This window comes from Netta rufina, assembly GCF_964035555.1.
Source record: "Netta rufina genome assembly, chromosome: 10".
Lineage (NCBI taxonomy): Eukaryota > Metazoa > Chordata > Aves > Anseriformes > Anatidae > Netta > Netta rufina.
The window spans coordinates 6,414,528-6,558,706 of NC_140133.1; the positions used below are offsets into that span (position 1 = coordinate 6,414,528).

At 37.6% G+C, this 144,179-nt stretch overlaps 1 protein-coding gene across 1 annotated transcript; it reads right to left on the reverse strand.

Moving 5' to 3' along the window:
* Positions 1 to 22,898: 22,898 nt before the first annotated feature.
* On the reverse strand, positions 22,899 to 115,297 carry SLC6A11 (solute carrier family 6 member 11; the record flags this gene model as incomplete). Its single annotated transcript, XM_084292494.1, has 14 exons — positions 22,899 to 23,051; positions 24,945 to 25,115; positions 26,465 to 26,565; positions 27,403 to 27,505; positions 32,148 to 32,285; positions 33,668 to 33,780; positions 36,005 to 36,129; positions 41,905 to 42,008; positions 72,530 to 72,664; positions 93,688 to 93,820; positions 109,700 to 109,790; positions 111,309 to 111,449; positions 111,601 to 111,735; positions 115,078 to 115,297. The coding sequence occupies 14 exons, from the start codon at positions 115,295 to 115,297 to the stop codon at positions 22,899 to 22,901; spliced, it is 1,863 nt and encodes a 620-aa protein (XP_084148620.1).
* Between the last annotated feature and the right edge of the window lie 28,882 nt (positions 115,298 to 144,179).

Consider the following 144,179-nt stretch of genomic DNA (forward strand, 5'->3'; position numbering starts at 1 on the left):
TAAAAGAACCAGAAATCTATTTTTATAGTAGGTTGTTCTAGGTAATCTCTTCAGATGAGAGATATAATGTGGGTGAACCTTCTCTTTTCATTCTAAAGCAGGCTGTATTATGCAAATTATTTATAATTCAGTTGGGCAGAGACCAGCAAACTTTCTACTCTGCATTCATCAGCATGTTACTGCCAAATGCACACAAGATATTTAAGAGGTTTTAAGTTGCCTTACTTATCTCTGTTTTCTAGTATGGACTCACAGAAATGATAGAGGGAATTTTTCAGCCTGCTGCTGCTTGGAAGTCACTGTATAATAGATTTGTCCAAGTTATTTTTGTTAAAAACATCTATAAATAGCTTGCATAACAACTTGAGTGTGTTAAGGAGTTATTGGGAATATTGCCTCATTAGAAAAAATAAGCAGCAGCTCTGAAAAAGGAGCTCAGGATTTTACACAGTAACAAAGAACAGTACTTGAAGGGCTCTGGACCTGTTCATGTGCTTAAAATTAGGAATATATTCAAGTGTTTTGCTCAGCTGGAAACACTCTGAAATAATGTCAGTCCTCATTTCCCCAGTAAAAGAATGGCTACAAAATATTTCATCTCAGCGTGTTAGATCAGAACTCTGTTTCTATCAAATAATTTACGTACTGCTTTCTCACAACAGGCTTGTTTATTCAGTTGTGTTTGGTTTTCCTTCCTTTCCATACACAAGATCTGGAAACGATTTCTCAGTGGTTGTACAGAGATAAAAAGACAAGACAGTTGTATACTACAGAATGAACTACAACAGCCTTGAAGCAAGAAATGCATCAAATTCTAGCTTACTGGTTTTGTGCACTTCCATGCCTAACATTTAGTGGTGGATACAGGGTGGCATATAGCTCTGTAGGGATGGCTGCTCCTGCTTAGCCATCACATAAAAGATGCAACTAAACCCCACTTGGTACAGGTTTCTGAAGGACCAGGAGATAACAGGGGGGAGTATCCCTCTTGTAAAAGTTATGTATAGATTCTTTGCAACTGATGCAAGCCTGAGTGAATGGCAGCTGCATTGGAACTTGTTTTCATGTTCTGGTCAAGCTTTCAGGAATGCTGGAGTGCTCTGTTTCATCTGGAACACGATGGCTGGGGACAACACACCAGAGCTGTGCACATCCAGAGCATACCCTGCAGAAAAATCATTTCCCTCCCATGCCAGAAAATGAAACAAAGTGGTTGCTTAGTTTCAACCTCAACAACACAATATTTTATATCTTAAATGACATTTGTATGTGTTGCTTTTGTATATACAAAACATTGCTTTCAAAGCAGCAGGCTTTTGTTTTCCTCAAAAACAGTTTTTTGTTAAACTCTGTATAAGTGCTGCCCAAGGATGCCGTAGAGAAGTCAGCAGTTTCCTTCAGCTAGACAATCAGGCTGCTTCCAGCCACTTGAAAAGTGAACATCTGTTACTTAGCAACTCGGGTGGCAATTTGGGAGCATGTACCACACTTGCCACTCTTCTAGCAAGACTGTCACAGACCCAGCTACTCCATGCAAATAATCCTTTCCACAAAGGCAGAAAGCTAATGTGAGAAGATTATACATTTCCAGAAATAAACTTTACTTCAGCTGTTCTTCAAACTGTAGTTAGAAGATGTTTAGCATATTATTTCCTCCACAACCATTGGACACTTAATTCAACAACCCACCAGTCAAGCTCTGTTTCTAGGTCAGAGACACGGCTTGTGCAAAACATTTAACTACAAGTAAATTTATTTCTTAGTTAAGAGTAAACCTGCTTGCTCTTACAGCAAGCCCACTGAAGTTTTTGTTCTGTTTGAGAAACTGCCAATAATCTCAGAAGCTTTAAGTAACTCAAACACAGATTATGCAAGATCTCCATGTTAGAGACCGGTTTAGTTTAAGGATTGGCTAACTGCATCATTCCCACCAGATAAAAGAAGTTGTGATTATCTTGTGTTACTTGCTGTTTACTTTTGGTGCTCAGTCACTAGTTTCCATAAGCCTTGTTGTTATGTGTTTCAAATTGTATCTCACTCCTCAACTCATCATTCCTAGCAGTGACTTGAGTGGCAATTGAAGATCCTATCAGCAAAATCATGACCTTGAGTAATTGATTTGGTTGCCTCGCAAAAAGAGCATGTCATATTTACTTTGCTTTCTGCAATTTTGGCTATTTTTCCATGGAAAGAGACACTAAGTCATTCAGATGGTCTTTTGATTATTACATCAGCTATAACTTTTTCCTTATGCTCTCTTTTATTCTGGTTTTCATGACAATCATTGTGCAAAAGCAAAATCTTAGCACATTTTTAGAAGACATTTTTGAAGCTTTCTGAGAATACAGGTAAAGATAATATTTATATACAGAGGGAAGAGATTTAAAGTAGTTGAATGTGTTACAAAATTATATTTTAAAATAACTTTGTCTGGTAACAAAATGTTTTGTCATCAGTAAATACCCAGAAGCTCTAGGATTCCTTGTACTAACAGCTGCCTCCTGCATGCACGTTCAGACTTTTACTTTTGATTTGATATGCAGGACAATTCACAAATTTTATTTTCCAAGTAGGACAGCCAGGTTTATATACTCACTCTCTCCTTTCCCCCTCTACCATCTACTTGTACAGAAAGGTATATCAGCTCACTTTCTACGGAGAGAAACGTATAATGAAATAAGCAATGAAAGCAGGAAAAATAAAAACACAGAGCATCTGTTCAACTATTTAATGAGCAGACATTTAGTAGTACATCTTAATTCCACACAAGACTAATATGAGCAGACAAGTCTACTAAATATTTATGTACAGCCTTGAGATATGTGTGCATTATAACAGTATATCAAAACAGGAGAGCAACCAATTACACAGAAGAAACAATGGCTACATAGGTTATTGTCTTGTAAAAAGAACTGGAGAAATGTGGAGCCAATCCCAGTGGCTAATATGTTCTTACTATTCTATTTTTATTGCTATGAAACTATTCTAAAACATGAGTTAAGTGACCCTTGTGCTCTTTTGTTTGAAATGAGCAAGTAATAATCAACGCAAAATGATTTGCTGTTTAAATGATGCGTGTAGGTGACCATATTTACCACTGGCACCTGAAGATTAACGCTGCTACACACCTTCCCATCAGTTTTCCAGTATTTGTGGTCACTCTGTCTGGTATAAATACCTGTCTTCAGATGTGTTTCCTGTCATAGGCTCCCAGCTCCAGCCAGGAACTATATTCCTAGTTTGTATTTAATCTAAATAGATGTTGGGCCCAGAAGCTTAAGTATTTGAGACTTCCTCAGCAGTCTGTTGTAGAAGACTGTCACTGAGAACAGTCTGTTTGCAATTCTACTTTCACATGTGAATTCAATATTTGTACTTGACATATTGGGGCAGGAAAGATGGATAAAAGAGGTGTCTGTGGTCTACCCTAAGCATACAGATTCATCTACCCCACTGCAGGGGAGTCCTTTTATGCTCCACATGTGCAGTCCAGGCTCAGTTATCCAACTCCATACTCCAGATGATTGCGTGTCCCTTCAGCTCTCTCTCAAAGACCTCTGGAGTTGAGAAAGGAGCATGATTTAACCGACATTTTACAGACTGAGATGAATTACGAGGACTATATCAATATTTTTCTACTTTCTGCATAGCCTAAAGAGGTAATTTTCTTTTTAAAAGGCTTGCTTTGTTACTTCAGTCTTTGGAAAGGAATTGCTGGAATTTTAGAAAAGCAATCTTTCCAGCTACACAGCTAGTGGTAACAACTAAGGTGAAATGAGAGGAAGTAAAGGATTAGGAAATTATTTCCTTATTTTTTTCTGCTGTCACCTTGAATCTTCTTGCATAAATCCTTAAAGCTTGTCTAGCATGTAAATGAATTGGGTAGCTGATAGCTCACCATCAGCAATGCTTTAAGTCTTCTAAACATATTATTAACAGTTAATGATTTCTAATTATGTTTTCTGTAGCAATTAAGTTATTGGCTCCTTCTCAAGTATTAAATCAGGACTTTTGCTTCTCCATGCAACTGACACATGTTGGCATATTGGTAGGTAGCAGCAGTGTCATTTATACATAGAGAATGGCACCTGTAACTGCTTTGATGTACTGATCATAGAATGGCTTGGGTTGGAAGGCACCTCAAAGATCACCTCGTTTCAACCCCCTGCAATAGACAGGGACAGCACCCACTAGCTCAGGTTGCCCAGGGCCTCATGTAACCTGGTCTTGAACACCTCCAGGGATGGGGCATCCACAGCTTCTGGGCAAGCAGTTCCAGTGTCTCACCACCCTCTGAGTGAAGAATTTTCTCCTAACCTCTAATCTAAATCTCCCCTCTTCTAGTTTAAAACCATTTCCCCTTGTCCTGTCAATGTCTGACTGAAAAAACAGTTGCTCTCCATCTTTTTTATACTTCCCCTTCAAGTACTGAAAGGCTGTAACAAGGTCCCCCCAGAGCCTTCTCTTCTCCAGGCTGAACAGCCCCAGCTCTCTCAGCCTTTCTACCTAGGAGAGGTGCTCCAGCCTCTTGGCCGTCTTTGTGGTCCTCCTCTGGACCTGCTCTAATAGCCCCACATCCTTCTTGTGCTGAGGACCCCATACCTGGATGAAGTACTCCAATTGGGGCCTCACAAAGGTAGAGCAGAGGGGGACAATCACCTCCCTCCACCTGCTGGCCACTCCTCTTTTAATACAGCCCAGGGTACAGTTGGCCTGCTGGGTTGCAATCACACACTGCTGGCTCATGTCAAGCTTGTTGTCTACCAGAACTCCCTGTCCTTCTTTGCAGGGCTGCTCTCACTCAGTTCTTCTTCCAGTCTGTCCTCATGTCCAGGGTTGCCCTGGCCCAGGTTCAGCACCTTGCACTTGGCATTTTTGAACCTCATTAGGTTCACCTGGGCCCACTTCTGATGAAATGAAAATCACAGAATCACAGAATGGAAAGAACCTCAAAAGATCATCGGGTCCAATGCCCCTGCCAAAGCTGGTTCCTTAGATCAGGCTGCCCAGGTAGGCATCCAGATGGGAAAATATTTATTGCTTGAAAGTTATCAGCATTGTATTTCTGTAAATCCTGCCACAAATCAATTTATTTAATCTAAAGTCCACTGCAATTTGAAATCTGAATGATTTGAGATAAAAAAGATCAATACTTCAAACAGCAAAGAAATCTTATTTGAAAATAACTTTAAAGAGCTATGAATGCTCTTTTCTATAATTAAATTGTGATATGTTGCCACAACGACACTTTACATTCTAAAATTATAACAGACTAATTAACTGTTAGAATAGCTCAGCAAGGGAAGTAATAAACATTATCATTTGGGACCTTTAAATCTGCCTCACCATCTTTCAAAGTCATACATTGCCAGTTAATAGACTTACTTCAGCAACCACTGTGTGAAATGTCTAGTTTGTGGTAGGTAAAGGCCAAACAATGACTGTAACAGTCTTTTTATGGGAAGCTGTTGGAAGACTTTCTATAAGAATGAAAGAAACCCCTCGTGTTTCCATTGAAGACTGCATAGGTAATGGTTTGCATGGCAAAGCAGTCCTGACACAACCCCAGTCTGTTTTCTGCTGTAAGTTAAGCACCAGTGTGAACAAGGTCTTAGGGAACTGATGGCACTATCTACCTGTTGTGTAGACAACATCCTGTCAGAGACCAAATGAAACTCTAAACTACTTGGGTCATTATACAAGTGACCTTTCATTAAACAAGTATCCTTTTACCTAAGCAAAGTTTCTGTCTTGTATATCATACATAGGAGACTGGCCAAGTATCTTTTGAAATCACTTCATTTTCAACAGCTGCCTCTTGTGTCAAGATAGAGACATCAGAACAGGTCAACATGATGAGCTTAGATGTTCAATTCTCATCTCAGGAAGACTGAGTACCCTGAAGGAATCACTGCCTTCAGCAATAGAATTAAGGCTCACATATTGATATAAATCCTGGGTTTCAGACATTAAACAGAAGCAACCTAAGGATCTAGATTTGCCTACTACGCACAGTAAATAAAGTTTCTTCTAGGTTTTTCTAAAATTGTTTTAGGAGAAATGACAACAATCTGCTCCCTTTTATTGGGAGTAGCGCTAGTATGAAGTGCTACAATACAATACAAGCAGTACAACACAAATTGCTTTACCAAAACCAATATTTGTGCTCTGGAAAGAGCACAGTGTGTTATTGTGGATCGCCAGCCTCTCAGCGATAAGAGCAGCATGAGCTCTTTATCCAAACCACAAATAACTAGAAACATAATAATAAAAAGGCTAGATGCTTATCTCTGAACAGATATTACCCATTCAGACCTACGTTTGCATAGGTTTTAGTTTAGACTTCATGCTGCATAACCTCGTATTTAGCATGCCATAGCTCAGCACATTTCCCATTTCATCATATCAGACTGACATCTAAAGATAAAAAGAAACCAGCTGAAACCTTCCCCTTATGTTAAAGCTTCTAGTAATATTCAGAAAGATTGTAAAAGGACAGTGTATTATTCTAGATTCCTGGTCCAAGTAGTATAATCCTGCAAACCTAGCTCTCCACAGAAAATTTTTGTATTTTGTTTTAGTCTATGGCTGTGACTGGACTCCACACCACAGTCCACATGAACCTGCACTAAAGCACACAGAATAAATTACTAACCTTTTAACTTCACCACACTGAAGCCAGAGTTTACAGCTTCACCTCTATTCAGGTGAGCCCTCACTTGCAAACATTTCACAGTGCACTGCGGGCACAAAATTAAGCTTAGCCCAGAAGCATGATCTCACCACTTGGCTTTAGAAATACTGCTAGATTATTAAGCAGGATGATTTTTATGAAATCTCTTAAGAAGATTTTCATGAAGCCATAGGAATATATTCCAGAAACTTCTCACAGGAGGCATTCATTTTTTTTTTTTTTTCTTAAGGAAATTCATTCATTAGGATTTATGAGAATTATGAAAATATATATATATGCATGAGGACAGGCATTGCTAGCATAGCGTGAAAATACTTTGCTTAAAGCAGAAAGTAGCCTCAGCTTGATAGGAACCTTGGCTTCTACCAGGCTGCATTTGGAATTGCAGCTCAGGATGTTTATACATACTAAGAAACAGTTTAGATGGAGATGAGGTGGCCCAGGGTTATCACAGGCCCAAGACTCAGGTATGACTGTAAAGATGAAAAAATAAGAGCAGCTAGATAAAAATCTTGTCTAGTACCAGGCACACCCCAGAATTCACAACTCAGCCACCTTTCTTAAAAGACCAGTGATGATCCCTGCCCAGTTGCATCAGACTCTTCGAATAGAGCCATCTGGAGTGAACATGACCTGGAGACATTGTACTGGGTCTGGCTGGGATGTTAACTTTCCCTGCAGCAGCCCATACAGTGCTGTGGTCTGCACTTGTAGCTAGAACAGCAGTGGTATCACACCAGCATTGTCTGCTGCTGAGCAGTGCTGGCACAATATCAGGACTCTCTCTAACCTTCCTGAGGTGTGGGTAAAAAAGTGAGAAAAGAAACATCACCAGGGCAGCTGACATAAACCAACCAAAGGGATATTCCATACCATGTGGTGTCACACTCAGCAATAAAAGGTGGAAACAGGAAGAAGAGGAGAGGGGTGGGCTCTCATTGTAAAAATGTTGGTCCTCCTCCCAAACACCAGCTACATGTATTGAGGTCCTGCTTCAAGGACATGGTCGAGCATCGCTCATTTGGGGGAAGCAGAGAGTAATTTCTTTCCTCTGCACTTCCACATAGCCTTTATTTGTTTTTCTCCCCTTTCCCCCTTTCCTTTTTTTTTTCCCCCTTTAGTTAAGTTGTTTAATTAATAATAATCTTTCCTTGATAATAATTATTTTTTCCCCTTCAATTAAATTATCCTTATCTCAACCTGTGAGTTGTTCTTTACCTCTTCCCCTCCTCATCTAAGGAGGGGGAGTGAGAGAGTGGTTGTGGTGCTTAGCTGCCTAGCACAGTAAAACCACCACAGACATCAATAATAAAATCTTGTGAACTAGCAAAAACTGGTTTAAGCAGTAAGTCAAGCTGGACATCAGCATAAACTTGCTTTATTCTTCTGTAAAACCAACATTTGAATTTATACTGGAGATGGGGCAGTTTTCTAGCCTAATGGAGGCAGCAGACTGTGTCACTAGACCCGAGGAAAGGGCAGTATGTTTCTCTTGGATCGTTAAAGACTTCTGCTGGAGCTGCATCCCACAAAGAACAACCTAGACCCTTAAAAATTTTGTAAGGCAAGAATGAATGACAGTGTAAATGGCTGTCCCTTTCTCCAAAGGAACTGTTAGTGAGGACTTCCATTGCTTCTTCAGCCAAGTAACTTGGTAATGGCATTTGTGACCATTAATTTGAGCCACCTGTTGTTTGTAGCACTTGAAGTTAAATTCAGGAAACAATTAGCTAATATAATCAAGCTTCTAATGAAAAAAGTAACTAATGTACATTGAAATAGACCACAACTACCTGTCAGAAATTAGTTTATTTCTGTTTTTCTTCATTCCACCGTAATTTAAATGAAGTGTAAAACATTTTTAAAGTGTTGTAGAGGAAGTCACCAAAGCAAGGCAATATATTCCTAATTCATTTAGGACTAAATGAGACCAACATTTACTGAATAAAGCAGGACACTTCTATGATGTTGAGATGATTAAAGATCCACTGGAAAAAAAAAAAAAAGCATTAAGTCTGTATTTTGCATTTTTATTAATGAGGTTTTAGAAACTGGGAAATTAAGAGTATTTTTCTGCCCATTTAAATGAATGAACAAGAGCCATGGGAGGATGGGATGGGGGGGGGGGGGGGACATGTCTTTCTTTACACTTTTTAAAAGGGTTGAGCTATTTATGTGTCATCAGGGAAGCATTCATTGATTTCACATAGATGAGCTGTGTAATGGGATTCAGAGCTTTGCAATTGTAGCCACTAGGTTAACTGTGGGTCATTAAAGGCCAAAAAAATCATCCACTGGAACATCTTCAGCAGTATGTGAAGCTAGCTTGCATCAGCAGTGCAAACATCAGAATGACCTTTTTTTTTTTTTTTTTTTTTTAAATCACCTCTTCCGAAAGAGTCCCAAACTGCAGTTTCTAGGATGGTCCCTCTGAGCTTTCTACCAGGATCAAAAGTCACAGGGAACAACCACCCAAATAAAGCTATACCAGTTTGCTACATGCCAAAACCATCTATGGTAGCACTCAAGTTAAAGAATTTGTATGACTCAGAAAACTAATTATGTAATTAAAATTTTGCACAGTGCCTTGACATTCTGTTCTATTGTATGACACATGAAAATTACCCAGTTTGGTATAGCTCATATTTCATTAGTACTTGCTGGATTTTCTAGCTATCTCTATTTGCTATTGCACATGTTTTAGGATAAATTACTAAGTCTATTTAAATTTTAAGCAATGGCTGCAGCCCATTCAAGACCTCTTTCATACCAGGAATAAAGGGATGGTGGAAGATGCTACCTCACCCCTGCTAGGGTAAATGAAACAGGAAGAACTAGTCTAATCCATATGAACATGAGCATAGTCAGTGCTTTATGCAGGTTAAGAGAATGTGAAGGTTGGCAGACTAGTAACAAATAAGGTCAAAAGAGATGAAGAACACTCTGCCCCAAGGAGCAGCTGTTCCTGAATCATTTCAAGCAAATTGATCTAAGTAATTCTTGAATTCTTTCAGCAATAGATATTCTCTACTGGTATACTTTAATGCTTCCCTATCCTCTACAGCATCTTGGAAGGATACTTATCTGCCCATGGTATGAGGAACCAACCTCAGTTCGTAGCTTTTGATTTGTGACTCAGGTTCTCCATGTAGTACTTTAACCCCATTACTTCTTGTTCTGTCAAGAAATGAGTCCCTTCTCTACCAAGGCATTTAAATTATGAAGCTCATCACTGCAGCATTCTTGCTCCCATAGCTATATTATCCTTTGGCAGATTACTGCCCTACAAATTATTGCTGCTTTTTGAAAAATAGGAAGTTAAGGATAAAGTTAAATTCTGCAGACTTTTAATTGGACTTGAACATTCAGCTTCCATACTCTGCTGAAGTCCTGAAACATATGTAGACATGAGGCAGAAAATAAGCCTGAGTTATTGCTTTCCTTGTTTCTTTACCCAAAATAATCCATGCAATAAATATAGGTTCTAGAAAATAATCCTGAAGAGTTCTAGATGATGGATACAACGTTGATTTGTCACTCCCAATGATTTACTGAAAGAAAATGAACATAAATGTCTTTTGGTGGATATAACACTAGAGTTGTCAATAGCTTCTTGCTGGGACAGATAACAGTGCAACTTCTATATTATTTTGCTCTCGTTTTGCTAAGAAATCTCGAGTTTTACACGCTGTACGTGGTATTTTATATTGCCTGTGTAAAGATTTGTACTTCCAAAACACTTTGAACTTCGTGAGAGCGACACCCAGTGGTACAATGTTTTCCTGCTTGTAGCAACATATGCCTGATAAATCCGCTTGCGTGCTTCCAAATTTAAAGTCATATTCATTTCCATGATCCTGTAAGCAACATAAATATTAAAAAGAAATGCATTAACTGAAGTCTTCAGACTGGAATTCCTGGAGTAGAATATTTAAATTATTTTTAACTTGGCTGGATAAATGACCTGTCAGCACTGAGAAAAACAAAACACTTCACCGCAAAGGAATTTGTGGATGCCAAAGACTCTGAAGAACACAGATTTAGCACCCAGTTATGAGAAGTCCCAGCTTTTTGGTTTCCAATAATGTTTTAGGGCAAGCATCTCACACAATTCTTGAGTGAAAGTATTCATGAAATGACTAGATGCTCTGCTGGGAGTTGCACGGACTCAAAACAGAAATCTTCAGTGAGGCACATTATTTCAGGCCCCCTATTAAGTACTATTTACTTTGACATATGCCCTCTTCCTGCCTTTCCAAGACTCAATCTTGAGTGAATACCTGCTTCCCATTTTCTGACAAATCAGATCACAGGAGAAAGAAATGTCTTTTTTGTTTGTTTTTAAATGAGGACTGATGGATGGTGGTAGTATGGACTGCAGCTATAAACATACACACACTCATTCATGTTACTGTTGTATTACCCAGAACAAGTTTTTCCAATAATTTTAAATTAAATCAAGACACCAAATAACAGTCCCTACTGCTTTCCAGCAGTAGGATACTGCATCATCCCCTGGCACAACGCAGTTGACAGCTAAACCCAAAAAGCTAGCAGCTTGCACAAGTCATGCCACCCATTCAACAGCCCAAAGCCAAAAGGGTTACTCCTTGCGGGGTTCAGTTTCTTTAAGAAATACATTGTCAGGTAGCTCCAATATGCAGATTTACTGCTTTACTTTCCCTCATTATCATGTTTACCCAAGTTGCTGTGACAAACATTAAACAAAAAAAAAAATAGATCCCTGTCGAGATTTTTTTCCTCAGGTCCTGCAACACGGAACCTAACAGGACAAGTCGGGGGCAGGCTAGAAGGAGTGCTCAGCATCAATGAAAAGATGCTGGTGACTGCATGCCATGCTATGACTGATCTGAGGCTTTAATATTTTTAAAAACTTCATATATGAAAAGTGAGGCATTTGGACTAACATGGAAATATTTTGCCATTCCAATAAGTTATAACCTGTAAAACTGCCTGCCACTTATGTTTGCTTTATACTGAAGCTTTATTCATCATTTTATTTGTGTAAGTAGAATAAATGAATAGACATGCCCAATCTCTTGGCCAATTTCAACATTAGATCATAGTTTAAACATTCTTCTCTACAGAAGGATGGCAGAAATGTGTCCTGTCTAGCCCTTATTTTTTAATAAACATTTTACATTTGTATGGAGAATATGATCCCATCTGAGTCCAGACTCTGGAAACTGGGGGTCCACATAACAGCTTAAGATGACACCAAGTCAGGGTCTGGCTCAGCAGGCCAGACTGGCAGAAGTGATTTATATTTCGTGTTTCATTTTTTTCTGATCTTGGTAACTTATCCCATTGAGGACATATTCAATTACAGGGAAAACTACATCATCCCTGAACTTATGGGAGGACATTTTCCTCTGGCTTGGCCTCCAATTGTTTGGACATACAATTTTTTGCAAGACAACTAGAGAAACCAAAATGAGTCCTGAACTTAGAGCAAGAGTCCGGTTTTAAGGTCATGGTAGAAAGTGAGATGAAACAAATCCAATTGCACCTTGACAGCAGCTGGAGACGCAGTTTACCATACCAGAGGACAGACATCTTCTGATCTGTGTGGTGCTGCTGAGGTCACGGAGGATCTAATTCTAAATCTAACTTCTTTTGTGAGGAGGAGAAAAGTGTTCATATGTGGTGAGCCCAAGGCAGAACAGGGCTGTGTCGGGCAGGAGGGGAGAAGCCGCATGCATTGAGCAGCAACCTAAGAAAGCACTGGAGTAGAGACAGAGCTTGTATCACAGGCATGGTCTTACCAGTTTTAAAAAGCAATAGCAAAACACACTAAGGTATTTCTCCCTCCCCCCTTGCACACACCTGAGGAAGGTGTTTAGTTATTCCTGTATTTTGTTTTACATACACCAAACCTAAATATATTAGGGCCATCTCTCACATGACTACATGAAAATAAATTGCTCTTCCATTCTCCACATACACTTGTAAATAATTGGAGTGGTTGTGTGCATACAAGTGACAGCAGAGCTTATTTTCTGCTTCCATCAGTCTACATTAATGTTGTGCTGTATAAGCAGAAGTGAATAATGTCTGGTAAAACAGGTATGGGATAGTGTCACACAGATCATGCTTTACGCACTCTTGACTCCTGCTTTTCTTCCCTAAATCAGTATAATAGCGCTAGAGATCTGAATTTACAACATAAACATAGTTCAACATACGTGAAAAACATTTGCTTTAAAAGACAAAATTGCTGGAGCAATTTTAAATATTTTCAAAAAGCTAAAGCTGCTCAGACAGACAAATCTTGTTTTGACATGCGCCCCAAAAATAACCATGGCAGACTCAGAATTTACATCTACATAAAGAAGGTTAATGAACCAGGCAAATTGTGCTGCACAGGAAGCAAATGCCAAATATTGCTCTTAGCTCTTTCTTGTGAGTCAGTGGCTGCTGCAGGAGCAGGGGTACTAAAATAAATAGGGCTGCATACTCAGTGCAGTTGGAACACTCCAAAATGTCATGAAGCTGTCAGTCTGCATGTCAGAATCGATGTGCAAGACTGTCAGTAGAAAGGCAGGATGAATTTGGAGCTTTAAATAGTCACCATCTTTTACAGTAGTTTATTAGCAGTAAAGGAGGCCTACCTTCTCTCCACATCACTGCAAATGATGCTCTTTATTCAGAACTACATTGTAATTGCCTTTTCATGTGGAAGTTGTAAGTAATACATAGATACTTGTCTGAAAAAAAAAATCTTAGAGGTGACAAAAGAGTACAGGTTATTTGAATATGCTCAGGTCTCCCACACAAGATTAAATTTAGAAGCAGTAACTTTTTTGGGGGGAGGAGTAGGGACACAACGATTAAGGAGTAGTTTTAACTGATACTGGATATTGACAGAAATTGAAGATATGCAATACAGCTACCTCCACCAATCCATAAGTTTTCTACAAGTCTTCCTATAGATCTTCTATAGCTCCAACTTAAATTACTCCATTTAAGAATAAAACAAATTTAAGCTGACAAATTTAAGAGGGTACGTTTAGGTTAGATACAAGGAAAATTCTATACTCAGGAAATGGTGACCCCAGGCTGCCCAGAGGAGCTGTGGGTGCCCCATCTCCAGCAGTGCCCAAGGCCATGTTGGATGGGGCTGGGGGCAGCCTGGGCTGGTGGGAGGGGGTCGGGGCTGAGTGTGCTTTAGGTCCCTTCCAACCCAAAGCATTCTACGATTTGGTGATCCTAACTTGAAGAAAATTCAAGTAAAATGAGTGGCCACATCAAAAAAAATATTTCTAGCTGACTTTGAACAGTGCTGGATGCAGGACAAAATAATTCCCTTCTACCTCAGTTGATACAGTCTAAAACTCTTTTCATCTACTAAGCAGAAAGTTATGGTGCTGCATCTGAACATTTCTGTAGGTACCAACATCCATGAACATCTACATAAATACAGGCAATCCTGATCCCAGAAATTGATTTGGGGTAAAATTACGTACAAAGAGTAAGTTCCCATACATGCAGGAGACAATATATTGAATGCAAAATAGATGGAATTCAAATATGAGAATTTTAGGACTACAAATATCAATGATAACTCTACACATACTGATTTTGACTATTCAAAGGTTTTGGGAATGTGGGGAAAGAAAACTTATTTAAAGTACCAAACAGCTCATCACTTTCACAGCGTAACTGCAATCTTGTTCCACAGACTATTGTGAAGTGTGCATTACCACAAATGTTTACAAACACCTTCTTACTGGGGTTTCAGAAGATAAATTTATTCTGAGAATGACTCAAAAACTCAAATGCGAGTTGGCTGCGTTGTGAGCTAGACCATCTCAGACAGACAGGGCAGAATCTCTGCAAAAGTGATCACGCTGGCAATGTTTCCTCATTGCTGCCTTTCCCTACCTATTTTCTGGTAAATTAGTCCCTTGTTTAAAATGTGTCTGTTCAATGGAGAGTATGACACCTTTGTTTTCTTTGTCTCCTCTATTTGGTCTTGAGATTACAATTTAATTATGCTCCAGAGAAAATGGCATGAAATAATTTTCTGGAGAGGACTACAACTATCTGTTAAGACAGAAATTTGGACATGGGACTTCTTTCAATCACTGAGAAATTCAATACTGTGCACATCCACCTCCTCTTTTCCACAGGAGATGTTATCAGTTGTTAGTTTGCCTTCTAACACACAATTGCCCTTTATTTATTTATTTAAAAAAAAAAAAAAAAAAAAAAAAGGAACCATCCATCGTTGTCACATTGAAATAACCAATACAACAGCGGCAGCTTCAGCCTGAAACTTCGGGGGAGATTTAAGAACAAACATAGTCACATGCCTTCTCTGTAAAGAATATAGACACGACTTCGACATGCCATTTAGGTTGTAAGGACAGCTCTCTTTACCCCATGTCCACGGTTTAGTTTCCAAGCTATGGGGACACAGATTTTGCTGGCATGTGCTGCCACCTAATGGTACGGAAACCATCTGTCTAGACGGAAAGGCAGAAATGTACCAAAACAGGGTGAAACTGCAGGCAGGCTTTGCAAACCAATCCTATGAAGTATGCAGTTTTTCTCTGGGACAGTAAGTGACATGTCAATTATAAGTAAAGAACTAGAAAAAGTCAGTGATAGGTTTCACCTCTAATTGCCTCCTGCAAACCGTGGGTAGAGAAATATTTTTTATGTTCATATACATCATCTCACATATCACCTGATGACACTATATAGGTACACCCACATTTTATATGTACATATATCATACTTTCATCTCGTAGGGTCATTTCGTTCTAACCAGACTGATTCTAGCCAAAAGGTGTCCCCACAACACCACAGAAATACCATTAGGAGGTATCCTTGTTGAGCACCTAACAGCTAGGAAGGCTGCTTATTACCAATATCTCAACTTTCTATCCCCTCACTGAGGAAATAAACCAAAAGATCTAAGTAGAAATAACTGAGATCAAATCCACATATTCTGTTTGTCAAAATCCTGCAACAGCTTTTCAGATGATTAGCACACAAAAGCCTCCAATATCATCCAGAAATACTAAAAGAAAACCTACAGCCCAAACCAAGAAGTTACAAAGCCCAAAAAGTAATTGAGAGGAAACCTTGTCACCCAACCCACGTTTCACAACCCCTACCTGTTGTGTCCTCAAGGAAGATAGAAGAAACCCCAATCTGTACACTCATGAAATCGGCTCCACAAAGAAGAAAAGTAATAAATAAATAAATATATACAATGACCAGCAGCTGCCCTTAATAACATTTCAGTAATATTTCTTTTTCTTACCAAAAGGGGATACTTTCCTGCCTCCTCTTATATCACATTCCTCTCCATCCCCATAATGACTATCATGTGCTGTCAATTACCTTCAATCAATTCAAGCTGGTGGTAGCCTCCAACACCATCACTTTCTTCTCCTTCTACTTCAGAAGCAGAGATTATGGATTGAATGAATTGATTGAATGATTGAATGATGAATCCTGAACTGAAGAAGTAGCACAAATGTGTAGAAGGGGAAGGAGAACAGCAATAGCCACACAAGCTTTAGGCACAAAAACTTGGAGAGGAGGAGAAGTCTGTACTAAAAGAACCCACAAAGCTTTTCATTAAGTCTAAGGCAAAAGCTTGTCAAACAGGCAGGGACTTTTAAACATATCATGGGCTGGTTTTCTGGAAAGAATAAAATAAACAAATAAAAACTGAATTAAATATAATTTGTAAAACAGTGTGCTTTTCTCACCACAGACAACTGGAAGGGTTTGTTTGGGTCCAAAGCCTTTTGCTTGTTTTGATACCCTGTTCTTCTCTTGATTTCCACTTACTGACCTGATGATACATTGTGTGACTTTTGTCACACAATTCTGCAATTTTTGCCAGTGTTTCAACAGACAACAAAATCAGTTTCATTGGAAAATGGAAGAAAACCAAACCAAACTCTACAACTTGATAAAGCCCGAAATAATCCCTGGGTATACTGGCTATATTTCTGTTGAAGTTCATGCATTTGTTCTTGTGAGTTAATTTGAGGGGCAAGCAAAGAGTGGGGCTTGCTTAGAAAGACCCACAGTGTTTTGGCAGGTCTAAAACAGAGCTTGACACAGTGTGGTGCTCTGCAGCAGCCTCTGATCCACTCATCTTCCCGCTGAGCTTGTTCCTGCCAACAGGCCCCACTGTGTTGGTTCAAAGATGGAAGGAATAAACCCATAAACAACCCTGATGTCTCCTGCCACATACAAAAAAAAAAAAAAAAAAAAAAAAAGACATAATGCCTTTTCCAAATTCATAAGGCTTGTGAAAGTACAAGTGGTACAATGTCTTGGCTGTGTCCCTTTAAATGGTTTGTGTTGTCTTAATCAACTTTACCTCTCGCTTGTGCGAGGGATGTCAGGGCTTCCTGACTGCAGCCCTGATCCGAGCACCACAAAGTTCCATGTCACTGGCTGCAGCCAAACTTAGGACCGGCCCTGGAGGTGTCTGCCTGTGTAGCTGCAATTTCCTCATTTGAGCATGGCATGGCTGAATTGCAGACAGTATGGGGCCCTTTGGGAAGATGAGAGGAATGAGTCATCTGTGTATAGTATGATAACTACATGACTGTTCTCATTTAAATAAAAAGAAATCAGGCAGAGTTCTCAGAGTTTCTTATAAGGTGTTGTACAATAAGGTTTAGGGAAGGCTGCTGTTTCTCCTAGTGCTGTAGTAAGTACTGGGACCAGACAGGAGCTGGCTGACTGACTATATTCATTGCAAGCTGACAGAAAGAGAAAGCACAGCCCAATGTATTGTCACTAATCATTTATAGCAAGGAACTCTTGGCTGTCTTTATGCTTCTTTTATTGTTTAACTGGAATGCCACAGTAGCAAAGGCCCTCTTATTCTAAAAACTACAGGCCCCATCATGTTGCAGCATCCCCTCCATCAGCTGACAGGAACGTCTCATGAGAAAAAAGCAGGGGCCTGCTTCCAGCATTAACCCTAGAAACAATTAGTGGTAACACATTTCTCAGAACATTCAAAAATTTTTGTTCTTTCCCCTTTCAACAATGTGCAACACTTGGGCTTCTGCATTGCCAGTAACAGAGCTCAAGGTGATGCTTTTTTAGGGTAGCCAGACACAGGTGATAGTCAAGGCCAATGAGGGTCACGGAGGCACAAAAAGAGCCTGAAAGCCCAAGAAGAGCATTGTCCAATCACTGTGAACACGGCTAGCCAACAGAAGCATAGATATGACTGGAATTTGGGATGATTTGAGGGAGTGAAGGATATGGCCGGCATTGGTTGCAGTTCTCAGAGTGCAAAATTTAAAAAAGGGACCCGATCCTTTAAAATTAAAATATGTAAGATAAGGGGTGTGCAACTATTCCCTCAAATTGTCAGCTTCGATCAGCACTCAGACCTTGGCTGTAATGCATATTAATGAATAGTTTATATTTTAAGGGTAGCTTTAGAAAGGACTGCAGGAAACTTCCCTACACCAGCTCCTACCTGTTGGTGGTCGCACAGGCCTGGGGAGCCTGAGTAGTTCAGCATTAGGATGCAATCTGTGCACCATGAATTCAAGTCTTCTCTAAAACTTTTTAAAGAGAATCCCTGACAATTTTCTCCCTTATTATGTCTTTCTGAGTGCAAACTGTCACATCTCCTTGCAGCCAAATGTGTAAGTATGTAATCCACCAGGACATTTTTGAGCTGTTCAGAAGCTGTCATTTTTTAGAAGTCTTCACTGGACTTGCTGCCACGCTGTGGATGACCACGTTTGGATGTGTCTGAATGGGGAAATCATCGACACTTGAAGCCAAATTTCCCAGTATGCTCAGATTTACTCAATATTTAGTGGTCAGGAAGGGCCAAGAACCTAACATTCTAGTCATGCAGACTGACGGGATCCTTGGTCTGTCGCTGCAGCTGCAAGGACATCACCCCTGGGAAAGGGCCACATGCTGCTCCTGTGGTGTATTCGCTGTTGGGTAGAGTAGTTGGTACAGTCAGAGAGGAGTTGTATTGCTTTGTCAAAATCCACGAATCTTTTTGCTTATTATAACCATGCTTCATTAGTTAAAACGATACACAGTCTTTAAGAAAAGGTCCTCATTTCCTGTATGGCAGGCTACTGCGTAACAGGGTGCCTCAGGGGAGAATATCAGCATTTTTCATCAGTATGTCATGTACTAAATCAAGCGTGTTTCCCTGTATATGGGCCAGAGACATAAGAAAGAATATAAAATTGTCATAAAATTGTAGTACAAAAGATGATCAAATGGACAGAGCATTGGCCTGTGACTGAGGTCAACGTTACAAGGTTAAATTCATCCAGCATAACATGTACAGCAGCTGGAAAATGTAATTTATCTTGCTGCAGTACCTCACTTCAGCACTAGTATTAGTATGACCAGGTAATAAACTGAAGTGATGGAGAACTAACCACATGTGTTTGCTGGGTGAAGTGTCAGCGAGATTGGCTCCTGAGCTGTCTCTTTCCATGGCTCTCCTGACACTGCTGGTGACACAAACAGCAAAATACAGGCAAAAGTGAGCAGGAGGCAGGGAAAAGTAGTGGCCAGTCTGCCCTTTTCCATGGCAGCATGAATTTAAGATAAAAGACAGGGACTTGAAGTTGTGAGATTGGGATACTTCATTTTAGTTTGTTTCAGACACAGACTGAGTGGATGATATCAAGTTACTTAATTTCCTCATTTCTAGATTCCCAATTTAAAATCAAGGGACATATATATGCTTGAACAGGGTAGTTGTGCTTATTTAATTTGTTAGGTGAGGGTCATATAAAATACATTAATATAAACTAAAATACACAGAATAAGTTTTGCCCATTTTCTTTAATTTTTAAAAACAAGTAAGCAGATGAAATCTTGTGCCCTTGAACACCAGAGTCTTTCTTTGTGCAAAACATTACATACATTGTTGTTTTTTATTGTATTATTTTAAATAATACTGCAGATACTTCAGAAAAGGGCAATACTGTTTCTACCACATAAAAAAAATGATCATGATATAGTTGTTTTCTGCATTTTCCTCCTCCATATTGTTTAAAAAAAAAGAAAAAAAAAAAGAAAAGAAAAGAAAGAAAGAAAGAAAAAAGAAAAAAGGAAAGAAAAAAAAAAAGATATCGCAAATACTATTAGGAATTTCACCCTCCCACATCCCTCCCCACAAAAAAAAAGAAATATATTTTAAAAAATCAGTAGTGTTAAACAAGTCAGATATTAAATGCACACATTTACAAGCACAGAACATTAGCAATACTGTGTAATGCTTTAGACCATGCCAAACCATATGTATGTGTATAAAGCTACAGGTAAAATGGTTCATAGCAGCAGAATAGGAAGCATATTTCACACAAGTACATAGTTCCTGTGGAGATATTCAGATGTAGACAACAGTTCAAAGTACTTTGACAAGCTATAATGCACAAGTCAGTTTTTTTTTTTTTTTTTTTTTTTTTTTTTTTTTTTTTTTCTGCTACAGCATCAAATGTTCTGATTTAAAGGGAAATCCTGACTTGTCTGGGATTTTCATTTTGTGTCTAATGGGTGGCCAGCTGAAGGCTGTGTGTTCCACCTATTGGCACATTTTGCTATTTTGCTGTAAACATTCCTGAGGTGTCCTGATTCCAAAAGTTAACTTCACTGAAATCAAGACTAAAACATAACCTTATAAGGCATCTACATATGCACATCCTTCACTGATAAAAAACAAAAAAAAAGGTTGATATTTCCTTGCAGAGAGAACATAACCCATCGCAAGATTCAGCTGTAGTTTTGGGGCTTTAGATTCTGGTGGGTGCGGAGAAAAAGGGACATTGGGTTGGAAATATTTATCACTTACCACTTACTTGGACTTCCAAAGTTTTTTATTTCTAGGTTTTGAAATGGGTGTGTTTTCAACGTCAATATACACCTTGCAGTTGCTTTTTTTTTTTTTTTTTTGTAGCTATGTAACAGCCTGGAGTTTCAATTCTGGGAGCATTTCTCTTCCCAAAGTGGCAATGGGGCTGTGATTTTCTTTAGTCAACTCCAGTTCTGGATGTCCACCTGAAGACTCCCTCTGAGGGGGCCCAACATTCACAGCATGGTGGCTTTGCACCTTTATAAAGGCAAGCTCCTTCAAAACATCCTCTCCTAAGCACCTAGCGATAGAGACATGCAAAGTCAAGCAGGACTTGGAATATTTGAAACGGAATTGTGACAGAAGGTTTTAGACACCAAAATACAAACAAAGTGAAGTAAAATGAAATAGGTCAATTGATGATGTGATTTGAGACAAAGTTATTCTATGAAAGATGCTTTTTTATGAGGTCTGATAAAATAAGATCACAATGAAATGCTGACCACATGTACAGCTCGATGTAATATTAGGAGGTACTTAGTGATTTCTTGTGATCTGTTTTCCCCCTTGGAAGGCCAGCAGCCACTTCTTTTTCTAATAACTCCATTTGCCTGTATTTGGTGATTTGGTGATTTTGAATTACAGAGAGGACAGCAGATTTTATGACATCTCTTCTAAGTTCTCTTAGGCTGTTTGTCTCTCCCCATAAAATACTGTGCACTATAGTACAGCATTCCTCCACAGGTTTATCATACAACCATTAAATGAAAAGCAGGACAGGAAAAAAAAAATAATCTTCCAGAATAAACAATAGTTTGGGATATTGGCAGAAGAAAAAAGACCAAGAGACAGTCTAGAGATTTTGATATTTGGAACTAACATTTGCATACTTCATGGTAATAATTTCCATCAGTTGGATGTACATCACAAAATCTCTTCTCATTCAGAGGGAGTCGGTTCATACCCAATGGAATAGAAAGGCCCGATATCAAAAACCTATCCTGATCCTTTTGTGAAACAGAGAAGTCACAACATCCTTGTCTTAATTCCTTCATTTGCACAATACATAAATTACCTCTTGGAACTCTGCTAGAGGTTAAGGACCAATTACCCTAGTGTTCCACCAAAAAATTCCTATTCTGACTTCAGTGCAAACCTCAATACCATTCAGGGTAAAATCAGTGCCAAACCTGAGAATATTTAGAAAGTACTTTGAAGATAAGAAAAGCCATATAATGTTACACAATGACATTACAGGATCCTTAATTTCTCTTAAGAGGAATGAATATATGTAGAGACAGACAGATTGGCAAACAGTTAAAGAGACAAAGACCAAATGTATGCAGAGCTCTAAACTTGTACTTTTTTTCCTCACAATATCTCCATATATATAGAGTGACCTTGATCTCCTCCTGTTATACAAACATAGACAAACACATTTAACTCCAGGGGATGGGAAATGTCTACAAAAATGAAGCACTGGCCATCCAGACACTAATGAAAATGAAAAAAAGCTGTAGAGGTCTCCTGAAGCAGTACAAGTCATCTTAAGAGACTACTAACTTACAAGAAAAGCACAATGTATAGCTCTTAAAAATATATATTCTTAATTCAATCTCCAGAAAAACAGTGACTCAGAAATGGGGCTGTTCCACCACTTTTTCAGGCCCATTGCAAGCAGATGGAGGGTGAAGGAAGGGCAAGAAGAGTGGTGCTTCCTGTTGGCTTCACAAAACGTGCCCTGAAAGGAGAGCTCTGTTAGGTGCAAAATGCAGTTGTGCATCTGATCTGGCCCAGAGGAAAGGGCAAATCACAGACTGGTACAAAAGCCACTGTCCCCAGCTGGAAAGGCTCCCGCTGATTTTGGTGCACTTTGGATACAGCCCACATTTAGACACTAATAATGCAACAGCAGTTACACGTCCTCTGCCCACCCTCTCACAGTTTCTCCCAATATAAACAAAAGGACATTCTGGTCCCCTTTATATACATACATTAAAAGCTGAAATGGTCTGAAATGCTTAGAGATTAGAAGGCATATATCTATACAACATCACATCTGCTGGAAATCTAAGTAGAAAAGCTTTACACACATTTTACAGGTCCCTCTAAATTCTAAAAAACATTTACTGAAATTACCATATTAAAAGAAGTCATCACTAACATACCATATAATACTATTTCTTTTTCTTTTACATAGTCATTGCTTATATAGTAATTTTTTAAAAATCACTTTTAAACAAGTATACAATTTTCACTTTAAAATTAACTGGTTAATAAAATTTTGTGCAAAACAAGCCAGCCTCTATAATTAAGTGAATTTATTTATTTTTATACAAAAAAATAGTTCTTTCAGAAATGTGTCTCCTTTTCTGTAATGGCTGAAATGGTGCCATCTCCTTTCAGTTTGGCGTCGCAGTCATTTATTGCAGCAATGTAGGATCTTCCTCCAAGTTTCCCTCTCATTTTCAGATCCGAGCTAGGTGTAATCAACTTCCTGAATTTCTGCAAAATTCAAGAAAATGGAAATCATTATCTTTTTCTTGCAGACATGCATTTCCTAAATAGATTGACTACAAAACTCCTTTCTTCTGCATGTTGGCTTCTTCTCATTTCCCTGTTAGATCCATCCATAAAACTGTATGCCATACAGTTCTCTTCCCATCACACCAGACTAAAGAATAGAGAATGAAGGTGAAAACAAAGTCAAAGTGAATTTTCATGCTGATTTAGAGTAACAGTTCCTTCCATGAATAAACTCAGCAAAATGCTCCAGGTGAGGCCTGCTATATGTGTACATTTTGTTTCTCATGGTAGTCAAAGCATATACACTGAAAAAAAATAAGATAATGCCAAGGCAGTATTGTGTTAGGCTACAATAAAGAAAAAAAAATATATACATGCGTTCAACTGAGAACTTCCTATTTTCTAGAAATAACATCAGTAGCAATGTTGCTGTTTACAGGTTGGGGAGCAGAGATGTTGCAGGAAGCTGGCTTCCTGAGAAACTCCCATCTGTAATTGAAACAACAACACAACAACAGCTGCAACAAATACCTTGTAATATTCATGTACGGAAAAGAGCATGAAACGTCTGCAGTCCTGAAATGTCTTCAGATGATAAGGCTATGCAAAACAAAAATCTATAGACAAAGCCTATCTACTTGCAGAGATGGAGTGAGGCTTTAAGGCACTGAGGCATTAACATTAAGGAAGTATTTAATGTTAAGATTTATACAAGCTTCCTTTAAGAACACACTAAGAAAACTTTACTATGTGCAATGTATTTAATGTTTATATACTCACAGTAAAGATTTCTTAGGCCATATTTAATCAGCTCAGTGGATTCATTTCAATATGGACTGCAATCAGCCAGCACAATAAATAACATCTTTCACCTTCTCCACTCAAGAAAACAATGACTATTACGTGGAGATATAGTCAGATATATTCAGATGTCATACCCATTGGTTCTGAATGGAGAATGATCTAGCAAGTGTGGGTATATGTTGTGAGAAAGATCGTTCAAAGGTGCCAGATAAACCCCAAACACTTAAAAAGAAATTATTATCATCTTGTTCTGTATTTTGGGAGTATCCTATAGAATATTGAAAAGACTTAGGAAGCATGGAAGAGACTTCCATACTGAAACAGAAGGAGGTAGTGGTGGGATACGTACTTTCATTGCCCAGTATTCCAAGGAACTCCATGTAAGAGAACCATGTAAGAGATTGCTTTTCTGGAATATGAGAAATCCCAAACAGCCAAAAAAGAGTTATATTCTTGTTTCTTTGGTTATAGCCATCTTCTCTGTCTTTTGAGAAAGTATCTTATAATTAATAATCTTAATCTTAGCCTAGACCTGAAATAACCTGATACTAAATTTTAGTAAATTATACCGAATGTTTCTTTTTGACTCCATTTCTCATGTAGAGAACTGTAATCAAGAAAACTGTCCAGAAAACATATGCAAGTGTTTGCTACCCAGCTCCTGGTGAAAAATTTTGTTGGCACAAACATCAGTTACCAAAACCACAGAAAGAAAGCTGACTCAACTGAAAGGCTGGTACAGATCTTCTTGAGGGATTTAGCTAATGTCAAAGACTTTTAAGCTACAAATGGAGCAGGAAAAGGAACAAAGCACCTTAAAGTTAGAGTATTGGTTAGCTACCACAGGCCAATGAAGACAGAAAAAAAAATTAGGAAATTCAGAAGAAAACAGAAAGAATACAGATGCCTCTGTTCACAAGTGATGACACCAAGCTACCACTGGAACAGGTATGTGGATCTTACCTTAGATAAAGGCATTGACTTTGCGATTAAACTGTGCTTAGTCTCAAGCAAATGAGAATTCCCTCCCAACTTCTTTTTTCAGTATTGCTAATCTGAAAATCTCACCTCTATGAAAGTGCCTTCTGCCTTCCACAGCTTAATGCAGATCCACAAAGGGATGCAGATCATGGAAGAGAGAGCCATCATCCACCCTATGCCATAGCCCCAGTCAGGGTATGTATATACATTGTTATATTTCAGAGGCTTGTATTTCACCAGGAAGAAAATGAAGATTCCCTGAAATAAGCAGAGAAACATAGTAGTAGTATTTTAAACAACACTGTGAATTTAACAAGAAAATGACTGTTTTGTCAAGGACAGTCTACCTAAAGCTGGGAAGCAGAGGTAAGCTTTACAGAGAAAAAATACACAGTAATGTATTCTTTTATGTACAGCTGAGCTAACATGTCTCAGCTCATTCTGCTGAAATGAACAACCTTTCAAGTTTAAATCCTATTTACCTCTCAATGACAATAAAACCTGCACTTTGATGGCAAACAGTACATGGTCAGGAAAGATTAAGTTTTGCTACCATGAACCAGCTGTAATTAGCTGCGTTCTCTCCAACCAGTCATGATGAATGAGGAAAGCCAAAATCGTCAAAGTTGCTTTAATCCACTGTCTGTATCTGCAGTTCTGCACACCAAATCTTTCATCCTCTCAAAAGCTCTATTATATCTGTTTAAATTCAACAGGTATATAATTAAGAAGTTTGGACCGTTTAAGTTTATGTAATACAGAAAAGTTACCGTATACTATTCTCCAAAGTCTTGACAAGAATGCACAGGAGCAAATGATATTAACTTATTTTCAGAGTTGGAGAAAATTAGTCAGCAATTTCCCCAGCTTTGCAAACAGAGTAAGTGACGGAGCTCAAGTGAACCTGGATCTCCAGCTGCCCCAATGCATCTTGCTATCCGTGGGACAACTGGAAGGTTTTACTATCTAATACTCAAGCATTTGTGGATCAAATTTATGGGCAATTTGGTTATGCTCCTTTTGCAATTTTGTCTTCGTTATGTAGCCACAGCAGAGCGCCACAATGGGCACCAGTACTCCTAGCTTCTTCCTTCACCTTCTTCACACATATGAGATATTCCTTGGCCTCTTCTACTACTTAAGCTTGAAGGAAAAATACGTCTTTGAAAAATGTCTAGTCATCCACAGAGGGAAGGAAACAGGAGGCTGGAGTGGCAAGTAAAATGTGTAAGTTTGGAGGATCTTGAGTTATACCTAGTAGACACAAGGTATATTACCGAAGCAGTGAGGAAAAACCTCTCCTGTATCGGCAAATGTTCACGTAGGCCTCTGAGGTTTTTATTTTTATTTTTATTTTTATTTTTATTTTTATTTTTATTTTTTTCCCTATTATCATATATGCAAATATTTCTCACAATTCACAGAACACATAAATTTAATGTTTTTATACACATCCTGCAGAGTATTTTTGAATTAAAACATATGTTGTAAATCAATAGGCATTTTACTCTACTGTTGTGAACTATTAGCAGCAACAAGTTTCTAAAATTATGCACAGAAAACCTTCGTTATGTCTAAAACAAGTTACTGAGATATTCTGTACTTACTGCACAAATACCTGGAGTTAAGACCATCCAGCACCATTTAATCAATGTTAGTGGTTTGTACCCAATCATATCCTCAATGTTGTCATAAAAGCGATTGCTGCCTGCCCCAAAAAGCAAATCAAAAGAAGATGTAGAATGTACATGCAAGAGATTATACAGGTCAGCATTTAAAACAGAACAGACAAAAATGTGGGTTCTGGCAGAGTTTCAGAGATCAAAGAAGCCATCTCTTTCTCTCACATACATCTCTCTGTCTTTTGCTCCATACTTCTGGCAGAGGTTGCTGCCTATATGTGTCTGAGTAGGAGTGGGCAGTCAGAAACTGCTTCTGGTCAGTAACAGTTTGAGCAGGCCCAGTTGAATATTATATATGCTACAAGCCCATATGTGAATCCTTAAATAGCCAGGGTCATGTGTGATCTGAAGTTCATACATTGCTTTACATAGTAAAATTGTTAGTCTTTTGTATGCAAATAAAGGTTTGATGATGCACCTTGAACATACCCAGAACTTTGGTGGCTTTCCCCTGACTTTGCTGACAGAAGCAGCAGATCTAGGAACGTTACTATGCCCCTTCTGTGTTAATGAGAAATGAACTCCAAGTCCCCTGGATTTATTTGTGCATGTCAGAAGTAGAAGGGAACATGTCCTGCAGAGACACTTCGTGAGAGAAGAAAGACTTATTGCCACCCCTAATTTCTAAGGCAGCTGAGGATTTCTGTGGTGGAGGAATGTGAAAGTCAGTCCTGGAAGGAGCAAGAAAAATCTCCATTGCACTCTCCTCATTAGAGTGGAAGAAAAACATATTCCTGGCTTGTAGCAGAACACAGGAGTGTGGAGGGCCCTACTGCATAAGAGTACAAGGCCTTCACATTGTTTTTGTGCAAACAGAAAGCTTTCATAAAAACTGAAAATGACAACAATTTTTAGCAACTCACCATAAACCCAGCCTATGCAGACACATTCAAATATGGCAACAAAAAGAAGGCACATGCCACTAGCTGCATACGAGTCAAATAACTGAAAGACGTACATCCCACCCTGAAAGACAGAAACAGAAAAAGGACAAAAAAATAAAACTGAAATGTCATGTTGGCAATGGTACAAATATTTCACAGCAAATGTGTCTTTAATTACACAGTCAATCTGTTGTTTCCTCTGGCAATGTTCCTACTACAGTTGGCTCCTTCTTGAACACAGAATATTCATTTTTCAGTGGATGAATGTGAAGGATCTTTCCTTCCATAACACTTAAGATGATTCCCTATGCCAGCTGAATATTTGCTTTAAAGTAGTAATTACTGGAGTGCACAGGCCTACATTTCACTTGTTCCAAAACACTCTCTCACCTCCTTACATTTTTATTTTTAACTTCATTTGTTATCATATTAAACTGTAGATAATGGTGGGTGATTCTGATCTCCAGAAGAGTGCACATAAAGATGCAGGGCTTTTGTTTATTTGTTTTAATATCTGTGCTACCAATGTGTAAATGCATTAGTAGGTGCAAAATGCACTAGTAAGTGCAAATGTAGGGAAAGAAGGCAAAATCTATATCTACTAGGATCAATCTCCATTGGCATAGGGACTGTAAAATGAGTAAGCTCGAATGTAAAGTTTGATTATAACTCACGGACTTTCATCTGCATTACTTAAGTGAGTCAATGTTTTTTGATAAAACATGAAATAATAACCATCCTAATTCCAGGCAAGCTTCAAGCTTTTTCTTTTAAAGTTTTCCTAACAAGCTAAATATTGTTCACCAAGTGACTTTAAGTAGCAACATGTGCAGTTCCAAAAAGGAGATCAACCAAAACTAATCAGTATCCAAAGCAAGCATGGAATCCATACACAATGCATAATATGCTATCAATGGTCCTGTAGTTTTCTGCCCTCAGTGGTGCCCTAGTACAAACCAATATGAAAAAGGTATATATGCTTATCCAAGACATCCTTCACTTCCTTACTGTTTGACTATGACTCATTTATTTCAGTTGTCAAATCTATCAGAGACAATTCTTTTCTTCTCTTTTTTCTTCCTTTTTTTTTTTTTTTTCCCCAAGATTAATCTCTTATCACATATGCTTTCAATATTGAAATAATAATGAGGAGTTTCACAGATCATTTCAATAGAAAGGAAACTTAAGACTTCCCTCTTTGCAGAAAGCTATACGAAGGAAATAGAGACTTGAGATCGTCTCTTCAGTTGAAATATAATGCTATTTGAGTAGTACACATGATCTATTACATTTCAGACAATTTTCTGAAAATGGAAGGGAACTCTAAAAACAGAGAAAACTAAATCAAAAAACAATATCTAGGATTTACTTGTTTGTTTCTTTTTGTTGTTGTTGTTTTGTTTTGTCTCAGCATTAACTAAGTGAAGGTGCATTAAGGTGGACTCTTTAAATTTGACATACTATCTAAATCTTCTTGCACATACGATTGTTATGTTCTAAAGTAATTGTATATAAAATTGCATTGATGTCCAAGCAAGCATCTGGCAAAACCTCTGCTGCATAGGTAGGAAACGACCATATGTCTGAATGAAAAAGTTTTTCTTTAAGGAAAAACATATTTTATGAATAATCCAAAGCCTGAAGAAAAATCCAGGATTGTTTGTTTAGAAAAACAAAAGAGGACAAGGGATACATATTTACTCTTGGAAATCTCCCTCATGCATAACGTTTTGATGCCTTGTTGAAGTAGCACAGAACGGAGTGTTCTCCTCTAGTGTGTCATTTCAGTATGGGATCATAGATATCTAGATTGCCTCACTGATGATGTACATACATGTAAGTCTCTTCTCTCAATAACAAATTATATCTCTCTAGTACTACAGAGAAAAAAAAAAAAGTATATCTGTCCTTTAAGGTTCCCCTTGAATTTGGTCACCATTCAAACAAAAAGTTGTAGTAAAAGCGCTGTGGAATATCAGTCTTCTATGGTGGTTTTACTCAGGTGGACAGCCAAGCTCCACCACAGTTGCTCTCTCACTCTGCCTCCTCAAACAGGAAAGGGGAGAACACAAAGGGTTCAAGGTTTGAGGTAAGGATGATTTAATTAACAGGAAAAGGAAGAGGGGAGGAAAAAAAAAAAAAAAGAAAAACAAAGGCCATGCGGAAGCACAGAGAGAGAAAAGCCATTACTCTCTACTTCCTATCAGCGAGAGATATTTGGCCACGTTCTTGGATGCAGGGCCTCAACATGAGTAGCGGTTGTTTGGGAGGACAGATGCTTCAACTAAGAGAGCCCCCGCCCCCAACTCTCCTTCCCCTTTCCCACATTTTATTGCTTTTATTTCATTCCATATGGCATGGAATAGCCCTTTGGTCAGTTAAGGTCAGCTGCCCTGGTGACGTCCCCTCCCCAACACTTGCCCACCCCCAGCCTGTTGGCTCTGGGGGGCTGGAGGGAGTCCTGATGTGGTGCCAGCACTGCTCAGCATAACACTCGAGTGATACCAGTGCTGTTCTAGCTACACGCGCAGAGCACAGCACTGTGCTGCTACAGTGAAAGTCAACTCCATCCCAGCCAGACACAGCACACCTTCTCAGGCCAGAATAAAAATATTGAAGTCAATTTTTTTTATTACATGTGATTTTTTTTTCCTTGCTCCTAATGTGGATGCTTTTTTGATTATTAGCTGCATTTGCTTTTAGTTTGTAGTGCTGCCTCTGCCAGCTGGCTACGTTCCAAAATCTAGCAAGTGGTAATCTTTACTGCAAAAAGCTCACTGTGAGGTTCAGCAAATATCTGAGCAGACTGGAAGCTTAGAGAATAACCAAAGCAATACACTGTAAGAAAAACACTTCTGCAAAATTCCTGGAACAATAGTCCTGCCATTTTGCATACCTTACTTTCTCTTAATTCTTCATGCTCATATTTCTGAACCTGTACATCTTGTTAATGCATCTCTCACTGCTCTGCTTAACATGCAGACTGTGGGAGGAATTATTCCAAAATTTTCTTATTTTACATAGCAAAGATGATTTATCTTACTGAAAGCAAGAATAATTACAAGCAAATTGGTCTCTGTTCTGCTCCGATGCCCAGATTACAGGGACACACATCTGGAAGAAATTCTTAATCAACTTTTGTCAAGTCCTTTGTTCTCACCGGGAAAAATCACATAATACCTTTCACAAACTGACTGGCAATCTGAATTCCAGTACAAAGCCAGTTATAACTGTTGTTCTTGGAAAAACTCCCAGAACCTCACTGTTCTGGTGGATAGAAATCCTTTCCTAATTTTCAGCCTGTAATTATTCATGGCTGGCTCATACACCCTGGCTTGGGGATGAGAGAGAAGGAGCCATTTTATTTGCAGAATGATTCATGTTTATACTTGCTGCTACCTTTATGACATGCTTACAGAAAGCATACGTGTACCCTTCATTTCCAGCATTTCTCTAGTCACAGGTACAATCAGCGCTGCACTCCCAGGATTATGGCTCCCTGCTCTTGTTTTGCATGTTGTCCCAGTCTGAACCAGAATCATACAGAATATTTCAGTGGGACTATTACCTTGTTCACTCATGGGTGTATTCCCATCTCTCATCTGCAAATACCTCTCTGGAAACATCTAAGAAACATAGTTTGTACCAAGGACAACAGACTAACATGTCTACAATTGCCTAATGTCTTTTTCAGATGAAATTTGTTCTTTTTTTTTTGGTACCAAAGCAAGGTCTAAGGACTGTCTATAGAGCAAGTGTAAGTGACCCCAGATGAGCTGATGAAACCCTGGGAATCTGCTTCACTGGGAAACCCTGCCAAGATTGCTGTACAACAGAGACACATTGTGGCCCTTCACAGTTAAGACAGCAAGGCTTGCTCAGACACACATTCCTCTGGCATTTAATTCCACAGCTCATCAGACATGCAGCTCTTTTCTTTGCCTCTCTCCCTGGTGCAGGGAGGTTCTAATGGCACAGCAAGCAGAGGAGAGTGTGGACTCTGCCTGTCTGATGGTTGTTTTAAGAGGATAAATTGAAGGAGCAGAAGACTGTTTATACAAGTCACTCTGTAAAGCAAGCACCGAGCAGCAAGACTAAACTCACACCAAGTAGTAAAGGATCCCACAGTCCGTCCCCTACCTGGGCTCCAAACACAGTAATTGCAGACACGTATCATGTATTAATGGGATGGACTAACACCTTCAGACATTTTGGCTTACAACACCCCAAAGCAAACACCCTTGTTTGTTTGAAAAAAATATATATATATATTTTTTTTTCCTGTTACCATCATACCAAAGCAATTTATGCTCAGAAATGGACTGTATTGATTTACCTGGAGATATTAAAATCAAAGATATTTTATCTTTCTTTTTTCACTTCATCACGTTCACTGATTTATTCATCTAAGACATTTTCAGACTGGTCTGCCCAGAATAAGTCAGCTGAAACCATGACCAAGATACCTGTTTGGCTGGTGTAAAGCAGATGGAATATCCTTTGCTATGTAACTTCAAATAAGATACTTCCTAAGCTCAGCAGAAAAATTGAGGATACATTTCAAATATCATGAAGCAGGTGAGAACAGTTTCTCAAGAATTCTGTAGTCATATTCCTGACAGCACAATTTGTCTATGGCAAATATTCATGTGTTTTATTTGTCATGCTTATAAGCAGACACACATTTGTTTTTGTCTGCAGGAATTCAACAAAGCACATCTTACCTCAGTCAACATTATCAGACCAATGAAATACGACACAATGGAAAGTCCAAGAATCAACAGTTCTCTTCTGTAACCCCTTCGGAAAATCTTTGGGTACATATCTACAACAGCTGTCACGAGACTTTCAACACACACGAACTAGAACAAATGACAAAAAAGTACAAATAAAATATGTCTCATCTGCTCTTGGGATTTGGATTTGCTACAAAACACTTCAAATATCCTTTTATGTTCTCATCAGAGAGAAAGACTGAATGATCCCTGAGGATACTGTAAGCTCAAACTGAGAGGAACATCATTTCAGAATTAAAAAGCCCACAGCTACGGATTTCCAGTCCACAACCAAATTCAAATAGTTGAAGCCACTTATATTATATCAGAATTGTTTTGCCCTGTAGCAGATGGATTACATAAAATTCATATCTTTCAAATATTGCTTGAATGGGACTTATATGATGTATGACTTTTGCATGACTGTAGCAGAATTTCATTCAAAGCATCCTGCACTTTCATTTCTCAGAGGAACGATGTGCAGTTCTATGCACTTTCAAGCAATGCTAAATGAGCTGTGGCAGGGTTTTTGTTATTGGTTGGTTGTTTGGAGAAGCTCTTTCCATTTTACAGAAGAGAGAAGTTCCATAAAGTTATTAGGTGCCTGAGCCAAATACATCTAATGAAGGAGGGGATGAACATTCTTGCTAACTTTAAAAATCACCAGAAAGCTGGAGACCTGAGCACCTGGCTCAGGGCTCTGTTGCAAAGTTTCTAAAATAGCCACCAAAATGAATGCCCCCAAGTAAACAATACAAAGACTGTCATTGAAACATTCAAGAGTAGGATTCAGAAATTGCTCATTTTCAGACTTTTGATAAAATTTGTTATGTTGGAAAAAAGAAAAGTTATTAAAACCTGTATTTTAATGATTGGAAATGTCATGCAAAATAAACACTGGTGATATTTATTTTACAGGATATAGTCATACAGTTTGTGAAACAAATCACACAGAGAGCTGAGCTGCGTACTAAAAATGTCAACCACTTCATATTTTTCATCAAATAATATTTACAAATTTTATGGTCACATAGGAAGGATTTCTATGCTGTCACTTTACTGCCACATTTCTTGCTGTGGCATCTTGAAGTATGAACACACCATGTGAAATTATGTTAACATTGTCTGATACTTGGTTTCAAAATTCTTTGCAAAGTGCTTTAAAAACTGGAAAGGATTACACACTGACATTCTACTGAATTGTGAACTTCAATCACCCATATTAAAGTTCAAACTGATTTCCATGTTAACAGTGGAAACTGTAGTCAGGCTGAATCAATGATCTCAATAAGATAAAGGAATCTCTACTATCATATAAATAAGATTTAAATAAGGAACTTGAGTCAATGGTTTTAAGCAACAAATTAAGTTAGGGTTCATTCTTTCATCAGGTTAAATGCTATTTAAGGTTGGTGATACACACATGCTAGGGAATCTGACCAAATATTTGAATGGTGTTTGTTTCATACCTGACTATCTAATCCAAGGAATATGAGCATCATGAAGAACAGAGTTGCCCACAGGGGAGAAAGAGGCATCATGGTAACAGCTTTAGGGTAAGCAATGAATGCAAGTCCTGGTCCTGAAAAGGAAGAAAACAAAGTAAACAGTTTATACTTGTGTACTGGGTCTGGCTGGGACAGCGTCTTCCCAGCAGTCTATATAGTTCTGCATTTCAGATTGTGGCTAGAACAACTTTGCTAACACCAATGTTTTGGCTACTACTGAGCAGTGCATGTACAGCATCAAGTCTTTCTTGTTTTCCTACTCTGCCTGCCCCTAGCAAGTGTGCTTGGCAAGAGGCTGGGAGGAGACACAGCTGAACAGCCAACTCAAATTGGCTAAAGAAACATTCCATACCATGTAATGTCATGATCAGCAAGAAAACCTGGGGTAGAAGAAGAAGAATGTGGGAGCTGTCTTCCAAGGTGGCCTTTGCTCAGAGAATGGCTGAGCATCAGTCTGCTCATGGGAGGGGGTAATTGTTTTTGCATCGGTTGTTTTTTACTCATCTTTCCTTCAGTTATTAAGCTGTCTTTATCTTGACCTACAAACAATTTTTCTCACTTTTTCTCTTCCTATTTTCCCCCACATCACACTTGGGTGGGCAAAGAAGTGATTGTCAGTGTGGGTGCTTAGCTGCTGGCCACGATCAACTAGGGACAAATATTCATTTAAATATTTGGTGAAAAGGCTACTCAGAAATAAGGACTTGCTTGGCACATCAGCTCTGCCTACATCCTGTCCAAATGATGAAATGTCCGAATGATGTCCAAATGAAGGTCAAGACTTCTGCTAAGACATCACTGTGCCTTACGTTCTGTTTCTTTGTGTGGATGTACAAGACTCCTATGCCTGAATAAATAACAGTGTGTTGTCTAACTCATTAACACATTCTGAAATCTGTTGTTTTTTTTTTTTCTTCCTAAGGCAGCACTGTGTCCAACATTTTGTTCAAGAACACAGTCAGTGGAAGCTGCATCTTGGAAGCCATACATGATACGAGCCAATTGCCTACTTGATTGTTCCTAATCTTCTCTCAATTTCTGAGTGCTGCTGTGGGTACATAACATTCATTTATAAGCTGTATATTTACATAAATCTTTAAAATTGGATATTTTTGCAGCATCGTTTGTAACCTCTCAAATATACTAAACTGCCATCTCTCCTAGCTCATACTTTTCCCATTCATTTACCTTTGCTCACTTTTCAGATGCTGCAAATTCTTACGCTATAGAAGCTTTTCTTGAAGTTAGTCAGCTTTTAAAACAGGAATATAAAGGTAGATTCAGAAGGCTGATAAAGGTGCTCCTGCTTCAATAACTTCAGTGAAGACCTGTCAATATATTACTGCTTTTTCATTTAATTCGGTGTTTACAAGTTCCCATAATTTCCGGGGTTGATGTAGTCTTCTAACCTTTTTCTATACAGTTTCAGTAATAGTATAAAGCAAGCACTTTAGAGAAAGAGAAATATTTTCCATGACAGTATCATGAAAGCTTTAGTTGCTTTGTAGTTTTCCTGCTAACCTTGACTAAATTCCTGAGAACCATTTCTCCTTCTCAACAGTTAACCATTATGCTGCTTTTCTTTCTGGGCATCCCTACTTTTCTTTTTGTTCTCTTGGGTTTTAAGTGATGTTTAAAGGTGTCGTGCCCACAAAGATAACACAGATCAATTAACTTTCATTAGGTGCTTAACTTCAGGTGATGGTATGTAAAGTTGGATGGTTAATTTCATGTAGAGCTGGGAGAAAAACTTACTGACATTAGGAGATGGCATTAGCAGTCTAGAGATATGTAGCTGGATGTTATGTGTTAAGCAAGACTTGAGAGGACTTCCAAAGATTTATCCTAAAGATCTCGTTTGTCATTACTTTAAAAGCTTCGTCTTATTTGTTTCTCAGAAGTAACATACATTTTCATGGATTCAGGTCTGTCTCACTTAAAGGACAATAAATACTTCTTTCATGAGGATATAACACTCAAGGGGCATAAATGAGTAATATAAACTGCTGGATGTTCAGCTGGACTAAGTTTGTGTTACAATAGCTCATTAACCTAATGAGTTCGGTGCTCTGCACAACAATATTAACGTTACTCACACATAAATGTATCACTAAAAATAGTTAATAACTCTTCACATAGAATTATTCTAATGAATTAAGTAACCGATATTTAAGAGGAATTTTGTCAAAATTTCTGCAAAACAGTTAACTTATCCATGAGATACTGCACAGACTAACTATTCTGACATCAGCCTTTGGACATTTTTTGTTCATTCAGAAAACTGCTTTTGGAACTTACCTGATTCTGCCACTTCTGCAATGGGCACACCTTGTTCATAAGCCATAAATCCAAGAACTGAAAAGATAGCAAAACCAGCAACAAAGCTTGTGCCACTGTTCAAGCAGCAGAGCATGATGCAGTCTCTGAAAATATAAATAAGAAATACTGCAGTTGATCTCCAGAGCCTGGGTTTCTTTCGTGTACTGAGCCATACAATTAATAGAACCCCAAGCTGCAGGAATGGACATTAACCTCTGAAAAAGGTGCCAAATGATAGTATGCCTGAAAGAAATCAGGCAGGCATAAGCATCTGCAGGAAGATACCTTTATAATACTTCTGCTTGTATTTTAACTGGCTGAATTGCAAACCTGTTTCTACGCACTCACTGCTTTTCAACAGAATCTTTAAAAAAGCACAGTCAAATAAAATGTAAAAATGGGATTAATAACAATTTTTCTTCAGTAGTTGTAATAACATACTACAGAGGATATAAATAAATTTATAAGCTACATAAAATTATTAGTAATTTGTTCCCTGGAAAAAAATCCTATGATTAGATCTTAGCTAATACTACCCCAAGTACAGTACAATGGCAATATGTATCTATACAAAAATACAATCCTGGTTTGCTTTAAAAACTCTTTTTTTTTTTTTTTTTTTTAGAAGTCATAGTAATAAAAAACAGCATACAAATTCTAAGAACTTTGTATGTTCCTAAGTGTCTAGGAAGTAAGCAAAGAGAATGGGCAGAGACGCTGTCTCCCAGACATGTATCCTACACATGACAATTACAATCCTACAATGGTAATTACGAGGCCAAAGTGAAGAAATAATTCTTTATCTAGATTTGAAATTTCACAATAGTAAGTCACGTTAAAATAAGGGGAAAGTATTGTTGGAGAAAGGTATGATCATTCCCCAGAGCTCTGTGAAATATCATTGTTTATCCTGCTTTCAAACAGCACTTCAGGCTTGTCAGATGAGGATATGGGGATGATTTATTATGACAGTTTAAGACAGTTTGCTACAAGAGACAGCTGTGTACTTGGGAAAGTAATGATCTAACCTAGATGTCTGAAAATGAATTTGGAATCTAAAACACTGAAACACAAGCCAAGCCTCTAGTTCTGTAAAGCCTACTCCTTAGCCTGGTTTATTCCCTTACTACTACAGCTCTGAAGAAAGTTTTCATGCAAGCTGTCTATGAGAAGAAATAACCCTGAAAAATCTAACAGGTTCTGAATCCGTGTCTTAAATAACAATTATCATATTTCTCATAGAGTTGTAGTGACTTCTTGAGAATCAAAGACATAATTCATATCTTTCAAGTCCTGTTGTATACTCTGGCCAAACCTATTTGGCAATCTTTCTGCATTATTGCTTGTTTAGTTTGGTATTTTTATACTGTAACTTTATCTCATCTGTTCCTTAAGTCAGAAGTGGGCAACCAGTTCCAGCATCTAATTCCTTCACTAACGGGCCCCAAATTGCCTCCCACATCTGTTCAAAGCTCCTCCTTTACTGACTTGGACTCACCTTAGCATCAGGCACATACACTCTAAATGGCAGGAAGCAGGTATACATTTCAGTACTGCAAAGTGAGTGCTGAACTAGGGCTCTTGGGCCGTGGGAGGCTTTGGCTCTCTCTCTTCACACCTTACCTACAATTAATTTTGATGATTATTTTAAGAATGTTTTTATGCTTTCATATCCATTTCATAGAAAACCTTTTCTGTATGGCATACCATCTACTAATTGCCCAAACTGGTACAGAAATGAGAAAGAGTTTGTAGACTAAGATGTGGATGCAGAGAAGTCCAGTGATCTTCACACTCCTTTCATGCATGGGCCCTCTCCCTCACTGTTCAGTTATTAACAGAGTTAAATAGGTCTTTTAAAATACCTTCTTAAAATTCAGAAAGCAGAGTTCTAACTTTTAAAAGTTGATTTTCATATGAAATTTCTTCCTGTAGTTGTGGACAGACAGGCTAGTCATGCATTGTAAATGTTTTAAAGCAAAACTACAATCTAAAAGAAAAAATGGGGAGCACTGTGTCCTTTGCATTTTGCAGAGAAATAAAACAAGGAAAAGACTCACCTTCCTAACCATTCTTCTCCATGTATTTCAGCACTGAATAAATAAACCTAGAGAGATTATCACCCCAATCTATCTCACCTAAGAAATCAGTCAGTTCAATGCTGAGAAATTAAGACTAAACGTAATGAAATATTCTCGATAAAAGACATCAAAAAGATGTTATCTTTGTCAATTAAAAAAAAAAAAAAAAAAAAAAAGATGCTATTTTAAAGGGGTCGATCTAACTGCTCAACATTTGTGTTATGCTTCCATTTGGAACAGCCAGTTTTCTGCAAATAAGATTTTACATAAATCCCAGGCTTTAAATGCAGTCCAACCACCACAATATTTTTTCTGGTGAGTGGTGTGGTACAGGACTTCTGAGAGCTGCTGGTTCCTGCCTATGAGAAAAAAGGCTGAGTTGGAGACATGTTGCTCCCTGCAAATCTTTAGAGCACCTGGTGGGTGCTGCTGCATCCTTGTGGGGGAAGCAAGGCCCAGGTGGTTTAAGCTGGACAGTCATGGGTAACTAGATCATCTCAGAAAGTAACAAGAGGACCACAGCCATTTCTGCACTCACAGGGAAGATACATGACCCACGTTTCCATGAGGTTGGTTTGGAACAAAATAGTTACAGGTAGGCACACGTTTCTCAAGGGAAATGGGCAAAAGTGAACCTAATGGGATTTTTACCATCTCCAGTTAGTGAGGTATCTATTAACAAAACACAGTCACAGCTCCACTATTTTGTTCCCCAGTTGGACAGTAATAGGCCAAAGACTTCAGTCTCTGGGAATGTAATAGTGTTTCCCATCCTAATAAAAATATAGCCTCCAGTTTGAATTGGATTCATTGATTCAGAAACCAATGAATTTTTGGAAGCAAGTGCTCAGGAAACATTGGAAGGAAAACACAAAGTATAACTGCTTTTCCATCAATTTTTTATAAGTATCCTTGATAGGAAGACATCAGAGCCTGACTGAAGCCCAAGTGCATTTCAAATGAATGGAAATCGTCAAATTTTTATGAAAACTTCACATTCTTCCAAATGAATGTCTTGATGATCACCTGAATAATTCAAGGCATAATTCAATTTATCCTCTCCCTGCCTGACAGCCTGGATAATGCTGGAAATTCATTCTGCCTTCCTTTGCATGCTTCCAGTCACTTCCTTGCCTTTATGGATTCCCTGATGGCCAATTCCCATTCCTCTTTTCCTCTTAGACTGGAAGCTTGATCAAGGCCATATATATATATATATATATATATATATATAATTTTTTTCCCAAAATTTTGTCCATTCGTTGACAGTATGTGAAATTATTCATTTGTCTTCTGCAATGCAGCAGAAGTGAGGCAGATGCCCCATGAATTGTACAAGAGCTCGTATGTAAAAACTGTCTTCCTCAGGTGCAAGGAGTGGTGTTGTGAAATCAGTGTTTTCCCTGATGGGGAACTGACCACTGTCCGGCAGGGAGCTAGATTAGTTCTGCAAATACAGAAAACATGAAGCAGGAACAAGAATAGTTTCCTTTTCTGTCTGTTGAGGGAGTGGGAAGTTACAGAATCCTTCCCTTAAGGTTTAAATGGGTTAGGATTTCTTAGCTTGCTAAAAATTAGAGGAAACATAAGTACACCTCTTTTTTTTTTAATATATGGAGAACATTGCCAGTGGACTTTACTGACTGTTTTCATCTTTTCTTAAGAGGCACTATTGATATAAACTGTTGTAAACCCAGAGAGGATTTGGCCTCGTAATTTTCTCACTGTCTTAAAGCATTACAAAGAAAGATTAGTAAAAACAATAAAACTTAATTTCTTATTTAAAGATGTGCAGTGACTTGTTTGCAATTAACTTATAATATTAATGACCTAGATCAGGTTGCTAATGAAAACACCCCTTTTTCCCACTAAAATACATCATGTCATTATTTTCTTCTGAAACTTACCCTTAGGAAAAAAAAAAATCTCAGAGTGCAAAAAGAGTGGAAGCGCATGTTACAACCAGACAATTACACTGCAGGTATTTCTGAAGACAAATCCATGGCCTGGTTTTCCTTTTTTTTTTTTTTTTTTTTTAAGTGGTAGTTAGAATATAAGTTTAATTCCACTTTCCACTGTAAAGAAAAGGCTGCATAGCTGTTTTGTACAGCTTGTTCTGTTAACACCCCTGTTTAAATCATCTGCTTTCTGCAGTTAGCTTCTGTCTCACTTGTTTCTTCAGTTTTATGAAGAATCTTACTTTGTGACGCCATAAAATCTGTTCTATTTTTTTTGTGAAAACACTTTGTTAAAGGAATTGTGAAGACCGCATTCAGAAAAATAAATAAATATTTGGTTGCAGCATCTTGTCCATGAGCTTTAAAAGTGAGCTGCTGATCTATTTTACAGAGATGCCAAGCTATACTGTCAGGGTCAGAGGAGAAGAAGAAAAATTGTCTAAGTTCTCCCAGTCACACATCAAAACTCCTGCTTTTTGTAAAAAGTTTCAAAACCATTGCAAAAAGACTACTGCCATCCTTGAGGAAGTGACAGAGTAGTTTTTTAGACATGATACAACTGGAGAGAAATAAAAATAAGATAAAATAACAACAACAACAAAAAAAGAGTAGCCTTAAGTAGATCAGCATCGTTTACACTAATTAGGGAAAACTCTCATTGCCCACTGTTCCTTAGGGGCATTCACTACCCTCTGTTGGAGCTTTATCATTATTCTGAAAACAACGTCAATCAGTATTGTTGGAATACTCTATGCGAGTTCCACTACTTAATGCAGCAAGACATTTGGAATTTTGGCACTCGTAGCCATGTAAAACAATAACTTGTGCCGCTGCTGAGTTACTTTGCATGATTAGATAGCAGAGTACCCTTAATTGTTCCTGGATAGTTTTGCAGCCATTCAGCTGGTGGATACATTTGTGCCTGTGGTTTCTAGTCTCCCAGCTCTCTCTTTCTCTGCAGGATCCTACTGTTTGCTGTTTCTCTGGCAGAAGAGCAAATTGTTGCTAAGATAGTGAACACATTTTCTAAAACTGGCTCCTAAACTCTCCAGGTAAAATTATAACTAAGAATTTAAATTCCAACCCCATTTATTTATTTTGCTTTGGCTTTGGGGCTATATTATTATTTCCTTTAGAGAAAAATGAAAATTTAATTCTCTGTCTATCATAATGGAGTCAGTACATTCAAACTATCATGTACTGTCTTGTATGTATTAGAGGCTGTTAACAGTAAGAAAGCTAATGCAATAACTACAAATGCCAGAGGAAAAACATAGTGTTCATTTTCCTGCCTGTGCCAGTAAAATCAAATGGGAACTTTGTGTTAGAGTCATATCTTATTGACTGATTCAGAAAAGATTAAAACCTGCTGAAGTCATTAGCAATTTCCTTACTGATTTCTATAAAGACTAGAAATGACATGCTATCATTTTCTACTGTGGCCTATCTAGGAGCTAGTAAACTATGGAAAAAATAACATTCAGAACACAGTCCAAACTAGGGTGAGTTTTGATAACAATTTTTCATATAACTTTTTTTTTTTTTTAAACTGATATACATTATACAATCAAATACAGCATACATACAATGTATGGAATTCAGTATACTATACACATATGTGTGTGTACTGAGTGACATGGATGCGCAAGGGTCAGATGTGATCAAAGGGGTAAAACCACCAAAATTTAGAAAAGAGTACTGAAAAAAATATAAAGAAAGCATTACAGGTCTCTGTTCAATGAAAATATGTGCCTGTGCTTATGATTCCTCATGCAAGTGGCTGAAGGAAAAGGGAAATACTTCAGAGTGAAGCTATAAAGTAATGTGTAGAAGATATTACCTGTAGCAGTTGTTATTATAGTTGTTGTAACTTCCCAGAGCTGTCAAGCACCCCAAGCAGATTGCATAAGAGAAAAATATCTGTGTACCAGCATCAACCCAAACCTGAGGAAAAGAAATGGAGTAGTTAAAAGAGCTCAATAAGGAATCATAGTTACTTGTATACTGACCACAAATTTGCAGAGGCTGCTATACAGGGCAATAGTACCTTGTAACCCTTTTGTAAATCGCAACCTGAAAAGCAATATATACTGTGAGTTAAATTCCCCTCTCCTTCCTAAAGGTATAAACAAGAAACATCTCAGATTGTCTTTACGTAGTCAAACTAACCTAAGGCAGAAAGAGACAGACTTTCAGAGAAGAACATCATCAAGTAAAAGTCTCCAATGGTTCTATTACCACTATAAGGTGTTCACTATAAGGTGTTAGTAATTGTCTGCTAAACAGAGTCAGCTGCATTTATCTCATTCTCACTCAATCGTTTTGTTTTTTTTTTATTCAGATATAAAAATTTACCATGAAGGAACACTTTAAAATATGCCATTTATAGATAATATACAAATTAAGATGAGCTGGGGAAAGAGAAACCAATTTATCCAGGGAAAGGTGGTGGTTGTTGTTTGTTTGGGTGTTTTTGTTTTGTTTTGTTTTCAATAATTAATGGCCACAGTTAAGCAGCAGGACATAGTTGTTCCAGTCATTGTACAGTTAAAGAATATAAGTTCTGTAGAGCTCATCAAGTAAATAAATTTATAATTACCAGTATAGCAACATTTATATCCCAAACTGATGAAAACACTAAATCACAAATAAGAAAAAAGAGAAGGAAAAAAAGCACAAACTGACACAACACAATTATTATCTTCACAGCAACCACAAAAAATTAATATAATTTTTTTTAGTTTCAAAAACACCTCAGTGAAACAGTTTATTTCATCTAGTTTAGTTCCACTAAAATCTGGGTGTGTTACTACTGGAGGTGAATATCTTTTAACTCCTGATTTCATCATGAGAGTGATGTGAAGAAGCCACAGCTACACAGCTGCGCTATTTCCAATACAATAAATTCCACCTCCTGGTTTCCTGCGATGATTGAGCTCTGTAAGTTGCTTTTTAAAGCAGAGCAACCAAAGTGCTTTTCAGAGAACTAACAAAGCATTGTCTGGCTGATAACCAGAGGCAATAGCTATGTAGCCAATTGCTACTCTGAGTCTGAGACAGCAAGAAAATAAAATTCCATTCAGGTAATGATTTCATGACTGTACTAATGGTAATACAATACTCATAAACGTATGAAGGGGATGTGTTTGTTTTACATGTGATCAAGTGAGTCTTTGGTTTCTGGAACAATTGAGGGTGTTTCTGTTTAGGAATAACATTAACATCAGATTTGATTTGCATCAGTGTCTTAAATGGTTTCATTGCTGTCATACTGAATAAGATACAGCTGATTACATCTCAAAGTTTCACCACTTGGTAAGGGAAAAACTGCACAGAGAAAAAGCCTTTTGACAGACAGGCTTTTTAACAAGATTGGAAGCTCCCAAAAAGCTGTAAGTAGCATAGGTCAACTGAAAATGCACGGTCTTCTTAAGCACAAACAAAAGCTAGGAAACTGGATCAGCAGACGTAGAATCTGCTGTTTCCTTCCGTTTCAGTTTTTACACACCGTATTGTTGTGGTGCATTGTATGGCACTTAGATGAGCATTAGCCTTTCCTGTTGGCACAGGCCAGCTCCACAAAGTCTGATTATTCCTGGGACAGTAAGTACTAGTGGAAATGGGGGCAAAGTGGAATTGTATTCCGAAGTGAGAAACTCTAGAGCTGCTTGAGAAGAACAGCAGAGAGCACATCCTTCTGGAGGTCCTGCACACCTAATTAGAAAAAAAAAGACGAAAATCTGGCCTTAAGTGGTATCATTTCCTTCAAGAAAACAATCTCCACTAAGAACAATGACATCTGACTGAGAATCAACATAAAAACAGCAGCAGATACTTTAAACAAAAACATGTTCTGTAAGCAAGGGTTCAGATATATATAAAAGTTGAATCAGATTGAAAAGCCCTTTGGTTTTGAAGAAATTAGAAGAAAGCAATTTTATTTACTGTATGGAACAACAGAATCTGTGTAGCTTTGTTTGGGTTATAGACTTGAAGTACCAGTGACAGAATTTGTGATGACCGTTAATATTTCAATTTTGGGTTTCCAAAGTGGCAAAAATATCTACAATTGATCAAAGAAGTGAATCAGGAAATTAATTTAGAAATCACAGGTAGGTTTTTGACAGTTGGAAAAGTATGAGATGGACCAACTCTTCTATTTTGTCACAAGCCTGAACATGTCAAAGTTTGGAAAGCAAGCAGCTGATAGTACAGATCACTTCTTTACTTTTTTTTGCCCTAACAGCTCATGACCATTTGACAAATTTTGTATTAGACTTCAGCTCTCATTAGGGGTTGGAGATTTTGTTGACTTACACAAATTGTTTGTTAGTAGTCTTAGTCACACCCAGTCTTAGTCATTCTTAAACTGTCTCTTGGGGAAATTTATTCTCATGAAAACTTTTACTGGGCCTTTGTAGATATGGCTTACAAATCCAGGCACCATCCACCTGGCTTATGGCAACAAAAACATTATATAATATTTCTGAGAGTGGCCAATCGTTGTACTGCATTAGCTGGGTAATTTTGCAATATCTGGCTTAGACTAAAAGTTGCAACATTTTCCAAGTACATGGAATGAATGGAGCAGGATTCTGCAGAACAATGAAATTCTGAAGGACAGAGACAAAGAAAACACTGCCAGTAAACTGCAAAGCAAGGATTCTGGAGCCAGCAGCTGGTGAAAGGCTGGGACAAAAGGAGTACGTTTTTTCTGAAATGTGACTGGGCTTGATGTGTTTCTGGCATGGGTAAATTCCAGAGGAAAGAACCTGTACCAGGGAACATCCTGTTCATGCTTTATATACTCAGTACCTTGAAAATCCTTTGGTTAGTGATATTTAAGTCAATTCAATACTATGCATTCATAAATTTGGGGGCTGAAAACGCTTTATAGTCTTCCACTAACTCCTACTTTGAAGACTGATTTTTTTCCTTACTTTTCTTTACCTCATATATTAAAAAATTCCATTCCAAAACAGTATTAAAATTAAAGCACAAAACCTTCGTTTGTTATAACTTAATATTTTTTTTAAAATCTAGGGGCAGAACCTTTATACCTTCTGTGCTCACAATCTGCCTCCAGGGTACAGCTGATCCCCAAACATGCCAAGCCCAGCACCACTTTAACATTAGTATCGGCAAACCAGAAGAACGCAAACACCAGTTCAGAATACAGCAGCACAGCTACTGCTGACTCTTGTGCAGAAATAATTCTTGCTGCCTGCTGGTTGGAAAGAAGAGGTCGTTCAATGAGCCCATGTGACGAAACTTTTATCCCAGAGGGAGAAGGTGACATAAAGAATCCTCAACTCTATGGCACGACCTGTGAGAAGGCACGACGGTGAGAAGAGGCAAGTCTCTTCACTTTCTATTTTCTAACCAGGAAGGGGAACAGCAGAGCTGTCTGTGCCCTGCTCCCCATTTTGAGGCTTTCTCCGACTTTATTCTGCAGCTTTCCTGATTCACAGCACAAGCAGTGGTCTCAGATGTGTCCTGCTGATGACTAACTTACATAGGAACAAACACAATTCCACTAAACAGAATAAATTTTTTTAAACTAAAAATGGAAAATGCTATTTTGCAAAGTCCAGCTCTCAAAAGCCAGCAATACCCAGAAATTAATATGCCTATGTAACCTTAATTTGGCCTTCTTGTGTGTAAGTCTAGGACTCAATCTTCACATACACGACTGCAATACTACTCCGTATTCTGTCCAAGATGATGAATCAAGCTAGTCAAATAGAGGATCCTTTTGTCTAGACAATCTCTTGCCTCTTTTATTGCCATAATTACAGGACATGTAATGAATGAAGAAGGACAAAGAAGGAAAAAGATGTGCTGTGGTGAAGACAACAGAATACTGCTCCGGAGAATTAGATTCTCATGTTGCTTCTACAAAGTTTCCAGGTGATACTATGTCCATAAATCACTTAAATAAATCCTTTCACAAATGTTCTGATGTTGCCTATTCTGGGAAACTTCAGAGATCAGGATTCATGGGGATTCCTGCAGCAGCCACAAGATTGCTCTCAGGAAGGAGCCCTTGCAGCCTAGTCCATACCATGTCCATGTATCAAATCACTGGGAGAATACCATTCACCTCTTCAGACCACACTTCATTCCTGAAGTGCCTTCTTGCTCTGAGAGCAAAGCAAACAGCACTGCAAAGCTGTTATGGAATCCTCCTGTGACTGCACGAAACAAGCTCCCAGGATAAAATGGCTTTAACCAGCACTTCCACAAAGTGTTATGACAAACAGATGAATGTAATTGAAATGGTGGAAAATTGTTTCACGTCTGGGGAATACAGAAAAATCAAGTAATTATTTTCAGTCTGGTCCTCCTAAAAGATAGCCAGTTTTTTTTTTTTTTTTTTTTTTTTTTTTTTTTAAAAAAAAAAGCATGTGTTCACCTGAAAAGTTTCATTTTACACCTCAGCTAGGTAGATACCCATGATTTTTCACTATTCTGTCTTTTTGTGCATGGCTAATATTTGCATATTAGTTTACAGCAAAAATGTAAGACACCTAAAAGACATGCTGAGGATATTTTAAGCAGTGGGAGGGGTTTGTTAAAAACGTGATACTTGGAAATTCTGTTCATGGCAGGTTAAGCACACAAATCCACAGCTCAGCATCTCACTCCTCAGTGCCTGTGTCCTGGAGGAAGGCAGGACCCGGTCAGCCTTGTCTCTGCTTGCCTCTGTCTGCAGGCTGGGCTGACAAGCTCTTGGGATAAACACTACTTTATGGTTTAATTTTTCATTCTGTGGCTCAAATAATAGTAAAAATGGGAAAAGCAACCAAAAGAATATGATTGTTTAGAAACAGCCCAGCACAGCATTAAATCACCTGAAACATTCCCATTCTTATTCAGATGCATATCTCTGCTCAGTCCATTGTAGTCAGTTATGTATGTCTGTACACACAAGCACCCTGCATATGGTAACAGCACCCTTTTAGTAGTTTACTCTCATATCTGCTGTGATTTTTTTCTCTAGTTCTTTAAGTTAGCCAATAAGTATAGCACTGTGTAACGCTAGTGCAATTGTCACTGTGACATTAAATATGAAAGACTTTACATAGGCTTAAAAGATATGATGAAATTCACACACACAAAACCAGAGAAGCTCAAAAGATCAGGCAGTATCTAGATGATGGTGTATGCAAGTAATTACTCACAAAGCACTGCAGCAGGAATGAATGAAGGCATTAGACCGTAAGGCTCCCAGCTCTATATCAAACAGAAAAATATTGTCAATGTCATTACAAGTGGCTCTGACTGAAGAGCTGCATCTGTCCTGCCACAGGAGAGATGTCACGATGATTTCCTCCCGGCGTTACTATTCTGCACTCACAGAATCAACAAAGACACTCAGAGAGTAGCGATGGGTTCTTGGTGCTACTCTGGGCTTATGCATAGGCTGTAGGTGCCTGTGTATTACAGTTTCAGAGATTTATACCTAAGGAAAGACACGTCATGCTTCCTCTCTTTGCAACATTTTAAGCTAAGTTTCACAGATGTCCTAATGGTACCATATTACCATGATACTTCCAGTTTCAGAAGACAGCTTGGATAGATTTAAAAGTAATGGGAGTTCTGAAAGAACTGCAACATCCACGTGATCTATTCCTCCATACATAAAAGGAACAATGACCAAGCACTATAAGGATCCTTCCGTTAAGCAAAATCTGTACCTTTTTTATCTGTCTTTCCACGATCTCTCCCATAGTTGACAGTTAACAGATCCGATAGAAATTATAAACATGTAAGGGCTGCTATTATTTGTCCACACACTTCAGTTTGCTTCCCAATTTCCATCAAAATCAAGGGAATTAATTTCACATTGGAATTTGAGTACTGGTTGAAACACGTATCCCAGTAGTGTAGTTTCATAAACATGTATTTAAAAAAAAAAAAAAAATTCTTAACAGTAAGATTGATTACTCACTTCAGCTGCAAAACTCAAAGCATGTTTAGCTGCAGAGTGGTTACTGATGATTCCATAAGCAAGCACTCCATCTGAGAATATGGGAGATCCTACAGGCCAGTTAAATGCTGCACTCACTCTCTTAAAACATGATGTTCCAAATGTTAATAGTCATTTATTTCCCATTTTGCTATCAGAGAATGAGCAATCACTTCATAGTTCTCTTTAAATTTCAATTATTCATCACTTTTGATGAATCTCAGCAGTATTTGTATTTTAAAGAGCTTTGGTTTCAAATAAGGATTTTACAAAAAACAAAAAACAAAACAAGCCTATGCTGTCAGGATATAATAAATAAAAGTTTAAGGTAAAAGCATTGAACAGTTGCAGATTTTTTTAACACTGAGAATGCCTGAATAAAACAACTTGTTGCAATACAAACTGAAACAGGAGCATTGCCAGAGTTTATGTCCCACACACCTTGAAAGGTTTAATGTTCGTGTGTCAGTGCCTCACACAATGTGTGGAGAGTATGTGGAAAATGTCAAAAATCACATCACCTACAGAACTTCTCTATCTGTACCAAGCCTCAAGGCTTAGCATCTTCAGGTTGGCTTTTACTCCATGTGTTCCATGAGCCTGAGGTGAGTGGTTTACATCTGAGCTGCCTGAGTCAGTGAAGCCAGCCTGGTGTTTGGTATGCTATAGATGTAGAGATGACAGGCCTTAATCTCAAAGTAGCACCTACATTTAAAGAGTAGGTCTCTCAGAGCTGAAGGCATTAATTACATGTCTAACACAAAAACGTTTACAAGACTATTTTTTCCAGACTTATATCCTATGTCCCTTTAAAAATGACATTATTATCACTTAGACAGATTTTTAAAACACGAGGAATCTAACAAGTATGCTACTACAGAAGTGTGCCTGCTCTGTGTATGCTAGCGTGCAACTATAACAATCATTCCCAGAGTGTTTCCAAAACAACTATTTATTACATTCCTCTGCTATATGCTACACACATACACACACACATGCATATATATATATATATATATCTTCTCAGAAAAATAATAAAAGAGGCAGTAGTCGAGGACTGAGCATTTTTCCTTTGATCTTTTTCCAATTAAAGCAAGTTTTTGCATCTTTCTCATTAGGAAGAACATTCAACTACATCATAAACTGCTACGCTGGGCATGGTGTAGCATAGTTGGCAATAGCAGCAGAGAGCAGCAGGATGATAAGCAGACTGCTCTGTGAAGACTGGATAGGTATACACTGGAAGGAAAGTAACAGGTATATGGGTGCTTTTCCTTTTTGATTTTTTTTTTTCCAAAGACAATTCCTATGTTCCTCATATGCTAATCAATATGAAGAACATCATACATTCACGACACCTCACAAAAAATAAGGCCGATCTATTTTGCATGTTTTCAGTTTCAATGCAGAACACTTTGTCAAATGGACAGAGAACAAATGAGGCCAAAACACCTGTATCCGTCCTGATGGCCAGACTGAGCAAGAACATACAGTGGGCTTAAAATTCCCTTGCAGAATGCAAAAGGTTATTCTTTGGATAATTTCATTGCCATCAGCTGAAATCTCTTTTAAAAGCATAAGAAAGAAAATTTACCAATTTGCATTTATTCTCCAAGTCATTCTTTCATAATCAGCTGGGATTTTTTTCTTCAATAGCAACTAACACACAAAAATCATTTGAAAGTCTGTGCCATGCAAATGTGCAAAATGAATACATATTTCAGTTCAAAGTACTGTTATACTCAAAGAAACAACCCAAACACTTAGGAGACATTCAAAGTGAATAAATCCATTCCTTGTATGTATTCTGCTCTTTTCTCACTAGCAGTATGCTGATAATGTACCTTATTCCTGTGAAGCCTACAGAGAAAATCAAAGAACAAACTTTATCATTTTTACTTTACTGCAGAATCAAGACAGTTAATTGTAACTGCATAATTTATCCTGCCTGAATATAAAAAGGCTAATTTTCTGATCTTAGTATGTACTTAGTTAAAATTTTTTTGTTTGTTTGTCGTTGTTGTTGTTGTTTTCCAACAGTTAATTTGAAAAAACACACTGAAATAGAAATTAAGCAAAAGGCTATTTCATAAAGTTAAACTTCTTAAACCCAAGGGTCACTAAGTAAAGTAAAAAAACCCTGTGGGATCCAAGCATGCTGGCACTAGCTATTACCCAAGTAAGCTAGCTCTTTAGCCCCTGCCCCCTATCCCCAAATGCCTTCTTGAGGGAGAAAAAAAGAAAAAGGAAAAAAAAATTATCCTGTTACTCTTTCAACTAAATGGGAAATGTCATTAAATGGGAAACTAAACCAAAACAAAATATGAACAGTGTATTGTGGAGAAGCAGGAAAAAAATGTTGAGTTTTGGATACTGGACTTAGTTTGTTTCTGAAGTTTACTATCCAGAGCTTTTTAAACAAGGCAGTTTCTGAAAGCGCTGCCTTCATTAGTGCAGGAAAACACAACTTAAACGGCCAGGCAGAAAATGGCTGAATTAAGCTCTTTTTTTCCTCTTTTTAATGGTAGTGATTCTCAAAAGATTAAAAGTAGGTTAGGCGAATAATAGAACAGCTATGTTTCTAGTGTCTACCTGACAACAGCTTTTGTAGAAGTGAATAATTACATGAAAATCACTTCCTTTCTACCTCTTTTTGGGATTTCTGTGGGTTGCTAGGCAGTCTCTCTCCTACCTTCTGCTAATGTTACTTACAGAGGGGATGAATACAGCATATTCATTATGAGAATGGTGAGTTGAGGGGGAGAAGGACCTAAATACTTGAAGTTTTGTTTATTCACTGCTGCCTTTGGAGACCAACACTATAGCTTAGATTACTTTACACATTTAAATGCTAATTTACCCAGGCATGACTTAGCCAAGTACCACCCTGATAAAATGGAACAGGACCTTCCTCAATACAGGAGCCACACTAGTAGTATGTTTCTGTGTTGCCAGCCAATGTTGAAAGTCAGGTGCTAGATGGAGCAAGGCACAGTGAGGCTCCTTCTGAGACTTGCAGGAAGAACGCTTTCACTCTCTGACTGCTTTTCCTGACTGAAAGAAAATGTTTGTTATAAGACTGGTTTACTTTCCTGAACTCCTTAACCCCAAATTTAGGAGATATCTTAATTGCTTTGGCATGATTCCAAAACTAGCAACCACCTGTACTGGTGTACTGCCCTGCTTCTATAATTGTGAGTGCACCCATATAGATTAGGGTGTATATCCCTTAAAATAGAAATTAACATTAGTCCAAATCTCCCTTCTCTGCGAAGTGCTACCTGAGATAATGACGGGTTTGAATGCTCCTTTGAGATAACAGCTATGTGTGCCTGGTTTAGGGAAAGGCAGTGAACCAAGTCCATATGCTGGCATCAGACACAGGCTTTGTGGGCTTTTAGGAAGTGTCTGATTTCCAAACTCTGATTTAAAGTCTTCTAAACCTGCAATTCACTTGGATTATGGACTTTCTTTTGACATCCTCACAATTACCTTGTACACCATGATGCAACAGGAGACGAGAAAGAGGACAGAAGCTTTGTACTCTCTTCCCAGACTCAACACATTCTGAGGGTAAGATTCAAATACACAAACCAGCACCTCAATTAAGAGAAATCCCAACCTGGAAAGAACTGAACTGCTAAAAGGACTGCAAATGTTTTATATATTTTTTTACTTGTTTCTTACCAAATGTCTCCTTAACTTGGTTAATCACAGAGAACACACCCCATGTGCCCCATGCATCCATGCAACTTTGCCCCCAAATTTAACATCATTACAGAAAAACCACAAAGTAACAATATCCAGCTGCAGATCTCTTAATTCTTTCAATTGCAGTTGAGTGTACTGATTTCTTAAGAGCATTCTCCTCCTGCTCCTTCAATTTATTCTTTTAAATAAACACAAGAAATGCTGATAACAATTTTAAAATGAGAGTGCTGATTAGTGTTCCTCTTTACTGACTGCAGCACCATCACCAAATGATCTCAGAATGAAATATTTGACCGTTGCCACATACAATCCAGTGCCTATGGACAGTCCAAAGTATTTCAGTATATTTATACTCAGTTGAATTGAGTGATTGATGGCAGAAATCATCCTAATTTCTGTATTATGAATTCCAACCAAAATGTTTTTAAGGCCTTTTTTCTTTAAATATTCAATTTTTATAACTTTTGCCAGAAAGCAGAGTTCTGGGGATTGTTTATTATTTAGGTTGTGCGGGGGAAACGAAGCAGAGGAATTAGCAAATGTAGTAGGATTGCCTGTTTTTAGCAGTGACTGCTGCAAAATACCTAATTTCTATTACAGAGTTGCTGTAATATCTCAAAGCAGACCATTCTCTGATAGTACTTTTTTGTTTACTCCTGATACTCTCTTAAGATTCTTATCTGGCATCCTTGAAGCTGGAGGAACGCAGGAAATATTAAAAACAATATTGTTTTTGTTATATTTATTGTAACAGTAAATATACTGCACATGAATCATTATTCAAAGAATTCATCTAACTTGGAAAATTAGAGAAAACTATTTTAAATGGTTACTTAACCTAGCCTCTATAAAAAAAAAAAAAGATAATTCCCAAGTTTTTTTAAATTTTCTTAAGAATATTTATTTTAGAAACTGCACTTTTAACACCATAAAGAGCAGATTTTGAATCAAAAGTAAATACATTATAGAAATATAGGGATGATTTAAATTCTTACTCTTATTTGAAAACAGCCTAAACCTCATACTAAACTAAGTATTCCACAAAGAAATTCCCATCAATTTTTTTTCCAATGAACACACTGTCCATTGTCCAATGATGGTACATAATGGTCTGAAGTAAAATCTGACCTGGGAGGAAAATGTTTTATATTGTATAGGTGATAGTACTTAAACACTTATTGCAGTTCAGTGCTGAGCCAAAGATTTCAGATATATTAATCAATTAATATTCATGCCCTGCACCAACTAGAACACATATGAAATATAACTAAAAATATTTGAAATAATCACATTTAATTGCATAGGAACTATTCTTAAAATAGAGGATAAATACATTGAAAAAAGCATTTCCTTACAACAACTGTCAATCAACATGAACAATTGTCCTTAATACAACAACTGACAAAAAGACCTTTTGCTTTTTGTAGACCTGCAACTCAAACACAGACTTTAAAATTACACCTTAAAGATTATTTTCAAGTAAAAATATTTTCATTTAGACAGAAGTGGAACTCCCATGGTATGAGAACAAGGCTGTAGCACGCTTGGGACCTATTCTATTTTTAGTACTTATACACTAGACTGTTCCACAGCAAAGTTATGCAACATGATTGCGTGATACAGCCATGTATATGTACAGCCATGTACAGTTCAGTGTGTAAGCGTGCGTTAGTTTGTTAAGCAGCCTCAGAATAGAGCAAAATTTTTGAATTGGTATGGCCATATGCAAGCTATAACTATTCTGTCCACCCAAGGGGGATGCTGTACTACAAGGTAGAATCCAGATGTGTTGTGGAGGCTGTGCCTCCACATACCTGAATTGGAGTGAAAAACAAATGCTGCCATTAGAATTAAGTAAAAAGCTGTCTAATATGATGCCAGAAAAATAACTGCCAGAGTGGACTCAGTTTACTTCAGAAAAAAGAGAGCTCCTGCCTGTAGACAAACTATTTGCACCATCAAAGAGAAATTGTCACATCAAAAAGAGAATTTTTCCAGGAAAGCTATCACCATATTGGAAGCTTTTGTAGGATTCTTGTGTCATTTGAGTCCTGCTCTTTCCAAATGGTGACTATAATACAGCCATTATGCCAAAGTCTGTCTGCCACCTAGGTTAGACACTATAAGGGTTGTTTAAACTAAGAATGAACCCTCCTGAGCTTTCCTATAGCCAATGGAGAGATTGGATCCTTTTGAAATGTTATGCAGCCCTTACATGGGTATCATACAGCACCCTCTAGGGGAACACACTTCCCTCTGCTGTTTACACAAGGAGTTGGAAGCACTTCATTAAGGTTCATCAGAAGGATACCTAACATCAAAGAGCATGAACTCCGCTTTTCAGCAGTCCCTGGTGATTTTCAGTGGGACCTGTGGGAACTGAAGATGCCTAGACACCTGAAGTCTTGGATGTTCTTACTCTAGTTGCATATTTCACTTCTAACACCTAATTTTCCCTTTCACTTCTAACTTCTAATGTCTGTAAGGTGATCTTTTCCATGGCTCCGGGTTTTATGCATACAATCTATTTTTCAGTGACTGCAGTCAGCAAGTAATTGTAAGAAAATGGTCCACCTCTACTGATTTTTCATGGAAAGCAGAGCGCAGCAGTCATAAGACCATAGCTTTCTAAACCACAGCATTGCCTTTCTCAAGCCACTGCCAAAAAACAAGAACCCAAAGGCAAATTAAGCAAAAAATCTGTAGTATTGACTTGCCCAGAGGTAAAGAACATATTTCCCCTTCTCAACTACACTGGCATAGTGCCATGGATGGGCACTTCACTACTGGATTCTGGCCCAGCTGCTGGAATTGTGCCACTGGCAGCTGCATTTCAAAAATTAAGAAACTAATCAAGTTTCTATAGCATTACCAGTTCAAAATTCTTCTGTCTCTGTTTCCACAGCCTGTTCTTTCTATTCCCTACATTCCTTCTATATTTGGTGCTGGAAACATCAGAAGCTGCTGGTAAATCTTAGAAACTAAAAATAAAATAATAATAATAAAAAAATGAACCCCCACTTTTTTTTTGGAAGTGGTCAGCAAACATATGAACTAAGGTGGTATAAGCCTATTTTGATTTTCAAAAGGATTTTAGAAATGTCTGTCACCAAAAGTTGTTTAGAAAACTAAGCACCTTTGGTTTAAGAAAGGAAAAAAAATGATAATAAAAGATAATAAAGATAATAAAAGATAATAAAGACAGGAAACACCTGGTAAAGTAGTGGTTTTTTTTTTTTTTTTTTTTTTTTTTTTTTTTTCTTCAGTAAACTGGGGCTACCAGTGGAATACTACAATGACCTGTGCCTCTACTAATCAATTTCTTCACAACCGTGACATTAGGTTAGTCCGATCTGGCTGGCAAAGATGGTAGTTAAAAAAAGATGTGACACTAAGTTACCCTGACTAACAAGAATGATAGCTAATTGCAACAATGCATTTTATGAAAATTAAATGATGGACAACATTTAATTACATTCAAAGTAATATACATGAGAAAAAGCAATTCTGTTTTGACATAATGGTTCTTAACTGATAATTTTGATTTGGAAGCAATATGTTAAAAGTGTAATAATAATAAAAAATAATAAAGGTGTTATGTTAGACAGTTACAACATAGCAGTGGTCAACAAAGCAAATTAAGTGATAGGCACTGTTAAGGAAGTAATACAAGGAACACTAAGGTCAAGAATAGAATTATACAACTGAATAAATCCATCATTTGCCCACCTCTTGAATACTCCATCCAATTCTCACTATAGTCTACTCACAAAGTTCCAAAATAATTGGAAAGGGTTAAGAAGATGAAACACAATGAAAAATAGCATTTTATTTTGTGGTATGTATAACTCACACATTCAGACAGGCTAGCTGACAACAATCTGGAAGGTCACGGCGCACAAGTTCACCACAATTCAGCTATGTGACCAACATAGTCCAACAGCACCCTGGGCTAAGCACTGGGAAGAGCCTTACCAATAGATTAAGGGAGATGGGTGATCTTTTTCTCTGCCAAGTACCATTGGGACATACAGATTGCTGTGTCCAGTGCTGGACTCCCAGTACAGAGACGCACAAACTTACTGAGTGAGTCCAGCGAAAGGCCACAAAGATGATTAAGGGTGGGTCTATGGCATAAAACATACAAGGAGAGGCCAAGACAGCTGGGACTGTTCAGCCTGGGTATGAGAAGACCTGGGTGATTTTATCCGTGTGTATAAACACCTGATGAGGGAGGAAGTAAAGAAGAGGAAAGCAGGCTCTTCCCAGTGGTGCCCAAGGAAAGGTCAAAGAGGCAATGAGCAAAAACTGAAACATGAGGCATTCCTTTTAAACATAAGAAAAAATATTTTATTGCAAGGGTGGTCAAACACTGTAAGAAATCAGCCTGAGATTGTGGACTCTCCATCCTTGGAGATGTTCAAAACCCAACCTGACATGGCTCTGAACAACCTTTTGAAGTTGCTTTGGGCAGGGAGGCTGGACAAGATGATCTCTTGAAGTACTTTCCAGCCTCAACTATTCTGACATTCCAATTGAGTTGCGTAAGGCATTTTCTGGAAAAGAAGTGACTGAGTTGGGATGTCAGAACAGTTCAACAAGTCATGAATGATGAGGAAAGAATAAGTAGGGATCTTATGTTAACTGTTACTATCAACGCAAGAAATTTTGCATAATCAGAGGAAATCTGTAGGAATAGGAAGGATGGAAGGAAGAAGGAGAGGAGGTTGCTCTTACTGATAGAATGAGCAGACCTGTGGAACTGGTTGCCAAGAGAGGGTGCGGATGCTAAGTTTTCATGGGCTGTAGGGAAGATTGGAAAACTACATGGAAGGGAAATCCATTGAGAATTTCTGAGCATAAAAAGCCACATGGAGCTCAGAAAATCACCTGAGTTGATAATATTTGCATGTCCAAAGAGTTCAAGGGACAAATATTGTATATTCCATTTGGAATCTTCTTATGTCTATTGCTAGGGACTGCGTACTGGGCTACAAGTTCTTTGCATATTATCTTAAATACTTTCAAGTAAATAATATATTGCCTTTCTCCCCTGCTGTCCACCAGGCTTAGAAGAAGCTCTCAGTAAAGATCTGCAAGGCAGCTTTGTATGCTTCCTTTAATACCCTCTGTACTGCAGAAGAAATTATTTGCTCTCCATTTTACTAACTAACATTATCTAGCTGTTTCCTCACATGAAGAGAACCTTTCTCTGGTTCTTTTCATCTCTCACCTGATACTGCAGGTACCCAAACAAGGACTGTTATGTTTCTACATCTGCACAACTTCCAGCACAATTTCTCCCACCAATCCATGAAAGGGATTGTGAAAATTACAAACAATTACTCTGAAAATATTAAAGATACAAATTAATCATGAATCTGTAGCAGTCAGCCACTGATATGTGTTTTTCTGTTCACATAAACATATTCTGACTAGCTGGCATAAACTTCCTGCATAGGCACAGGAAACTGCACCTGCAGGATGGACACCCCAGCACGGGGAACTTGCCAACATTGTTGGACAGAAATTATCCAGCAGAAACATGCTCAAACTGCAGGTTATATGTGGGCTCTTGTGTTCAGAAGTTCACAATTGACCTACCCAATGAATTGAATGAATTTATAATTTTGGCCTAAACATCCTCTGGTAGTGAGTTCCACCACTTAATTATCCATTCTGTGTTTTTCTAAACCCACTGCAACTCCATTTTGACAGCCTTTCACCAAGTCCAAGGCAGGGTTCCAGTATGACCTCCTGAGTTACTGGCTGACTGCCCCACAAAACGGGGAATGGTGCCCTGGTGCAGAACTAGGAAGGCTACATTCTAATTTCAGGTCTATTAATGCGTAAAGCTTCCCCCTGCCCAAAAGAAAAAAATAAAAACGGGGGAGGAGAGGGGGAGAGGAGAGGGGGGGGAGAAGGGGGGATGGACGACAGCCACTGTTTCCTAAATACTGCCCTGTAGAGTTATCACTGTTGTTTAATGAGCAGACCAGTGTTCTAAGGAGCATCATGCATGAGATAATTATCTGAAAAGCCACTGTAACCATTTAATTGTCTACAATACCCACCAAGACTGTGGTACAGCTTGCAGCTGATATCTGAATACCTCTACTATAGTCAATTTGTTTGGAAAACTACTTATTGACTAAAGACCAAATGGAAAGGTGAATGGAAATGCTTTTAAAAAACTGAAACCAAACAGGAATGTTTCTAGAATGTCAACTAAAAAAATGTATTTAATAAACCAATTAAAGTTGCCAAGTGACAAATATCATTGTTACACAAATAAATGTTTAACTGGAAATAGCACTGATTTCACACTACCCGCATAATAATCTAAAAATTGCCCTTCACTAGCATAATAAAACTTGAATGTTGAGGCAGAAAAAATAAGAAAAAAAAAACAATTTAAAATTGATTGCCTTTTTAAAATAGCAGATTTTTTTTAGAGTTTCTCAAAACACAGAGAACTGAAATCTCGTGCAACACGCTCCTTAAATATTGGCACTGATAATATAGGTCAACAACTCAAAATAACCAAGTGTATAATTCTATTACAACTTAATCATGTTTTAGTCACTCAGCCTTCAACAAAGCTACAAATGTGGAAAATTTCATTCTAGCTTGATAAATATTGCCCCAGAAAACTAAGAAAAACCATACAGTTAATCTGAAATGTTTTAAATCCTGTTTTCATTGAGAACTGTCATTTTCTGTTTAATATGACTTAAGACAATAAAACTCAAAGGATTCAAATGACTATCAAGACAGCCCAACAAAAATATTCTTCGCTTAACTTCAGCTACTTATGCACTTATTATAAATATGGACATAAATACATGTTTGGATATACATATGTAAAAAATATATTCAATCAGTGCAAGCATAGCCCGGGGTCCTCTTCTAATTGCTGCCAAACCCAGGTAGTCAGGAAAGGATACAGCAAACATATACCAATTTTAGTCCAGTTAGTTAAGCTGTATCAAAACGTTTTATAACTTTGTGTGTGTTAATGACTTGAGTATAACACCATGGAAATGCTCTCCTAAGGTGACTTTCTTTTTCCAGGATCAGTGCAGGAAGCCCAGGAGTCCCATCACCTCTCTCACCCCTGCCATGTACCTTCTGGCCAGTGCTGCTGCCAGTGCTTGCTCAGCCTTTTGGCTGCATGTCACCAGTAACCCACAGGCTTTAAACTGCATTGCTCTGATGTTTGGTGGCCTGTTTTCTGTCACTTGTACAATCACATTCAAACAATTGGATAAAAATATTCATAATGCAAATGTAGAAGACAAGTAACAGGAGCCAGCCAAGAATCCACAGAACTGTCTGCATGACAGCCCAACAAAGCACATAGAAACGAAAAGCCAATAAATGTCTTCAAGCAACAATTAAGGTTAAATGGATTCTTGACCACTGTCTACAGCAAACTGAGTTAAAATGAAAGGCTATATATTACTTATCTCTCTGTCAAAATAGAAAAGCAAAAACATCTTCGATGTTGCACTTCTCCCTCAGAATAACCTGTATGCTTCTCTTCCTTCTGAAAGGTAACAGAAGTATCAAAACTCTACAGTGCTCAATACATTGTGATGGAAAGAAGACAAAAAAAGGACCATGTTTTTGTTAATTTCTACCTCTTTCCCACTTGTTGCTAGTCTTTTGTTCCTTGACCCTATATTTTGACAATCCACACCACTTCTACTTGCACACGCATGGCTCTGAAGCTAAAGCCAAAATCTAAGACACTATATAATAATTAAAAAAAATAAAAAGGAAGGAAGGAAGGAAGGAAGGAAGGAAGGAAGGAAGGAAGGAAGGAAGGAAGGAAGGAAGGAAGGAAGGAAGGAAGGAAGGAAGGAAGGAAGGAAGGAAGGAAGGAAGGAAGGAAGGAAGGAAGGAAGGAAAATCCCTCAGACTAAAATAGAGAAATATTAATATTTACTATTTGGAGTTGTGCTTGGCAGCATCATTTCTTTAACAAGTTACTTATTTAATGTCTATTCCTTTTGCCTTAATCTTTTTGTGACAAAAACTACTGAAAATCTGCCATGCAGTTATATAAGTACAAAAGTACAGGTGTCAGTGACACACCAGTACTGAAAATCATTGCCTAGTCAGGCTGAAAACGAGTCTGATTCAGGCAGATGGTGACTGAGTTATACTTTCAAGACACCTTCCTCTCTCCAATGATGAAAGAGGCAACTATTTGCAAAGCAGGAACCTTACTTACACATTAGTTTTATACCTGCGGTTAAATATGGTGTCTCTGGACCACCTTAACTAGTTTGTTGTGGCTGCCACGATACAGGACAAATCATTTTAGTTTGCAATCCCTAATCATGCTTCACATTTCTTGCATTCCTCAATAGGATAGTAACTCACTGTAGGCTAGTGTCCCAGCTATACCTTTTTCAGGCAACGGCAGTGAGTTAACTGCTGCAATCGTTTACCACTGATGTTCTGCTCACCTTCACGGATGGATAAACTGCATCTAGACCTCCAGGCTGGGAAGGTGCCCGCTCTCACTACACCATTTCATGCACACCCCTCAGAGTCACCATGTTGTTTTATTATTTTACACAGATGGATTTAGAGTGTTTTAAAAGCATGAGTTGTGTGTAGAGTGACAGCAGGAACTGTATACCCAACTGCAGTATTTTAGTAAACAAGCCACTCAACATTCATCAAAATCTTTTTTTTTTTTTTTTTTTTTTTTTTTTTTAAGAGAACTGGGCAATGAAAAATCTTTTGCTTACAACACAGAATTGGCAGAATTTTTTTTATTAAAACAAAGTTCAATTAAAAAAAAAAAATAAAGCACTAGAATAAAAAAATGCAGTTGAGAATTTGTATTCAGGATCCATGCTTCTTAAAGCTCACATTCAGGGAGCTGTTGAAGGTGTTGATCTTTTTTGATCAAATATTAAATTCTGCAGGAGAATGAAGATTTAATTCATATTATTTGTACATTATGTCAAATATTAAAAGAATCTGGTCAAAGTTTGAAAGTTTATTTTGAGAATTCAAATATTATTTCTCTATTTTAAATAAAGAATATGATTTTTAATTCCTAAACAAGATTTTATTTCAAAATGTAATGAGAGCAAAAAGACTTAATGAAAATACTTCTTTAAAGTAAAAACTCTCCTTAAAGTTCTGGTCTGTGTGAAATATTTTGTGATTTACTCTGCCAAGTTACCAATATGTGAACACAGGCTGAAGTACAAAATCACCAGGAACCAGATTCTGTCTCTCATTCCAGATAAACTCAGCTGTGCTTTCTTTATTCAAATATTCTCTGAAAGGTTCACATGGGTTGAAAATAAACAAACAAATGAAAGATTGGTGAACTTTTATCCCAAACTGCATCAACATCTGATGATTTCCTGCCAAGTTTGTAACAAATTTACACAATGCATTTATTGCTTCTGTGATAAGCAAATGCTTTCTTTCCTGTCCTTATTTACAGTCCTAAACTGTAGTAGCAGTGTTTGGTTGGCACTCGAGTAATAAAACACATCATTGCCTCTGTTCTTCTGAAGGAATACAATATATTTGCAGCCAGCATTTTAGTGCAAATAGCCACAGAATTCACAGTTTATCTGAGCCTCCCTGTTTAAAGCAGATGACTAAAAACACCCATATGGGAAAATATGGTAACATACAGCAATCTACACACACACAGTTAACGAAGATCTGTTTAAAAATATTAGTGAGCTTTGCAGGACTTCCTATACTACAAAATGTTCTGTCATTTAACACGGGAATAAATGTATGTCTTAAGAGACTTACTTCATAGAAAATAATTTGAAGAGTGTCTCCAAGTTATGAAATGCGTCACAAGTCTGAAGTCATACTAACTTCAAGAAGACATGCTGACCATCCCATCCTGTCATTTATCTTCATGGGAAATTTATATGATATATTTTATTTTATATTTTATTATATAAAAAACAGCATTTTATTTATATACATATATAAACACTTTAAAATGCATAGGGAAGAAGCAATTATGCAATACTTAGTCATATACTACTTTATAGTTGACAACCAACACTGCTTCAATGGCCTACATGAAAACAATACTAATACAAAGAGGAATTGCTTTATCTGTAAGGAAAGAATAATCAGAAATTTTGCATAGATATTTGGAGTAGAGAGCATCAGAAAGCCACAGCTGCAAACGTACACATCTCCTCATTTTTCCAATTTGCTCTCCTGGATCTGGACCCTTGCTGTGAGCTGCCTGGCAGCTGGTGACAATCACAATTGGAGAAGCAGCTCATTTTCCCACATGCACTCAGGCAACGTGCCAGCAGCTGGCATCGGCTGTCTCTCACCTTCCCTCTCTTTGCCTTTTCTCTGCCACTTCTTTTCATCTTTCCTGCAATGCCCTTGCAAATAAACTGCACATGTAAGCACAAGTGTCATGCAAACTACGTGCTCATGGAAAAGCACGGTAGGAAGAGGGAAGAGCAGCAGCAAAACATATCTAGTTGTAGGATGCACATGTAGCCATGGCCATACAGAGCCCCACAGCTCAGCGCGGTCCCCAACCATTAGGTATTGACCTGGGGAAAGGTATCTTTTCTGTTCTTTCCTTTCTGCCTTCCACCCCACTTTGTATTTCTATTAATTCAGAGAATACCTGCAGAGGTGAACCGCAGTACCAATCTCAGCTAGGACACTGCTGAGGAAAAATGCATGTGAAACCCAGCTCCTTATAGTGTAAACCTTAGTTACAGACCTTTCCAGGGTCATGGTCAACCCTTAGAGCATGGTGCCTCTGCAGTGACAGTTTGTGGGTGCACGCAATACATGTCAGCCATTACTATTTCTCAGGCCTGCAGGACCTTGCCCAGCCTTTTCTTTGTTGGATTGTGCTGAGAGTTCAACTTCTTTTCCTGTTCTAGGATGGAGATAAAAAAGAATCTCAGAAATGTATAGGGGATGAGAAAGTACACATTGTACTTCTCTTGAAAGAATAATGTTTAAGGGCACTTTTTTTTTTTTTTTTTTTTTGGTAAATCAGTAAATGACATTTTTTCTGCAAGTTGAAAGTCATTCCACTGATACAGTGGTCTTTTTCTCCTTTTCCACTCATTCTTCTGGAATGTGTCTTCAAGGATTAACCAAAAATCCTGTTGCAATTTTTTGAATAGTTGAATATTTCTAGTGCCTCTCTTTATATGGCATCATATACCCACTGGTAGCTGTCCCAGAGATGGTGCAAAAATCTTTATTTGCTTCCCTTACAGATTATCCTCACCATGCACAAGGTCCCTTGTTACAATTCCCTTATTACCATCCATACCTCATTCCATATTTTTGTACCAATTTTTAAGTTCTCCTGTAACAAATTAAATTTTACCAATAGCTTTTCTCTTGCTGTGGGACTTGACTTCCAGAGCAGCTGCCAGGCTGCACTCATTGATAGCATTAGCAGTTCTTTCAGTGTTCCTGAGAATGTACATTAACTTAAGTGCAAAATAGCTCTTTGGGTTTATCTAGTTTTTTTTGGGGGTGGGGTGCCATCATCATAAACTGAAAATTTCTGTTATGATAACACACTGAGCGAGCTAATGTGTGGATCCTGTCTCCCTCCAGTGGCATATCCCACTAGCCATGAGGTCTAATATAAAAGTGCAGTTTGAGCTTCCCTGAAAGACGGATGATGTCTCCCCTGCCAAGGTTGCTAAGGGGCTGCAGGGATAGCTGGGAGAGGTTCCAGGTGGCCTAGAGGCCCTAGGGAAATTACAAAATGACCCCATTCTTTCAACAAGTCTCTCCAAACTGCCAAAACCTGCTGTTGCCTGCTCAGCTTGCTGTTGCTTCTGGAGCAACAGCAAGAAACACAAGGAAGAACTGTGGGGGGGAAGGAGACAAACTGGTTGCTCAGAGCTTGAAATAACTCTGCAAAGCCATAGCTGGACTTCTGAAACCCCATTTGCTACACACAAAATTATAGTCACAATATTACGCTGTTGAAAAAACAGAGCTGTATATTGAGGCATGAAGCTAGATCCCAGTCACTTATTTACACCAACAGTTAGCAATGATTTATCCAAGTTAGATTTTGCCTTTCCCACCACATACTTCGATATATCTACCATCTTTGCACAATGTAGTGACTTGTGTGTGAATAACAAGCTGTTCCATATGCCCTGCAGAGGGCAATTATTTTGTCAAAGGAGAAGACCCTGAGTGTATTCTCCCTGTGCATTTTGAAATGTATGTGCCCAATTGCTGCAGTGCAGATGGACTGCAAGACATGTCTTTCGTCAGGGGAAATGAAACGTGCTCACAGGCTTGCCTTCAGCCCTTCTTTGGAGCAACTGGGAATAGACTCCCAGGAGTGATTTATGGCTTAGCTAAACATCTCTGTTCTTTCAGCAAGAATGCTGCATTATAGCGATTTGTTAGTCTTGCTATTCTTTAAAACCACATAAATGATTTGTAGGCAAAGGCCAAAGAACATAGTAAAATGAAATAGTTTTTCATTACACAGATTATAAACTGCATTGTAGGACAAAATGTTTCTGAACATCATACCAGCTTATGTCCTCTGCTTATGTTACATTTTAAAATCTAATTTATTTGTAATTATATTTATAATGCGCAAACAGCAGACTTTGGTTGAGAAGAATCAATTCTTCTTAAAGTTTCAATTTAAAAACTTGGGGCAGGTGTTTATTACTTAACAGGAACATGAAAGCCTCACAACTGCAGCAATATCTTTTTATTTTTTCCTTTCATAAAAAGATTGGTTTGAAATTTAAATTTCATATCAAATAAACAAAGGTTGTTTGCTCAAAAACACACATCAGGGTTGGAGTTGTATACATAGTAAATTTATCTAAGGATTTTCATACCTATAGGCTTGCACAAACTTCCAGAATTTCATTCCTCTTTTTTACATTTACTACAGCTCACAGCTGTGCGTATCATAACTACCACGTTCAGAAAGTGAATGCCTAATGAAGCAAACCAGAGGATGGGAAGAAAGTGGCAGGAAAATAAAGTAAATCCCATAGTTGTTAAGAGAATGTCATGACTGTGATAGGAACTGGACATCCTCCTCTTCTCCTTACTACCATTTCTTCCCAGCTATCTCTCTTAGGTGAGAGAGGAAAAAAAAAAAAAAAAAAAAAAAAAAGCTGCACAAGCCCCCTGTAACAATGAAAAACACAGCAAATGGCTGAAGCTATTACTAGACTTAGTGGTTTAAAAGGCTGGGAACATTTAGGACAGGTGATCTGTCTGTGAACCTTTTTTTCTAAGTACCATTCTTAAAACTAGGCTGACCACACTCTACTGAACGTATTGCGTCAAGCATATTTTTTACTAGATTGCAGGTTTCTCACTTTCACTTGTCACACTTCAAACAGATAAAAGCATCAAGAACTTACCCATTAGTTAGACATAATTTCAGTGCCAACAAATGGAAATTTTTTGTTTCAGTTCTAAATATTAGTATGCTTACACAGCTACAATGCAGTTCTGAAATCCACTGCTCAGCAATCCATACAGGTTCCTTGGTTTTCAGAGCATGAAAGTACACGAAAATGAAATCACTATTTCTTCTACAGTTTTGTTTAAAAACAAACATAAAAAAAAAAAAAAAAAAAAAAAAAAAAAGCAGCCTTAGACCTCTGTTTAGGTGAAACAGTTGCCCCCGCTTTTAAAGCTGAGTTGTTTTAATTCTGCCTCTGAAAACATAGGCTTCATTTGGCCTCAAGATGGCGATGCGATTGTTAGAGTTGCAAGGCTGCACGAATTAGCGGGGAATTAATCGGGGTTATTTTTATTTCTGCTAAAGAGAGATCGTGGTAAAGAATCAGACTGGCATTACTGCTGCAGCTCTAACTGCTTCAAATTCTGCATTTTTAAACAATGGAAATCAAAAGTTATGGAAAGGTAAGTTCTTAAGTATTTTTCCAGGCTGAATAGAACAGAAATTAATGAAATATTACCTATACACCTAGATAGTATTCTCAGAGCTCTCTCACTCGCATTTTGTGTGTAGTCTAATTAAATTAATTAAATATAGGAGTTGTTAACATTTTTGGTGATTTGCATATTTTTTAAAAAAATATAGTTGCAATTATACGCTCAAAAATTAATAGCTAGGAAAAGAAACCTATGCAAACTGCAATTTGGGGGGCAAAAATAATATTTTATTTATTCTAAGTGCATTCCTACTGAAAAAATGCATTTTCTCTACAACTTATATCGAATATACTAAAACATTATTTTTTCTCTATAAACACAGAGCATGAAAATGGCCACATAGGAAAATACAGGTTAACAAAGAAGTTTATGAGACAGAGGGCAACGTAAGAAAGAGTCATCTTTGTGCTATGAGCCTTATCTAGTTTAAAGGTGTTTGCTTATTTATTTATTTTTTTCTGGTTCATTGCTATAATAGAATCATAGAACAGCTTGGGTTGGAAGGAACCTTAAAGCACACCCAGTCCCAACTCACTGCCAAGGGCAGGGACCCCTGCCCCCAGCCCAGGCTGCCCCCAGCCCCATCCAGCCTGGCCTTGGGCACTGCCAGGGATGGGGCAGCCACAGCTCCTCTGGGCAGCCTGGGCCAGGGCCTCACCAACCTCTGAGGAAGAATTTCTTATATCTGATCTAAATCCAGCCTCTCTTAGTTTCAAACTGTTACCCCTTGTCCTGTCCCTACAGCCCCTGCCAAGGAGTCCCTCCCCAACTTTCCTGCAGCCCTCTTTCGGTACCAGAAGGCCGCTGTAAGGGCTTGCCAGAGTCTTCTCCATGCTGAACAACCCCAACTCCCTCAGCCTGGCTTCGCATGAGAGGTGCTCCAGCTTTGTGGTTTCATCTGGACTTGCTCCTACAGGTCCAAGAGGTCCTATGCATTCATGTTGTGGTACACTAGAATATTTTAGACCATTTTGCATGCTTATGAACATATAACATATGCATATAACAGCTGTAGCTATTTGCTCTAATATCAGCTAGAGATATTTCCCTAAAAAATAAAATACCAGCATGACTACGGTGTTTATTCTAGAGTGAGAAAGTGGACATACAAGGTCCATAGAACTCAACAAGATGCATCCGAAAGTACAAAGGGCATCATCGCAAGGATGCTTTCTCTTATCTTTGAAAGGTCATAACAATTGGAGGAAGTTCTTGATGCCTGGAAAAATACAAGCTTTTTACTCAATTTCAAGAGGGCAGGAAAGAAGATCCAGTGAGGTACAATCCAGTCAACCAAACCTCAGTGCCAAGGAAAGTTATGGAAAAAGTCCTCTTGGAAGTCTTTTTCAAATTGATTGGATAACTGGCTGGACTGCCAGATCAAAGAATCATGATGCAAAGTGCAACTGGTTGGCTGTTATTAGTGATGCCAGTGAGTGACCAGTGCAGGAGATAATGCTATTTAACATTTTGTCTTGTTAACAGTGTGGGTGACAGGATAGAGTGCTCTTTCAGCAGATTGGTGGATGATGTTAAACTGGGGAGAGTGATCTATGGCCTGGCAGGGAAGGCTGGATTCAGAGAGATATCAAAAATCTGGAAAAATAGGTGAGATCAGCCTTATGAAATACAAAAAAGCAAATGCAAAGTCCTTCACCTGGGACAAAATCACCCCATGCAGCCACATAGACCGGGCACAAACTGGCTCAAAAACTGGGCTCCTGAAGAAGAACAGGTCAGACATGAGTCAGCAGGGTGCCTTCATCCAACAAATTCAATTGCATCCTGTCCTGTATTAGCAAAAGTCTATACAACAGGCTGAGGGAAGTGATGCATCCCCTCTATTTGGCACTCGTGACAATGTGGAGTACTGTAACAACTTCCTAGTAGAAGAACAAGTTCAGTGGATGGCCAGCAACATAGTTAAGGGAATTGGAGAACATTACAGATGACAAAAACTGGATTTGCCCAGACTCAGAAAGATAAAACTAAGAAATCTGGTTGCTCTGTTCCCTTGCTGCATGGAAGAAAACCAGACAAGAGTCAAACTCTTGAGAAACCGAGTAAGAGCACAGACGCAGGACAACAGGCACTAGGCATTAAGTTGAAACATGGAAAATTATGTTTAAAAGAAAATTCTGATTAAAAGAAAAAAAGTCACCAAGAAGGTGGTCAAACACTGGAATAAGTTGTGAAATTTCTGTCCACTGAGTTCAAAACTCACCCAGACCATACCCTGAGTAACCTTATCAGATTTTCCTTCCTTTGGGCACAGCACTGGCCTAGGCAGCGTCGGGAGGTCTCATCCAAGCCTTGTTATTCTGTCATTACACACTTGATAACAATTTATTTCTTGGGGTTTATGAGGTGGAAAGTAATGTGGAATTGTTCATTAGATGTATAAGACCATTGGGGGGGGGGAGGGGGAAAACTTATTTTAGACTACTTAGATTTATTTAAAGATAAATAATTTCAAAAATTATTTCAAAAAAGAATATATCAATTAAAAATTTAAAGATAAAATCATGCTGAATGTTAGACTTTTTTTTTTTTTTTTTTTTTTTAAGTCAGTGTTTTTATTGCAGGCAAACTTGTCAAACTATTTCTTTTATTCTAACATGTCACTGTCCTCTTCCTTTCTTTCTAATCCTAATTCCCCATACAATATCATTTTTCCCCATAACTTGGTCTCCTGTCATGACGAAATTAAGTGTAACTGGAACAAGGACACAACCAAAGTACTAGAGGTCCTCTCTGAAGACAACTTTTTTTTAAAAAATCACCTATTTTTATCTTTTGTCTCTGTCTTTCAGAGAAGACGCAGACATCAGAGAGTAGAGGGGCATGCAAGAATACAGTCACAGCTACCTAACAGCTGAACTCACACAGCTACTAGAGGCGCATTGTGGAAATACTTCTGCCATCAGAAATTTTACTGCAACATTCACACTTTTCTACTGCAAATAAAAGATCAGAGAAATTTAAAATCAATCCTAACCATGATGGCTCAGATTTTCCTGTGCCTTTTATGTAATTTGCTCTGTCATTCATTTATCATGCTTATCATGTGAGCTTATATCAGAGATAAAGTACAACTGGCATTCCTTCCACATGGAAATGCATTCTGGTGTGCAATCCAGTCCCAAAAGCCAGGGCAATTAGATTTGTTCAAGATTTTGGTAAGCACTGACTATTCAGAGAAGACCGCAACCCTAAATATGTTGGCATGCTCATACCTACAGAAGATATAAAGAATATTTCAATTAAAACAATATCTGCTGTTTTGTTTGTTTTAAATATAAAGCAGTAACTCAGCCAGTTATTAGCATACAAGCACAAAATAAACAAGAAGGCTTTATTTTTATTCCCTTCCTCATTTTAAGAATCCACTGCTGCAGGAGGGATTAAATTTACAATATAGTTATATCCTGATCCATCAAACTTATGTCTGCTACTCCCTAACAAAGAGTTTTAAATCTCTTCCGTGCATAAGTGTTAGGAAAATCCCATTATTGGGAATCAAATCTTTTCTCAAAAAAAAAAAAAAAAAAAAAGTAATCACTCAGCAGTAAAAACCACACACTTAAGCACTATTACATATTAAGTGACTTGAATCTGTTGAGAGAGACAACCAGAACGATATTCTGAGTCAGACTTGCACACAAAATGCATAACAATCCTGTTAACTTTGCAAAACACTTCTTTTGTGTGAGTTGTAGCTCAGGAAAGACCCCATATTTAAGCTATGAACAGCAACTATATCTTCCAGATCAGAGGTAGAGGGACATATTTCAAGCCAGTTTGAACATGGAGCTACAGAGACCTCACTGCTGGTGAAACAAAGCATTACTGAAGCTAAAATATACTACTCCACAATTATAATGAAAAGTGTTTGGTATGAGCCCTACAGACACACAGGACAAAAGATGGCATTTTCAGACCAAGAGGATCTAGTCTACTGAAAAGACAGAATATAAAAATGAAATAGAGCTTTCAAGTGCTGTGTTCTAAAAGGAACTGAAAAGACAGATGAATAGCTGCTTAGAAAGCTAAAATGAACCATGGAATGCAAATTACACAAAGACAAAAGATTCAAGAACTTCAAACTAAAGTGAGCCTTGAAGAGAAATTTAATTTATTTAATCCACAGTAAACATATTTGGCACCGTGGATCAAATACTGCTATCTTAATACAGACACACAGAGTCTTCTTGGAACGTTATTTAAACAGACCTCCAACTAAAGAGGAAAACAACTTCTGGTAGTACACATGCATTATTGCTTTGATATTGTGGAGCAAATCCAAACAAACAAGAGTGGAGATGAAAACTGGAAGCACAAATATCAAGGTTATTTCAGATGACTTCTACTTGCTCCTTTGCAAAAACCTTTAGAACAAATTCAGAAGAGGTTTGTGGAATAGTTTTGATACAAAAATTCATGGTTTTGAACTTTAGCACGTTCTACTTTTCCATAAAATGGAAATGTGTGTGTATAGTTACATTATCACTATTTTACTATTAAAGGTTGCAATAAAGCTGAAGCAATTCCATTTTGACTTTTTTTTTTTTTTTAAATAAATTGATTTGTGCCTTTTTTTTTTTTTGGTTTTATTTTAAAGATTGAGAAGTGAAACTTTCCCTATTTGTTGCAAAGTGACTATAGGTCCTACATATAGGTCAGAAATCTTTCTTCAAATATTCTGCCAGAATTGATTAGTCTCAACAAAACATTTCAACTTCAGTGAAAGTTTTTTTTTTTTCAACATAAAAATAATGCTCTAAAAACATTTCACCACCCATACTACAAATAAGCAATCTCTATTATTATCTATTATTGTTCATAACCCCTATTGTGGCCCATTCTATTTCAGCTTCTTTTCCACAAAAATGAGCTGAATCTTTAAAATACTGAATGCTGTAAGTATGGAAATGCATTAGGCAAAGACACATTGAGATGGAGGAAAAAAGTTGGCTTGTTAAAGCAAAATATTAAGCCTTCCCAAAAGATGTTCTGGTATCAGCTGAGCTGTATGTGTGGGACCAACAGATATACCCACACGTGTCTTAAGAGCTTTGTACTTCACAGCCTCCTTTGAAATAATACTACATGCTTTGGAAATTGTCATGGCAACAATGTATTTCTTTACAAATGGAAATAGTATAGTAAATAGGCATATAAAAACCCCTTACAACCCGACAATAACGTAGCTTAAGCTTGCATGCCCTCCTTCATTGAAGAACAGAAGTAAGGGTGACAGTAGCATGTGAAAAATCCACATACATAGCAAAATCCTGTTTAAAGGCCTCACACACAACAGTGGACAAATGAAGGAAGCGACATTTAAGCAGCAGGACCACCTCCTGCTCTCATTAAGTTGACGGACTTCAGAGGTGGGCGAACCATCTTGGTGCAGTACAAGAAAAGAGTACTCAGCACTTCAGCACCTTGACACTGCAGAGTGAAGCCCTAGTTAAAATTGAACATAAAGTATGCCATCCATGCTCTCAGGTACATGTATGACAGTCACATTTCTTGTCTCTGCTGAGTTAAAACGTATTGGGTTCATCTGAAATTGCTTTGTTGAATCTGAAACCTGCCTTGCTGAATTTACTAGAGCCTGAGCCTATTTTATGTTGCAAAAAATAAATGGGAGCATGTCAGAGAATCCTACCGTTTTTTTTTTTCCTGTTACTGTGCTAATTTCAAAGGTGCACTGTAGACACCTCTAAGCAAGATTAAGGCTATTAATCTGTTACAAAGCCATGGCACATAACTGGGGATCTAACTCCATTTCCACAGCCCTTTTTACCTCTCATCTATGCTGGCATAAAATGGTGGAAACACCATGGAGCCCAAAAGTGCCAACACGATAAAATTTGCACCTGAAATTTTCTGTATTCTAAATACATTTTTTCTTTCTAATCCTTTTTTTTCATTTGTTTTTAGAAATATTAATTGTTAAAGGTGACCTTTACATGAAACAATTGTTTTAGAAGCTTCAGAGAAATAACCTGAAGGGTTTCCTGTATCGTCATCTGCAAAAAAGCACTTCTGCTAACACATTTTCAGTAACCAAAATTGCGTACTTAAAAAAAAATAATAATTTTGACAAATATTCCCACACTTTCTCTTTTATCTCCATCTCAGGATCCATTTAATATTATAACAGGGTTAGGAATAACACTGTCTAATATCTTTTACATTGTCAAACTAGATAAACAAAATGCTATTTGCAACTTCACAAGCTCTTATAGAGAGCTCTTACAGAGTTTGTGTCATTTTCCCTCTTTAATATCAGATGAGTGATATATAATAACTATTTTATTGTACTAATCTGTCACTGAAAAAAAAATCAACCCAGTATTTCCATGTTCAACTCTACTCTGAAAGTAACTAAAAAAATGAAGACTTCCACTTCAAAGGCTATGATCACCTGAATGACTAATTTCTATACTACTCTTCATTAAAATTTTGATTTGTAATGAGGACAGAAAGGTACAACTCTAAAATGCTTAAGGCTTCATCAAAATTGTTCTCTTTGAAACCAGTAGCAATGCTCTTGCCCCAAAGTGGCAGAAGAAGCACTGCAACAGAGCACTTCTGAAAATTCTGATTTATCAGCCAGGGTATTTCTCTACTAAAAGAATAATATGTTCCAACAACTGTAACTACTGATGGTTTTAAAGCCCTATCCGCAATTCCAGATCTCTAACAATAAACAACTATCCAGCAATCATCGACGTTCAGAATTTAAAATCAAGAAACTCTTGCAGTTTTTCACAGTCAGGGAGGAAAATAAACACATGGACCATGATCCTACCTGTGGGTCAGAGAGTCGAGAAAGGTCAGGGTACAAGTAGAATTTTATCCCCTCAGAAGCACCCGGCAATGTTACTCCTCGAATCAGAAGAATCATCAGCATGATATAGGGAAACGTGGCTGTTACATATACAACCTAGCAAGAAGAAGTAATCATTAGAAAAATATTTTCTTACAAGTGCAACAAAGAGCATCCTTTATTTTGCTATAACATTAAAACAAACAAACAAAAAACAACAACAGTAACAACAAAAACCAGCACAATTAAATCATTTTCTGGAGGGAAAGGGGCTTTTGACGCCCTTGTTTTCATACAGGTCAATTTTGTCCTCCAGCCATATTACCTTCTCGTAAGGAAAGGTCAACACTTTTTTATAGAGAGACTGCGAAGTTCTCTAAGTGTATTATTTACTCTTGGTTTGTGACAGGCAACTAGCCACTATACCACATGTATATAGTGTACATATGTACTATACCATGTACTATTCCAAACACTGATACAAGAAAACTGATTATCATAACAGATAATTCATTGCATAATCTTATACGTATTGCATAGCAGTATCTGCAGTGAACTCTCAGTCATCTAGTAATTACTAAGCTGGTATCTCATAAAACTACTTTTTCTGCATGTGCATGCTTGAGTAAAAAGTATTTAATCAAGCCTAAAGGTTAAATACTACGTATATCCCCTGGCAATTTGCTATATTACCTTTATCATACAAAGCACCTTAAGGTAGGATTTCTTAAGTGCTCAAACCCAGCAATTTCTATTTTCACGAATGAGATTATTTCAAAAATTATTATACTTTGTACATGGAGAGCAACTGAATGTTTCTGGAAACCTGCAAGTTCTATTTTCTAAAGAAAAAAAAAATAGCAGAATTTCTCCTATTGTCACATACCTGAGAGCCATATATAACTATTCAAAATTGAAAATGGTTTAGCTAATAGGTTCCATGTCACTACAAATATTCCCTTTTAATAGTACTCTACCTTAAACTTAATTTTCCGTTAGCCTTTGTAACTACTTTTACCTGTGCAAACTAGATAGAAAACATCCTAAAATGAGTGATGCTCTTACATATCTCTGCCTTGCACAAGTCAAAATTATGTAAGAATGTGGGGGAAAACACGGTAAAAAAATATAACTTGCATAGCTCTCAAATACAGGCTTTTTAAACTTAGAAGTTCATTAACTGGCTCATGCTTATTTAAATGAAAAATATACATCAGAGAACATACCCATAATAAGAAAAACACATTTTCAGTGACAAATTAACTGAAATTTGATTTTCAGACAGTGCTGTGCACATAATTCCAAATACAAAATAAAAAAGGGGAAGTTAAAATCACACAGCAGAGCTTCGAATGTGTCTAGCTGCCCAAGTTATAATTCAACACCTTATTCTTCCTGACCTGAATAGGAACTAAGTACCTACATACCTTTCAGGTACCTTAAGTATTTTGAAAATACAAATCATTATTTTCCCAGGAAATTGAGCCAACCAATATAATCCTATTGGTTGCAAAATCCTGAATTGATTAATTCATAGGTCAATACAGTGCAAAATAGACAGTTTTATCCCAGTGTTTCCATCTATTATCACTGACTGTTAGTGGAAAAGCAAACCTAACTGAGAACAAATAGAACTTGTCTCAAAGAGAGGTTGTATCTCTACAGTGAGGTTCCAAATAAAAACAGATAATGAGTTATTAAGAAGTAAAAAAGAAATACAGAATGGACATGATTCCGATCTGAGTCTTGTATTGGGTGGAGAGGACAGCACAGCTAGAAATGAATTTTCATGTTTTTATATTTAATTCTTTGACAGCTATTTTTCTTCCTCATTTAAATCAATAGTTGTTTATAATGGGAATAGTCAGTAGAGATATCCATTCGATGACACAGAAGGTATTGCACCTGAATGCCTATTAGTTTAAAAAGTAACATTTCATTGCATCATGCTTCATTAACTATACTAGTTTGCAGCCTACTATCTCTTGAGCATCCTGCCACTGCCTTGAAACATTTTACATTAGTAAACAGATTGCAGTTTTGTAAAAACAGATTTCTTCCCAAGTGCCTTTGGATGTATTTTCTCACTCACATCAATGAAGAAGAGCTAAAACTGCTTATCTCTATGAAACATCAGGTAAAGCTACCCTTGAACAGTCCACAATCCCACAGCAACCATCCAGGCTTGCAGAGCTACACTTCAGTTTCCTGCTTTCTTTTCAGAATGCCTTCCATACCTATTAACATTATTGCAAGTACTAGAAACACAACATCTAACACCTTTTATTATAAGAATAGGTGTCCGTCAGCTTCAGAAGAATGAAGACTCTCCTTCCTTTCTGGTTACCATCTAGGAAGATGATAGGGAGCAAGACTGCCTCAGTATTTCTGGCAATAAATGCTAATACAGATATCCAAAACAATGAAAGGGATAAAAAAAAAAAAGAGAGATACCAAAAAAAAGCACAAAAAAAATACACCGTTACTGAGCCAACAGACATTGTTGGTGTTAATGCTCATAGAGCTCACAAGGGTATTAGTTTCTCTGGGACTGCAGCGGGCATACATATTGTGCTCAGAAAGGGGAGAGAAGGCCATCACTTGTAGGTGGTGTTTGAGTCTCCCTGTGTGTTAAGCCATTTAATTCCATTGTGTCCAGCGTATCAGTTGTCACTGCACTAATTTTATCATGCTTCTCAAGAGCTCGTAAGGTGAGGGAGGACGAGGCATTTTAGAAATCGTATGCCATTATTATCATCATCACATCTGTAGGCATTAAAAGTTTCTGAAATTATTTTCTTTTCTTTCAGCACATCAAACCTCTCTGAATATAAAATGTGAACACAACTGTTTCTAATTACACTGCATCCTGTTTTAATTGACTTTAATTGCTTGGTATGTTAATTTGCATTCCAATGCTCAAAATGCTTTTTTTAAACTCATCAGAGCAATGCCAGCATTAAAGCAGTTGGAAACAAAATAAAAATTTCTGGGATGGTGGTTTTTCTACCAAGTTCTGTTAGAATATAATGGAAGGGCAAATCCACAAACATACTTAGATATATAGCTATGTAGAGAGGCACCTGCTAGGACATCTAACAGCTCATAAACAGACTTAGGTGCTTAGCTAAAAGTGCATTAGGACCAAGGAACCTGAAAGTAAACATTCAAAAGCATTGTGGTACTCCTGACTGCCATGAACTTGCACTACCAAAGTACCAGCACTTCAAGTAGTAAAACCTGAAGAGACTGACATGCAATTTAAGTTTAGTTATAACGATAGGTATGTATCTATGCAATGGTTTCATGAATAAGGCACCATGAGGGTATTGAGAAATGAACTAGCTATCAGTTTGCATCTTTTCATACCTAAACATCTTTAGAAGCATAAACCAGACGCGTGGATACAAATTTGGCTACTGGGACTGTTGAACTTCTTGTCCTCAATGAAAAGGTGCTTTTCTGAATGAATAAGGAAGATGCCCTGCATACAATTTACTGAGCCCCACAACTCTAGAAGCCTAAGAACAGGTTTCTCAGGCTACAGCTACTACAGAACATGTCTGCCGGGTATTCACACACTACATCACAGCAGCTTCTTAGCATAAGTGAAAAACATGAGGCGGTGGACTTTAATCCTTTGTTTGGCTCGTAGTAAAACCATAACTGAACTAGAATTCCAAGAACAAAATATAACTTTTGGACGTTAAGGAAGTTTCATCGCTGTCCTGACAACATAAGAAAATAACAGCACATCTGTGAGATACCAATGAAACTCAACATTCAAATGGTTACAAGTCTTACACAGCCTTGGCCACAGCAATAGGCTAGCTGGAAAAATAAACAAAGCAATATCGGGTATTAATGTCAGCATTAAACAGTGATACATGGAGCTCATTCATTTCTGGTTTGGACATGAGCGCTTTTATCTGATTTTCACACAAACACGGGAATCTATTTGTTTTCATAGAATCATAGAAAATCTTGGGTTGGGAGGGACCTCAAAGCCCAACCAGTCCCAACCCCCTGTCATGGGCAAGGACCCCCACCACCACCAGCCTGGGCTGCCCCCAGCCCCATCTAGCCTGGCCTTTGGCGCTGCCAGGGATGGGACAGCCACAGCTCCTCTGGGCAGCCTGGGCCAGGGCCTCACCACCCTTCTAGTGAAGAATTTCTCCCTTTTATCTAATGTAAATCTACCTTTTTTTTTTTTTTTTTTTTTTTTTCGGTTAAAACTCTTACCTCTTGTACTATCACTGCATTCCCTAATAAAGAGTCTCTCAGTGACAGGATGTTAAATAAATATCCTGGTATTGATCAGACCTCATCATAAATTCATTTTATAAATGGAATAGAAGTGTTTAATTTTACTTGATGCTTCAGAAACTTACTGTCTTGCTAATCCTCTTCCTTTGAATTCCCCTATTTTTCCATTAGAAGATAAACACAACATAAGAATTGCTGGCAATTTGCCTAAACTCAGAATATATTGAAAATAAGACCTGACACCATACCCTGCCCATCCTTTACTTTTGTCTACAGTTTTTGACCTATTGGATAGTCGTTTAGCTTATTTATTGAACACTGAGAACTAGACTGACACCACCAACTTTGTCAAGAGAAGACTGCTGAGCAGTCTTCAGATATCAGTGACATACAAAGATTGTCTAAAAAGGAAAAATAGAAGACAAAATTATACCCACACTACAGAGTACACCCATGTGAAGAGAAACAATTTGAGAACCAAAATTTCACTGCCTGAGTAATGACAGAAAGAAGAAAAATTTTAATCCTGCTTCACAATGATGATGCAGAATGACATATCAGTAAAAATATAGAAAAATATAGAAAAATTCTAGCACCTTTGTGAAAAGGCCCAAGTCTACCTACGTGGGCATGAATTTCATCAACATTAAAAAAAATGCCTATATGCCACAGTTAACCCAGCCATCCTGCTCCACTAGTAATTTTTCAGTTTTGCAAATATTAACTTCTTAGATATTAAAAGCAAATGATAACACCACAAGATTTTCTTTTTACAATCACCATAGTATACTCTGAATTTTCCCATACCGCATTTGAAAAAAAGCGTTTTGCTGATATGACAGTATAGCATCTATGGATACACAAATCACAACTGAAAAGAGGTATTTTCAACATTAATTGGATTTACAAGAAAAGTGGTATAAAAGAATGACAGCTGATTCACAAGTTTTTGTAACAGTATGTCAAAAGGGAGAAAATATATTTTATAGATCTGCCTACGTTTTTAAGCTAAAATTTCATATGCAGAAAAGAAACTAAACCAAAAACCCAACAAAATGTCATATGCGTGGATTTGTAAGGTGTATGATTGGGGATGGGGAAGGAGATAGAAGCAGCAAAACAGCTGATTTCTCTTTTCTCTATGTGTTTTGTAGATTTATTCAGCATCATCTGCTGTGTCTTGTTTGTTGATCCACAGAGGGAAATTTGCTCAAGAATAATCTTGTGAACCATCCTTGTTTGCTTTGCAAGATGTTTGCTTACAAAATGCAGAATTTCTTCTAAGCTACCAATGAATCATGTGTGAGTGGAGACAGTTTCACTAAGAGTAAAAAGAAGTTCAAAAAAACAACACATAAGAAAATTTAACTGGATTTGAGAACTGAGAAAAGTTTCAAAGAGGAAAAACTCAATAGGTACCCATGGTGCACTAGAAAACAGGGTGCCAGAAGGGATGTTTCATAAAGGTACCAAAGAACTTTGATAAATGCACAGTGATTACAGGAAGCATAAGATTCATCATGACACAGTAACACCAGCAAGGGATATATACTTCTGATGCCACATCACAGTAAGTTTAATGGCTGGGACACTAAAAAAATCCCTATCCAGCAAAGCTGTGCAAGTCCTTGTTTATAGACAGGTGGTGCTGAAGGCAATGAATATATAAATGTTTCAGAGTCAAGCTGAAACAGTTTTCTTTACAATTAAATGAGAACTCCAAATATTGAGACAAAAAAAAAAAAAAAATAATCTATATCATTCTGCTTTGCATTTTGTTTTACTATCCTTTTTACTGAATAGGTAAAAGATCCCTCTTGATTGAAAAAAAAAAAGCACTTAACAAGCCAAAGTTATTATTCTTAAGCATCATTTGAAAGTCAAAAAAAGGTGATTTTTTTTTTCCTATTTCTTTTCAGCATAAATTACTCTTTAAATTGGGTCTGACTTTATGAACGTTCCAGCACTTCCCAAATTCCATTTCAACAATATATTCTGTGCCCCCCAAAAAATAAATAATCCTACTCAGAAATTCCAAAAGGGCAATAGGGCGCTGAAAGTTTTGACTAAGTGCGACCCTCGTGCTCTGTGAGCCTCTACCAGGCCAATCCAGGATTGCAGCGAACACTGGAAAACAATGAAAAAGTACCAAAGACAGAAAATAACAATGGACTGCAGCAGCTCACATTCCCACTGAAGTGAACAATTCACTTAGATGATGAGCTGTTTCTCTCCATAAATATTCCTTAAGCAGCACCAAGTTTTCTAAATATGTTACTTCAAATTATTTCCCAATTAATGAACACAGCTGTTTTTCTTTTTCTCTTTTTCTTCTTCTCCAGATTGCCAGGATCTATGAAATCAAGATAGGTCTTATTTCTTCTGAAATTGCTCTTTAAGCTTGTCAGTCACTTTGAGGGGGCATACAGACCTTATATTTATTTCTATTTTTAATATTGTCTAGTGCAAATATATTTTTTTTTTATTTTTTACTTTGTTTTTTATTTTAACAGATATTGCTACCCCAAAGCATTCATTTGTTAGACTGGTTAGAAACCAAACAAATTGTCACAGATATGGTCTCATAGATGTCAGTGCAAGTATCCTGTCTTTTATCTTATTTTATTTAAGGAGTATTTTATCTCAGTCACAAATGGGAGATCATAAAACTTGAATTGCAAATGAAGTACCAGTTTACTGTGACTGTGAACATGTAGAAGAATATTTGTATATTAGTTTTGCTAACAATCTAGTGCACAAAGTGGAAGACCTGCCTGACAGTGGTGTGCAGGGAGAGGAAGCCTGCTATTGAGAAAGCAAACTTGAAGTATCTTCACTAAGCTCATTACTGCAAGCAAAAGTGTTTATGTACAGCTCCCATTAAGTAGGGAATTTGCAGAGCCACAAATATCTCAAAATCAAAGACTGCTATTTAATCAAGTAAAAGTCAACTTCAAAAATCAATCAGGAAGAATTTTAAATATAAATTAGGACTAATTAATCAACTGAGGGTTGTTTTTATTTTTCATTTTGTAAAGGTCTTCAAAAAGTTCAAGCTTTTATAAATCAAAGCTGTTCCTTTTCAGAACCTTCCAGGATTTTCAGACTTCTGAATGTCATCCAGTCTGCCCTTATACACCAGCCCTATTAATTATTGTATATTAGTTACAAATACAGAAACCTGAATTTTGCTTAAATAGCTTTTAATATGAGCTTGGTTTCTGACAATACCTGATATAAGACAATTCCATTCCTATTAAAAGAATTTACAGGGGGTCAGAGTTATCCCTTACTTGCATCTGAATTACCAGTTTTGTTACCAAGTTTAGACAGACAGAAATGAGGGACTCATAATGCACTAGGTGGATTTGATTTCTCAGCTATTTTAGACATGCCTGTCCAGTTCTCACTGAAGTCTCTAGTCAGTAAGTTCTGACACGTTCTGAAAATGTTTAACCTGTGAAGCAGATAAAGTTGCAAAGGTCAGAACAGGACAGGAGATGATTTTCTTGTCCCACAAAAATTTGTAACAGCTTGCACTGGGGAAAAATAAATAAAATACAAAGAACTACTAAGGAAAAAAGAAGACTGCATACAATCTGACAAGTGGATATAATGCCATCCAGGGCTACAAAAAGGATTAATAGGTGAGGTTTCCTCTCTAGAACTTGTCCTGCTTCAGCTTGACATAAAAAGTAGACGATGCCAGTAAAGACAAAATTTTAGTAAAGACAAATATTTTAATCTGAGCATACTACCTGCACAAAGGTCTCAACTTGGAAGTAGCTAAGAGAATCAGGCACTGTAGCCATCATCTGAGGAGCCATCAAACAAATGTATGACTACCTTAAAAATCTGTAAATAATTGCAAATATTAGAAATATGAAATTATACTATTGGAATTTGAAAATTCTCTGAAACGTTGCACCAAAGCTAGTCACACGAGCCTTTTTTTTTTTTTTTTTTATAATGTAGTCAATCCTTCAAACACTCAAGTAGTTTTGCTAGTGGCCATCTCTAAATGATTTATCAGTCAATTCTGCACAGTGCTTTCTGAAAGTACTACTGCATTATGCATTTACTGTGCAGTAAATACTGGTAAAAGTGAGAAGAAAAAAAAAAAGCAGGCAAAAATACATAGCATTCATCTCTCTTATTTCTTTTCATAATTTTTGTAATTACAAAATAGTTTTGTATTGGGAAGTTCAGGATAATACTGTGTTCATCGTGTGTTTGTCTAGCCACAGGATAACAGACAATTTCCTATCATCCACTGAGGAATACTGGTCCTTATCACCATGGTGACTGCTGAGAAACGTATTCACCCTAAAATATTTGCAATCCTATGTGTGTATTAAGTATAACTGTAACAGCTATATAATAAATAGCTTTGCCACTTAAACAAGTATTCTTATCCTCCAGAACTGCAATTCTCCACGTTTCCACTCCCTAGGACTACTACTTTTATTACAATGCTGTTAGTCACATTTATAATATTGTACCTCGAGGCTTACTACACCGTAACTTCCCTACTACTGCAGACTCTAAATCTAGCCCTTAAATCACCTCGAGGCCCACTTGTGGAGCACTGGCCTGACGCAGTATGCTGCATTTTAATTCTGCTGAGCTTCACATTCTAATAGCTGATCTGACACACAGGAAAATGAGAGGAGTCACACAATGAAGACATTGGCTTAGACTTAAGATTATGTTTCTGCTACCAATTTATTTTTCTATCTTAGGCAAATGGTTTGATCTCTCTGTTCTCCCTTTATGCCTTCAGTTCAGCAGAGACCTCTGACTGACCATTAGGTGAGGTAAATGCAAGGTCTCCAGGGAACAGAGGCATTTCACAGTGCTCATCTGAAACACGGCACAATGTGGTTCCAACCTCAATAAGGCACTCCAGGAACAAACAGCATACAGACCGAGTTGCAAAAAAAAATAAAAAAACTGAACTGCTATCAGCTATCAGATAGCACCAAACATTTTCTAACTGCAGGAAATAAGTCAAAAAAAATTTACTAGTTAATTCTTTATGTCAGACTGCTATAGCAGTGCCGTATGCTTTCGATATATGACACAATCAAGTAGAATGATATGTGGTGTTTTTTTTTTCCATTTTAAAATGAATAGCAGGTGCATTTCAGCCAACTCATTTCTCTGGGATGTGTTTCAGTAGCAACCAGCAGCTGCCTGAAGCTGCCTTTGTTGCTCATGTAGCATTTTATTTCATCAAGCTTTCCCATTCTTAAGAAGGAGTTTGGATTCAATCCATGTTAGTTGAGACTGAGGTGGTATACAGAATTAAAGTTGTAAATCTCTCAAGAGCTGCCTTGTAAACAAGACTTCTACTACAAAGACATCTTTACATTGTAGATAAAGCTGAAAATCTGACCTGTACTAGCTACAGAAACTAGAGACTGCCTTCCTGCTGACAGGAATTTTATATAATACTAACCTTTACATGTAGTGCCATGGAGATGGGTATCTACAAACTGCTTTGTAATTTACTAGGAATAGGACAATCTTAAAGCTATACAGACCACTGCTAGCTGAGGACAAAACATCTGCGTGAGAATAGGGCATCATATCTATTCTACTTCAGCTGAAGAAATACAAAACTGATGCATCACTAAGACAGACGGTGCTATAAGTGTACACCAGCTCTCATGCTTCCCTATTTTGTTGCAAGACCAAGGAGTTATTCTTGAATGTTCTTGTGAAGAAAAGCTGCAAGTAATATTTCAAATATGGAAGTCAAGATTCAACAAAAGGGATTCCAGCATCGGGATTTCTGTATGCACATAAGGACGTTAGGGCAGAGTTGACCGTACAGCTACCTTTGTAAAACAGTTTCATAAAATGAACAGTTCAAAAGCACAGATATAAGCAGTGTCATGCATCTGAAAGAATTAAGTTTTAGCCCTTACGGTCATATCAACAGTGACTGAAGTACACAGAACAACTTATAGTTTAGCTCCTGTTTGACTTATGTATGTATTGTTTGCTGATTTCTTTTGGTAAGGGATAAGAGAACTTATATGGGGCAGGTTTCCTCTGTAAATAGAGAAATACAAAGAAGTCATGTAAGGAACAGTCAAACAATGGACAAATGACCAAACTACAGCATTTCTAAAGTCTTTCTCTCTTTTTTTTTTTTTTTTTTTTTTTTTTTTTAATTGACTCAATCTATGTATTTTTGATTATGGGCTAAAAGTGCCTGGTAACTTCATGGAGAGAGCAGATCCATGTGTTACCCTTAGCCAATTTCTCCTATAGAGATGCCTCAGCATTAATCTGTGTCTTTTGGTTTCACCTTAACTTTTTCATCAAATTTCACTGCATCACCACTGAAAATATCAAGGCTGTCCTCTCCCTCTCCCCACCACTTTTCTCCATATGTTAGCTTCACAAATCAGGTGATTTCTCTACCCCAAAGTTCTCACATGTGCATGTGCCCTGAGTTGTCCTTCAGTGCCCTTAAACACACTTTTGACTTGCTTGGGCTGTGGACCAGGGCTCAGGACCAGACAAATTAAAGATTCCTATAAAAATGGACCTCCACCATTGAGGTGCAACTGGGTAAGGGATGAAATGACAGATGCAATTCTTACTTAGGTTTACTATTTGATACTTTTCCCAGTTGCCAGACAGAAGTTTGCAAAAACCATTCTCAGAGAAGCACAAAAATCTTCTTTACTAACAAAACTGAGGTGTCCTTAAATGCTCAGTGCACAGGAGAGTGTAAAAAAAATCTCAGTAGCTGTTCTAAAACCTTACACAGAGGAGGCGGATAGCAGGAACTCTGCATGCATCTCATGAATGTTCTACTTTCCCTCTTTGAATACAGAGATCAGTCTTGGACAGAGTGTTAAAGCCTTGCCGTGAAGGGCTATTCTTTGCTATTACTTCAGGCTAAAACAAAAGACACTTCAGGAGATACAATCATTGCTGCCTAGTTCCTTTTCCTGGGCTCCTACAATGGGCCCCAGTTCTTTTTTTTTTCTTTTTTTTTCTTTTCCTTCCATACATCTTTCTCCTTCTGTCCTTTTACTCTTTCTTTCTGCCTCATTGAATCTATTAAGGTCTTTATATAGCCTGCTATTGAGAAATAAATTTTCTTAGGGGACTACTGACTGAGTCTTAACTGCTGGCACACAAGGCTTAACTCCTGATGGGAGGGCAGGAAAAAATGATGGGTAAAAGGTATGAAAAATCCATGTCTGAATTTTGGGTCTTAGAGCACACCAGATTCCTTAGAGTGTCTTGCTGGTAATCAGCTCACAGGAAAGGAACATCCTAATTCTAGAACAATTCATAGAACAATTCACAGAACAATTCATAGCAGCTTCACAGAATAGCTTGGGTTGGAAGAGACCTTAAAACCCATCCAGTTCCAACCCCCTGACATGGGCTGGGACACCTCCCACCATACCAGGTTGCCCAAAGCACCATCCAGGCTGGCCCCAGCCTTAGGCACTTCCAAGGATGCGGCACCCACAGTTTCTATAGGCAGCCTGTTTCAGTGCCTTACCTGGGTAAAGAATTTCTTCCTAATGTCTAACCTAAATCTACTCAGTTTAAACCCATTGCCCCTTGTCCTATTGCTTGCACTGCCTGATAAAGAGTCCCTCTCCAGCTTACTTGTAAGCCCCCCTTCAGTTTCGTTTCTCTTTCATGCATTAGGCTTGACAGAGTTGTGTCTCTGCCCACGTCTCCTACAGAAAAATGTACACTTTTCAATTATTTTACTTGATTAAGTTCCATACACCAGTTCTTTCTGCATAACCATAACTTAGAAGGCACTCTGTCATCAACGAAGTTGCATTGCTATGAAACAGATGTAAGATTGGGTCCTCTCTTAACTGAGGATCACCCAGAGACAAAAATAAGAACACTATTCCAGCTTGCCAATTCTGTGATAAACTATTTCAGACAACAAAGCTAGACACAAACTCAGTGCACTGCAGTTTACTACAGATCCAGAATAGACCTGCGTGCAAGCCAAAAAACTTCTCCCTCTGGGATGATAAACTAGCTTGCACAATATGAGATAAGCAAAGGAGCCAAGAAGAAGCCTGAAGCCTGTCTGAGCATGGAGAAAGATCAATCCAAGAACCCAAATCCAAGGCGCTTTCTAGCATAAAAGGAGAGGAGAAAAAAAAAAAAAAAAGTAAAAAAGTCTTTACTGCAAATGCAGGAGGAGGAGAGAGCAAAACTATAAAAAGGAAGTAAGGCAGAAAAGTTTGGCATTGAGCAGTGAGAGATGACACTATGCTCAGCCAGACAGCTTACGGTTTCTGCTTTGAACTGCTCACACAACTTCCCCCCCCCTTCAACAAGAAAAAAAAAAAAAAAGTAACCAATGTTTAAGTACAGTTGAAGCTTTTTTTTTTTTTTCCACATTTTCTAGCAATGCATAATGAGGAGCTTGATTTTTTAGACTGAATTCTCAAAAGCCCAGGTGTCTACTTTGTATGGAACTATTCAGGCATATCTGAACTGCAGCCTGTGACAGGTGGTCTTCAAAAGCACTACAGAGTGAAAAGGCAGGTCTCTCCATCTTTAGTTAAACCTTACTGAAATGTAGATGTTAATTATATTTTAGCACAATTCATTAGCCATCTTATGCACTCATTATAAATGATCTTACAGTTTTCAGTGATTCCTTCCTGCCCATCACTTTTCACAGATTAACAATAACATCAAAACTACATACAAAAGCATTTTCCTGTTTTTGTTAATAGGTCTATGTCAAGACAGTCCAGGCAAACTGACCACACATTACTGTTTTCTCCTGTCTCTGGTCTTTTACCATATAAAATAGACTTTCATATAATTCCTTGACAATTTACCATGAAACGGTCCTTCACTGTGTCCAACTCAGTAAATCAGACTAATCAGTTGAAATAATTAAGGAGTAAGGAACAGCACAGCATTGTGAAGGACAAGTGCCATGCAGTTACAAAATGAATTTCACGAAGTCCAGCTTAAGACCCTCATACACTTTATATGTAAAGCTTAGGTAAAACACTCAACCCAGGAAATATCTGAGGGTTTATATGGAATCCAATCAAGTTTGCTTAACGTGTTGTTTAGAATAAGACAAGCTTCCACCAGAACTATTAAGCAGAAAAAAGAAAAAAAAAAAAAAAAAAAAAGAAAAAAACACACAACTATGGAGAACTTCACAGGTTAATAGGCAATGCACTTACACAGGAAACAGAAAGAAAACAATAGCCTAAGAGAAAAAAAAAAAATATGCCATCACTTACATGCATTCAACCCAATATACCTACCAAAGGTAAGCAGTAAAACAGTACTGCTATTCCCTTAGGAAAAGAATGTTTTTGGCTTTGCCAAGTGTTTATAACTTTTCCAAGGATATCATGGTAGATGATGAAATACTTGAATGAATAATGGAAATCACAATTAAGAAAATGCAGAATGCCTCCTACTTTTATGTTAATATGTGATAACTTCATCACCAAAAAAAAGCTTCCAAAGCAGTGTAATCATTTGTAATGATGAATTGCAGCTGATTTTATTAACCAAACAGTATCCTTTTTAGAGATGTAATGCATAATACGAGGCTATCCAATGATAAATTAAGACAAAAGACATAAATATTTCATGAGGAGATGCTGTGTAATCATTATTCTATTATTTCAGGTTTTGACTTGCAGTACTATTTAATCAAGCATCTTAGACAACTCATGTTTAGAGAGGGCATCTATATCAGTGCTTATTCTTACATAGCACTTAGATGTGTGAGCACAGCCATACTCTTCAGCCGTGCTGTCTGTGCTATGGTTAATGGAGTACCTGAAGAGTGAAAGTTATAAACAGAACCATAAAAATATCTTCTAACATGTTTTCAAGTCAAAGCTTGATGAGATGGTGTACAAGACATTAAAAGTTGATTATGATAAAAACAAACAAACAAACAAAAAAAAAACCAATGAGCAAATCTGTTTTAGAACAACCACAGCTTTTTCCAGGACACTCAGCCTTGTAGCTCCATGTCTACTCCTCTAGATTGTTTTGCAGACACTTGATACCTATGAAAGCTATGAAAGACTTGATCCTTTCTGCAGGTCCTTGTGCTAACTCAGGACAACATCCCTGGCCTTAACTTTCTGCATCAGCTTCTATTTCCATTAGCCTCCCCTTATGTTGTAATTTTAAAGTATAATAAGAGGAGAAACAGCATAAAGCCTACATATTCTAAAATCAGGATGATGTTGAACTTCAGGGAACTCAACACAAAGGATAGGAAGGGATTAAAAAATCCGGAAGTTAGAATCAGAGAAAAAGAGAAAATAATATTCAGTGATTATCCTCTGTGATACATGAATTAGTTTTGGGAAAAAACAAACAAACAAACAAACAAAAAAAACAGTCTTTTATGAGATTTATCTTTCTTCCAGATGATCCTGGAGGTCTATGAGAAAACTTTCTTAACACTTACAAACTAAGAATTGAAGTGAAGTACAAAATTATACAGAAGAATTTTCTTTTGCGGTTTGAGTCTAGCAGAAGAACAAAAGTAGGTTCCTTATAATAATCATAATAATGAGAATTCATTCAGGAAGACTAAAATACACAAGTCTTGATCTCAGTGGTCATACAAGTACTATGACTAATACTAAATAACTCCAAACTCATGAAGCTATGCAACAATATTTTCATTCTATCAGAATGAAAATCATTCTGATAGAATGATTCTGATAGAATGACTCCTATCAGAAAATGCTGACTGCAAGTTGACTGAGATAAAACAATAAAACCTGACCTAAAGTAGACTATTTTATTTTTTAAATAAAATGTTTTAGATGATGTATCCCAGACCATAAGCAATTTTCCTTCAGCTATCCACTTTTTTTTTTTTAGTCGGTATTGCCCACACAAATTACATTAGCCATATGCTATCGGAAGCAATCACACTTATTGGTGTGATTTATGGAGGATTTCAGTGCACAAACCGGAGTGAATTGTAAATCTGAATATAGCTTATTATGTCGTAAGTAACATAGGCTTTTCAGTTGTTTGCTTTTTGTAATCAAACCATAATTTGATTATAATAATAATAATGCATTTTATTGCTGTTTTCATTGTGTAGGCCCTATATAAAAATAACCAGTATCAAGTCAAAAGCAAAGAAAAAAATGGCAGGGTAAAAATTCTTATTACAATCTTACTTGTAACATTACATATATTTTGCAAAACAAAACTGTCTTTTTGGCAATGTTTATCTGTGATATTATCCTTTGGCAGACCCATCGAAGTATTCAGAAGATTTTTCACTGTTCATTCATTAAATACAACTTTTTGCTATAAGACTGAAAGAGTCTTGACGTGATTTTCCCAGAAACATAAACATAGTTGAATATGAACAAGGGCAGCTTATCACCTTTACTACACACTGAATACTCACTGTCTAAGCCAGCCTTTGGATCAAAATCTATTACTCACTAGTTTGGCTGTTTCCTTTTTACTCTGAGTTTAGCTTTTCTTTTTGTGGTTTGCTTTCAAACATTAGATAACATACTTAAAAATGCGAAGTGGCAGGTGTAGTAAAATGTTCTAATACTTGAAAATGACAGTAAGACTGAAGGTTGCATTTTAACCCTTCTGATTTGACCTTTCATCATCAGTGGGCAGAAGTAGCACTCTTTTATATAGCACAGAGAACAGAAGCATATCATTCAACGATATAAAGACATGAGCAAGGTTGATCAGTTGTCCCATGGCTGTGTGACATACTGTATGCTGATTAGCTGCCACTCCCATTCATGAATAGGCTAGTAATGCTGACTAGGAAAGAAAGACTCATGAAAACAAGATAGGTTTTTGGATAGTGTAGAAATCTTTTCAAGTTATTCTCTATGCAAGAAAAACTGCTATCACTCAAGTCCATTAGTAACACAAATGATAAAAAATGTATTTTAAATCAGGAGGGGATGATAGAAATATAACAAGCTAAGCAAAGAAATATATAATTCAGTAACAAGGATTGGAATGAACACTGCATGTAGGAAAGTAGTACTTAATACATGATTCATATCATAAGGACAATTAAATATTGAAACAGGTTGCCCTGATATGTGAAATATCTGGCCTTGGAGATGTTTAAGATGCAGCTAGACAAAGCACTAAGGAAACTAGTCTGAATTCAGTTTTGACCATGCTTTGACCAAGAGGTTGGACAAAAGGCTTTCCAAGGTCCTTTCCAATCTGTACAATATTGTAATACTATAAATCTGTGTACCTGAAGGGGTTCCAAAACAGTGTCAGCTCCAAACAGGGATAGGCTGATGCATTCAAAAAGTAAGCAAAATTCTTGAACAGAAAATGAATAGGCAAATAAGAGAGTACCTTTATATGACTTAGTCTACGAGCCTCCTGACTTCAAAAGAAATTGTGCAGAGCTTGCTACAAATTAGAAGTCACTATGAGCTCAAAGGAATGATCACCATCTGATAAAATTATTGTTCTTCCATTAAAAAAAAAAAATAAAAAATAAAAAAATTAGGATTACTTCCCTCAGCAAGGATTACAGAAAGAATAGATTAGGAATTTCTGATGTCCCTTTCTCAAAGTTTAAAGCACAATAACATTTAGTTAAATTAACAAATGGATAGTCAAGATCCAAAAAAGAACTGGTTTCCTCTTCATTGCTACATGAAGATTTCCTGAAAGTTTTATGAAGATCAAAAATTAGGAAGACTTAGTTTTTATATACGTATATACATTATGCAAAAGGGATGAGTTTGAAGAACTGTAAAGGTAAAAGGCTGAAACACCTCATCAACAGTGTTACAAGCACTTCATTTGAAGTTAAGCTTTATGTCGGATTTAATACTTTTAGTATATAAATATAATATATAAAATACATTTTAGTATATCTTAAAATGTTAAATATTCATAATCTGAGGAGATGAATTCTATGTTAGTGCTAGTTGGACAATGATGGTTTTATTTAATGACAGCTTTTAATGCTTGGATTTTATGTCCCCACCATGCATTAGGATGCAGAGTAAAAAGGGGAAGGAGTAAACAAACCTCTTGAATATTTCACAGAACACAGTTAGATGAAGACAGTACATCTCTATCTTTCTCTCTCTCCTCTTCCATTTTCTGTTTCTTTTTCCCCTATCCTCTTTCTCTCTAGCTATTTTGTTTCTCTGAAAACATTTCCAAAAGTAATAAAACTAAGTCAAAAAATATATATTTTTTTAAGTTTTATTTCATTCAAATTATTCAATCAAACTCAAGTCTATAGCAAATTTAGCAGCCTAGCCTAAAAAAAAAAAAACAACTTTTAATATTATAACAAAAATCTAGAAGCAAACCTTAAATGTTTCCTAAAAATAAGCACATAATAAATTCAAACTAGTGTGAAAGACTATGTTTAGATGAGCTTAAATATGAATTTTTAAAACACCATTATATCAGAAATAGAAACTCTAGCCCAGAAGACTGCTTTGCCATCTCTCTTTCTGAGCATTTTAATCTTTTGTAGCATCCACATTTGACTGCTATCTCTGTGCTTAGATGGTCTCAAGAGGCAATGAGATGGCACAGTTTCCAGTGACATTGGCTGTAATAAGAGGCAAGAACATTAAAATTCTGAAACAAATCTGAAAAAGGAATCTAAGTCAGGAAAAAAAATAAAAATAATAAAAAGTATCTCTGCAATTAGTTGCAATATCACACATTAATCTGGTAAAAGGCTCTCATAACTAATTACAGGAGCAGGAATGGAAAAAGAAAGGAACAACATGGGCTACAAAAGAACCTTACTACACGTTCCTCAGGAAGCAACAGATCCTCTGCATAGGCAGATTGCTGAAGAGCACAATGTGGTCTTCGTTAGTGTGAGGAACACAGGAATCTACCAATAAGTTGACTTACTTATGATTTTGGAGACAGAAATGCTGCTCATGGTAAACCAATCTAAGTAGTATAAATATGTGATAAGCCTACTTCTTACAGGACCCCCTGAGACCAATGCAGCTGAGCACTGAGCACTGATTTCATTTTCTTTGCATTTCTTTTGGAAGACTGCTAGTTATTTCTGTGTATCTGAACAGCTTATCATCCCATTCAAAGTGGGCAAGATACATGTACTTCTCTACCTCAGGATGCTTTGCCTAAACTCATCAGAAAGGCAATTATCAAAATGAAACTGGAATAAAATAAATATGTTCTAGTAAGCTGTGAATTTAGTTAAGCTACCAGGAAAACGTCAGATACACTTTAAGCACTTTCAAATGAGAGACCTGTTTCTGAGGAAGTGGTATAAACTGAAGAAATCTCATTAACATGCATACGGAGAATTATAAAATTCTGAATGTAAATCACAGAAACATAAAATATGTCCCCACTGAGATCAATAGAGATTCTTCCTTAGCAAATTATTTCTGCCAATGCTGTTTTTCTTAAGTATTCTATGCAGTTTTGCACAAACTTGCATTCATGCACATGTGCATTCGCAATACATGTTTTTCCTCCACCCTTGGAACAAGATTATTCGATGGTAGAATAGATCTCCAGCTTCAGACATTCACAGAATCACACAGAATCACAGAATTTCTAGGTTGGAAGAGACCTCAAGGTCATCGAGTCCAACCTCCAACCTAACGCTAACAGCCCTCCACTAAACCATATCCCTAAGCTCTACATCTAAACGTCTTTTGAAGACTTCCAGGGATGGTGACTCCACCACTTCCCTGGGCAGCCTGTTCCAATGTCTAACAACCCTTTCAGTGAAGAAATTCTTCCTAACATCTAACCTAAAACTCCCCTGGCTCAACTTAAGCCCATTCCCCCTCGTCCTGTCACCAGGCACGTGGGAGAACAGGCCAACCCCCACCTCGCTACAGCCTCCCTTGAGGTACCTAAAAAGAGCGATAAGGTCACCCCTGAGCCTCCTCTTCTCCAGGCTGAACAAGCCCAGCTCCCTCAGCCGCTCCTCGTAGGACTTGTTCTCCAGGCCCCTCACCAGCTTCATCGCCCTTCTCTGTACCCGCTCAAGCACCTCGATGTCCTTCTTGTAGCGAGGGGCCCAAAACTGAACACAGTACTCGAGGTGCGGCCTCACCAGAGCTGAGTACAGGGGGACGATCACCTCCCTCGCCCTGCTGGTCACGCTGTTCCTGATACAAGCCAGGATGCCGTTGGCCTTCTTGGCCACCTGAGCACACTGCTGGCTCATATTCAGCTGACTATCCACCATCACTCCCAGGTCCTTCTCTGCCTGGCAGCTCTCCAACCACTCATCTCCCAGCCTGTAGCTCTGCTTGGGGTTATTGCGCCCCAGGTGCAGGACCCGGCACTTGGCTTTGTTGAACTTCATGCAGTTGACCTCAGCCCATCGGTGCAGCCTATCCAGATCCTCCTGCAGAGCTTTCCTATCCTCGAGCAGATCGACACACGCACCTAACTTGGTGTCATCTGCGAACTTACTGAGGGTGCACTCAATGCCCTCGTCCAGATCATCAATGAAGATATTAAAGAGGACCGGCCCCAGCACCGAGCCCTGGGGGACGCCACTAGTGACTGGCCTCCAACTGGACTTGGCTCCATTCACCACGACTCTTTGGGCCCGGCTATCCAGCCAGTTTCTAACCCAGCGAAGCGTGCGCCAGTCCAAGCCAAGAGCAGCCAGTTTCTTGAGGAGAATGCTGTGGGAGACGGTGTCAAAAGCCTTGCTGAAGTCAAGGTAGACCACATCCACAGCCTTTCCCTCATCTACCCAGCGCGTCACTCTGTCATAGAAGGAGATCAGGTTCGTCAGGCATGACCTGCCTTTCATAAAGCCATGCTGACTGGGCCTGATTCGTTCTGATTGAAAAAAATAATTTGCTCAGCTTCATTTCTTTGCCATCAGTTGTAGCTCTACACCACTTTTGTACCTCCCTTGAGTGCATACTTCAAAGACATACAGACATTTATCTTGTCATTCCCTTATCTCACCTTTGCTTCTCTATATTTTTGTCTTCAGTTTTTTCATTTTTTTCCTCTTTGATCTAAACTATTTGTTCTTGTACGTATCTCTAGACAGACTCTCTCAGCATCTTTCAAGCAGTGACTTGATAAAAATAGGGCTGCATAAATCCATGTGTGTAAATACTTAGATGAAAAATGCACTACCAGATTGACTGACAGAGCTGGTAAATACAGACAGAAGTCCCATAAATTCCTTAGGCTGTGAAGTAGCATCATTGTGTTAGGTATCCAGTATTCATTCACTCAACAACTTGCAAGAATACTGGATTTTTATTTATTATTTTTTCCTAATATGGCTATCTTCATGTGTGTTTTGTTTTTGTTATTTTCTCTTATTTCTGCTTTTGGTGATTCATTTGAATTTGTTTACATCTGCATTATTGTAGCTTCCTTATGTTTCTGAATGCTCTCAGTTTATCTGTGTAATTTGCTTGCATCACTGACAGTTTCAGCTCCTTTGAGTTTAGGGCCAAATTCAAAATTTTATACTTTGTGCACAGAAATCAACACAACACATTCTTGATTCCATAATTCAAGGAATGACCTCTAGAGCAGTCTGCTAAGTTAATAACAATACAACTACTAAAACATCATCATCATCATCAACAACAAACAGACTCATGTAACAAACTTAGTGAAAATGAAAACCATTAAAACCAAGAGGAACAAAACAGTAAAAAGTAGGACTGATTCTTAGGTACTTAGTATTGCACTCTATATACTCCCAAGTACAGATACTTACAGCAATGCAATATGCATTTAAAAATCCTACAATTATGATTTAAAAACATGTAAATGACAACACAGGTTTAGAGCAGTAGTCATAATTCAGCTAATGTACAGAATTTTAACCCTACCTTTCCAGTTGACTTTGTTCCTTTCCAAATGCAAAAATAGCAGATAGTCCAGGCAGCGAGGAGGCACAGGGCAAGTTCCCAGCGAAGATTCCCAATATGTTCAATCCCATCAGATATAGCTAGCACTCTGCGTCTACCAAAGGGGGAAAAAAAGAAAGGATAATACTGGAGCAAAATAGTACTACATATAAAACACTGAGCTAAAAGCAAGTCTTCAATGAAGGAGACTTCTGGTTACCGACTAGTGAGTATGCATCATGCTAAGAGAAAAGACACAGAAGTATTGGAATATTTTCAGTGGGTTTTACATCAGGTTAAAAATAAACAACTGGTGGATTTTCCCAGGTCAGTGACAAAAATCAACAAGATTTAAAGATAGATTCAGCATGGAAAGCTTTTGTACAAAGCGAAAGTCAGAGACAAAAATAAAAAAATAAAACTAAGTGCTCTGAATCAACAACAGGTATACATAAACCCAAAACAAAACACTTCAAGAGTAAATGTTTTTTCAGTTTTACTGGTTTTTCAGTAATAAATATTTGAGTAATAAATATTTTCAATATACCTTTCCTTTTACCTTGCAACATTTATTTTTATGAATTAAACTAACACCATAATCCACAACCAGTTCTCGATGTAATCCATTCCAGCAGCTGGTCACTTGAACCATTATGCTGTTCTTCTCTAATGGCTTAATAACATTTATTTATTAAGTTGTTGTTAACATCTATCTATCTCATGGCTACAATGTTTCACACACTCACACACTAAAAAGCAAGTATGTATTACAAACACAATTCTCAGCAAAGACTTGAGAAATTTTAAAGCAACCATTTTCTGGAAGCTGTCTACAGAAAGTAAATGCTGTTTTTTCTGAATTCTCCGTGAGAAGTCTCAAATAGCAGAGACACCTACCATACCCATCCAAAAACCTTGGCTGGATTCTTTTGAAAAGAGCGGCATAGAAAGTAAATGGCAAATTAATGACCTCTAAACAATTAGACCTGCTGCTCCCATTTAAGAAAGACACATGGTGCCAATCAACCTGAACTGTTAGCACTGTAATGAGTATTTAAATATACAAAAGTACTTTAAATCACTTTGTCTTTTCTCTGTTCATGCAGAACAAAGGTTTAATGTTTCTCTTAGAAAGAAAGCAGCAACAAGTCCAGAACATACAATTAAACTATAAGATATAATGCAGCCAAAGAATACTATCAATGAAGAGAAAAAGTCTTGCTCAGAGGGTAGCAGTGATTTCCTCAGCAGGCACAACACAGCTCTCCTTAGTGCCAGGGCCTTAGCTGTCCTGCTGACACTGGCAGAAACAGCAGCAGCGGCAGATTTTGAAAGCAGGAGGCATTCAGAACTTGAAATTCTTCTCACAAAACTGAGTTCAGCCTGACTATGGACACCCTTATAACTGCCCTTATTCTTTTATTACTCAACATAAATTAATCAAAAAACAAATTAATCAAAAAATCAAAAACAAAAAATTAAAAACACATGATCCTCCCCTGAATTCAAGAAGTGAGGCTGATATATTCAGTGGTCGAAGATGACAGAGTTGATCACAGCTTCTTGTTCCTCAGCAGCCCAGCTTCTATCTAAATACTGCTACAACCTTGAATAAATCACCCAAACAGGAGTAAACAAAATAGCACAGTTGTCTTCCTCATTTCTAAACATTACAAGAGCCCTGCACTACCTTATTCTCCTCAGATCTTAACGTAGATAAAGAACTGTAAAATGACATTAAAAGTGATACCCATGCAGTTTAGAAGTACAGGCATTAAAAAATAAGTAAATAAATAAGGAGTTCTATAATAAGACGTCCAGGAACAGCCACATCTGTGAAGGCCTGCACCAGCGTTTCATCACTTGTGACAGTACGTGATAAAGCAGAGCAGAAAGAAGGGGTAATTTATGTGCACAGTAAAAATTAACCAGATTGTGATGGGAAGAGGTTACAAGTACCTCACGGTCATTATAAGTGAAACTAGTTTTATTAGAGGGCCTCAGCATCATCCTAAGAAAACCCTTACATAAACTATATGGTCTTGTAAAAGGAGACAGTGGGATCCCCAGACAAATGGCAAACTCCTAGGGATTTTATATTCTGAATTATCAAGTGATATTAAAAGTCAACATGAAAAATTACTAATTTTTATGAGCCAAAAGTGCCCCATTTGGGTAACTATATAAGCTTGACAGTTACAGGGAAGCCATGGGAGATAACTAAGCTGAATTACATAACTAAATTATTGAGAATCAGAAACCTGAATTAAGGGATGACTTCCAAACATTTCTTTATGATAAAACTTTTTAGTTGTCAAATTTGGCATATACTCCAGGAGATATTAGGATCTCATTGGCCATGTCATTTAGCAGAGGTGCATGCCAGACATACTATAAAAAAGCATATATACAAATATATATATGTATAACATATATACAATACATTATAAAACTTACTATTAAAAACAAAACATATCCAGTAAATGCCTATGTAATTTTGCTTTTCAAATTCTGCATGCTTTCCAGTAGAAAACATGCATGTCTGTCCTTAACATCACTTCAAAAAGTGCTGTTAAATTCAAAAACCTGAACTCTTCAGATAGAGTCTGAAGACTTATTTTCACTTGAAGAAAAAAAAAAAATAGCCCAAGAACCTAGAGAACCACTGTAGCTGCAAGGTACAAACAATGATGTAGCTGGGGGTAACCATTTGAATTACTACAGAATTTAAGATCACTGCGTATTATACACCATTTTAACCATAGTAACTTTGAGCATACTGTGTGAGTTTACTGCCAACAACTTAAGACTGGGTGAAATTTTGCTATAAAAATTATTTGGCTTGCACAGAGATCTGAGATACAGATCATCAAGTATTGTTGTATGTCAAAAATACGTTAAAACAGAAAACAATTAGAGTTTGAAAAGACTTCTTGTGGGTCTTGAGTTTGTTTTTGTTTTTCTGTTTCTTATACACAGCAGTTCAATTTAACGAACTGCCAGTAGCCTGGGAAAGAAGCCAGGAGACTGTTGGCATTTCAGCATCTTGAACACAACGTTGAGGAAATAAACTTCATCTGCATTAGGGTTAACTTGGAACTTGAAGGTGAAATCAAACCAAAGTAAGAGTTTTAAATCAGTGGTAGCAAAACAAAATCTACACAGGATATAGTGTCTGTAAATAGAAAATTAAAAAAAAAAAAAAAAAAAAAAAAAAAAAAAGAGAGAGACCTTAATTTAAACCACAGTGGATTCATAATGTGTATCACACTCAAAGACACGTTACATGTTTGAAGGCTTCACTGTGCCTTTCTACACATAGATAACTTGAGTAACTGTTATTGAAGGAAGAGTTTTACTTTCCTTTCCACACATAACACAAAGAAAAAGAAATGACAGACATTGATAGACTTGAATAAATAAAAGATAAATGTAATTGCATGTAAATATATTTATTACTATGAATATTATAATTTATAAATTATTATTATTATAAATTATATTATATTAATATTATATTATTATTAAACATATATAATACAAATGTAAATAATATGACTTAACTGAAGTTCAGAATTCTTTGTATTTCTTGTTACATGCCAGAAAAGCTGATGCTTGGTCATAACAGCATTTAAAACTGACAATCAAATCTTGGCTACATGGCTAATTATGACTACAAAGTGGTTTCATTGTGGTTACAGCTTATAGTACCAAATACTATAATCCAAATGCATGCAGTTCATGTTGAATCAAAATAGAATTGTGGATAAAACAAGGACAGAGTGGGGAAGAAAGAGCAAAGCCATAGAAAAATTTCAGCAGACATAAAATAACGTCCTCAGTAAGTAACAAGACAGTATTCTATGACCCAGTATTCTATGACCTTTTGCTACCTAAATTCCAGGAACCTACTATTGCTAATGGTAACCTCTCTTCTTTTCAGTTGACATCATTGTACATATATGTACTAGCAAAATTTGGAAAAATAAAGATCAGTAAGTATTACGTACTTATTGAAAGTGCTTTTGCTTGTGAATTTACTAAAACAGTTTTTGATTTAGCAGCTCAGTAATCCTAAAGAAAGAAGGAACCTTCTTTTGCTAGAATTGCTTCAGACAAGCATATTATGAGGTAACTGTTACTTCTGACTACTCATAGTAGAAAAATAACCTTTGCATCTACAATTGAGAAGTAAGAGTTTGAAAGCTTTAGCTTCTACAAGTGCACTCTTTCAGGACACGGCAACAACAGCACTACACTTCCCATGGGCTGGGAGAGCACTTTTCCTGGGAAAGGGCATCTTTAATAAAGTGTTCCAATGTGCAGGGCTGCAGCAAACTCTTGAAAATAAAAAGGATTAACTGCTACCATGCATAGTTGAAAGGAATGTACCAAGGTAATCATTGCATTATTTCATGATTTGGAAAGCTGAAGAACAGATTCAATGTATTTGAAGAAAGCTCCTTCATGTTCCCTCCTCAATTTGAAACAGTGTCCAAGACGTTTTTCTTTTACAAAATAAATAAATAAGAGAAAGCAGCCTCCCAAGGCCACTTCTCCTTCTGTATCTGTTCAGCCAGGAGCAGGCAATGCTATCTACATACTCTGCACCAGACTCTGTCCTCAGCACATTTTGTGGAAAATGAAAGAAAAAAGAAGCCACTAAGCAGCAGTGGTACTGCTGCTGAGCAGCCTTTCTGGCTGCTGGTATGCTCCATGTTTTGGTATGCTTCTTTCATACCTGCAGATTTTTCAGACACGGTTTATATTTACCTTGTGAACCTTTTCGCTCAGCTCTTTGTGAAGTGAAAAAAAAAGAAAAGAAAAAAGCTAGCAGCAGTAGCATACAGCTTTTTCCACCAGTTCAGAAGTATCATCATCTCTCAGACATTCTCTATTCCTATGCTAAAGTAAGTCTTCCATCCAAAGATGTTTTCTAAAATCTCATATTTCTTTGTCTTTCATTGCACTGTCTACAGTTAATATTCTTTAACTTCTGTGAAAATTTATTGTTTTGAGTATTTCATACCCAAATGCATTTGAATATTGTGCGCAAATATACAGTTGCTGACATGCAGACTTGAGCAGATACTAACTTGATTCTGAAACTGGTGGCATTCAAATTCCATGTACCAGGATCCTTTGTGGATACCTGAACCACAAGGCCAGATAGCTATCAGCATCCAAGGCTCTGGCAAGCATTTGCTTGAAGACAATCCCTCAGTGGACTGTTGCACTGCCAGATGCTTATTCAGGTAGTTAACCACCACAAAGTCAGCCTCCTTTGGAAGAACCATAGTGACTGCAGTAATTCCAGACACACTGGAAGGCTGAGATGTTTTCCTTGGACACAGCAGCATTCTTTTTGTCACAGAGATCAGGGGAATCTGCTTATCTAACAAAGAGTACTTGTAACACATTGTTTATTGATAAGAGTGTGGCCAATGCTCATCAATAAATAGGAATAACTATACTACATAACTGTAGGAATAACTTTGAAACAACTATTTTGAGTTGTTTGCCCACCAGCAATATCCATTCTCCATTGTCTGAGTCACTTAACTTTTCCCACTATCTTACATAGAGAGTCTTAAAAAACTGCAGCTCACTTGACCCTGTGACCTTCCTAGGCAGCAGCGCTGTGTGTTCTTCTCAAGTCTGTGCTTCATCAGCCTCTTTCCTCATCTCTTACAATTGGAATGAGCTTTAAGGGATCTCTGAGTGACTGAAATTGCTCTTTCAGTTCTATTAAAACACTAAACTCTACTGAACAGCACAGAAGCTTTTCTGTCCAGCAATATCTTTCGGAGATTTGCAGCATTTTGTTATGGTTGTCATATCTGTGCTAATATCTGTCTTATCTGTGCTTATCTGTCTAATTTGGGAGAGAGGCTGATCCATCAATCTGGATTGCATTACTCAAAGGTGGAAAAAGGAACAGTCTAGGAAGAACAAAAACTTTTGAAAGACGCTGGTATGTAAGTGAGCAGGAATTAAACAAAAAATGCTTATTTCTAATAACAACATATAAATGTACAACCAGCGGTATTTCAGAAAAGACTCCATGCTTTTTTGAGTAGTTCCTGTTTACCAACTGGACACACTAAAACTCTCGAGGTAAGGGATAATGGCTAATAGAATGCAAATTAACCAAAATTACACACTTCCACCTTTCTATGAACATAGAATGGTTTTCTCTCGTAATGAAAGCAAAACAGAATAAACGGGAAATATGAGATACTAAAGATTTAATACAGTATTCTCCACTGCCTTAAATACTACCATGATAGACTTTTTACAAAATATACTGAAAGTTAAAAGATATAAAAACCCTATGAAAACCAAAAGGGTAGCAGTTTAGTTGGTAAAATTCATGCAACATTACTTAAAAATATGTATTATAAAACACCACAGAGAGACTCACACAGAAAACACATGGAAATATCACACACATTTAAGAACTTGACTAGGTTACTGTACACACTCTGCCCTATATATTCGCACAGCTTTTAGAAGATAATAAAAACCCACTATAAAATTCTGTTAAACTAAGAAATCTCTTATGAAAAAACATTTAACTTTATGTTTGGCTTTCTGAAAGCAGCAGACAGGTAATTCCCAGTGGTCACATCAGTGAGAATTCCACAGCTAGAGCATTATGCACAGCTCTAAAATATTTACCTCTTATAGTATATTTTCTGTGACCTACACATATCAGAATGAATTATTCCTAGTTGAGACACATTTGCTGCTACTCGGCCTAGTTCTTTCCTCTTGAAGTCCTAAGAGGGTTGTATATTGTATATTTGTTATCCACTTTTCACATTTCTTATCAGTTAAAAAGATTAAATTCTACTCAGCAGACCTCTCTAAAATTTCTAGTTTCTGATTGCAAATAACAAGTATTTCTTATGTTAACCAATGTCACATTGAAGTCAGTACTTATCTGAATACAATGTGACATCAATTAACAACTACTGTGTGTACCAATAAAAAAAAAAAATCTGCATGGTATGTATGTGTGTGTACTTATAGCTAGAGAAAGACTGAGATATACAAACCCTGAACACCCCACTTACCCTTTAGCTATTCCTGACCTATTTTCCTTCAACCTGTTTCACTGAAGTCACGGCAAGTGACTTCTTAGCCAAGTCTGAGAGTTTAATCCTATCAAATGGCTTCTTTTGTATCACTCCACTCACCTCTGCTCTACAGTTTCTTGGTACTCTCTCAAGATACCCAATAACTCTTTCAGTCTTTGTGCAGTTTTTCCGCTACTCCACCTACTCCTCTCTGAAGAAGTCATGCAGTGATAAAAAAAAAATAATAAAAAAAACTCCTTTTTATTCACCTTCAGAGTGATGTAAATTAGTTCAGCATTCAGGCTGCAACAGCTGTGAAACGAAAGTACCTAGAAATGTAAGCCAGCCTGGTTGTTCTCAAAAATTCTGTTGAGCCTCTTAGGCAGTCTGTAGACATGTACTCAGCTGTTCACTTTTAAGTATTCATATAATGAGAGCAACAGACCACAGAAAAAAATTTAGGAACATTCCATGGTTTTGTAAAATCGTCCTTCATAAGTTCTTGGCTACAAACTCATGCAATAAATGAGTGATAGTAAACTCTCGTATCTTCCCCCTGGAATATATAAGTATAAAACTATTCCCTGAAAGGCCAAAAGAAATCATTGTCTCAGCATGTTTCTCACATGCACTGGCCCTACACTAATTCCTAGTTGAAAAACAAACAAACAAACAAACAAAAAAAAACAAGGGACACAAGGCAGCAAAAAAATGTACCTTGTACGTCAAAAGAGAAAAATAATATTGTGAATATTCAGGAGCTATTTGGGGAGGTCCTGAGTTCACATTTACAACTAATGACTCCTCATAAAGTACCACCATCCTCTTGCAACTTACAATTCTTAATTAAATTGAAATGAAAATTCTACTGGCTCAATTTTATTTATTAACTAAAAACAATAGATTTTTGTGATTTCAATTCTGCTGACTATCTGTGGAAGGGACTTCAGGAGAGTATCAGTTATCTCCATTTCTGAACTGCAGGACAACTTTGCCTACATGATTGTTTAAAGGCCTGCACTGACTGATATTCTGTAATCTATAGGCAATCCCAAGCAATGTCTAATGAGTCTTCCTCAGGCAATCCTCCTGACATGGAAACTCAATTTCCTTACTGCCACATTAGAATATAATGGGAAAGAGTGAAAGGCCTACCAACTTCTTTTCCTGCCTGTTAGCTACATTTTTGTTTTCCTCCCACATCAAGAGCATCCCTCCTTTAAGAATTCAAATTGACTGAAAAACTAAGCAAGTATGACTTGTACATGAGAAAGGTAGGACTGGATGTAAACCTGGGGAAGGATACTAAACTGGACAGTTGTGGTACAGATTCCAGGAAGGCACTAGCTACAGACAAAGGAAAAACAAATCAGCTGAGGAGTTAAGGTAAGCACTGAAATAGCTCACCAATGTCCCAGAAGCATGCTAACGTTTAGGTTCTATCTGAAATGACTTGTCAGCATCCACACTTAAGATTAGAAAACTGAGAGAGAAAGGATTTCCCTCTACCCAGTACTGGTGAGGCCACACCTGAACTACGGCATCCAGTTCTGGGCTCTTCAGTATAAGACATACAAGAAGGTACTGTAGAGAGTCCAACAAAAAGCATCACAGATAATTAAGTGACTGGAGCACCTCTACTATTAGGAAAGGCTGTAGAGAGCTGGGGCCGTTCAGCTTGGAGAAGAGAAGGCTCAGGGGGATCTTATCAATGTATATAGATACCTGAAGGAAGTGTGCAAAGAGGTCAAAAACACTCTTCAGTGGTGTTTCAGTCCATTGTCTCTTGTCACAGGAGGTTCCATCTGAACATCAAAAAACTCTTTTTGACCGTGAGGGTGACCAAACATTAGAACAGGCTGCCCAGGGAGGTTGTGGAGTTTCCCTCCTTAGGAACATTCAAAAAATACCTGGACATGGTTCTGAGCAGCCAGCTCTAGGTGGCCCTGCTTGAGCAGTGGTTGGACAAGATGACTTCCAGATGTCTCTTCTGACCTCATTTATTGCTATTTGCATACACAGGTAGAACATGCTAGGACAGAAAACTAAAATCATTGAGTTCGTCTATCTTCCTGGAAACCCTGGAAGGCTTCAGAGTCCTACATTCATATTCATAGCCCTGTTCTACCCTAAAGCATAAGGTCTTCTACCAAGAAAACTCCCTATCAAGCTTCCCACTATCCAGCAGTACATGACTTCAGAACAGCTCCCACACTTTCCTGTTAATACTGTGCATAAATAATTAAATTCTTATTAGTATAAGGACTGGAACTGGATGGTCTAGCTATTTACTTGTAAAGTAACAGAACAGCCTCTGTAAATCCTTACTGTCTTCAAGTACCCTTTTCAATCTAAACCACCTAAATAAGAACTGAAGCAGCAGGAGAATGATCCTCTAAACTTATGGCTGAGGCACTCACCTTAGAAGTTGTTAGGATTCGCATCTACGCCTCATGACTGTTTATATTTTATAACAATTAGAGCAGGTTCAATGTGAAATCCCCATCCCATACAGATCATGTTCAAAGAAGCGGAACACATGTATTTAATTTCTTGAAACAAAATACCGCAAAGAACATTCTAAATATTGAGTCATCAGAGTGGAGACAAAGGACTTTCTGCATTTTGAATAATTCCCCTAAAATTTCATGTAAGAGCAAAATAATGTTTTGATTAAAGCCAAAGAGCAATTACTTGTTTCAAAAGCTGTAGTAAGTTTATTCGTTTAAGTAATTTTTTAAAGCCTTTATCTTTGGAGAATACAGAAACATGCATTTCTTTGTTTCTTAACTGAAATAAATCAGCACAACTTAACACTAAAGAATATGAAAAAAATAATCGGGCCTCTTACACTTAGCACTTTTACTCTCTGTAGCTCAGATCCCCTTCTGTAAAGTGGGAATAATTTGATGTTACATGGATTTTGTGAAGGTAAATGAACATGGAAGTAATCAAGATCTATGATTGCAAAGTCATTGACGCCATAAGCACTGTAGTGCTAGTCTTGATTAAATTAATATTTTTGTATGGAAAGGAGAAACATAATAATAATGAGAATACAAAATGTTGGAAAAGGAACATAGAGAAGAACAACAAAATGTTCAGTGCCAGCACGGTGTTTGCTCCCTATCCATCCTCTAGCCGGAACAAAGCAGTTCTACTGAAAAAAAAAAAAAAAAAAAAAAAGGTGCCGTTCCTTCAACTACAGATGAGCATATTCACTAAAGACATCAACTACTTAAACTCACACAACCTCACTTCTAGCATTTCCTAATACTCGAGTGCATGACTTTGTAACTTTTGATGTCATTTTTTTCTGCATAGTAGAAAAGGTATGTAAAATATTCAAGATAAAAATCAAAACTGGGGGGAAATTTCATCTGCCTGATTTAGGCTAATGTTTACCCTTGGCTTCGCATTTTGAGACATATCCCATTTCCTTCTTTGAACTGAAACCAGGCAAAAATCTGTGGTTCTGAGGTAAAACCAGATGAAGAGCTCATGTAAATCCAAACAAAGCACTGTTTTCACACGGCCTCTTGTGAACTGAACCGAAACAAGCAAGTCTGGCACAGCTCAATGTTCTTCTACAAGACATGCACAAAGGGCCTAGTTCTGAGAGGTGCTGAAGGTCTCTGGGTACTGAGCACTGCAGAATCAGGCCCAACTTGCTAATGACTTTTCATAGGATAGTGGGGATTAACCACAATGCGACTCTTGCAGTCATTTGCAGTCTGAATGAAACAGGAAAAACTCTTTGACTTTGCAAGGAAAGGGTTTGTGCCTTTTCCTTTTTGCTGAGAACAGCCCCTTTTCTTTTCCCTAAACAAAAAAAAAAAAAAAAAAAAATGTTTTTTCTCACTAGGCTTTACTTGGAAATGGTAAGGATATGTCACTGCCTTCAGAGGATGACAGGCCAACAACTAGACCTTCTTTAGCAGAGGACTAAGTTGTTGTTATACAGCCAATAACAAACTATTGAGGTGGAATCAACCACAAAACCATGGGTCCTCTGTCTATCCAGCTCCCTTCCCAGGCACAAGAAACCTCAAATTCCTGTCCATGGTGACAGACCAGAGTAACAGCCAGAAGAGCACACAGATAGAGTTGCTATCCCCTACATGTATACCTGCTAGTTTCCGCACCTAGCAAAGCACACATCACAATGTAGATTTTCTCTTCTCTGTTTTCCAGGCTATAAAGATAGCTGCATCCATGGCTACAGCTCTCTTTCATGGGACTGCTTTAACATATCAAAAATGATCAACATCTCTATTATTACTGCAGCTACTTTAAAGTTTGAACAATAAAAAATGAATGTGACATACTGTGAAATTAATTAAAAAAAAAAAAAAAAAAGCTTTATCAGGCTAACCCTTTAGGATAAGAACAACAAAATGAGAAAATGAGCAGTAATTAACTGGACAGTCTGGACAGTCTCTGAATGCTGGGCACCACTATGAAATGAAAAGTGAAGTTTTCAGACTCTTGCCTATCTTTCTCTGTAACACAACATTAACTTGTAGCATAAAAAGTGAATTTTGATCGATTCAGCTGTTTACCTTTGAAAAACGTATATGCAGATGGAATGTGAAACTTATCAATACTATGACTTTTTAAGGAAGGTTAGAAATCCTCTTTAAGTTCCTGATTTTTTCCAGAATTGTCAACATTGACATCTGTGGTCAGTGACAAGTCAGATAACTCAAATGAAATCTTAAAACAATCATTAACAGGAAAAGACATTTTAACTAAGCAGGAAAACAAGTAAAATGGGACCAACCCCCTCAACTTTGCCTGCTGTTCCTTCAGCAGGCTCAGGCCATTTTGGATGTGTAGCTACATATAAGTAGTTATCAATTACAAGCTCACAAAAATATTTTAATTTTTGCAATCTTTGGATTCATAATTAGAGGCTTTTGAATGTACCAAGGGGAAAATAGCACCTAGAACCTACTTATCTCTAGAGTCTGTTTTTGTTTTAATAAACAAACAAAAAATCCATCCAAGACAATAAACAGGCTTTCATCTTCTGTGTGACCCAGCCACCAAAGCTGGTAGAAAATGTCGAATTCTAAGAGGAAGTGAGCCTATACCTATTAGACTAGCAAGGAAACAACGTAGTCTATACAGACCTGAGGAAGGCCAATTATTAGTCAGCATGCTATAAAAGCTTCATAGTACTGCAGAGTATTTTCTTAGTCTTCACTGCACTTGGGCAAATTACTGTTTGACTCCAGCAATAGTTTTAGGAATAGCCCAAGCCACAGAAGCAATAAAAGCAAGAAATATATCAGCAGAGAGGCTGAAGTATTTATCTGCAATCCACAAACCACCTAAGGATTTGGATTTGCTTCCAGTCAGAAATAAAAAGGCCTGAGCCTTCTAGTCTAGATGAACGATATATAATAATACCAGTTAAAGGAAGGAGAGAAGAAAAAAAAAAAAAAAAAAAAAAGAAGAGAGAAAAAAGATGACTCCTTTTCTAAGCCAGAAGTAAAGACATTCATCTGGGGACTTGTGTATTCATTTACGCACACACAAATCCAACTTGTGCCACTGTTAGTAACCTCTGATGGCGTTTACAGAATGCCAGTCTAGTCTGCTTTGTAATACATAGCAACCTGTATATCCTTCACCATTATTAACTCAGATTCAGAGCACTTGCATTTCTGTAAATAGTGAGTGCTCTCCAACTGTAAAGGGTTTTTATTGTTTGGATTTGAGTTTTTTTGCCTTGTGTTTGTTTTTAAATTATAATTACATATATATATATATATATATATATATATATATATATATATATATATATATATATATATATATATATATATATATATGAAGATATTATGAATACCCTAGAAGACTGTGGTAAGGTGATATGATCAAAGGAAAAAAATTAAGATCAGCCTGACAGGTAACAAATGAACTATTCAGCTCTACAAAAAATTGGATAACATACAGTAAGCAAATTGGATCACTACTTACAGCAATCACCACTCTAGTTCATAGATAATCTCAAACGTAGATGCTAATAGACCACAAAACTTTTTAACCCAGCTGGCCCTTTCCACAAAAAATTAGATATACTGCGGCCATGACTTTCATTTTCATTTCAACATGAGTTTCAGTTGCCGACTTTATCATACAGACAGCAAAACATAAAGAAGGTTTTGAATGGTGGTGTTGTTCAGAAGAAAATTAGTACTTCTACCTTCTCTTCACAGGCATCAATTTAATTAATTGTAAGGAACCTGGTCATTATGCAAATTAATTCAGTGCTCTGATTGGTTATTCCAGCAGTGAAGATTCTCACACACTATCTACACAACTTCTGAAAATAGTAGCTAACAGCAGCTTTGTCCGGTTTAGCCCATCAACTTTCCTTTCACTATTTCTTTCAGAGTCTCTTAATAAAGTTATGATTCCTAACACTAGCATTTATGAAGTGGTAAAGCAACACCAAGCGAACAAGACTTCAGGCTAAGTGAAATAACATTTCTGGCAACATTTATCTACAGATCAAAAGACGACTTGCTGTAAAAATTAAGTAGTCTGGTAATATATTTACTATGTATTAACTACTTTCAGATCTGCACTGTACATTTGTACAGAGCTCTACCATGCATGTCTGATATGTATAAAATATATAACTATAATCTTCTGTTCATTCGGAGTAGTCATTTTAATTCAAAACTAGTCCTAGTGTTCGACAAAGTTTGTTCTTCCACTTCTAAACTAGTTGGTTGTGTCTATTCTAAATTTCGAAGCCATGCAAAAGCGTACAAAAATGTTAGCAAGGCAAAAATCATTCTCAGCAAGACAAGATGTTCATTTTTCAAGGCTGAAAATTCATGCAACAGTTTTGCTTGGATACAGAAAGTGGAGAAGTTTAATATCTCAAACAGGTTTGGCCAGTGAACTGTTAGTATTATAAAAACCTTGTCCACAGATTAAAAAAATAAATATAATAACAAAAGGTGGTGTTTTTTTTTTGTTGTTGTTTTGGGGCTTTTTGATGACTTTAAAGATTTTGGAGTGTGTATTTATATGTATACATAAGACCAGAAAAGAAATCACAAAAAAAATATCTGATTACCATTTCTAGTTTCATAATTCATTCCTAACTCAGCTTAAATCAAATAGTCAAGGTAGTCAAGTACAACCACAATTTGAAGGATTCAAAACTCACTATAACTATAATCCAGTTTTAGCTATAGAATCTTTTTTAGTTTCATTTTTAGAGAATTTTGAGAGAGGACATGCTTAGAATTTATATGTATGTGGGTCAAAATAACATTGTCATGGTAAATTAGACAATCTACCCCCCCCCCCAAAGAACTAAAACCACACACACAAACACACAAAACAATGACAAAATAAACCTTCAACAAACCAGAAATATAAAACTTTACTTTTACTCTCCATATAAATTAACTAAGTATTGCCTGTTTCCCTAGACAGCTGGAGTTACATTCAGTTACTAAGTTCTGAATATTGTTGAATAAGTAAATAAACACAGTGAGTAAATAAGGCTAGTACTGGAGAAAATACTTTGTTCATTTACTCTAACTATATATTTAAAAAAAAATAATCGTAGTTTTAGTTATCCCAAAGACATAATATGTTTGTGTTAAAATGATGGATCTGTAGTAATAGGAGATGCAGCCTAAAATTCTTTGTTCTGAAACGTTATCTGGGAAGTGAGTAGAGTAGGTATGTTTTGATTTAACAAACTAGGTGTTCAGATTATTGAAATTTTATCAGAGAAAAAAATACAATTACCTAGAATTATTTCTTATTATTAATGTATAATCAAAACTGTATAAAGCATTATAACTGCCTTATATGTGTATTCATATTATATATATATATATATATATATATATATATATATATATATATATATATAATAGCACTATTTACTGAACCAATAACTACTACCCACAAAGACTAAGAAAGCTGAGGTAGCAAGACTAAGAGACTTCAGAAGTAAAGACAGTAGCATACGCTAACATTCAAAAAATGACATCAATGTAGAGTTCTCTTTGTAGGATAGTCTTAATTTATAGCCCTTTCAAAGTGTAGCTATTGCAGTTCTGGAAAGAAAAATTAAAAAAACCTGAGCACATAGCCTCAGAATATGTTTCTACCTCGTTAATAGAATTGGTAAGTTACAATGGCCCTCAAGAATATTTAGTAACCTAGAATTTTGTAACAAGTTCCTTTGAATTGTGAGGTGACTTCATATTAAAAGTAGCATTCCATTTCTGTGACTGTCTTAACAAACACTGAGCCTTGCAAGGAACAAGTATGCAACTACACATGCACTAATTAAATATTTATAGTAAGAAAAAATGTGTCATCACAGTAGCAGTCCATATTTTGTCAAGAGATAATTATCTTCTATTACTCTAACTAGAAACCATAATCAAAGAGACAAGAGAGTTAAGGTCTCCTGTTATTATTACAGCTAGATAACTAACACTTACACAGTTCATTCAAAAATAAAGACATAATATTTGTTAGCTCAAACAAGGATGAAGATGCAACCGTTAAAAGAGAGGAAACATCCCCAAGAAAAAAATAAATTAAAATCATCCTCTTTCTTTCACCTCTGCCTCATTAGTATGTGTTTGAGGCTCTTTCCTCCAGCAGCAGGAGCCAAGCTCCCAAGCAAGTGGCACACTTTGTTCTATGTTCTTTCAGAATATGGAATTCCTTTCCTTGTATCTTCTAAAAAGAGTTAAACCTCTCATCCTGACTCTCTTAGACTGTATGAGACAATTTCCAGCTGAACTCATACCACTAAGTGCTATAAGCTTATAAGGTATCTTAAGGTACCTGTAAACAACCAAAATATTGGAAGATAATGAACAGTCAGATCAAGCATAAAGTTTATGTGCACTTACTCCCAAAATTCCATCACCGGAGAAGTGGCATTTTGTAAAGAAACTTGACTGCAGTTGCTCATATTAAGTTTTTGAAATTCCACACAGTTTTCTGTAAAAGAACAACAAAAAAGCGTTTGCTATATTGACATGTAAATGTACATGTACATTTTTTCTTGTACATCTTGTAAAGCCACCATTCTATAACAGATTTGCACCATGTGGTTAAAAGGATTTCTAGGTGCTCTAAAATGTGTCAGCTACTACTTCTGCAACAGCATATTTTGATCACAAGATCATAGATCTGTGCTAGAAAAATATCCACACAGTATGTTACATTCTCCTGTAATGCTCTCCAAATGCATGGTTGCAATGGCAAAGACCAATAAAACAAAACATCTGAGGCAAGAGAAAGAAGCTTTGAGAAACTGAAGTAACTGATTGAGAAGCACAACACACTTCTACTCCAACCAATGGTTCAATAGCCAATGACAATGATTGGCTTATGAAACTGCCAGCAACAAGCTTCCACTTTGCCTTAACATGACAAGTGCAAAGTCACTCTTTGACTTATTATCTCTAATACAGAAAAAGAAGATCAGAACAGCTCAGCATTATTGAAATGACACTTGTTGTTTGATCAATGCTGGCTAAGCTCCTTTGCAGGGATGCCAAAAATTATACTGAAACCTTCCACACCTATTGGGTGATGAGCTAGTTCCTTAACATAACCTAAAATGCAACAGATTTCGGACACTTTTAGGTTTGCTCAAACACGATAATGTCCAATTAATAAAAACTATGAATGTATAATTGATACATGATTTGAAATCAGACTAATATAAAGGTAAAAGTAAAAACTTTAGGAGCCTATAAATAACAGCATTAGTATGCATTCTCACCCATAAATATTTGTTATGCACTAAAAAAGGTAGAGCATTATCAGTAACATGAAATTATCAGTGAAAGGACAGATGCAGACCCTATACTGAAAAGCCTTATGAATACACACCTCATCTTTGATGCAAGAGGTTACTTTGCATGCATTAAGGATTATTTGACTAAGTTATCAGAGGCAGCTTTAGGCACATTATTCCTTAACATTTGGTATTAAAAAGAGCAAATCCACAGCTCTTTGTTTAATACTTTCTTCTCCATTTAAACTCCTGATTTCACAGAGTTAAAGAGCAAGATTGTAACCTGTCTTCAACTCTGCAGTTGAATTCACTCACTGTATTCAGGGAGAATAGATATGATTGCAAATGAGAATCCTGGGATCTAGCCAGAATATTTTACAGAATTAACAAAAAACAAAGCCTTCTTTTCCTATCTGACATTATATTACACAGGAAAAAACACTTATACAATGCCGTATATTATACATATTATACTTATATATATACACACACACACACATATATAAACACACACACACTTAATATACAATGTTTATACAATAAATCACTAAGCTTTCACTCCAGGATTCATTTATCATGATGTAAGTAGCGTGATGTGACTGATCCATTTGCAGAGAGTTTTCTACCACAATAGTTCTGTTCCAAACACTTTAATTTATCAATTAGTTGGAAATAATTGATTTGTTCAGCAGTGATCTCTACTGAGGTCTTACCTGTATTCCATTCATGCCCACACGTAGCCCAAGGAAGCTCTGTAGTAAAGCAGTTAAACAGATAGAATATAGCCCATGCTAAAATGATGATGTAGTATACATTTAGATGCGCCTCTATAACTTGGGTAGCATATCCAATTCCTGGAGGGGAGGGAGAGAGAATAGAAACCTTTTACTTTTTGGATAATTTAAAAGCAAACAGTTTAAGTATATCCTAAATTCAATACTGATTAAAAAACAAACAAAAAACTTAATGCGTTCTTTTGAAGTAGAACACAGAAAAGTTTGTTACCTTCAAACAAAGGGCAAACTTTCCTCCAGCAGGTAATGCCTCCTTCACTAGTAAACTGTCCCAAGGCTGTCTCCAAAAAAAAAACTGGTATTCCACAGCAAATAAAGAAAACCACATATGGGATGAGGAAAGCACCTACAAGCAAACATTGAGGTGGTATTGGTTATAATGAACATACTTTCTTGACAGTTTAGTAAGAAATTGTTCACTTAATAAAGGAAGAATCATCTGTTAACCAATTGTCAGGTGTTGTGCTAGAAGTGCAGAAAGTGTTTATTCATAGCACCAGATACCAAAAGTTAGGCCACTATCATGGAGGAAAAAAAAAAAAAAGGCAGACCATACACACAAAAACTCACCCCCATCCCCCCCCCTCCTTTCTCTCCCCCTAAAAACCATAACAAAATTTCTCAGTATAGGCTATATTCTGCTAATCTTTCTCTCAAGCACAGGAAAGACCAAATTCTTGCTCAACCACACCATCCCACACTGATCATCATCAATCAGTCTACCCTATCTTCTCTTCTCTTTCTTGCTCTTCTCAGGAAAGCAGGGAAGAAGGAGCATTATGAAAGTGAAATCCAAGAAGTACTGTGCAGGTTATTTAGATAAACCTGATGGTGAAAATTTTAAGAAGGGAATTTTGAAATAAACCTCACACAGAGGAAGAAAGCTGGACTTGGCGTTATCAGCTAGAAATTGACCATCAACTTTTTCATTACATGTTGACAGTAAAGTTCAGCAAGGATAATGAGCAGTACAATTCAGTGCTGAAGAGCTATATATAACAAAACACCATTCTCTTATTAACACATAGCAGGAGCATTAGAAGTACTGTATTGTTTCATGATTAATCATGTTATTAGGTATGGCAGTTAAAGAACATGACTGAAGTATGCAGAAGAAGTGACAGAAGATCCATGTTAGGCATAATGTCACTTTCTAATAATGTGGATTTTACATATTCCATTTAGAACTGAACCTAAATAATAAGAAATGAAATTTAGTCTTTCCAATACGTAGAGAATCCATTAACATAAGGCCAAAATATTTTTTTCCTCATTCCCCAGCTACTTAGATTTTTTCCTGAGTCAAAGGATGATGTGGAAAGCAAGCTACTATCTGCCTAAGACTGAAACAAGGAAAGGAGAAAACACATATTAAGAAGAAATCATAAAATAACTGTTTCTGATATTTTTACTTACACTGATGAACAAAGACTTACTGGTTTAACCAGTAAAGCAGCACAGTGAAGTACTGCACAGAAGTTTTTTCTAGCAAGATGTATTTTACATTGCTGCATACACTGACCAGTTCTTCAGAGTACTAGCAATAGCAAGTACTCTTCCAATGAGAGTCCGAAAGACTGTTTTGATCATTAGTGAATAACACCTTACTAGCTACTTCTGTGATACTAAACCTCTCAGAAACTGAACTATGAACAAAATGTTTCTGAATATACTTCAGGAAAATTTCTACAGCTGCAATACAAATAGGTATCCTGCTCATGAACATTAAAAAAATGACAAAACAACAACAAAAGACACCCACAACCTGTAACAATAGTAGTACTTTAGTCACTTCAATGACAAAGTTAACACAACTAAATACACCAGCTTTGTCTTGCAGTTACTTTCTTCAGACCCAGCACATCAATAGAGATATCTTCATGAGTAATCTCTTAGCTCAGCCAGACAGTTTGTGTATAGTTGAATCTCAGTTGTATCTCAAACAATACATGTAGACTACAAAGAATGTTATCTGTGCACCTAAAAACAGTTTCTCTATGTGATTCACTGTACAAGTGGTTTTAAAAAAAAATCCTTACAAGACATAATTTGAGAACTGCTGTCCAGTACAAAATCCGGCTTGGCCCACTCATGCTCAAACCTAGTGAACTTCACAGGGAAACTTGTTGAAATTTAACGCATTGACTTTCATTCTCTTTCTCCAACTCCTTTACAATAGATAAATAACATCAGGAAAAATCAAAGGGCATCAAGTTTCACTGCTTGCAAACAGATAAGATTTTAATATCTAATGCAAAACATTAAAATGAATTAGTTTTCCTAATTAGAATAATTTGTTATTATGGACACTTGATAAAGTTATAGAAGCTCACGCCTATACTTCCTGTTATGGTTTAGAGCACATGCCAGAGAAAGCTCAGACCTCAAAGTTGCCTATTACTGCTTCCAGATTTGTTCTGTACCTAGCAAGTTATTTCATAACTAGCTCACGTATCTGACCGTTGTTTTCATATATTATATACTAAGTAGTTTTCAGTATTGTTGAAACAATTGTGCATCAAACAAAACCAGTTCTGGTCTAATTCCAGTATGGCATTTTAAAGAGTTACAAAAAAAATACAGGTGATAGCCAAAGATCAAAGACCAAGGCAACACTAAAGAAAACTGAAGTCAATGGCAAATTTCCCATGGTGTCAGGACACGACCAATCAAACCACACATGCTAATTCTATTCTTGAAGAATGCAGTAGCAATGAAGTAAGATACTTAAGCAACAACTTTTTCACTAAGCCAAAACACAATTATAACGTGTTATGCCTAAGGGACGAGGAAAGGAAATTTGGCACAGCTCTGTTAGCAAACCTGTTAAAGATACCTTTGCATAAATCAGCCACTGAACATATTACCTTTCTTCCAGGATATATGCTTACGCTAGCACTGATTCAGACCTTAAGTGGGAGACTGTTGAATCCAGTTCACAGAACTCTAAGTTTAATTTTTGTTTTTCTTTCCTCATTTCTACTCAAGTCATTGATATGACTATTAATTGTTACAGTTAGGTATCAGCTACATAAGGTACATAACTAATACGCTCTACATATTATACCTTTCTTATTTGAAAAAGAAAAGAACAGACTTTACTGTCTTATTTTAAATTGTATAGAGCCTGCTCTCCTCATTGAGAGATAGCTTTATATCTTCCCTTAACCTACGGTACTGATTTGGGAAGTAATGGCTAGAAGAAATATGGTTGACTTAAAGGAGTTTTCTTACGACCAATATAAATAAATAAATAAATTCTTGTAGTAGAATCCTCTGAAATAATATTCATCCTCTCCAAACTATGCCGCTTTGAAAAATAAACTGCTACTTTCTTTTCTACGTCATACTTAGGTAAGCATGCTTGAGTCTAAATCCACATGCAGAAGAAAACACAACGTTCTATTTTAACTGGTTACTTCTGCATTAAAAAAAAAAAAAAATACAGGAAAACATGCAAGTTTTCTACTAAAAAAAAATAAAAATACAATATTTGGGGAGAAGGGAAACCACATTTTTTTCTTGGTACTCATATGCTTAATAGTTCCCTACCCACACATACACTAAATCCTCTTAGTCTCCTCCACATCTCTCTTACTAGTGCAAGGAATCACCCTAAAACATCCTTAAGAGTTTATTCCCTAGGTGTTTATGGTGAGCTGTAAATCAATATATGATGCCATCTTACCTCCTCCATTCTTGTAGCAAAGATATGGGAATCTCCATACATTTCCCAACCCAATAATCTCCCCTGCCACAGAAAGCACAAATTCAACCTTATTGTTCCAGTGGCCTCTTTCATGAACTTTCTTATCGTTGCTGTGGACAAGGCTGGTACTTGAGGCTTCTGGGTCTAAAACATCTTCTGGCTTGCCATTAATTATAGGAATAGTCTTTTCAGCTGTCATGACTGTTCAGCCTATGGGAGAAGAAGGAAAAATATGCAGATATTTTAAGTCACTTGTTAACAACAACATTAAATGACTAAGAAGACCCTTAGCTTCACTAGCTTCAAAATACTTATTGCCTACATAGATTTACAGGTGAAGGTGAAGGAGGAAATTCTGTAAAGCTAGGAAAATTGTAAAAGTGGGAAAATGAAAAAGAAAGCAAGGGAGAGAGAGAAAGCTTATACACGAAGAAAAAGGAACAATGTTTCTGAGTTGACACAGACAGCTAGGAGTAGGACACTGTTTTAAGGGCTGGGCAGTGAAACCTTTTGAAAATCCCTCCCCAAGCAGGGATCCCTGCTTTAATAATCTCGAAGAGGACAAGAATCTACTGCACCTTCCAAGCACACGAATAAGAGCAGAGGAAGAAAGGGATGTGGAGAAGGGGGCCTGAACGGCTCTGGCCTGCCTGGAGAAGTAGGGGAACTCCCGGTTTACTCACCCAGGGCTCTGCTTATGCCTGCACGGCTGGGAGAGGGACAGGCTCTCTAGCCGAGTGCTCTGCTCCCAGCGGACCTCCGCGGGCTGCCGCTCTCCGCTCGGTCTCACGGGAGGCACGGGGCACGGCGGCCGCCAGCACCTAGCGGCAGAGGCGGGCAGGGGGAGGCGGGGATAACGCGGGCAGCGTTCGGCGAGCGAGGGACCGGGAAGCCTCGTCCTGCGCTGCGGCTGCCGCCCGGCCGGCCGGCGGCGAGAGGATGCTCCCCGGCTGCCCGCGCTCCGCAGCCGGAATTTGCAAATGCTCAGCCTTCCCCGGAGCGATGGTATAACACCCGCCTCCCCCCTCCGCCCACCTCAGGCTGTCCCACCAGCTCCCCCCTTCTCCTTCTCTTCTCCCTCCTCCTCCTCTCAGCATCACCGCCCGAGCATCCCCAGCCCCTCCCCGGGCGGCCCCGGCCCGCAGCGGCGGCTCCCTGCGCACCTGCTGCCCCCCGGGGGGGCTTCGCCTTCGCTTCTTTTTCTGGTTGGGGCTCAGTTGCGGCAAGTGAAAAGGGGACCCGCCGACCCCTAACCCCAAGCTGATCGCTGCAGCTGGGGAGGAGGGAGAGGTGGGACAAAAACGGGATAAAAAAAATGTGGGGGGAACGTTTGGAAAGTGTGGAAACAATGTGGGTGCTTTCGAGTTACACTGGGAAAACGCAGAAACAGCCTACGTGGGCATTTCTAACCAGTGCTTTGCTTAAAATTAGAGTTGAATAAATGCTAAATAGAAGCATCTATAAGAAAAAGCAAACTGCTTTGTGTCAGGTTGAATTAAATATTTCAAATAGATACCTTTTTTCCCCCATGTTATCCTCCCCCCACACACTTACACTTTTTAAAAATACCTTTTCCATTACCCATCTCCACAGCTTCTCCTTAGCAAATGGCAAGACTCAACTCATGTTTTAGCTTCAAACCTGCCCCCCCGTCCATACTCTCTATTGCAGCTATGATCACCAGTATTTTGCTCTGCAGCACCAGGAGACACACTTGGGAGCAGTGTCTCCCACATCCCAGGTTACACTGAAGCACTTTGGAGGATGCTATCCCAGAGACAGCATGCTCTGCCATGCAAATTCTCCTCCTGTTGCTTTTCAATTCCACAGGTTTCTCACCCTGTGAGGAGAATGGTCATCCACTGCTTGCTGAAGACCCATGGATAGATTTTATATTAATGTCGTCTGACTTTGGAAGTTAGAGCTTGATCATACCCCATTTACATATCTCCACATTGAAACTCCTACCGTGGTTAAAATTTTTAGAGTTAGTCTTAAATTATACATGCCTGAAGATTAGTTGTTGGGGCCTCACTCTACATTCTGTCAACTGCACATCATAACATACTCTGTTACCTACACAATCACCTCTAACAGGTGTAGGATAAGGTCCTTTCTTTTGTTGATATTCATTTGGAGAGTAGTAGTCAAACCTGTATCATGTAATGAAAAACTACTAATGGTAGAACTATGGTAAAACATGGGCTAAAACTGCAGAATTATTATTTTTTTCTTGTTAGCAACTTGTTTGTTTGTTTGATTTTGAATAAGAACTATCCTGCAGAGATATCATTACCTGAGCTGGATTTGTTTATTATTATTTTTCCGGGGGGGGGGAGGTAGAGGGGGGAGGAGCCTGTGTGTGGGTTTTTTTTTGTTTGTTTGTTTATTATTATTTATTATTATTATTTTTTTCTTAATGCAGCTGGTACCCATTAACTAAGGATGGAATAGGAATATATCCATTTTTTCCCCAACCTGGCTTTGTACAAATCAAACTCAATTCTTACCCTTCTTCCCTTCTTCATCTATTTTCCAGCAGGGACCAAAACAGGCATCGTTTTATTATTATTTTTTTTTCCTCCTGTATTCCAGCCAGGCTGAGCAGGCTCAACAGGACACACAAACATCAAAGGTGAAACTGAGTTCTCATCTCATTACTAAGAGTAATTCTAAAAATGGATAGAAGCTAAGGGACAGTAAACACTTGGCTAATGACATAATGCAAGTGAGGGCCCAGTCTTCTACTTGCACCTAGAATAAATTCTGCATCGTCAGGTCAATGGAGAAGTTTGTACTAGTATATTACATGCCTAGCATAATGTCTATTCTAAATGTGTCAGAACAGTGTCACGCTGTTGATGCTGGAAAGAATTCCAGGTAGAATTAGTCACAATATGAATAGCTTTCTGATGCAAACAGACAAATAACACCAAATTGAAGGGGCCTGCTCCAAAGAATAGTCTATATGATGACTGGCAGATACAAAAGGTGTTTGATCACTGCTGATTTGTTTAGTATTTGAAATGATAAATATGTGGTGACAAGTATTTTATTCACTACTGTATTCTTGCAGTGATTCCCATTCAGTCTCCTACCAATTGAAAGGCTTATGGAAATAATTGCTAGTCTTGTGAATGCTTTTCTGAAATGAAGCAGTGTTTGCAACATAAAACTTCCCAAATTTTAAAACAATTAATTTTAACAATTAATTTTAACAATTTTAACAATTAATTAACACCCCTCCCCCTTTTTTATTTTTTTAAATCTGGTAGAGCCTCCTCTATTCCAATGAAAACGAAATAATTCCCTGGATTACATCTCAGTTCACGCACTAACCTAGTATCATGAATTCACGCCTGCTTCTGTCAGTCTGTTGGGAAATCTGCACGACATGCAATCAGAGCTGAATGCAGTGATTGGGATGACAGCAAGACCTGCAACATGCTGTACTGTAAGACAAGAGACTGATAGTTACCAACCTCAGCAGGCTGTTCCTACTAAAACCAATATCCAATACTAAAACATTAACTGATTAACTAGTAGAAGGCCTAGCTGCACCACACATCTCAAGTAATCCAGTTATGTCCAACTAGATTTTTTCTGCATTGTCTGCTCCATTCCTGATCTACAGAAGCATTTTAAGTTGTTGTTACTTCCAACCCACTCACCAGAAGTAAATTTCCTGGCCATTCCTCTTGAGTCCCACATTAAAATGATGTGACCTAACAAAGTAATTCAAGTTCTGCTTTATTTGGATTTGATCTCCGCACTTCCAAGGAAACCATTAAAGCTCTATACAGAAAGTAAACAGTGGAAGCAAAAGCCAGATGTTTCTGCTAGCCAAAGAAAGGTGCTGTGAAGTCCCAAACATTCTATGATTAATTATATTTAGATGTATAAACTAAAATTAATAAAGACAATAAATTAATATATTGAGACAAGGCAGAGAAAAGAAACAAAGAAAATCCTATGTTGCCATAGGATTCTGTCAGGGTTCTGAAACACATGGCAGCATACAGATGCAACAAGGAGTACATACCAAGCATCTTTGTTTAAACCCAGAACTCATATTCAGTCTGTTTTTCCATTTATATTGTCTGGGACTTCTCCTTGGTCTATATTTTCAAGACACAAACCCACAGAGTTAAGACATACCAACACGTGGATGTTTATCTCCTGCTTTATTCCCACCTCTGTGCCCACCCCCTATAAAATTCAGAAGACACATTGAAGAAAACTGCATGAGACAATTACACGTTTTGCTTCCCTTATACTTTGGACTTTTCTGGGATATCAGGATGCCTTGTTCATCCTGCACTTTTTGGCTTCAGTTCCTGTAGCAATAGATTTGAACGAGAGTGAAGTCTCTGCTATGCTACAAAAATCTTTTGTAGCATAAGTGCCCTTACATTTTTGCATTTTTCAGAATAAAACAAGTACATGAGAAAATAACTAACTATAAAAAAAATCTTATTAAAGCTACTATAAATGTAGTTGAGTTTTTAATAGCGAGATCAATGGAATTTTGATGCAAGTATTTAATGTGATTAAATGCCATGTTATATAGCTTTTCAAATGAAAAGGCTTGTCTCCATTTCTGCTTCTTACTAAACCACTGTAGTTCTGTTAGTTTCTGTGTTGTTCCAGTAACATAGAACCCTGTGCCAATGTAACTGAAACTGTGAAGGGTGGGGGTAAACAATTCTATCCAGGTTTAAGTTTCAGTTTAGATTTGATGTAAGCAAAAATCTGCACAAGCCTTATGTAGAGATTTCACAAGGTTAGGCTCTTCATGGGTAAACAGGTGCACAAAAGAGAAGAAATGGAATAAGAATTACATTAGTGATACAGATCTGGCAATATTTTGGATCAAAAGCTTAAGCTCATGAAACAATTTGTGAACTAAGACACTTTTAGCTAGGCTATTACAGTCTGGACTTAAGTCAAACAGCAATAGGCTGTCTGGTTTGTACCTAATCCGTTTTCTGCAAAGAGGAAAAAAAAAAAAAAAAAGATTTATTTGTTGTAGATTACAACTTCAAGTCAAGCAACAACTGACTGTTGGGCTTCTATTTATAAAGGCTTAACAGCCATCATTGTAGGCCTTTCTCTCATATTTATTTCCCATGCCTCACAACGGTTCCGATGCTGAACTTGTTCAACAGAACTGTGAAATCCACTATTCCATCTATTGACGTTGCCCTTTAGGGCCTTCTCCTGTCCTTGCTGTCAGTCTGAGAGCCATCTTTTCTTTTTGTTACATGCATTTTATCTTTCAGGCCATCATATCTTCCACACAGGATTGGGTGATTATTTCCACAATAGGGTTTTTCCGTTACAGATGCACTAACTTGTGTCTTCACCTTTGGACCATCTCTGAGGCATTTTGCTGTGAAAGAGCTAGCTCCAGCTCCCCTGCAGCATTCCTCAGTACCAGTGTAAACTGTCAGACTGCCAGACAACCTTTTATGAGGGTTAATCAGCTCCTGCTTTTATTTTAGCTATATGACTAAAGTGATCTAATGTCTTACTAAAAAGGCGGCAGACACTGTGGGTGCCCCATGTTGCCTCACAGAGGTAAGTACTCTTCCTAGTGCATTTTATGTAAACCTCCTTTTGCTAACGTGGTTTGTATTATCTTAAGCTTCCTAAATATGAGCTTTACTGGCAGACAGCACTTGGAGGGAACCTTCAATAGTGAGGCTCATACACAACTTCCAAGAGTTAGCATTCATCTATTCAAACTGAGCAGAGACACTTTCTATGTTGTGTCAGCCATGTCTAATGACTTACCTAACAAAAGCATGTTTTTATTTCTGCTGCTACTTCAGACACAGTAAGAACAGTAAGCAAATAAGTTACTTTTGTGAAAAGAATATCCTCATGTCTCTGGCTATAAACCTTGAGGCACTGTGCTTCTGATTAAGTCAAAGTGAAGTATATTTCTACATTGACAAAGTGACCACCCTCCAGTAGTTCAGCTGGTGTTTGCAGCCAAAGATATCCACAAGACAGAGATAAGAATAAAAGGTACTGGTTTGTGTGCAGAGAAGAAAATAACTATCCATATAAATGACAGCACTGAAAGAGAAGATGTCTATGGAATGCTATTTTAATGTGACCAAGTGATACCAAATAAAAGCAATGCCAAAAAGCAACCTTAGAAGAATTAGATATTTTAAAACATAACACCACTAGTGCCTTACCAAGGGCAGGAACTATCCACTCATTCTTCCAGATTAGAAACTGAACTTGTAGTCTTCGTACAGCTATGCCAAACTCATGCTTCCTGAGGGATGATACAACTTGGAAAAGGAATGAACTTTGAGGAAAGATGGTGCTCAGAATCTCTGAATATATCTTCAACTAAATTAAGCTTTCAGAATTTGTATTAGAACAGGTACTCAATGAGTATTAAAATAAAGGCAGAACTGAATCCAGATCATACATATTCTCTGTAATCATAAAAAATCCTTTATCCCAGACATTTTTAATTGCTGTAGAAAAAAAAAATAAATAGAGTAAGGAGTTGCTTTGTGCACAGTATGTTGCATATTTATGTGGACAGACTGTTACGATTTCCCACGGTCAGGGAACTTGACAATTCTACACTTTAGGTGTCCACTCTGATTCCAATAGGAAACAGCATCTGCCAACAGCTGGGTAGTGGTCCCATTGTATTACTTTTGCATGAACAGTCCATTTGGGCAGGCTTTGCGTTAATCCTTGAATTTCACAAAGTTTAACTTGGCTTTCAGGCCTTAGACTGGGTCTAAGGAAGAGTAAATCAAAAAATATTTTCCATCTTACAAATGAAAATTATCAACAGTTAAAGTGAATAAAAAAAGAAGTATAAATATTTTGCAGTCATATATAACTGCATATTTATATTTAAATCTACATGTCTTGCAACAGAAATATTTCTTGATGAAAGTGAAATTCCCCTCTTTTAATTCAACAGCTTAATATGCTCATCAATATAACTTTCTTACCCAGAAGAAAAGGACCAACATTCAATCCCGAAACTGAACTTTTGATTGTTCAGTAAAGCACCTGAAGCATCCCTCACAAAGGCAGTAATCTATGCAATACTAATGCGGAGTGAAAGCTGGCAGCAGCACTTAGCACAACGTGCCAGCTGTAGTTTTAAAATAAATCAGAATGGACAACTGCAAGTTAACATAAGAAATGCAGTCATAAAATGTGAATGAGGGAATTGTTTGGTTCGGTTTCAGATCTGAAATAGGAAAAAGTCTCCAGAAGACAAGTCAACTCTTAATGAAGTTTATTTACTGTTCTCCGTTATGCAAAATATTGAGAAATATGTATGACAAGTTACCTCAAAAATTCTATTCAACTCAATCACATTTTTTCTATCTTTAAAAAGCGTAACATCAATAAATGTCTTACAAATTTTAAAAAGAGGTCCCTTTTTTTCAAAATGTTCCCTTTATCAAATGAAACATCTTTATGGTTAAAGTCGCATGTTAGAAAAACAAAGCAGTTGAATGAAAAATTTTGATCAGGTCTTATGAAATATATCCAATAATACTCACTGTTATTTACATATTAGCACTAAGTGTTCAAATATCTAGAGTTTTAGAGAAATTATTGTATGCTAAGTTCTTCTCGCAGGCCTAACATATTCATATAGATACAGTTGCTTTAACTGCTCTATCACAAATTACATGCAACAACTCTGACTAACTCAGCAAACGATCCTTTCTTCAGCTGTCTGCTGGCACGTAACTAATTAACAATTAATTATCTTCAACGAGATTCCTGCAGAGCAGGTGATGTGATACTGCAGATGCTTCAACTAAATTTCATTTCTATGCACAACTACCGAAAAGTACCTAGACATCTTGCTGCTTTGCTTTTTATCATTTTATTTTTAATCAGAAAATTATTCCTTTTAAGTATTGTTACATTAAAAAAAAAAAAAAAAGGTAAAGTACTGATGAAACTCCTCTTACTAAAATATTTTCCTTACAGCTGTGAAGAATCAGCTGTTATTGACATCAGACCAACACCTGTAGATTTATATTCTGTGACTCAGTCAAAATGGAACTTGTCTCAAACACCAGAAAAAAACAAGTTGTTGTAAAATCTCACCCCACTACGCCCAAACCCAGCAACATCTTGGTGTTTTAAAAGACCATAAATAATATTCAAGTTCTGTGATAGCTACTTACTAAAAAGCACAGTTATGTGACAGATGTGGTGTGTGGACGTTGTCTTCCACAGCTAAAAGAGGGAGACTGCCTGGAAAAGTAAATGAAGATACAAAGGCATAAGAAGACATTGCCACGAGTATCAGATTATACATGATTTTGTATCTGTCGGACAAAAAAGAAAATCAATGATGAAAGAACTTCACAGCAAAAAAGCATATATCACATTTACCCAAACAAATCTATGAGTATCTGAAGGAATGAGTAACAGCAGGTACAGATTCCTCATTTGCTGGCACAGATTTCAGATGCCTGATAATGATGGGTATGGTGGGAGGACAAGAGATGTGTACAAATTTTTATTGCACCTTTTTAGAAATGGATAGCATCTATTTGGGCTTTATGATTCAGGCAAAGAAAGCCAAATGGGCATATTCTCACAAGTGGGAAAAAGCTTCCCAGAAAATTAAGAAAGTCATAAGTGTTATTTTAATATGAGATTTAAAGCAGAGACATGAAAAATATTATTCAGATGGTTCAGAATATTTCTAGAATAGTTCCTGCTCCATCTCATCCTCTATTCCTATCCCATCCACAAGAAAGCTGAAACTGATCTTAGACTGCTTGACTACACTGAAAAGAGAATCTTAAAACACCTGTCACAAATTTTTTCCCAGATGTCTGACTCTGTGTAGCATCATACTACTGGAAGTATTGAGCCACGGAAAAATAAATATATGAGAGAAGAAGAAATTTTGCACAGTCATTTTGAGTGTAACTTGTACCAAAGGCTTATGTTGGAACTTCTTAACATCCTAGTGTTTACAGGGCAAGTTATAGGCAACACATCATGTCATCACATCATCAATGAGAAGGATCCATCTGATATTCTGAGACACAATTCTCTTGGTTTCAGGACAGGAGGAAGAATGAGAAATATTTGGCTCATTTCTCTTTATAACTGTAATAGTCATGGCCTTTTCTAGGTCAGGGTAGCAAGGTAAATGTTAGAATTAAATATGGAAAAATTTATATATATAATAATTTATTAAATGCAGGAAATCTTTGCAGATGAGGAAGTCGGGGAATGGTAGACCTTTGGTATAAGAAATATATATATATTAAAAAAAGGTTAAAAGTTTGAAATTTCTCCTGACACAAAGGACTAATGCCTTGCTAGTTTGCAACTCATCCTGGATTGTAAATTTTCAGTGAAAATATGCCCTGAATTAATTAGTTACAATATCTGTAAAACAAGAAAAGGAAGAAAAATGATTTTTCATTTTATTCAGGAAGAATTCCTTAAGAGGAATGCTAGACATCAATTTAGAAAAGTTAAGTTCAACTTTTTCTGAATATTGTTTTAATCATCATTTTCTGATGACTAGAAGGGTCTAGTTAAACTGCTTTATCAGGGTTCTTCCTGATTTTGATTAAGATCTCCTTACTAGTCATATGCTGTACTTGTCCCACTGAGAAAAGGAAGTCTTTACTGATGGAATCAAGGCAGATAGAATAATGTGTACCAGAGGGTAAGAGCGTGCATTGTATTCATGAACAATAGGTCTTCATTAACCCTGGAATTTACAAGTATACTATTTTTGAGAGAATCATTCTGCATTTTGTTATCAGCTTCTTCACCTGTTATTAAGAATAAGTTAAGAGGAGAAAATTGCATAATGAGGAGCACAACAATTTGATCTGCAGAGGTGTCCATGATCACAACCTTTGAACTGTTTACTAGATACAGAATATGCTTCAGATAAATACTTGGATTTTTTTTTTTTTTTTTTTTTTTTTTTGACCACTGCATCACTCAAAAACCTGTCCATACCTTGAACTTGTCTGAAATGAATTTTCTAATGGTTAATTTTTAGGTAGGCCTGTGAGTTCTATGTAGAGCCAGGAGCTGGATTCTATGATCATTGTAGGTCCCTTCCAGTTCAGGATGTTCTAATATTCTTAATAAACTTAATTTGAATGAAATCTTAATCCAAATGGCTGTTGGGATAAAATATATATATATATATATATATATATATAAAAATCAGGAGCTAAATTTTAAAGGTAGTCTTTTCTCTTCTGATGATGAGTGTCAGAGTATGGAACTTGATTATCTGTTTGCAGTTTGAAATGGTTTTAGGCATCGTAAACAATGACTGATAGAAAGATGCATAATCTATAGTAATCCATAGTAAAATTCTATTTGACCTCCATATTAACTGTTCCTACTTGTGCCAAAAGCCTGATTGACTTCATTCAGGCCACAATTCCACCCAAATATCATAAAATAAATGTATATATTTTTTCAGAACTACAAGTGCTTTCACTCAACACAATGACAGAGCAGTAAAATCTACAGTTTGACATGTTTGTTATGCTCTGCTACATAGTCATACAAGACACCAGATGCTCAGCCAGGCACAGGATAAACATTTCCCTTCTTACTTGTAGTGAGATGTAGATGAGGCCCACATTGATACAATATACTACTGAGCAGCTATTTGGAACTTTTTTTTGCTCAGAAACAGTTATTTCCAAAGCTTTATTATTTGTAAGAAAACAATGGAGAACACTGATGCTTGCGAATTGCTAATTTATTACTAGATGTTAAGGGCTCTTTTTTGGCTGGAAGGGAAATTTACAGTTGCTTTTTAAGTCAGTTGAAGTTTTTGTCAATCTTAACTCCAAGGTTAGACAGAGATAGCAGTTTTGGATGCAGCTATAATTATAGTTCATAATGCTAACTCAGGCTAACCTGGAAGCAATAAAAAACATTATATTACTTGGATGAGACTCAGCTGAGATTAATTTAATGCTTAGTCAAATGGGTAGAAGCAGGTCACAGAAAAATCTCAGAACACTCTAATATCAAAAAAAGTTAGCAAAATTGAAGACAAAAGAAACAATAATAGTGACCACTGCAGTTATAGTAGCAGAGGCTAAGATGATATAGCTCTGTATCACAAGACTTTGAGGCTAGAGGTTTTGTGACTCTACTGCATTTGTCTTTCCCAAAAATGTAGTAACATTCGCCATTCTTTGCTAACACTACAGTGTTTCAGAATGAGGTTGCTCCGGGGATCTGTCTTCTTTGAAGAGAGAATTTTTTTATTTTTCAAATCCAAAAGGCAGTCATTGGAAATACTGCCCTAAGCCATACTGAAAATCTGCAGAAAGATCTCCTTTGAGGACTGCATGATGAAGAGGCCATGTGGTGACCTTGACAGATACAGGTGTTGCCACTATGCAGTAACTAGATCTTTTCATGGATCAAAATCCCAAAGTATTTGTCAAGAACTTGTCTCTTTCCTTCCCCACCAAAATAACTTCGCAGCATACTGTCAAAAAAAAAAAAAAAAAACAACAAAAAAAACAAACAGATCTAGTCATATCAACTTCAAGTCTATATTGGATGTAAGTGGTAGTGCAATGGAAAATTAGATAAGAGTCTGTTCGGATAATACTGGAGTGTGTCCCTAGCTTAGAAATGCATGCAGTTAGTGTTTTTTAATATAAGAAGCAGTTGGTAAAATCGATGCTATGAAAGTAAATTATTTGTCTCATGTTGCCTTTACCAAGAATTCAGGTGCATTGGCAGTAGTGCAAAGTTAAATTGAAGAAAAAAGATATTTGAAAGCCAGGGAAATCTAAAGTTTTTAGTTTAAAATCTAAGTTTTCAGTGGGAGTAGAACAAGCTATGTACACATTGCACATCTTGTGTTAATAATGTATGAGAGTAACATATGAAAGTTTCTTTCTTCACAAAGAAAGCAGGAATGAAAATGTTATGTATATGATTTATAGATATGTTAATTTCTATTACTGGGGAAAAAAAATACTTCATTATAGTTAAGACTCCTTTTAGTAAAGTTAAGTATCTGAAAAGTACACAGGTTCTTTGACTGTATTAAGTGCTCAGTTCCTGCACTTCCATATTATATATACTCACAACTTAGTCATTTACAACAGATGTTGCATGTTTTGCTGCCTTTGCCTTCAGCTTGAAGATATCCCAGATGTTGCTTTTGTTCCAACAGAAAGTAAAAACTCTTAAATAGGATGTTTACAAAATATTCCATCTTGTCCAAAGCCGAAGACCTTTCATTATTACCCCTAATATGTATGGACATAATAGAAAGAAGGGTTTTAATTCAGCAAGACATTTCTTTTCAGGTTTGTCTTTAAAATAAGCACTAAGATAATTAGAGCAGTTGGCTGTTAGTGCTAGTAATTTCAGGTCCTTGTTTAGCAGTGATAAGAATCTATTAAATTTCAGATGCCTGTGTTAAATGGATTTTCAAATTTAAAAGTTAAATCGTATGTTAAGCCTTTTTCAGCTTATTAAGTTTACCAGTTCAGTCCTGGATATGGCAAGAGCCTTGAACAAGGAACAGAGCATTGTTTCCCTTTCCTACAGCTGAGCTGGTCAACCCGTTGAGATTGAGTGATGATTCTACCTACTTTCAATAAAGAGAAAACTTCTGAGAATTCAGATTTTCATACAGGCAGAGATAGTTTGCAAAGCTGGCTCCCTTCTCCTGTGTGACTACATAGCTCAGAGTAATAATGTATGCTTATTTGCTGAATGGTCAATAAATACACATTACAGTCTGAAGCTAAAAAGCAGGGATTTTGTGAATTTTAACACAGATCACTGTATACCAAGAGCTTCTATAGGCCAAGAATCACACTGGGCTTTTTGCATTTACCTTGCAACACTGTGATTGTGTCACAGCATATTAACCAGTGAAAAGGCTGTGACATCCTCCAGCTAGACATTCTTATTTAATTTTGTGTTGATTGTTACATGAGAGTGTCTGTACTGCTCTGATGTATACATTTGTTTTTTAATTTTTGTTTGTTTGTTTGTTTTTAAAGACAGTGGCTCCACCTGATTTCTCAAATTATTTGTTTCAGTGCTACTTTGCTAACAGCATCCTGGAGTTCTAAGTCCCCTTTTATGTTTGCAAATCAGAATCCTGGCCAGACAGAAAACAACCCATCTATGAGTCCGTTTGATTAAAACAAAATTTGGCGGCTGCCTAATGGCTTGCTCAGGAAGCATTTGGGTTGCATTAAAATGAAGAGGCCAAAGAAAGTTTCTGAGCTGCATTCAAAATCTGATGTGAAAGGTCAAAATGCCATAGTGAATGGCACCTAATCTGTATAATGCCAGAGCAAAAGCTTTCAGGAACTCTTTTTACCATCTTCAAAATTTACCATCTTACTTTATACCTGCTTCAGCTAGGAATAAATTAGTTTCGTATTAGCACAAATTAGCATTCAAGAAAAATTCTTTGAAGAAGTGTAGGTAGCTAAATGAAATCAAAACAAAAAATGTAACACACGCTTTAGTTCTGTGGTTCATATTATTTTTCTATAGATGTCTTCCTCAATCAAAATTATTGTTTTGTGAGACTTTACCATGTTATCATCAACTTTTATTGTGGAGGTTAAAATATCTGAATATCTAAATCTGCTATTTCCATTGGACAAAACATTTTTGTATTCTAATTCTTGACAGAAAGTTAATTCTCACTCTGATTTTACAACTACAAATGAATTAAAATAATTAATGGCAGTGCTAGACTTCTCAAATTTTGTGAAGAATGAAAAATATTTAAATCCCCTTGTGATTCAAGTTCTGACTAAATTTGGAAGTGTGGATTTTTAGAAGTAGATGTTTTTAATACATCTTACAAGTATGTTAATATTAAATCTTCCCCCATCCCACCCTCCCCCCCCCCCCAAAAAAAAAAATAAAGGGGGGGGGGTCTCAGAGTGTATTCTACTTTTGCTTAGTTTCTCTGCATTGCCTCTTACATTTTCAGTCCCTGTAATATTGTCAAGATGCCCTTTTTCAAAGGATTCCTCAGGTCATCACATCCACCCCTCCCAAAAGCTATGTGGTGAATGCAAAGGACCTCCATGTAGTGCAGGGAGAATATAATGCAGGTTGTTTTACTTAAGGATTTGGGTAGTTTTGTTTCTTTTTGTATTAAGAAAATGACCAAGCTATGGGAGAGAAAATGCTTATATGTCCAGAATCACACTACAGAAGTCAGATATTGATGCAATCTAAATTACTTTTTTCAGAATATCTCCAGAGCATCTCCTGATCAAATTTCCCTTCAAGAAAAATAGTAGTCCATCCTTTCGCACTGATGCACCCCATTGCTTTTTTTTATGGAAAAACTAGTACCTGCAAATTCCATCTCAGTTCTGAATTCACAATACTGAAAATTAAATAGCAATAAGACATAAAGGCCATCTAAAAATAAGCCCAGAACATCAGTGAACTGCAGACTCTACTGACATAAAAAGTCAACTAATAAGTTTCCCAAGTGATTGTTTTGTGGGGTTTTAATTATTATTAAACATCAATAATTTTTATTTTTAACAGCGATAAATTTTAAAAGTTACACAACTAGAACTCATGTGATAGTTTGCCTTTCTTTCACTTTGAATACTTTATTCATTTTTCACCTAGTTATTTTGCAGCATCAGAATTTTCTTTCAAGTAATATCTTTTATGATTACTCAATTCACTATTTTGAACAAAAACTTTAAATATTATGAAGTTACATGTATTTTAACATCTTTTAAAGCTCATTTTAAGTGGGGACAAAGACTTCCAAAAGAATCATGGTATTTAGATCTTCTTTAAAATGACTGAATTCCAAAAGCCACATGAAATCACCTCTCAAAAATACAGTCCTTTAAAGAGGTATCAATCTGAGTACACAAGACTCATGTTTGGCCTAGTGGTATGGCCAGTCAGTTATCAACCCAAACAAGACAGCCAATGCAGAGGAGATTTATTCATTCCATCTCCAGAAAAAGAGAAAATAAACAAAAAACACACCAGTAATTTTCCAAAATTAACATTTTTGATTAATTTTATATAAAAATGTTAATTTTATATAAAAAAATGTTAAGAGTGGGATCAGGTTAAATCAACTGTAAAAATATTATTTTAAAACGTGTCTAATGTAACATGAGTAACATGTAAATTACTATTATTATTAAGTTCATAGGTTCTGCTGTAAAAACTGTCACTGTAAACAGTAGAAATGATAAGTAGCAATCACTAGGTCAGCTGTCTCATGCTGGACATCATCAGTATGGACCTCAGTATTTTGCCTTGATTTCAGCTCATGCCAAGTAGGAGCAGAATTTTCTTTTTATTTATTTTATGAAGTTATTCATGTTTTTCATGAGTTATTGACTCATTATTGACTCTATCATCATAATTATATTAACTGAATTCATTGCTGAAGTTAATTTCAATATTAAGTGCAAGAACCTGTTTGTATACTACTTTTCATATTGGTGTCAAGGCAGTATCATTCCTGTTCAGTGATTTGTATGCATCAGGTTACTAAGGTTAGAAAATACTTGAAGTCTGCTTTAATAATTTTAGCTTTCATTCTGCCAGATCAAGTTCCAACTGCAGATAGGCTAAAGCCAATTCCTGGAGAAATTAAATGAAAGGTTGGGTTTGAAATTCACAATTAGTTAATCCACTTGAGGTTAGCTCATAATTTATTCACAAATACGAAGAATTTCTACTTTTTATGGGACTAGGGAAGGATGTTGCATAAAAAGCCTGCGTCTAGACCTGATGAATTCTGTGGCTGGTGGCTTAAAACACAACAGTTACTAAATGCTATATGTAAGTATTTGCTTATGAAGTATTTCTACAGTTTTCTATAATATTCTACACTATTTCTACAGGTGCTTTCTACAGAACAGGCTTCCTGCTATAGTATATTTACAAGCATCATCAACAAAAATTTACTATTTCCATTATGCCATAAGCTTGGGAGCACTATGCCTAATTGCTGTAAGGAATGATTCACAGAGCTGAGAAGTATTTTGGCAGTTAAAAAAGAAACCAAGCCAAACTTGCCTGTTTTCATTACCAACTATGAACTCTGTCCAGATGTGCTGTGATCTAATAAACCTTTCAAGGGAATCTGTACAGACAGTAAATTCTGTCTAAAACAGGCATGCCTCAGTGGCTGAACTTGAGTTTTTATATTGGTCTTTGAATGCTATCAGATACCAAAGTGAAATTCAGATTTAAAAATAAAAAAAAAAATAATAAAACCTCACCTAGATAGAATTCTGAGTTCATCAAGGACAAACAGCATGTAACAGTAGATGGAGGAGAGAGGCAGCAGCAAGGATGCTCAGGAGAAAGAACTTCCCCACCCACAAACACTCTTTACTTGGGTGAACCAGAAAAAACTCAACACAACTCCCCCATTACCTTTTCCAGAGTCTGGTTAAACCTCCCACTAACTACAGGAGCTTAGAAAATTTATTCTCTGAGTGTTCTTTCAAAGAAGGGTTGAGATCTCTGAATTATAACAAAATTTTTATGTAGTTTGTTAAGTCCTTTTGTCAAATTGTGTGTTGGCAGAATGGAAAGGTAGACTTGCTTTTAATGTGTGGTTTGCAGCAGTTAAAAGGTATCAGCTATAAAAACAGGTCATACCACTCCTATTTCCTTGAAAACAGCTTGCTGCAATACTAACAGATATTGCAGAGTATCTGGTAATACAGCAGAAGTTACTTGCCACATACTGCTATTTAACACTGCTCCAGCGATAGACCTTCCTAAGCAGTAGCCTTCCCCCATCTCCCTTCTACACTTGCGCGGTTGCTATTATCTAGAAAATGGGTTTCTCAGCAGGAGGGACATGACAACAAAACAGTCCCTTGGCTCAGCAACCCAATGTTGTCAGAGCTGAATATCTGTCTGGAACAGGACTTGATATTCCTTAAAACAAGTTCATTGACTGTTTGACCTTCTCTACTTCCTAGGAAGATAAAAGTACCAATGCAAACCAAACAATGTTGGACCACCTAGGATGTTGCTACATCCGTTTAGGAACAGAAGTGTGCGTAGAAGCAGAAACCCGCCTACCCTTGCACACTGACCAGGGAGTACATCCCATGCAATGAAACCAACTAAAAGTCATTAACATTCTCAAACACTTTTCTGGTAGGTACACTGCTTCTGAAATGCACTTTGTCTGCTGAGTTACAGTACAGACAGTCCCTTTGCCCAAACATCCCCACCTCCTGCTGAATTCCCAAGCTGACAAGTTGCTTCCATGTTTATCACTTTTACAAGAAAACAGTAATTATTCTGCTTGTGTTTCAGTACAACAAATGTTGTTGATGCTGTTAATAACAGTTTAAACTGAGCCACTACATATGCACAGTTTCCAGTAACTAGAAAGCAATAATACCAGATTTTCCACTGCTTTATGTTCATAACATCATACTTCAATGTATTTTCAGATTCAGTTATATAATTGATACATGATGAAAAATGTAAAAGAGAAGTTACTCTCACCCTGGCTGCTTTCTTTCATTATTTTTAAGGGCTTTTCATGAAGGACAATCCTGAATTTATCAAATGCTCCAAAAAAATAAATTAAGTAAGGGCCTTTTTCTGCATAAACCTCATGTTTTCTTGGTGTTTGCCAACTTCTTTCCCCAAGGTATCACTATGTGCAGCCTAAGTCCTCCAAGGCTAGAATACATAGCTTTAAACGTTTAAGAAATCCAAAACCAAAAACTAAAAGCAAAGAAGAAAACCTTATCTTATTACCATAGATAAGACCTATTCTGAATACCCAGACAGCTATTCCTGCTGTAGTCTCTGAAACTGCTGTGCTAGAAAAATAGAAAATGAGTTTTTCCTGATAACTAATCCATCCTATTTTTCTCTCTTCTGTTCTCACTCAACAATGAAGAGAAAATACTATTTGCTTCATTCTGCACCAGATATGAATGATTGAATATTTATGCAACACCAAAAAAAAAAAAACACAATTATTTAAAATACATCTTCTGGCATAACCAAAACAAAGTTTTTATACACATTAGTTCAAATGAGGGCACTTGGGTCAGTTTGCACACTAATATTAAAGTCATACCACACATTAACTCTTCAGACTTCTTCAGTCTATAGTCTTTGGTCTATGTATGACAAGTAGTTGTTGTGCAAATACTATTGAGAAAAAAAAAAAAAAAAAATTCATTTTACAATAGTTTCACTATTAATAATTAATTAGTCAACAAGGGAGATATTGATCAATTGACAAGGCATGACTGACCAATGTTATCTACCCGGACTGCTGTAAGGCCTTTGACACAGTCCCACACAACATCCTGAACTCCAAATTGGAGAGATGCACATTTGAAGAGTGGACCATTCAGTGGATAGGGAATTGGCTGGATGGCTGCGCCCAGAGGGTGGTAGTCAATGGCTCTATGTCCAAGTGGAGGCTGGTGATGAGTGGTGTACCTCAGGATCCATCTTGGGACCACTGCTCTTTAATGTCTTTATTGATAAAGACAGTGTGATCAGGTGCACCCTCAGCAAGATTGCAGATGACACCAAGCCGATTGGTACAGCTGATACAACAGAAGGAAGGGATGCCATCCAAAGGGACTTGGAAAAGCTTGGGAAGTGGGCCCATGCAAATCTAATGAGATCCAACAAGACCAAATGCAAGGTGCTGCACCTGTGTCAGGGCAATCCCGTATATGACAACAGAGCAGGAGAAAAACTCATCAAGAGCAGCCCTGTGGAAAAGTAGCTTGGGGGGTTCTGATGGACAAAAAGCTTGACATGAGTAAGCAGTGCACACTTGAATCCCAGAAAGCCAACTGCATCCTGGGCTGCATCAGCAGAGGAGCAGCCAATAGGGCAAGGGAGGGGACTGTGCCCCTGTGCTTTGCCCATGTGAGGCCCCACCTGGAGTTCTGCATCCAGGTTTGGGGCCCCCAGCACAAAAAGGATTTGTATCTGTTAGAGAAGATCCAGATGAGGGCTGTGAAGATGATCAGAGGGCTGGAGCACCTCACAAGGGCAGAGTAGATGGGGACAATCATCTCCCTTGACCTGCTGGCCACTCCTCTTTTAATGCAGCCCAGGATGCAGCTGGCCTTCTAGGCTGCAAGTGTGCACTCCTGACTCATGTTAAGCTTTTCATCCACCAGAACCTCCCAATCCTTCTCTGCAGGGCTGCTCTCAATGAGTTCTTCTTCTAGCTTGTACTCATGTCTGTGATTCCCCCAACCCAGGTACAGCACCCTGTACTCAGACTTGTTGAACCTCATTAGGTTCACATGGGCCCACTTCTCAAGTTTGTCCAGGTCCCTTTTTATGGCGTCCCTTCTTTCTGGTGTATCAACTGCACCACTCAGCTTTGTTTCATCTGTAAATCTGCTGAGAGTGCACTTGATCACAATGTCTGTCGTTGATGAAGATATTAAACAGTACCAGTTCGAGGACAGACCACAAAGGTACACCACTCATCACTGGCCTCAACTTGGACATAGAGCCATTGATCACCACTCTCTGGGGGTGACCTTCAAGCCAACTCCTTATCCACTGAATGGTCTACCCATCAAATCCATCTCTCCAATTTTGAGACCAGGATCTCATGTGGGACCGTGTCAAAGGCCTTGCAGAAATCCAGGTAAATTATATTAATTCCTTCATTCTTCCTTCATCAACTGATGCAATCACTCCACCGTAGAAAGACACCAGCTTGGTCTTGCACGATTTACCCTTGGTGAAGCCATGCTGGCTGTCTTGAATCATCTTTGTCTTGCATGTTCCTCGACATTGCTTCCAGAAAGATCTTTTTAATGATCTTGTCATGTACAGAAGTGAGGCTCACTGGTCTGTAGTACCCTGGGTCCTCCATTCTATCCTTTTTAAAAATGGGAGTGATATTTCCCTTTTTCCAGTCACTGGGGACTTCATCTGACTGCCAGGACTTTTCAAATATGATGGAGAGAGGCTTGGCAAATCCCAAATGTTATCCTGCTAGATAATTTTGATAAATTTTGATCTTTAATATTTTAATTAATCACAAAATATGTGTTTTTTATAAGCATGTTTAACCTCACTTAATGACATTCTGGTTTATGAGTAAAGACAATGCAGTTCTTTATACCAGAACAGAAAATAGCCAGAATAAACTTCTCAACTATAAAATTGCTAGATAAAAAATGTCAAACGACCAACAATCAAAAATTTTTTTATATATACATGTATATATATATATATATATATATTCTGAGCATTGTTCATAAATATCTTCTTATTGCAGAATTAGGATTTATAGTGTACTAATCTTTCCTGCTTTACTTTCAGCTGAAGTGTCTTATTTTCATTTGGTTTTCCAAAGAAAGCAAGCTTGTAATTGTTAGACAGCAAATATGGTAACCCCCTTTAATACTGGCTAGGTCAAATGACTACTTTTACTACTACTTTTGTGAAACCCCCACATCAAGCTTTCCAGCCTCTTTCTGACTGAAATGTTACCTAATCTATTGTGAAACAGAAAAACAGGAAGCCAAATGGCAAAAAGTGTACAGGCTATAAATTGAGAACAATAGCACGGACTAAAAGATGTGCAAAAAAAAAAAAAAAAAAAAAAGGGATGGGAATGAGAGGTTGGCTGATGTCATTAAAAAGTAGAGCACTGATAAAGTCAGGATCTATGGTGACCGTGACATGTTGGCAGACATACAGGATGAAGATTTGGGAGAAGAAGAGATTCAGTCTGTCAGCATGAGACATTAATGCCAGAGGGGATTTCTAAAGGACTAAATAAACTGGCAAGACCAGTGTTAGAGTCTGCAGCAGAACAAGGATGTCAGCTAGCAGGCATAAGCCTCATGTCCTGTTCTACCAACTGACAGCAGTAGTCTCCAAGGTAATAAACAGCTATCCGCACTGTGCAAAGGCCTGATGGAAACAAGTAAGGTTCAGAGAAACCTCAGGGACAGCACACAACAGACTATGTGAGCAGTCAAATTTTTGAGACCAACAAGAAGAGCTCTGAAATGCATGGTCTGAAAAGGGACATTCCTGATTCAACTACAGTGGGTTTGCATATGCAGTAAAGATGCAAGACCAGCAGTAACTATTAAAGTAATCATCATTGAAGATGATTAGTATATGACCAAGTCATTTCATTTGATGCTTCAGAAACTGCTAGCTTCCTCCCGACAAAATACAAAACAAGAAAAAATTTTGTTTCCTGCACTCTTCTAGGACATTTACAATGCTAATTTTGCTGATGCTGAGCAAGATTTGATGTATATTTTCTTTCTAGATCAAAACATTGGTGGTGCTACTCTCAAGCTCACGTATATTTGAGTAGCTTGACAAGTTGTTACAATACTTAGTTATTGGCTAAATACTAACCAATAACTTTTGGGCTATTATTCTCTAGCCCAAAAGAGCGTCAAGCTAATTTCTCCACAGGAGAGTAAGTGACCATTTTTTGTACAATAAAAGTATTTAATCTGTAATTTAATTCCATGGTTACACTTATCTACAAAGTTTAGATGATTTGTGCTTACAGCTGAGTACTATTGTGATTTGTGTTTACTTCTGGTAATATTCTTCTGAGTTACCAAAACTCAATTTTACAGCACAACTTGAAGAACTGGTTGGTGACCTGCTACGGCACTTAGATGTACACAAGTCGATGGGGCCGGATGGGATCCACCCAAGGGTACTGAGAGAACTGGCAGAGGAGCTGGCCAAGCCACTGTCCATCATTTATCAGCAGTCCTGGCTATCGGGGGAGGTCCCAGTTGACTGGCGGCTAGCAAACGTGACGCCCATCTACAAGAAGGGCCGGAGGGCAGACCCGGGAAATTACAGGCCTGTCAGTTTGACCTCAGTGCCAGGGAAGCTCATGGAGCAGATCCTCCTGAGAGTCATCACGCAGCACTTGCAGGGCAAGCAGGCGATCAGGCCCAGTCAGCATGGGTTTATGAAAGGCAGATCCTGCTTGACGAACCTGATCTCCTTCTATGACAAAGTGACATGCTGGGTGGACGAGGGAAAGGCTGTGGATGTGGTCTACCTTGACTTCAGCAAGGCTTTTGACACCGTCTCCCACAGCATTCTCCTCAATAAACTGGCTGCTCTTGGCTTGGACTGGCGCACGCTTCGTTGGGTTAGAAACTGGCTGGATAGCCGGGCCCAAAGAGTCGTGGTGAATGGAGCCAAGTCCAGTTGGAGGCCAGTCACTAGTGGCGTCCCCCAGGGCTCGGTGCTGGGGCCGGTCCTGTTTAATATCTTCATTGATGATCTGGACGAGGGCATCAAGTGCACCCTCAGTAAGTTCGCAGATGACACCAAGTTAGGTGCGTGTGTCGATCTGCTTGAGGGCAGGAAAGCTCTGCAGGAGGATCTGGATAGGCTGGACCGATGGGCTGAGGTCAACTACATGAAGTTCAACAAGGCCAAGTGCCGGGTCCTGCACCTGGGGCGCAATAACCCCAAGCAGAGCTACAGGCTGGGAGAGGAATGGTTGGAGAGCTGCCAGGCAGAGAAGGACCTGGGAGTGATGGTGGATAGTCGGCTGAATATGAGCCAGCAGTGTGCTCAGGTGGCCAAGAAGGCCAACGGCATCCTGGCTTGTATCAGGAACAGTGTGACCAGCAGGGCTAGGGAGGTGATCGTCCCCCTGTACTCAGCTCTGGTGAGGCCGCACCTCGAGTACTGTGTTCAGTTTTGGGCCCCTCGCTACAAGAAGGACATCGAGGTGCTTGAGCGGGTACAGAGAAGGGCAACAAAGCTGGTGAGGGGCCTGGAGAACAAGTCCTACGAGGAGCGGCTGAGGGAGCTGGGCTTGTTCAGCCTGGAGAAGAGGAGGCTCAGGGGCGACCTTATCGCTCTTTATAGGTACCTCAAGGGAGGCTGTAGCGAGGTGGGGGTTGGTCTGTTCTCCCACGTGCCTGGTGACAGGACGAGGGGGAATGGGCTTAAGTTGAGCCAGGGGAGTTTTAGGTTAGATGTTAGGAAGAACTTCTTCACTGAAAAGGTTGTGAGGCATTGGAACAGGCTGCCCAGGGAAGTGGTGGAGTCACCATCCCTGGAAGTCTTCAAAAGACATTTAGATGTAGAGCTTAGGGATATGGTTTAGTGGGGACTGCTAGCGTTAGGTCAGAGGTTGGACTCGATGATCTTGAGGTCTCTTCCAACCTAGAAATTCTGTGATTCTGTGATTCTGTGAACTTCAGATGCACACCAATTCTCATTAATACGCACAGATATTTAAATTATATAATACATTCATACATATATATTATTTACACTTATAGGCAGATATAGCATATCTATCTAGCATAGCTTATATTACTATTAAAGCATAGTAACATGTGGAGAAATTGTTCTTTGCTTGAAGAAATGAAATTTGTTCACCCCCCCGCCCCAACATGGTTGAATGTAACATCTGCTCAGTGAGATTTCACTATGTATTGTGGCTATTAGTACACAGATTTTCAAAGTACCTAGTTGAGAAGATATATCAAAACAAATTGCTTGGACAAATTTAGCTGAGGTGTATTAAACTAGTTGAGCTGTATAGCTTGGATGATGGTTACTTCATGAAATATAGTGATCCTTGGCTGTCTATAATAGAATACAGTCTAGATCTGTGACATCTGTTAAACTGCAGGAGAGACTTTTAATAATTAATTTGTAATTTCACATCACCACAGAAATATGTCTAAATTTGGTTACTGGCAACAAAGAAAATTTAATAACCCTCATCATAATGTTCTTTTCAAGTTTTAATTTTCTCTGCAACCAATAACTAGTGCTTGCAATTAGTAGTAGGTCATTGGAAGACAAAAGTGTCCTGTTCTTTTTTCTTCTTCTTCTTTTAAGCAGTATTTAGACACTGATTTGAACAAGTTAAGAAAGCGTAACTTCCTACGGACAATACCCTATTAACATTTTGGGGACAAAGGAAAACATATATGAGATTTTGTTCAGCTTCAGACAAACAATATATCCACTGAATGCTATCATCAGTTTTAACAAAGGAAATCAGTGATTGCTCTGGAAACCCATGATACTCCATTGTAGTAACATCAGACCATCTATAACAAGAAATAGTAGCCACCACAGAAGTATGGAGGAAAACCACTAGATATTATAAACCAAAACCTACTTAAAATGCTTGCTCAATAGAGGGAACTGGCGGTCTCATTTCATACATACTCTTTTGACCATGAATATATTGTTCTAAAATATTCAGCATGTTATTTTACCTGAAGCTTCTGCTGTGAATCCCAAATAATCCTGACCTCAACCTGGGCTTGACTGAGCAGCTTTCTTGTCTGGTATTTTAATTACCTTACAAAATAATAATAAAATAAAAATTAAAAATAATTTAAAACTTCGTATGTTTCCTGACTTTCATTTCTTTTTTTTTTTTTTTTTTTTTTTTTTTTTTTTTTTTTTTCCTGAAACTCATAGGTCTCCTTTTAAAATTTTCACTGTCATAACAACTTTTCAAGGAGTTCAAATTAGGGCTGGTGATGCCCAGAGCAGCCTAATGAGTATTTTGTACACAGGGGACTGAGTAAAGAATACACAATCCCCTGAGTACTACCCAGACTTACACAGATCAATTTATTTACCTGCAACATTTTGCAAATTTCATTAATAGATTCTTTGAGTGTGAGCATTTTGCTTAATTATTTTGCAAGTCTACCCTCCTTTTCATGCAGATTTCCCCCAGTTCCTAAGGAAGAATTTTGTTGAAGGAAATACACCACAATTATAGTAAGTATGCCCTTGAGAGATACATAAATGTTAAAATTTCTTTTCTAGTTTTCTTCTACATACATATTTGAAAAAAGCACATGACACTTTGTAGATGTCCAGATACTTCAAGGTATTTCCATCATATCTTTAATGATAAGCACTGGTATCCCAAACTACACAATGAATTTTTAGAGGCAAAAACAAGAGATGAAGAACATTGTGCAACTAGAAATTAGACTGCATTAAAATACAGACCAGGTACAGGAATGCTTTCTTTCACACAGTCCTCTGGAACACAAAGAAGTATGCAGCAGTCTTTGAGAAACAATTTCAAGTATAAATATTTAAAGTATACCACTGAGCAGAAGATTTGAAATTAATAAAAGAAGTTATCTATATTAAGAAAATAAATACACCTGGCAGCCTCACTGAGAAGATACACGCATTTGGCACAAAAGAAATTTCCTGCAGTATTCTTTGTAGAATAATCTGACCTTTGGAAGGCTTGGAAATCAAAAGTCACTTTTTTTTTTTTTTTTTTTTTTTTAAATGAATCTTAGAAACCTTAGGACTTTGAGCAACCTGCCCTAGTGGAAAGTGTCCATGCCCATCTATTGCAGAGGGAACTAGATGGTCTTTAAGGTCCCTTCCAACCCAGTCCATTCTGTGATTCTATGAAATCAGGATTCACTGAGACAGGAACTGACAACAGTTGGTGGGGGTGCAATCACTAAGACAGGAATTTCTTTGCCTTGGTTTGAATAACCAGACTCATAACCAACTGAATAACCAACCTCAGTGTTTTAAAACCAGCATTAAGACTTGATACTTTTCCAGTAATTAGAGAATGTGACTGTGGAAGCTTCATGTTCAGTGGCAAGCTTCTGTTACCCCAGTTACTATAAATATCCAAAGATACTGTCTAGAACAAATAAAAAAATTAAATGACTAGATACAATTAAAAAAAATCAATGCTCAAAATAGACAATGCTAATAAGCTTCATAACTTCCACACTTTTATTCCCAGACTGGTCAATTGTTTGTTTTACAGAAGTGACAGGTAGGAGGTAATCTATGCTTATATTAACTGTGCACTTTTCATTATAAATTGAGCCACACAGTTCACAGACACCTGTTATAAGGCTAAATCCCTTGAAGGAAAGGGTCTGAAGCTAAAGTGATAAACTTTCTTTTTCACAAAGTTACAGCTACATTAATCTTTATCCATTTTTCTTCCCTGCATCTCTTCTTCTGTAGAAAGAAGAAATGGTGTAGCTTTACAGAGACTCAGTACATCATTTTGCTACATTTTAGAGTTAGGTCTTGAAAAGGAAAATAAAAAAAGCTAGCTACCTGATGTGTAGTTATTTTTAGAAGCTGAACATATCACCAGAAAAGTCTGTTCTGCATTCCCTGAGCCAAGACGATATGTCACTCTCAGACTGGATGCATTTCTGAAGCCTGCGGGCAAGAATCCACTAGTGACGGTGCATATCAGCACTGAAACTGAACAGGAGGGCTGTAGCAGAAACTACAAAATGCCTACAGGGAGCCAGAAAACACACTGAAGAAAGAAATATAAATGTTGAAATGGACTTCTTTATAATTGTTCCTCTCCTTGCCAAGAAAAGCAGGATAGGAACAAGCTACTATCCAGATCACTGGGATAAAAGCAGAGAAGATTAACTTGGCTTATTACAGAAACAGAAGCCTAAACACAGTTTGCCCTCTTAGCAGGAAGACAAGTAATCATCCAGAGGATAGGTGGTCAATATCATTGAAAACGTATTAAATAAAAAGAAAGTGAACTCTCAACTGCTGGAGGACCTTGCATTCACATTATAAGTCAGGCACTCAGAAAGGTGTCCAGTGTGCAATTTAAATCTTGGTTCCACAAGGAGAAAAACTACTTCAAGGACAGCAACAATGCATTCGAATACTCCCAACAAGACACCAAGTAGAGTCTCTGCCTAAATTTGCACCTCATGCCCCACCACACCCCCACTGTGTTCAAACACAATGAATTGCTGATGTATTTGCACCCAGCTTTTTGAAGGTCCCAGAGGAGGTTTACGTCCCTCCCTCATCCTCACAACTTTGCTTTGGACCTCACTCCTGTAAGGAACAAAACTTTTCCTTCTGTTGAAACCTCCCAGACTCTTAGGATTTGCTGCACAGCCCCAGCACTCCAGATGGGGTACATAGTTTTGGAGAATCATCTTCCTCTCACAACTGAAGCTCAGCTTGATACAGAGTGTAGTGGATGAGGCTACGTGAATATTCATTCTATGCTGCTGCCTCTAAACAGCAAACTGGGAAAAAACACATTAAAGTTGTATCATTTGTTGTGAGATGAAAAGAATGAACCTTATTTAGCATAAAATATTGATACTGAGCAAAATTAACCACCACACAGATAGAGCTGAAGATAAATTGTTCAACTGGCTGTTCCACCCATAATATGGTTACTGGATGGAGTGGGTGTGCAGGTAGTGTTTTCCTCTATCCATTCAGTGGTGGGGAGGGATACTGAGCACACCTGGAAGGCCCAGCTGATCAATAGATGGCTGAGAGGTTGGTGCCATAGCAGGAATTTTGTTTGTTTGTTTGTTTGTTTGTTTGTTTATCATGAGGAAGCTTACTCAGCACCTGGCCTGGTGGTTGCTGATGGATTCCACCTGTCTCAAAGGGTAAAAAGGGGGAAACGGCCCTTGTGTGCTCTAAGATGAACTGGTGAGGAAGAATGGTGTGGTTGAACAGGGAACTTTTACTGTTTGTCCGGGAGAAGAGAATTTATGACCAGTGGAAGAAGGGGCAGGTAAGTCAGGCAGAGTACAAGGAAGTTGCCAGCATATGCAGAGGAAAAAAATCAGGCAGGCCAAAGCTCAACCTGGCCACTAAAGTTAAGGATAAGAAAAAATGTTTTTATAAATATATTAACAGCAAGAGGAGGGCCAAAGAGAATCTTCATTCTTTGCTGGATGCAGGGGGGAATGTGACTACTAAGAATAAGGAAAAGGCTGAGGTTCTTAATGCCTTGTTTGCATCTGCCTTTACTAGCCAGACCACTTATCCTCAGGGTACTCAGCCTCCTGAGCTGGAAGTCTGGGACAGGCAGCAGCAGAACTCCCCCACAGTTCAGGTGGAAACAGAGACCTGATGCTCCACCTGGGCTGTCACAAGTCCATAGGGCCAGATGGGATCCACCCAAGGGTGCTGAGGGAGCTGGTGAATGCGATTGCTGGGCCACTTTCCATCAGCTATCATCAGTCATGCTCATCTGGAGAGATCCCGGATGACTGGAGACTTGCTAATGTGACACCCATCTATCAGAAGGGCAGTAAGGAGGATCCAGGGAACTACAGGCCTGTCAGCCTGGCCTCAGTGCCAGGAAAAGTGTTGGAAAAGGTCATCTGAATGCAATCACACAGTATATGTGGGACGGCTGGGGGATCAGGCCCAGTCACCATATGTTCATGAAAGGCAAGACCTGCCTGACCAACCTCATCTCCTACTGTGACCAGATGACCTGCTTGGTGGATGAGGGAAAGGCTGTTGGTGTAGTCTGCCTAGACTTCAGCAAGGCCTTAGACATGGTCTCCCCCAGTGTTCTCCTGGAGAAGCTGGCAGCCCATGGCTTGGACAGGTACACTCGGTGCTGGGTTAAAAACTGGCTGCATAGCTGGGCCCTGAGAGTGATGGTGAACAGAGCGAAAGCCCACTGGTGACTAGTCACCAGTGGTGTTCCCCAGGGGTTGGTGTTGGGGCCCATCCTCTTTAATATCTTTATTGATGACTTGGATGAGGGAATTGAGTGCACCCTCAACAAGTTCACAGACAACACCAAACTGGGGGGAAGTGTCTATCTGCCAGAGGGTGGGAAGGCCCCGCAGAGGGACCTGGGCAGGATGGGTCGATGGGCAGAGGCCAACGGGATGAGGTTCAACACAGCCAAGTGCCAGGTCCTGCGCTTTAGCCACAACAACCCCATGCAGTGCTACAGGCTTGGGGCAGGGTGGCTGGAAAGCTGTGCAGAGGAAAAGGCTCTGGGGTGCTGGTTGATGCTCACTTGAACATGAGCCAGCAGTGTGCCCAGGTAGCCAAGAAGGCCAATGGCATCCTGGCTTGTATCACAAATAGCATGGTCAGCAGGAGCAAGGAGGTGATCGTCCCCTTGTACTCTACTCTGGTGAGGCTGCACCTTGAGTGCTGTGTTCAGCTTTGGGCCCCTCAATATAAGAAAGACATTGAGGCCCTGGAGCGTGTCTAGAGAAGAGCTATGAAGC